The sequence below is a fragment of the Electrophorus electricus genome, chromosome 1 (assembly GCF_041902795.1).
Source record: "Electrophorus electricus isolate QZ-2024a chromosome 1, ASM4190279v1, whole genome shotgun sequence".
NCBI classification, from domain to species: Eukaryota; Metazoa; Chordata; class Actinopteri; order Gymnotiformes; family Gymnotidae; genus Electrophorus; species Electrophorus electricus.
Genome location: NC_137497.1, coordinates 29452017 through 29594304, shown reverse-complemented (window position 1 = coordinate 29594304; position 142288 = coordinate 29452017). Strand labels below are relative to the sequence as shown.

The 142288-nt window shown below is 39.9% G+C and overlaps 10 protein-coding genes and 1 long non-coding RNA gene across 19 annotated transcripts; 8 read left to right on the top strand and 3 right to left on the bottom strand.

Moving 5' to 3' along the window:
- Positions 1–5301: 5301 nt before the first annotated feature.
- LOC118241452 (choline transporter-like protein 4) lies at positions 5302–17869 on the top strand. The gene is made up of 22 exons (XM_081722304.1): positions 5302–5311; positions 6355–6403; positions 6646–6719; positions 6837–6915; positions 7409–7508; positions 7807–7938; positions 8157–8217; positions 8409–8520; positions 8614–8697; positions 9520–9632; positions 9892–10014; positions 10177–10276; positions 10577–10669; positions 10873–10975; positions 11254–11513; positions 11669–11763; positions 11850–11953; positions 12221–12294; positions 12553–12623; positions 12739–12833; positions 17336–17420; positions 17710–17869. Exons 1-22 carry the CDS (start codon positions 5302–5304, stop codon positions 17793–17795), a joined length of 2103 nt encoding a protein of 700 aa, XP_081578430.1. The 3' UTR covers positions 17796–17869.
- Positions 17870–27059: 9190 nt separating this feature from the next.
- LOC118241480 (choline transporter-like protein 4) lies at positions 27060–34511 on the top strand. Its single transcript, XM_081722297.1, has 23 exons — positions 27060–27084; positions 27468–27516; positions 27759–27832; positions 27950–28028; positions 28522–28621; positions 28920–29008; positions 29129–29180; positions 29270–29330; positions 29522–29633; positions 29727–29810; positions 30510–30622; positions 30882–31004; positions 31167–31266; positions 31569–31661; positions 31865–31967; positions 32246–32505; positions 32661–32755; positions 32842–32945; positions 33213–33286; positions 33545–33615; positions 33731–33825; positions 34058–34142; positions 34426–34511. Exons 1-23 carry the CDS (start codon positions 27060–27062, stop codon positions 34509–34511), a joined length of 2127 nt encoding a protein of 708 aa, XP_081578423.1.
- A 6781-nt stretch (positions 34512–41292) lies between these two features.
- On the top strand, positions 41293–52827 carry LOC145659497 (choline transporter-like protein 4). Its single transcript, XM_081722287.1, has 15 exons — positions 41293–41326; positions 46170–46239; positions 47114–47226; positions 47486–47608; positions 47771–47870; positions 48173–48265; positions 48469–48571; positions 48850–49109; positions 49265–49359; positions 49446–49549; positions 49817–49890; positions 50149–50219; positions 50335–50429; positions 50662–50746; positions 52811–52827. The coding sequence occupies exons 1-15, from the start codon at positions 41293–41295 to the stop codon at positions 52825–52827; spliced, it is 1437 nt and encodes a 478-aa protein (XP_081578413.1).
- fzd6 (frizzled class receptor 6) lies at positions 51482–64664 on the bottom strand. 3 transcript variants are annotated; one of them, XM_081714296.1, is made up of 8 exons: positions 64316–64664; positions 63168–63567; positions 60645–60841; positions 59202–60213; positions 58181–58329; positions 57171–57581; positions 55099–55143; positions 51482–54164 (listed from the first exon to the last, which is right to left on the bottom strand). In XM_081714296.1, the coding sequence occupies exons 2-8, from the start codon at positions 63351–63353 to the stop codon at positions 54017–54019; spliced, it is 2148 nt and encodes a 715-aa protein (XP_081570422.1). In that variant the 5' UTR covers positions 63354–63567; positions 64316–64664; the 3' UTR covers positions 51482–54016. The 3 variants fall into 3 exon arrangements, with proteins under 3 accessions (XP_081570422.1, XP_081570437.1, XP_026863750.2); XM_081714311.1 differs by lacking the exon at positions 64316–64664 and adding an exon at positions 62016–62049 and having other exon boundaries at positions 63168–63307; XM_027007949.3 differs by lacking the exon at positions 55099–55143 and having other exon boundaries at positions 64316–64659.
- A 1643-nt stretch (positions 64665–66307) lies between these two features.
- Positions 66308–76926, top strand: LOC113576054 (lysosomal-associated transmembrane protein 4B). Its single transcript, XM_027007950.3, has 7 exons — positions 66308–66532; positions 69694–69805; positions 71777–71850; positions 72019–72141; positions 73167–73265; positions 73687–73785; positions 75802–76926. Exons 1-7 carry the CDS (start codon positions 66440–66442, stop codon positions 75874–75876), a joined length of 675 nt encoding a protein of 224 aa, XP_026863751.1. The 5' UTR covers positions 66308–66439; the 3' UTR covers positions 75877–76926.
- Positions 76927–77279: 353 nt separating this feature from the next.
- Positions 77280–90902, top strand: LOC113576034 (uncharacterized). 3 transcript variants are annotated; one of them, XR_014123796.1, is made up of 13 exons: positions 77280–77580; positions 77886–78025; positions 78637–78795; positions 78943–79515; positions 79851–79973; positions 80625–80747; positions 80925–81047; positions 82589–82711; positions 83410–83532; positions 85115–85237; positions 85740–86029; positions 88783–88941; positions 89746–89825. XR_014123796.1 is itself a non-coding variant. In XM_081714279.1 (13 exons), exons 3-13 carry the CDS (start codon positions 78672–78674, stop codon positions 90560–90562), a joined length of 1737 nt encoding a protein of 578 aa, XP_081570405.1. In that variant the 5' UTR covers positions 77280–77580; positions 77886–78025; positions 78637–78671; the 3' UTR covers positions 90563–90902. The 3 variants fall into 3 exon arrangements, 1 of the variants encoding a protein (XP_081570405.1); XM_081714279.1 differs by lacking the exon at positions 85740–86029 and adding an exon at positions 90510–90902 and having other exon boundaries at positions 89743–89832; XR_014123795.1 differs by having other exon boundaries at positions 77336–77580; positions 85637–86029.
- On the bottom strand, positions 90675–92253 carry LOC113576035 (uncharacterized). Its single transcript, XR_003410460.3, has 3 exons — positions 91937–92253; positions 91767–91824; positions 90675–91324 (listed from the first exon to the last, which is right to left on the bottom strand). It is a non-coding gene; the product is annotated as an uncharacterized LOC113576035 (long non-coding RNA).
- A 2096-nt stretch (positions 92254–94349) lies between these two features.
- LOC113576063 (uncharacterized) lies at positions 94350–108123 on the top strand. Of its 3 annotated transcripts, XM_081714264.1 has the most exons (5): positions 94370–94471; positions 102687–102743; positions 103186–104004; positions 107620–107703; positions 107986–108123. In XM_081714264.1, exons 1-5 carry the CDS (start codon positions 94393–94395, stop codon positions 108000–108002), a joined length of 1056 nt encoding a protein of 351 aa, XP_081570390.1. In that variant the 5' UTR covers positions 94370–94392; the 3' UTR covers positions 108003–108123. The 3 variants fall into 3 exon arrangements, with proteins under 3 accessions (XP_026863769.3, XP_081570399.1, XP_081570390.1); XM_027007968.3 differs by lacking the exon at positions 102687–102743 and having other exon boundaries at positions 94350–94471; XM_081714273.1 differs by lacking the exon at positions 107620–107703 and having other exon boundaries at positions 94368–94471.
- Positions 108124–112031: 3908 nt separating this feature from the next.
- Positions 112032–122403, top strand: pop1 (POP1 homolog, ribonuclease P/MRP subunit). Its single transcript, XM_027007922.3, has 16 exons — positions 112032–112154; positions 112395–112500; positions 112615–112746; positions 112880–113055; positions 113395–113655; positions 113816–113903; positions 114041–114219; positions 114920–115188; positions 115300–115393; positions 115627–115735; positions 115919–116038; positions 116574–116695; positions 117928–118116; positions 118929–119083; positions 119547–119750; positions 120422–122403. The coding sequence occupies exons 2-16, from the start codon at positions 112395–112397 to the stop codon at positions 121215–121217; spliced, it is 3000 nt and encodes a 999-aa protein (XP_026863723.3). The 5' UTR covers positions 112032–112154; the 3' UTR covers positions 121218–122403.
- Positions 122404–124982: 2579 nt separating this feature from the next.
- Positions 124983–134220, bottom strand: nipal2 (NIPA like domain containing 2). 3 transcript variants are annotated; one of them, XM_081714242.1, is made up of 13 exons: positions 134117–134179; positions 133364–133535; positions 133139–133234; positions 130235–130303; positions 129968–130136; positions 129651–129710; positions 129358–129479; positions 128779–128875; positions 128533–128671; positions 128314–128402; positions 125842–125905; positions 125606–125700; positions 124983–125524 (listed from the first exon to the last, which is right to left on the bottom strand). In XM_081714242.1, the coding sequence occupies exons 3-13, from the start codon at positions 133142–133144 to the stop codon at positions 125421–125423; spliced, it is 1014 nt and encodes a 337-aa protein (XP_081570368.1). In that variant the 5' UTR covers positions 133145–133234; positions 133364–133535; positions 134117–134179; the 3' UTR covers positions 124983–125420. The 3 variants fall into 3 exon arrangements, with proteins under 3 accessions (XP_081570368.1, XP_026863771.1, XP_026863772.1); XM_027007970.3 differs by lacking the exon at positions 133364–133535 and having other exon boundaries at positions 134117–134220; XM_027007971.3 differs by lacking the exon at positions 133364–133535 and having other exon boundaries at positions 134079–134138.
- Positions 134221–137880: 3660 nt separating this feature from the next.
- kcns2 (potassium voltage-gated channel modifier subfamily S member 2) lies at positions 137881–141920 on the top strand. Its single transcript, XM_027007928.3, has 2 exons — positions 137881–138237; positions 138559–141920. Exon 2 carries the CDS (start codon positions 138598–138600, stop codon positions 140029–140031), a length of 1434 nt encoding a protein of 477 aa, XP_026863729.1. The 5' UTR covers positions 137881–138237; positions 138559–138597; the 3' UTR covers positions 140032–141920.
- Positions 141921–142288: the final 368 nt, after the last annotated feature.

Genomic DNA, 142288 nt, shown 5'->3' with positions numbered 1-142288 from the left:
GCTCAAGTTTAGCACGCTGTCCTTGACCATGTCCCTCTGTCCACAGGGTGGTGGTGTTGGACTGTGTTACAGACACACTGCTGTTTTCCGGCAAGGTGCTGGTGGTCGGATTAGTGGGTGAGAAATACAGTGTGAAGTCATGTGTATGTTACCCATACTACACTTCATCACATTTAAAAGGTACAACACACTTTAAAAGGTAACTCTGGGGGTTTTCTACATTCCCTGTAAGGTCTGCTGGCTTTCTTCTTCTTCTCTGGGAGAATCAGGCTGTCAGATGACAATTTCCAGATTCAGCTGCTGCATTACTACTGGTTGCCCGTTATCGTATGTATTGCCTCCACTGTCGGATAACCTCAGAACAAACTCAAGTGCTGACACTTGCTTCTGTGTGAGATCAAAACATCAGCATATTCAGTACACTGTATAAATGGGTTTAATGACAGCAACTGTAAAGTCACTTTATAAATAACCAGGATTTACACATTTATTCTGTAGAGCAGTGCCTGTTATAGTACTGACGGCCCAGCGTATATATCTACTACTGCTGTTTTTTTAGACGGTGATGGCAGGAGCTTACTTGATCGCTCAGGGCTTCTTCAGTGTGTACAGCATGTGTGTGGACACCCTTTTTCTCTGCTTCTGTAAGCCACACACACACTCACACACACACACACACACACACACACACACACACACACACACATACACTCATTCCACCAGTTCATGACACTGGGCACACAGTTGAAAGGTTGCATGGTCCAGTCCCTTTACTTCAGAGAGAGTAGAATTTTAAAAAACAATATTAGCTCACATTTCAGTCTTAAGCTACTATATTTTCCAATCAACAGGACTATATTGTTTTCACTTCCACTGTAATGTTTTTGTCTCCTCTAGTGGAGGATCTGGAGCGTAATGAGGGCACCATGCTGAGACCATACTACATGTCCGGGTCTCTGTGGCGAATCCTCAATAAGTCCTAAAGAGCCTTAAAAAAAAGACAGCTTTCGACCACATCCTTTTCCATACTTTTCATAAATAAACCAAACAAGCATTTATGTTAGTCTTTTTTTGTTTGTTGCTGTAAAACTGCTCAGCATTCTGATCACTACTGTAATGTTCAGAAGACAGCTGACGGGACCTCTATCAGGACTGATTTGGTTTTGACCAAACAGCAGACACACACTGGATGTTCTGGCAAACACTGAGTAGGAGTAAGCTTGTGCCTAAATTTGGGGTATATGAGAAGTTTTAGTTCTTTGCTAACTCCTGATTATGCATAAAAGATCACATTCCATGGTATGCTACGATATTATTTTTTTATTTCTGAGTATAATAGAGAGTATACAAACTAGTAAGAATGACTGAGCTAAATGCAAATGTTCTTACTTTATTAACTGAATACTATTTTATATATGAAATATGTGAACGTTTACAACATATAGAATACATTTATGATGTGATACAACAGTTGATAAAAAAACAATAAGAATATAAAATCCCAGAAATCTGTTTTCCTTTCTTTTTTCACACGTATGAAGTCATAAGCTCATCCACATGGCCCGTTATGACCAATACATGCACCATTCTGAACAGGCTTAGAGTAATTTTGATTTTCACACAATGCAATTTTTACAGAAGACAATGCCTTGAAAAAATGTCCAGTTCAAATGGTTTATACAGACTGGTCTCAGCACTAAAAATGTACAGTACATCATTCATTACTTTCACTTTAAACCAATATATTTCATTTCTGGTTGGATTTTCTCTCATAAGGATTAATACCAATCAATTAAGACAGGTTTTCAATTAAAGACAAAGGTATAGTTGCCAGTAATAACTGGAACTTTAGAAGGGATCTAGGTCATTTGTATCAGTGTAAAATATTTAACACAAAGATTTAGGACAGCTGGTGGTGTGCATCTATTTGTTAACATATACACTAGTACATCCACTAAAGCCTACCATAATGATATCAACACCAAATGCAACAGAGCCATTTTGTTTCCAATGCTGAAAATGTTAAATGAGAGTAAAACCAACAGAAAAATAGTTTTTGGCCTAGGCCAAACAAACGAGACATTACAATGGCCAGCCCACCTTTAAAAGATTCATAGTAGAAATGTAAATATATGTTTAATTTATTAATGTAACATAAAACAGCAATGAGAAAAATGCAAAAATACTATGGTGAAGGACATTGTGACAAAACACCTTGTGAATGCTAATATTACAATCCTGTTTGGACAAGTTTGATCCTCAGTCTCTACCAGTGGTTAATTGTATCTTCTTATAAAAAAAAAGGAACCTTGTGGTCTGTAATGGATAGTCATTATATATATAAAACAATTACAATGCTGCAAAAAAAAAAAAAGAAATTGTCAGCAATATCAATGGCTATTTTATATGACAATAAGGTAGAAACTGAATTATAAGAACAAAGCCATATATTCATCTGTTTTGAAAGAATTAAAAATAGTTAATATCACTGTGGCTAGTTATACTGTGCACTAAGATATAGTTAGCTTCAGCTTGTGAATTGTATTTATAACTTGGATATGGATGTGAACTTTAATTTCCAGCATGTAACACAATTTTAAAATTTTACCCAGCATAAAGGTGTTTCCCCACTGATCAGTTCACCTAAAATGAACAGAATCCAAAATAGAGAGCCACGTTTAAGAACCTTGATGTAAATTTCAGATGTAAACAAGGAGTAGCACTAAATAACAAGAGCCGCTTGGTTGTTCCCTTGAACCACTGAAACTGAATTGGGGAATGCTAGGGCTCTGTTCCAGTGTGAAGACCTTTCCAGTGATACTTCATCAATATTTACAAGAAAAAATGTGCTAAAATGTGCTACCTAACCAACTATTGTGCTTTTCTAGATTCTCAATTTACTATCTGGATCACACCAAACCTCATTTCAACATCTCTTCACCAGACTTACACACAGAGGTATTCTGCAGAGGTCAGTGAAAGGAACTGGGTTTTGGATTTCTCTGGCCATAACTGACACCAAAACAAAATTAAATACTGATTATGGACAACATACATAAAATGCCACAGTACACAGTATGATTTTGGTCCCACAGTAACTGCCTTTGGTCACTGTTGTTCAAAATATCATTGAAAATCAAAGGAGTGTATATCTGGCAACACTGTAAAGCATTTAGTGTTGAATTTGCTGTGTCCAAATGTTAGTTTGGCTACAAGGGACTTCACATGAGATTCAATTAAGCAAACAGTATACAAGATTTCTGGTCCTAATACATACTGACAGTATGTGACAGCAGGTAAGAGGCACATTTTGGCACTTCAGATTTGGCATTCTAATTTTTTTGCTTGTCCACTGGATTTTTAGATAATGAATATGTCAGGCACTTGTTGGGTCTGGACAATACTGAGCATTTGTCTTTTATATTTGATGTTTTTAATGAAGAGTGGTTCAAGTGATTTGGCTAAATATTTGCGGTCATCCCAGATGGAAGCAAACGGGACGGGTACGAAAGTGGCACTGTGTAAGCGTGTGCTGTTCACACATTGGACTTGGAACTGTCCTTGGATTGGCTGTGCTCTGCAGCCACCTCTGGAAGTGTGGGGGCGGAGCTTAGGACGGGGCTCCGGAAGGAAAAATGTTGGACAGGCAGCTGCACCTCTTCTAGCAAGTCATTGGGCTTCATCCTGTACAGGCAGCACAAAGACTGTCAATGAGACACTGACTACTACTTACTGCTGATGGTTGAAAAAGTCGATGGCATACTTCTACCAGGGTAAAGTTACCATAGGTGAGATCTTAAAGCATGTCACAATAATAAGAATGTCTCCTTTGTTGTCATAGGTTTAAAGGCCAAGCACCACCTAATAGACCTCCCTAAAGAGTTCACATTATCTTAGATACTACAAAAAATGCACATGTAAATTAAAACTAAAATAACATGTTCACTGAAGTAAATTGAAGGAAAAACCCAAAAAATGTCGCTCTGGAAATTCCAGAAAGTTGACGAGTGATGTCACTGGTTGTCATCAGACAGTGTGCTAACAGATATGAAGCTGCAATATGCACATTACCAGTAACCAGTGTAACTGGAACCAAGAAACTGGTATATGCTGTTGCAGTAGTCATGCTTGAGACAGTGGACAAGATAGAGAAAACAGTAGTGGTGATAGAAACATCTAAAGGAAGCAATATGAGAAATTGCAAAAATACCAGGGACTGAAAGAAGAGAGAATGTGGAGGGTTAGCATCAAGGTTGTCCCAGTGGTGATAGGGGAACCTGGGGCAGTGACTCCTAAGCTCGAGGAGTAGCTTCAACAGATCTCAAGAATGACATTGTCAATCTCAGTCCACAAGAGTGCAATCCTGGGAGCAGCAAAGCTAAAACTTCCAGACCTCTGGTAGAAGGCCCGATTGGCGAGCATGAAAGGGCCACAGATGTGAGACAGATACACACATGCATACACACAAACACACACTCTCTCTTTGTCTTTCTCTACAAATATACTAGAGCTGAGGAAGTAAAATTTGTGTAGTGCATGTGCCTTATCTTCAGTCAAAGGCTAAAATAACCTCTCATCTGTTGGAATGAAAGAAGAAATTTAAGTTAATTTCAGAAAGCATTACGTTCTTTGTTGTCATGCTTAAAAACAAACCTTTGACAACAATTATATATATATATATATATATATATATATATATATATATATATATATATATATATATATATATATATAATTTATTTATTTATATATATATATATATATATATATATATATATATATATATATATATGTGTGTGTGTGTGTGTGTGTGTGTGTGTGTGTGTGTGTGCGTGTGTGTGATTTGTTTTCCCACTGTACTTTACTGTATTATTTTTACTGTGCTAAGTGTATCAGAAATCAATTTCATTAATTTTTCACAGAAGCAGTATATATAGTAGCTATCTTAATCCACTGTTGTTTCGTTAGCAACATTGTAAAATCATATAAATTTAGCCATCGATATCTTTTATTTTTGTATTCTTCTTCATCAAAGGAATCAAACCCTCAGGCTCTAAAGCTCCGTTACCTTCGCCGCTATTTTCCAAAACTGCTGCAACTTCAGCAGCTGTAAACTTGTTTTACAACATTTTTGGAAATGTATCCGACGTGAAGGGAACGCCGTAATGATTTCATGATTGTTTATTGTTTAGTTTCACACAGATTGACACACAAATTCATCAATAACACACGTAGAAATGGATCAGCTCTGAGTGACAGACGAACAGACGAATCACACGGCGATCGTCCTGTGATTCGACGATGAATGACGGTAAAATGTACTAAAAGTGTTACTCGATTGGGGGCGGGAGAGTCTTCTTTTAAGCGCAGACTGACTGCAGACTTTTATTTATCTCAAATAAACAATCAATCAGGGTCCATGTCCTTCCTGATAAAAATTGGAGTTGGGAGCATTCATTTATTCTGGCATACATTACAGACTTTAAAGTTTTTTTCAGAATTGTCAAAAAATTATTTGTCAGTCGCATAGACGTAGTTTTGGGAGGGGACGGGGTGCGTGTCATTTAGCCTCAGGTTATATCTTGGTGACAAGCCTAAGGTTACATTATTATGTAAAGATTATTTTATTATTTGTTTAGCTTTTTTTAGTACGTTAAAAGCACAGTAACCTTGGACAGTTTAAGCGTATAGGCCTAAATATCCGACGCATGACATAGCAAGCAGAGTGTGAGCATCGCACAGCATGGAAGGCAGGTGCTCGCGACCAAGATGCCTTTGTTGATGAGCTGAGAATGAGAACGTGCTGTGACTTCACACGTCACAATGTGTCCATAACCTGGAATGTGTGCGTCATAAGAACAGAGTATCATATGTAAGAATATTTTTTACTGTAACATTACACATTGCGGACTCTGTGTGATCGAAAGTGCAAGGAGGAAGAGTACGATGGTCAGGAAACCGCATTATAATGGTGAGGTGTTTTTTTTTTGTTTGTTTGTTTGTTTTTTCAGATATATCCATCCATATGCCAAAGATTTTATGAGAAACCCATACGCCATATGCAATGGTTAACAAATAAACATTGTACAAAACTATCATGTACATTTCATGTTAAAATTATAATAGCTCTTACATACTTGCTAGGTCTATTTCATATTAAAAACATTCATGTAGTGTACGATCTGTAACTATGTATCAGATCAAAAGCATATGTGTACAGAAGGTGTCATAAAAATATGTAACTGTATATAAAATGTGTTAGACAAAATATAGAGTACCAGTCAAAAGTTCAGACACACCTGACTGAATGTATGTTTTTCATAGGTTTAAACTCATTATATTCTATGTTCTCAGGGGAACCTTTCCCATATGAGCCTTTTTTCAGGGGACCAGTTAGCAAGAGGTGAGTCCTTAAATCTCTCAATGTTCCTCCCATTTACTCCTTCATATCAGTTGACTTTAGTAAACTATTTAAAGCACACACATCATGGATCACAGAATGTCTGTTATTAGCTCTATACAAGAAATATATGAAGGCCATAGATCTACTAAAACTTATTTGAAAGTCATTTGACTTAGCTAAATAACTTTATTACATAATTGAAATGATACAAGTGTGTAGCAATACTTCTTGTTTTTCTTCAGGAGTTGTACAGACATTATCTGCTGTATGGCTTTTGTGGCTGCCATTGTCAGCTATATGCTTATTGGCATCCTGGGTAAGAAACATTTCCAACTACACTTTCATGGAAAAATGATTATTCTGGGCTTATAAGAAAGGTCTTTTACACATGTATGGCTTGTGAGATATCCTTCTAACAGAGGTTGTAACACAGCTTTGTTGTATGGAGACCCTCGTCATGTCCTGTTGCCCCGGAATTCCACTGGGATGTTCTGTGGATCTGGAGTCAATTTGTAAGTCCCTCACATACTGGATTAGTATTTATGTCTTCACAGGAATACCAAAACAGCACACTCAGTATGTAAGGAACACTGTCAATATTCTCTCAAATGAGTAGAACTAGCATTACAGTGGAGCTGTGCAGGTTCAAATCATGTGGATACATTAAAGAGCAACAGTGCAAGATGGGTTAGATTTTAGGTTAAATATTTTCATGATTGGCAATTCACAGCAACAAGTGGACCCAATCAAATCACACATGTTTAATGATTGCCTCTAAAACAAAGGGTCCAAACTCAGGTCTAGGAGTGTCACAACACTACGGAGTTTATTGTTTACCCCAATCAAACTCACCCTAGAAGAAAGAACATTTAGGGGAGTAATGGTGTGACTACACCACTGAAGCCTGATACACATGCTCAAAAAACTGAATAAAAATTGTTTCTTTAATTGGCTAATATTCATGTGTCAAGCTGCATTTGTTTCCAGCATCCTCTTGTGTTTCAGTGACAAACCAAATGTCCTCTACTTTGACGTTCTGAAGTGTGCCAGAGCAACCACAGAAATGGATGCCACTCTAGAGGGTCTCCAGTGTCCAACCACTCAAGTGAGATTTCCACAAAGATTTCCTGTTGAAATTGTACAGAGGCTGAACACGTTTGAATGTAGCCTATTAGAAATCTGCACATGAGACTCATTTATTACAAAACAGTTTATTATGTAGTATGTGAATGCAAGTTTGTAAGTCTGGGGGCTTGGGTATCTTTTTGTTGCTTGGCTTAGGAGCCTTTTTCTGTATCATGCAATGAACAATGAAGTGTAGATATAAATATGAAAAGCAACACTGTGTTTAGCTGCTCAAATAAGATCTCCTTCACTCTGTGTGTTTGTGCATTGGCTTGCAGGTCTGTGTTAAAAAATGCCCTTCGGAGTTCTGGAAGTTGCCCCCAGAGGCGTATGCCCCAGATGCCCTACCTAAAGACTTCTTTCAGCAGCAGTATTGTGATCCTAGACTTGACCTTGCCCAAACCACAATGGTAAAACCTCACACTGCAAATGAGCAATGTAACCAACTTTATCGCTGGCAAATAAATCCTCACCACCCCCTTGACAGAACAGAATCTGTCATATCAGAAGTCTTTGCAATATGCAACCCTTTGTTCCAAGTAGATGGAATTAATTCATTGGTTAAGCCAATCACACATACATAGGATTCAGTATGTTAATGAGATTTTCACATGCATTTCTACTACAGAGTGTTCAAGACATCCTCAATCAAGAGCTTTGTCCGTATTTCTACACCCCAAGTAAACCAGGTACAGACAGCAGGATTACCTTTACAACTACCTGTCTATTTGTCCATCCTGTTTTGTAACAGTTTGACTATGCTATGCACTAAAACATAACCAAACCACCAGGACTGTGCATTTACCGCCATCATAAGTCAGTAGGTTTCATTTTTAAAGTCATATTATTTTTCTGTTTCTCTGTGTCTCTCTCCCCTCAGCACTAGGGAAATGCCTGCCTAGCTTTGAACTACAGGACGTTCCTCCAGACTTCTCTCTCCCTGGATTCGCTTCCGTAGATGAAACAGTCAAGCACATAAAGAGTGCTATGGAGTAATCCTTCACACACACTCACACACACATATGCATGGATGGTTGGTGTTGATCTATAAGCTGCTTTTGCTGACCAGTATTTTTTGCTTGCAGCTCTCTTGTTTCAGGATTCAACTTTAAGTCAGTGGGGTTACGGATTTTTGAGGATTTTGCTACATCATGGTATTGGATATTAATGTAAGTTAGTTTTATACAAGATTGTATTACACCCAGACATTGTATAGTGTGTGTGTGTGTGTGTGTGTCTCTGTGTGTGTGTGTGTGTGTGTGTGTGTGTGTGTGTGTGTGTGTGTGTGTGTGTGTATATATATATATATACAGAAAGATTTCAGTTGATTTTCCTTCATCAATCTGCATAGAATACAATACTATATGCAATACAATACTACATATAATACTGGCCAGCGAGATCTAGGGAGACTGTTTGTGGTTTCAAACTTCTTCTATTGGAGAATGATGGAAGCTACTGTGATCTTGGGCAGTTTCCAAGCTGCAGAATATTTCTTGTAACCTTCCCCTGATCTGTGTCTTGACACAATTCTTGACACAATTCTCTGAACTTCATGACTTGGCTTTCACTCAGACACTATGAACTGTGAGTCCATAAACAGACAGATTTCTGCCTTCCCTGATTATGTTCAGTCAATTCAGTGAAGCACAGGTGAACCCTAATGAAGTTTAAAAAAAATTACAGGGACCATTGATAGAAGTAGGATTCAACAGAGCTCAATAAAAAGTGTCTTAACAACAGACCTCAATATGTATGTTAATGCAGTATTTCAGACTTTTATTTTAAATAAATGTACAAAACATTATAAAAACCAATGTTTGTTTTCTTGTTGAGGAGTATTTTATCTAGATTGATGAGGAAAAATAGTTAAATCAATTTTAAGATGAGTAATACACAACAAATTTGAAACTTTCTGTATGCATTTTAAGTAAATATTTTTCTCTCTCTCTCTCTCTCTCTCTCTCTCTCTCTCTCTCTCTCTCTCTCAGAGGTCTGGTGGTTGCTATGGTTGTTAGCCTCATGTTCCTCCTGCTTATGAGATATCTGATGTTCGTGCTACTGTTGGCTCTCATCGTGGGAGTGCTCGTAGCTGCAGCGTATGGTAAGCCTGTACAATACATGTTTTAACATACCTGCCATTAGCGACCAGCTCACTGGGTAATAATTAAGCCCTTCATGAATGGTCTCCTGCTGCACTGAAACAAGGAAAATACCAAATTACTGTGGATGGTTCTATGACTGGCACTGATTTGCTGCCCTATAGTGTATGAACTCTGCATGGGACCCTTAATTTTAAAGACAAATTGCAGGGGGTTAGATTAGTGAATGAGGATGTAAGCTGTCTACTCTGTCTTTCTCAGGTATCTACTACTGTTACCGGGAATATAACCACTACAGACACTCCAAACTCACCCTCGGTGACATTACTTATAATTCAGAATTCTCTGTCTACCTTCAAGTGAAAGAGACGTGGCTGTTCTTCTGTAAGGGCTATCAGATTTTCTCACAAGACATGTATTGACAGTATATAAAGTAGAAACAAACATGTTGTAAAGAAAGGAATTTTTCTAAGAATGGATGCATGGCTTTGGTTTATACTGTTGCTGTATGTGAATGATTTTTGTGTGTTTGTGTTTATGTGGCAGTGGTGAGCCTGTGTCTTTTGGAATTCGTAATTTTACTCTTCCTGACACATCGGGGGAGGAGAATATCTGTTGCATTGGCACTGATCAAAGAGTCCAACAGGTAGAGCTTTTTAGGCCTTCAGACACATAGGCGGTAGTAAATATATCCATTGCCAGCATTTCTTTAAACAAATGTCAGCCATCTGCTATGTCCTTCTTGTTTTTGTTGTTGTTGCTGTTGTTTATAAACAGAAAATCACCTTGGATACAAGAAACCCATTAACATTTTTCTTTAAATCAGTGCACTCGGCATTCCTACATTATTACTCATATAAAGCCACTTCGCGGGGGCAGCCTGTATAAAGGCTCTCTTGTGCTCTTAAGGCTACATGAGGCCTTTTGTGCTCTGTGCTGTGTGTAGGGCGGTGAGTTGTGTGACGACCACACTGGCTTACCCCTTGGTGACGTTCCTGCTGGTGGTGATAAGCATGGCCTACTGGGGAATCACTAGCCTGTATCCTCTGCCACTTCCTCTTCTCACCTACCTTCACTTCCTGCTAACAAAGCAAGGCAGTAACTGTATATCTGTCCTCGCCACTGAATTAGTGCTGTAGCTTGGATTGTATTGGTAGTTTGTTGTTGAAAATGTGCTTGTGTCAGTATTTTGTGTGTAGAGTGTGTGTGTTAGGCTGTGTCCTTGACCATTACTGCCCTCAGGTATTTGGCCACATCAGGTGCTCCTGTATACCATGTCGCTGCTCTCAACTCCTCCATAGCCAACTGTAGTTCTATCACAGGCTCAGAGATTTGCATTCCCAAGGTCAGTCGCCTACATACACCCACACACTATAAACCCAAACTGTAATATTGTTCCCTTTCAAATATATAGTATAACATTCACATTTTGCTATTTGCAGCTTCATACAGACATAATATGGTGAATGTATATGATATTCATATGATATTCATACTTCACAATGACTTATTTTAGATGCATTCAGATTACTGACATGTTCCAATAGCCTGGTAATGATTCATTTCACATCTCTTTCCTTTTATTTATACTGTTGTTGTTGTCTTCTTCTTGTTTCTTTTCAGGAATTCAGTGCTTCTCTCCATCCTGATTGTCCATCTGTGCGCTGTGTGTTTTTTAAATACGATGACACGGACTTGTTCTCAAGGATCGCACCCTACCTGCAGATCTATAATTTGCTGGCTTTCCTCTGGTGCGTGAACTTCATCATCGCCCTGGGCCAGTGTACACTAGCCGGTACCTTCGCATCCTTCTACTGGGCCTTCAGTAAACCAGCAGACATTCCCCCGTACCCTCTCTTACAAGCCTTCATCCGGACACTAGGGTACATAGCACTCGTGTTTCATCCCTGCTCCGCTCCGATTGCTTTGATATCAGCCACACCCGAAAGTACATTCCCTTGGTTTGGTGACTACTAACCTAGTACAGAGTCCTAACTGCTCCCCACCTCTAAAGTCTACTAAACTGCTTTTTTTCAAGGTGTCATGTCGGCTCTTTAGCATTGGGTGCTGTCATCCTTACCATATTCCAGGTCCCTCGGATGTTACTGGAATATCTTGACCATAGGTTCAGAGGTAACAATATATATAAAACCTTCATGACCTTAGTCCTGCTTTCTCCTGTCTGTAACTGTAATGTGACACAATTGTCTACTCCACAGACTGCCGGAATTTCTGTTGTCAGTTTGTGATGATGTCCCTCAAATGCTGCTTTTGGTTCCTGGATAAATTCCTCAAGTTCTTCCACAGAAACACCTATATCATGGTGTGTCTCATATCCAGCTGCACACAAAAAAATGATCGATGCTGAAATAACTGTTTTTATGTGTCTTCAGTGATCGGTTGTCTAGCGTTAGTATGAGTATTAGATAAAAACTAAATGAAAAACTGTATGGTGTATATTAGTATGATATGGTTTTTTTTTCACTTTGTGGTAATAGCATCAAAGTATGTAATTGTGTCCATATGACTAGTGAAATTTACGGAGTGTACAATCTGACTCAACATGCTGTTTGTGGTTGATAATATACAGATTGCTATACATGGAAACAATTTCCATGTGTCTGGCAAGAATGCTTATATGCTCTTGAGGAGAAATATTAACCGGTAAGTCCTCAGACAGAGGAGATGTTTCGTACATATTATTGAACGTATGGGGTTGTGTGTGAATGTGAATGATTTAATGTTGCTGTTGTGGAACAAATTACTTCCATTTCCTTGTTTTGAAGGCAAAAATATTAACTGGAGGAATTTATCAGTACATACTCATGTGAAAATAATTTGTATACATATTTTTAATATGAGTACCAATTGTTCTAGCTCAAGTTTAACACGCTGTCCTTGACCATGTCCCTCTGTCCACAGGGTGGTGGTGTTGGACTGTGTTACAGACACACTGCTGTTTTCCGGCAAGGTGCTGGTGGTCGGATTAGTGGGTGAGAAATACAGTGTGAAGTCATGTGTATGTTACCCATACTACACTTCATCACATTTAAAAGGTACAACACACTTTAAAAGGTAACTCTGGGGGTTTTCTACATTCCCTGTAAGGTCTGCTGGCTTTCTTCTTCTTCTCTGGGAGAATCAGGCTGCCAGATGACAATTTCCAGATTCAGCTGCTGCATTACTACTGGTTGCCCGTTATCGTATGTATTGCCTCCACTGTCGGATAACCTCAGAACAAACTCAAGTGCTGACACTTGCTTCTGTGTGAGATCAAAACATCAGCATATTCAGTACACTGTATAAATGGGTTTAATGACAGCAACTGTAAAGTCACTTTATAAATAACCAGGATTTACACATTTATTCTGTAGAGCAGTGCCTGTTATAGTACTGACGGCCCAACGTGTATATCTACTACTGCTGTTTTTTTAGACGGTGATGGCAGGAGCTTACTTGATCGCTCAGGGCTTCTTCAGTGTGTACAGCATGTGTGTGGACACCCTTGTTCTCTGCTTCTGTAAGCCACACACACACTCACACACACACACACACACACACACACACACACACACACACACACACACACACACACATACACTCATTCCACCAGTTCATGACACTGGGCACACAGTTGAAAGCTTGCATGGTCCAGTCCCTTTACTTCAGAGAGAGTAGAATTTTAAAAAACATTATTAGCTCACATTTCAGTCTTAAGCTACTATATATTCCAATCAACAGGACTACATTGTTTTCACTTCCACTGTAATGTTTTTGTCTCCTCTAGTGGAGGATCTGGAGCGTAATGAGGGCACCATGCTGAGACCATACTACATGTCCGGGTCTCTGTGGCGAATCCTCAATAAGTCCTAAAGAGCCTTAAAAAAAAGACAGCTTTCGACCACATCCTTTTCCATACTTTTCATAAATAAACCAAACAAGCATTTATGTTAGTCTTTTTTTGTTTGTTGCTGTAAAACTGCTCAGCATTCTGATCGCTACTGTAATGTTCAGAAGACAGCTGACGGGGCCTCTATCAGGACTGATTTGGTTTTGACCAAACAGCAGACACACACTGGATGTTCTGGCAAACACTGAGTAGGAGGACGCTTGTGCCTAAATTTGGGGTATATGAGAAGTTTTAGTTCTTTGCCAACTCCTGATTATGCATAAAAGATCACATTCCATGGTATGCTACGATATTATTTTTTTATTTCAGAGTATAATAGAGAGTATACAAACTAGTAAGAATGACTGAGCTAAATGCAAATGTTCTTACTTTATTAACTGAATACTATTTTATATATGAAATATGTGAACGTTTACAACATATAGAATACATTTATGATGTGATACAACAGTTCATAAAAAAACAATAAGAATATAAAATCCCAGAAATCTGTTTTCCTTTCTTTTTTCACACGTATGAAGTCATAAGCTTATCCACATGGCCCGTTATGACCAATACATGCACTATTCTGAACAGGCTTAGAGTAATTTTGATTTTCACACAATGCAATTTTTACAGAAGACAATGCCTTGAAAAAATGTCCAGTTCAAATGGTTTATACAGACTGGTTCTCAGCACTAAAAATGTACAGTACATCATTCATTACTTTCACTTTAAACCAATATATTTCATTTCTGGTTGGATTTTCTCTCATAAGGATTAATACCAATTAATTAAGACAGGTTTTCAATTAAAGACAAAGGTATAGTTGCCAGTAATAACTGGAACTTTAGAAGGGATCTAGCTCATTTGTATCACTGTAAAATATTTAACACAGATTTAGGACAGCTGGTGGTGTGCATCTATTTGTTAACATTTACACTAGTACATCCACTAAAGCCTACCATAATGATATCAACACCAAATGCAACAAAGTAATTTTGTTTCCAATGCTGAAAATGTTAAATGAGAGTGAAACCAACAGAAAAATAGTTTTTGGCCTAGGCCAAACAAACGAGACATTACAATGGCCAGCCCACCTTTAAAAGATTCATAGTAGAAATGTAAATATATGTTTAATTTATTAATGTAACATAAAACAGCAATGAGAAAAATGCAAAAATACTATGGTGAAGGACATTGTGACAAAACACCTTGTGAATGCTAATATTACAATCCTGTTTGGACAAGTTTGATCCTCAGTCTCTACCAGTGGTTAATTGTATCTTCTTATTCAAAAAAAAAGGAACCTTGTGGTCTGTAATTGATAGTCATTATATATAAAAAACAATTACAATGCTGCAAAAAAAAAACAAATTGTCAGCAATATCAATGGTTATTTTAAATGACAATAAGGTAGAAACTGAATTATAAGAACAAAGCCATATATTCATCTGTTTTGAAAGAATTAAAATAGTTAATATCACTGTGGCTAGTTATACTGTGCACTAAGATATAGTTAGCTTCAGCTTGTGAATTGTATTTATAACTTGTATATGGATGTGAACTTTAATTTCCAGCATGTAACACAATTTTAAAATTTTACTCAGCATAAAGGTGTTTCCCTTCTGATCAGTTCACCTAAAATGAACAGAATCCAAAATAGAGAGCCACGTTTAAGAACCTTGATGTAAATTTCAGATGTAAACAAGGTGTAGCACTAAATAACAAGAGCCGCTTGGTTGTTCCCTTGAACCACTGAAACTGAATTGGGGAATGCTAGGGCTCTGTTCCAGTGTGAAGACCTTTCCAGTGATACTTCATCAATATTTACAAAAAAAAATGTGCTAAAATGTGCTACCTAACCAACTATTGTGCTTTTCTAGATTCTCCATTTACTATCTGGATCACACCACACCTCATTTCAACATCTCTTCACCAGACTTACACACAGAGGTATTCTGCAGAGGTCAGTGAAAGGAACTGGGTTTTGGATTTCTCTGGCCATAACTGACACCAAAACAAAATTAAATACTGATTATGGACAACATACATAAAATGCCACAGTACACAGTATGATTTTGGTCCCACAGTAACTGCCTTTGGTCACTGTTGTTCAAAATATCATTGAAAATCAAAGCAGTGTATATCTGGTAACACTGTAAAGCATTTGAGTAGGACTTTGTGTAGACAGCTTCGAAATCTTGAGATGTACTTCCGACGTAGTTGCTCTCTACATTATTTTTGTTTCTTTCACTGAAACATGTCTTTAACTGAAACGTCAAAAAAAATAATAATAATAATGAAAAAAACTAAACGTATGAAAGAATCAGGTCAGTTAGTGTTGAATTTGCTGTGTCCAAATGTTAGTTTGGCTACAAGGGACTGCACATGAGATTCAATTAGATGATACCACACACTTCAGGATATAGAAATTACTATATTTTGTAATATATTAATTATATTTCCTGATATTTTCCCAAATTAATCATTGTCATTTCTCTGTGTAACATGTCAAAGGCCTGCGCAGACTTTCCATTACATGTTTGAAGCTAAAACATTTTTAAATTACTTAACTACCATACCAATAAGTTACTTGGCATGCTCAGATAAGAATAGCATGTGCTCAGTTACCAAGCATCTTAAGCAAACAGTATACAAGATTTCTGGTGCTAATACATACTGACAGTATGTGACAGCAGGTAAGAGGCACATTTTGGCACTTCAGATTTGGCATTCTAATTTTTTTGCTTGTCCACTGGATTTTTAGATAATGAATATGTCAGGCACTTGTTGGGTCTGGACAGAACTGAGCATTTTTCTTTTATATTTGATGTTTTTCATGAAGAGTGGTTCAAGTGATTTGACATAATGCTAATTCAAGATATCTCTAAATACAGTTTGAGTAGACATAATGCTAATTCAAGACATCTCTAATTACAGTTTGAGTAGACATAATGCTAATTCAAGATATTGTTAATTACAGTTTGAGTAGACGTAATGCTAATTCAAGACATCTCTAATTAGTTTGAGTAGACATAATGCTAATTCAAGACATCTCTAATTATATTTTGACTAGTTATATTTTGACAATTATATTTTGATTTAAAAAATATTAAGTGGAGGAATTTAATAGTACATACTTATGTGAAAATAATTTGTATACATATTTTTTAATATGAGTGCCAAGAAAGGGCTACTTTGATCAGTCATTTTTATGTGTTTCATTGTTCTAGCTCAAGTTTAGCACGCTGTCTTTGACCATGCCCCTCTGTCCACAGGGTGGTGGTGTTGGAATGTGTTACAGACACACTGCTGTTTTTCAGCATGGTGCTGGTGGTCGGATTAGTGGGTGAGAAATACAGTGTGAAGTCATGTGTATGTTACCCATACTACACTTCATCACATTTAAAAGGTACAACACACTTTGAAAGGTAACTCTGGGGGTTTTCTACATTCCCTGTAAGGTCTGCTGGCTTTCTTCTTCTTCTCTGGGAGAATCAGGCTGCCAGATGACAATTTCCAGATTCAGCTGCTGCATTACTACTGGTTGCCCGTTATCGTATGTATTGCCTCCACTGTCGGATAACCTCAGAACAAACTCAAGTGCTGACACTTGCTTCTGTGTGAGATCAAAACATCAGCATATTCAGTACACTGTATAAATGGTTCTTTCTTTAGATATCAAAGGATTTAATGACAGCAATTGTAAAGTCACTTTGTAAATAACCAGGATTTACACATTTATTCTGTAGAGCAGTGCCTGTTATAGTACTGACGGCCCAACGTGTATATCTACTACTGCTGTTTTTTTAGACGGTTATGGCGGGAGCTTACTTGATCGCTCAGGGCTTCTTCAGTGTGTACAGCATGTGTGTGGACAGCCTTTTTCTCTGCTTCTGTAAGCTACACACACACACACACACACACACACACACACACACACACACACACACACATACACAAACACACACACACACACACACACAAACACACACACACTCATTCCACCAGTTCATGACACTGGGCACACACAGTTGAAAGCTTGCATGGTCCAGTCCCTTTACTGCAGAGAGAGTAGAATTAAAAAAAACATTATTAGCTCACACTTCAGTCTTAAGCTACTATATATTCCAATCAACAGGACTACATTGTTTTCACTTCCTCTGTAATGTTTTTGTCTCCTCTAGTGGAGGATCTGGAGCGTAATGAGGGCACCATGCTGAGACCATACTACATGTCCGGGTCTCTGTGGCGAATCCTCAATAAGTCCTAAAGAGCCTTAAAAAAAGACAGCTTTCGACCACATCCTTTTCCACACTTTTCATAAATAAACCAAACAAGCATTTATGTTAGTCTTTTTTTGTTTGTTACTGTAAAACTGCTCAGCATTCTGATCGCTACTGTAATGTTCAGAAGACAGCTGACGGGGCCTCTTTCAGGACTGATTTGGTTTTGACCAAACAGCAGACACACACTGGATGTTCTGGCAAACATTGAGTAGGAGTAAGCTTGTGCCTAAATGTGGGGTATATGAGAAGTTTTAGTTCTTTGCCAACTCCTGATTATGCATAAAAGATCACATTCCATGGTATGCTATGATATTATTTTTTTTATTTCTGAGTATAATAGAGAGTATACGAACTAATAAGAATGACTGAGCTAAATGCAAATGTTCTTACTTTATTAACTGAATACTATTTTATATATGAAATATGTGAACGTTTACAACATATAGAATACATTTATGATGTGATACAACAGTTGATAAAAAAACAATAAGAATATAAAATCCCAGAAATCTATTTTCCATTCTTTTTTCACACGTATGAAGGCATAAACTTATCCACATGGCCCGTTATGACCAGTACATGCACTATTCTGAAAAGGCTTAGAGTAATTTTGATTTTCACACAATGCAATTTTTATAGAAGACAATGCCTTGAAAAAATGTCCAGTTCAAATGATTTATACAGACTGGTTCTCAGCACTAAAAATGTACAGTACATCATTCATTACTTTCACTTTAAACCAATATATTTCATTTCTGGTTGGATTTTCTCTCATAAGGATTAATACCAATCAATTAAGACAGGTTTTCAATTAAAGACAAAGGTATAGTTGCCAGTAATAACTGGAACTTTAGAAGGGATCTAGCTCATTTGTATCAGTGTAAAATATTTAACACAAATATTTAGGACAGCTGGTGGTGTGCATCTATTTGTTAACATATACACTAGTACATCCACTAAAGCCTACCATAATGATATCAACACCAAATGCAACAGAGCCATTTTGTTTCCAATGCTGAAAATGTTAAATGAGAGTAAAACCAACAGAAAAATAGTTTTTGGCCTAGGCCAAACAAACGAGACATTACAATGGCCAGCCCCCCTTTAAAAGATTCATAGTAGAAATGTAAATATATGTTTAATTTATTAATGTAACATAAAACAGCAATGAGAAAAATGCAAAAATACTATGGTGAAGGACATTGTGACAAAACACCTTGTGAATGCTAATATTACAATCCTGTTTGGACAAGTTTGATCCTCAGTCTCTACCAGTGGTTAATTGTATCTTCTTATAAAAAAAAAAGGAACCTTGTGGTCTGTAATGGATAGTCATTATATATATAAAGCAATTACAATGCTGCAAAAAAAAAAAAAGAAATTGTCAGCAATATCAATGGCTATTTTATATGACAATAAGGTAGAAACTGAATTATAAGAACAAAGCCATATATTCATCTGTTTTGAAAGAATTAAAAATAGTTAATATCACTGTGGCTAGTTATACTGTGCACTAAGATATAGTTAGCTTCAGCTTGTGAATTGTATTTCTAACTTGGATATGGATGTGAACTTTAATTTCCAGTATGTAACACAATTTTAAAATTTTACCCAGCATAAAGGTGTTTCCCCACTGATCAGTTCACTTAAAATGAACAGAATCCAAAATAGAGAGCCACATTTAAGAACCTTGATGTAAATTTCAGATGTAAACAAGGAGTAGCACTAAATAACAAGAGCCGCTTGGTTGTTCCCTTGAACCACTGAAACTGAATTGGGGAATGCTAGGGCTCTGTTCCAGTGTGAAGACCTTTCCAGTGATACTTCATCAATATTTACAAGAAAAAATGTGCTAAAATGTGCTACCTAACCAACTATTGTGCTTTTCTAGATTCTCCATTTACTATCTGGATCACACCAAACCTCATTTCAACATCTCTTCACCAGACTTACACACAGAGGTATTCTGCAGAGGTCAGTGAAAGGAACTGGGTTTTGGATTTCTCTGGCCATAACTGACACCAAAACAAAATTAAATACTGATTATGGACAACATACATAAAATGCAACAGTACACAGTATGATTTTGGTCCCACAGTAACTGCCTTTGGTCACTGTTGTTCAAAATATCATTGAAAATCAAAGCAGTGTATATTTGGCAACACTGTAAAGCATTTGAGTAGGACTTTGTGTAGACAGCTTCGAAATCTTGAGATGTACTTCCGACGTAGTTGCTCTCTACATTATTTTTTTTTCTTTCACTGAAACATGTCTTTAACTGAAACGTCAAAAAAAAATAATAATAATAAAAAAAACTAAACGTATGAAAGAATCAGGGCAGTTAGTGTTGAATTTGCTGTGTCCAAATGTTAGTTTGGCTACAAGGGACTTCACATGAGATTCAATTAGATGATACCACACACTTCAGGATATAGAAATTACTATATTTTGTAATATATTAATTATATTTCCTGATATTTTCCCAAATTAATCATTGTCATTTCTCTGTCTAACATGTCAAAGGGCTGCGCAGACTTTCCATTACATGTTTGAAGCTAAAACATTTTTAAATTACTTAACTACCACACCAATAAGTTACTTGGCATGCTCAGATAAGAATAGCATGTGCTCAGTTACCAAGCATCTTAAGCAAACAGTATACAAGATTTCTGGTGCTAATACATACTGACAGTATGTGACAGCAGGTAAGAGGCACATTTTGGCACTTCAGATTTGGCATTCTAATTTTTTTGCTTGTCCACTGGATTTTTAGATAATGAATATGTCAGGCACTTGTTGGGTCTGGACAGAACTGAGCATTTTTCTTTTATATTTGATGTTTTTCATGAAGAGTGGTTCAAGTGATTTGACATAATACTAATTCAAGATATCTCTAAATAAAGTTTGAGTAGACATAATGCTAATTCAAGACATCTCTAATTACAGTTTGAGTAGACATAATGCTAATTCAAGATATTGTTAATTACAGTTTGAGTTGACATAATGCTAATTCAAGACATCTCTAATTACAGTTTGAGTAGACATAATGCTAATTCAAGACATCTCTAATTATATTTTGACTAGTTATATTTTGACTAATTATATTTTGATATAAAAAATATTAAATGGAGGAATTTAATAGTACATACTTATGTGAAAATAATTTATATACATATTTTTAATATGAGTGCCAAGAAAGGGCTACTTTGATCAGTCATTTTTATGTGTTTCATTGTTCTAGCTCAAGTTTAGCACGCTGTCTTTAACCATGTCCCTCTGTCCACAGGGTGGTGGTGTTGGAATGTGTTACAGACACACTGCTGTTTTTCAGCATGGTGCTGGTGGTCGGATTAGTGGGTGAGAAATACAGTGTGAAGTCATGTGTATGTTACCCATACTACACTTCATCACATTTAAAAGGTACAACACACTTTGAAAGGTAACTCTGGGGGTTTTCTACATTCCCTGTAAGGTCTGCTGGCTTTCTTCTTCTCTGGGAGAATCAGGCTGCCAGATGACAATTTCCAGATTCAGCTGCTGCATTACTACTGGTTGCCCGTTATCGTATGTATTGCCTCCACTGTCGGATAACCTCAGAACAAACTCAAGTGCTGACACTTGCTTCTGTGTGAGATCAAAACATCAGCATATTCAGTACACTGTATAAATGGGTTTAATGACAGCAACTGTAAAGTCACTTTGTAAATAACCAGGATTTACACATTTATTCTGTAGAGCAGTGCCTGTTATAGTACTGACGGCCCAGCGTGTATATCTACTACTGCTGTTTTTTAGACGGTGATGGCGGGAGCTTACTTGATCGCTCAGGGCTTCTTCAGTGTGTACAGCATGTGTGTGGACACCCTTTTTCTCTGCTTCTGTAAGCCACACACACACTCACACACACACACACACAGACACACACACACACACACACACACACACACACACATACACTCATTCCACCAGTTCATGACACTGGGCACACAGTTGAAAGCTTGCATGGTCCAGTCCCTTTACTTCAGAGAGAGTAGAATTTTAAAAAACAATATTAGCTCACATTTCAGTCTTAAGCTACTATATTTTCCAATCAACAGGACTATATTGTTTTCACTTCCACTGTAATGTTTTTGTCTCCTCTAGTGGAGGATCTGGAGCGTAATGAGGGCACCATGCTGAGACCATACTACATGTCCGGGTCTCTGTGGCGAATCCTCAATAAGTCCTAAAGAGCCTTAAAAAAAAGACAGCTTTCGACCACATCCTTTTCCATACTTTTCATGAATAAACCAAACAAGCATTTATGTTAGTCTTTTTTTGTTTGTTGCTGTAAAACTGCTCAGCATTCTGATCGCTACTGTAATGTTCAGAAGACAGCTGACGGGGCCTCTATCAGGACTGATTTGGTTTTGACCAAACAGCAGACACACACTGGATGTTCTGGCAAACACTGAGTAGGAGTACGCTTGTGCCTAAATTTGGGGTATATGAGAAGTTTTAGTTCTTTGCTAACTCCTGATTATGCATAAAAGATCACATTCCATGGTATGCTACGATATTATTTTTTTATTTCTGAGTATAATAGAGAGTATACAAACTAGTAAGAATGACTGAGCTAAATGCAAATGTTCTTACTTTATTAACTGAATACTATTTTATATATGAAATATGTGAACGTTTACAACATATAGAATACATTTATGATGTGATACAACAGTTCATAAAAAAACAATAAGAATATAAAATCCCAGAAATCTATTTTCCTTTCTTTTTTCACACGTATGAAGTCATAAGCTCATCCACATGGCCCGTTATGACCAATACATGCACCATTCTGAACAGGCTTAGAGTAATTTTGATTTTCACATAATGCAATTTTTACAGAAGACAATGCCTTGAAAAAATATCCAGTTCAAATGGTTTATACAGACTGGTTCTCAGCACTAAAAATGTACAGTACATCATTCATTACTTTCACTTTAAACCAATATATTTCATTTCTGGTTGGATTTTCTCTCATAAGGATTAATACCAATCAATTAAGACAGGTTTGCAATTAAAGACAAAGGTATAGTTGCCAGTAATAACTGGAACTCTAGAAGGGATCTAGGTCATTTGTATCACTGTAAAATATTTAACACAAAGATTTAGGACAGCTGGTGGTGTGCATCTAATTGTTAACATATACACTAGTACATCCACTGAAGCCTACCATAATGATATCAACACCAAATGCAACAAAGTCATTTTGTTTCCAATGCTGAAAATGTTAAATGAGAGTAAAACCAACACAAAAATAGTTTTTGGCCTAGGCCAAACAAACGAGACATTACAATGGCCAGCCCACCTTTAAAAGATTCACAGTAGAAATGTAAATATATGTATAATTTATTAATGTAACATAAAACAGCAATAAGAAAAATGCAAAAATACTATGGTGAAGGACATTGTGACAAAACCCCATGTGAATGCTTATATTACAATCCTGTTTGGACAAGTTTGATCCTCAGTCTCTACCAGTCGTTAATTGTATCTTCTTACAAAAAAAAGGAACCTTATGGTCTGTAATGGATAGTCATTATATATATAAAACAATTACAATGCTGCAAAAAAAACAAATTGTCAGCAATATCAATGGCTAATTTAAATGACAATAAGGTAGAAACTGAATTATAAGAACAAAGCCATATATTCATCTGTTTTGAAAGAATTCAAATAGTTAATATCACTGTGGCTAGTTGTACTGTGCACTAAGATATAGCTGGCTTCAGCTTGTGAATTGTATTTACAACTTGGATATGGATGTGAACTTTAATTTCCAGCATGTAACACAATTTTAAAATTTTACCCAGCATAAAGGTGTTTCCCTTCTGATCAGTTCACCTAAAATGAACAGAATCCAAAATAGAGAGCCACGTTTAAGAACCTTGATGTAAATTTCAGATGTAAACAAGGTGTAGCACTAAATAACAAGAGCCGCTTGGTTGTTCCCTTGAACCACTGAAACTGAATTGGGGAATGCTAGGGCTCTGTTCCAGTTCGAAGACCTTTCCAGTGATACTTCATCAATATTTACAAGAAAAAATGTGCTAAAATGTGCTACCTAACCAACTATTGTGCTTTTCTAGATTCTCCATTTACTATCTGTATCACACCACACCTCATTTCAACATCTCTTCACCAGACTTACACACAGAGGTATTCTGCAGAGGTCAGTGAAAGGAACTGGGTTTTGGATTTCTCTGGCCATAACTGACACCAAAACAAAATTAAATACAGATTATGGACAACATACATAAAATGCCACAGTACACAGTATGATTTTGGTCCCACAGTAACTGCCTTTGGTCACTGATGTTCAAAATATCAGTGAAAATCAAAGCAGTGTATATTTGGCAACACTGTAAAGCATTTGAGTAGGACTTTGTGTAGACATCTTCGAATTCTTGAGATGTAGTTCCAACGTAGTTGCTTTCTACATTATTTTTTTTTCTTTCAATGAAACATGTCTTTAACTGAAACATGTCAAAAAAATAATAATAATAATTAAAAAATCTAAACGTATAAAAGAATCAGGGCAGTTAGTGTTGAATTTGCTGTGTCCAAATGTTAGTTTGGCTACAAGGGACTTCACATGAGATTCAATTAAGCAAACAGTATACAAGATTTCTGGTCCTAATACATACTGACAGTATGTGACAGCAGGTAAGAGGCACATTTTGGCACTTCAGATTTGGCATTCTAATTTTTTTGCTTGTCCACTGGATTTTTAGATAATGAATATGTCAGGCACTTGTTGGGTCTGGACAGTACTGAGCATTTGTCTTTTATATTTGATGTTTTTAATGAAGAGTGGTTCAAGTGATTTGGCTAAATATTTGCGGTCATCCCAGATGGAAGCAAACGGGACGGGTACGAAAGTGGCACTGTGTAAGCGTGTGCTGTTCACACATTGGACTTGGAACTGTCCTTGGATTGGCTGTGCTCTGCAGCCACCTCTGGAAGTGTGGGGGCGGAGCTTAGGACGGGGCTCCGGAAGGAAAAATGTTGGACAGGCAGCTGCACCTCTTCTAGCAAGTCATTGGGCTTCATCCTGTACAGGCAGCACAAAGACTGTCAATGAGACACTGACTACGACTTACTGCTGATGGCTGAAAAAGTCGATAGAATACTTCTACCAGGGTAAAGTTACCATAGGCGAGATCTTAAAGCATGTCACAAAAATAAGAATGTCTCCTTTGTTGTCATAGGTTTAAAGGCCAAGCACCACCTAATAGACCTCCCTAAAGAGTTCACATTATCTTAGATACTACAATAAATGCACATGTAAATTAAAACTAAAATAACATGTTCACTGAAGTAAATTGAAGGAAAAACCCCAAAAATGTCGCTCTGGAAATTCCAGAAAGTTGACGAGTGATGTCACTGGTTGTCATCAGACAGTGTGCTAACAGATATGAAGCTGCAATATGCACATTACCAGTAACCAGTGTAACTGGAACCAAGAAACTGGTATATGCTGTTGCAGTAGTCATGCTTGAGACAGTGGACAAGATAGAGAAAACAGTAGTGGTGATAGAAACATCTAAAGGAAGCAATATGAGAAATTGCAAAAATACCAGGGACTGAAAGAAGAGAGAATGTGGAGGGTTAGCATCAAGGTTGTCCCAGTGGTGATAGGGGAACCTGGGGCAGTGACTCCTAAGCTCGAGGAGTAGCTTCAACAGATCTCAAGAATGACATTGTCAATCTCAGTCCACAAGAGTGCAAACCTGGGAGCAGCAAAGCTAAAACTTCCAGACCTCTGGTAGAAGGCCCGATTGCCGAGCATGAAAGGGCCACAGATGTGAGACAGATACACACATGCATACACACAAACACACACTCTCTCTTTGTCTTTCTCTACAAATATACTAGAGCTGAGGAAGTAAAATTTGTGTAGTGCATGTGCCTTATCTTCAGTCAAAGGCTAAAATAACCTCTCATCTGTTGGAATGAAAGAAGAAATTTAAGTTAATTTCAGAAAGCATTACTTTCTTTGTTGTCATGCTTAAAAACAAACCTTTGACAATAATTATATATATATATATGTGTGTGTGTGTGTGTGTGTGTGTGTGTGTGTGTGTGTGTGTGTGTGTGTGTGTGTGATTTGTTTTCCCACTGTACTTTACTGTATTATTTTTACTGTGCTAAGTGTATCAGAAATCAATTTCATTAATTTTTCACAGAAGCAGTATATATAGTAGCTATCTTAATCCACTGTTGTTTCGTTAGCAACATTGTAAAATCATATAAATTTAGCCATCGATATCTTTTATTTTTGTATTCTTCTTCATCAAAGGAATCAAACCCTCAGGCTCTAAAGCTCCGTTACCTTCGCCGCTATTTTCCAAAACTGCTGCAACTTCAGCAGCTGTAAACTTGTTTTACAACATTTTTGGAAATGTATCCGACGTGAAGGGAACGCCGTAATGATTTCATGATTGTTTATTGTTTAGTTTCACACAGATTGACACACAAATTCATCAATAACACACGTAGAAATGGATCAGCTCTGAGTGACAGACGAACAGACGAATCACACGGCGATCGTCCTGTGATTCGACGATGAATGACGGTAAAATGTACTAAAAGTGTTACTCGATTGGGGGCGGGAGAGTCTTCTTTTAAGCGCAGACTGACTGCAGACTTTTATTTATCTCAAATAAACAATCAATCAGGGTCCATGTCCTTCCTGATAAAAATTGGAGTTGGGAGCATTCATTTATTCTGGCATACATTACAGACTTTAAAGTTTTTTTTCAGAATTGTCAAAAAATTATTTGTCAGCCGCATAGACGTAGTTTTGGGAGGGGACGGGGGACGTGTCATTTAGCCTCAGGTTATATCTTGGTGACAAGCCTAAGGTTACATTATTATGTAAAGATGATTTTATTATTTGTTTAGCTTTTTTTAGTACGTTAAAAGCACAGTAACCTTGGACAGTTTAAGCGTATAGGCCTAAATATCCGACGCATGACATAGCAAGCAGAGTGTGAGCATCGCACAGCATGGAAGGCAGGTGCTCGCGACCAAGATGCCTTTGTTGATGAGCTGAGAATGAGAACGTGCTGTGACACGTCACAATGTGTCCATAACCTGGAATGTGTGCGTCATAAGAACAGAGTATCATATGTAAGAATATTTTTTACTGTAACATTACACATTGAGGACTCTGTGTGATCGAAAGTGCAAGGAGGAAGAGTACGATGGTCAGGAAACCGGATTATAATGGTGAGGTGTTTTTTTTTTGTTTGTTTGTTTGTTTTTTCAGATATATCCATCCATATGCCAAAGATTTTATGAGAATCCCATACGCCATATGCAATGGTTAACAAAAAAACATTGTACAAAACTATCATGTACATTTCATGTTAAAATTATAATAGCTCTTACATACTTGCTAGGTCTACTTCATATTAAAAACATTCATGTAGTGTACGATCTGTAACTATGTATCAGATCAAAAGCATATGTGTACAGAAGGTGTCATAAAAATATGTAACTGTATATAAAATGTGTTAGACAAAATATAGAGTACCAGTCAAAAGTTCAGACACACCTGACTGAATGTATGTTTTTCATAGGTTTAAACTCATTATATTCTATGTTCTCAGGGGAACCTTTCCCATATGAGCCTTTTTTCAGGGGACCAGTTAGCAAGAGGTGAGTCCTTAAATCTCTCAATGTTCCTCCCATTTACTCCTTCATATCAGTTGACTTTAGTAAACTATTTAAAGCACACAGATCATGGATCACAGAATGTCTGTTATTAGCTCTATACAAGAAATATATGAAGGCCATAGATCTACTAAGACTTATTTGAAACTCATTTGACTTAGCTAAATAACTTTATTACATAATTGAAATGATACAAGTGTGTAGCAATACTTCTTGTTTTTCTTCAGGAGTTGTACAGACATTATCTGCTGTATGACTTTTGTGGCTGCCATTGTCAGCTATATGCTTATTGGCATCCTGGGTAAGAAACATTTCCAACTACACTTTCATGGAAAAATGATTATTCTGGGCTTATAAGAAAGGTCTTTTACACATGTATGGCTTGTGAGATATCCTTCTAACAGAGGTTGTAACACAGCTTTGTTGTATGGAGACCCTCGTCATGTCCTGTTGCCCCGGAATTCCACTGGGATGTTCTGTGGATCTGGAGTCAATTTGTAAGTCCCTCACATACTGGATTAGTATTTATGTCTTCACAGGAATACCAAAACAGCACACTCAGTATGTAAGGAACACTGTCAATATTCTCTCAAATGAGTAGAACTAGCATTACAGTGGAGCTGTGCAGGTTCAAATCATGTGGATACATTAAAGAGCAACAGTGCAAGATGGGTTAGATTTTAGGTTAAATATTTTCATGATTGGCAATTCACAGCAACAAGTGGACCCAATCAAATCACACATGTTTAATGATTGCCTCTAAAACAAAGGGTCCAAACTCAGGTCTAGGAGTGTCACAACACTACGGAGTTTATTGTTTACCCCAATCAAACTCACCCTAGAAGAAAGAACACTTAGGGGAGTAATGGTGTGACTACACCACTGAAGCCTGATGCACATCCTCAAAAAACTGAATAAAAATAGTTTCTTTAATTGGCTAATATTCATGTGTCAAGCTGCATTTGTTTCCAGCATCCTCTTGTGTTTCAGTGACAAACCAAATGTCCTCTACTTTGACGTTCTGAAGTGTGCCAGAGCAACCACAGAAATGGATGCCACTCTAGAGGGTCTCCAGTGTCCAACCACTCAAGTGAGATTTCCACAAAGATTTCCTGTTGAAATTGTACAGAGGCTGAACACGTTTGAATGTAGCCTATTAGAAATCTGCACATGAGACTCATTTATTACAAAACAGTTTATTATGTAGTATGTGAATGCAAGTTTGTAAGTCTGGGGGCTTGGGTATCTTTTTGTTGCTTGGTTTAGGAGCCTTTTGCTGTATCATGCAATGAACAATGAAGTGTAGATATAAATATGAAAAGCAACACTGTGTTTAGCTGCTCAAATAAGATCTCCTTCACTCTGTGTGTTTGTGCATTGGCTTGCAGGTCTGTGTTAAAAAATGCCCTTCGGAGTTCTGGAAGTTGCCCCCAGAGGCGTATGCCCCAGATGCCCTACCTAAAGACTTCTTTCAGCAGCAGTATTGTGATCCTAGACTTGACCTTGCCCAAACCACATTGGTAAAACCTCACACTGCAAATGAGCAATGTAACCAACTTTATCGCTGGCAAATAAATCCTCACCACCCTCTTGACAGAACAGAATCTGTCATATCAGAAGTCTTTGCAATATGCAACCCTTTGTTCCAAGTAGATGGAATTAATTCATTGGTTAAGCCAATCACACATACATAGGATTCAGTATGTTAATGAGATTTTCACATGCATTTCTACTACAGAGTGTTCAAGACATCCTCAATCAAGAGCTTTGTCCGTATTTCTACACCCCAAGTAAACCAGGTACAGACAGCAGGATTACCTTTACAACTACCTGTCTATTTGTCCATCCTGTTTTGTAACAGTTTGACTATGCTATGCACTAAAACATAACCAAACCACCAGGACTGTGCATTTACCGCCATCATAAGTCAGTAGGTTTCATTTTTACAGTCATATTATTTTTCTGTTTCTCTGTGTCTCTCTCCCCTCAGCACTAGGGAAATGCCTGCCTAGCTTTGAACTACAGGACATTCCTCCAGACTTCTCTCTCCCTGGATTCGCTTCCGTAGATGAAACAGTCAAGCACATAAAGAGTGCTATGGAGTAATCCTTCACACACACTCACACACACATATGCATGGATGGTTGGTGTTGATCTATAAGCTGCTTTTGCTGACCAGTATTTTTTGCTTGCAGCTCTCTTGTTTCAGGATTCAACTTTAAGTCAGTGGGGTTACGGATTTTTGAGGATTTTGCTACATCATGGTATTGGATATTAATGTAAGTTAGTTTTATACAAGATTGTATTACACCCAGACATTGTATAGTGTGTGTGTGTGTGTGTGTGTCTGTGTGTGTGTGTGTGTGTGTGTGTGTGTGTGTGTGTGTGTGTGTGTGTGTGTGTGTGTGTGTATATATATATATATATATATACAGAAAGATTTCAGTTGATTTTCCTTCATCAATCTGCATAGAATACAATACTATATGCAATACAATACTACATATAATACTGGCCAGCGAGATCTAGGGAGACTGTTTGTGGTTTCAAACTTCACTCAGACACTATGAACTGTGAGTCCATAAACAGACAGATTTCTGCCTTCCCTGATTATGTTCAGTCAATTCAGTGAAGCACAGGTGAACCCTAATGAAGTTAAAAAAAAAATTACAGGGACCATTGATAGAAGTAGGATTCAACAGAGCTCAATAAAAACTGTCTTAACAACAGACCTCAATATGTATGTTAATGCAGTATTTCAGACTTTTATTTTAAATAAATGTACAAAACATTATAAAAACCAATGTTTGTTTTCTTGTTGAGGAGTATTTTATCTAGATTGATGAGGAAAAATAGTTAAATCAATTTTAAGATGAGTAATACACAACAAATTTGAAACTTTCTGTATGCATTTTAAGTAAATATTTTTCTCTCTCTCTCTCTCTCTCTCTCTCTCTCTCTCTCTCTCTCTCTCTCAGAGGTCTGGTGGTTGCTATGGTTGTTAGCCTCATGTTCCTCCTGCTTATGAGATATCTGATGTTCGTGCTACTGTTGGCTCTCATCGTGGGAGTGCTCGTAGCTGCAGCGTATGGTAAGCCTGTACAATACATGTTTTAACATACCTGCCATTAGCGACCAGCTCACTGGGTAATAATTAAGCCCTTCATGAATGGTCTCCTGCTGCACTGAAACAAGGAAAATACCAAATTACTGTGGATGGTTCTATGACTGGCACTGATTTGCTGCCCTATAGTGTATGAACTCTGCATGGGACCCTTAATTTTAAAGACAAATTGCAGGGGGTTAGATTAGTGAATGAGGATGTAAGCTGTCTACTCTGTCTTTCTCAGGTATCTACTACTGTTACCGGGAATATAACCACTACAGACACTCCAAACTCACCCTCGGTGACATTACTTATAATTCAGAATTCTCTGTCTACCTTCAAGTGAAAGAGACGTGGCTGTTCTTCTGTAAGGGCTATCAGATTTTCTCACAAGACATGTATTGACAGTATATAAAGTAGAAACAAACATGTTGTAAAGAAAGGAATTTTTCTAAGAATGGACGCATGGCTTTGGTTTATACTGTTGCTGTATGTGAATGATTTTTGTGTGTTTGTGTTTATGTGGCAGTGGTGAGCCTGTGTCTTTTGGAATTCGTAATTTTACTCTTCCTGACACATCGGGGGAGGAGAATATCTGTTGCATTGGCACTGATCAAAGAGTCCAACAGGTAGAGCTTTTTAGGCCTTCAGACACATAGGCGGTAGTAAATATATCCATTGCCAGCATTTCTTTAAACAAATGTCAGCCATCTGCTATGTCCTTCTTGTTTTTGTTGTTGTTGCTGTTGTTTATAAACAGAAAATCACCTTGGATACAAGAAACCCATTAACATTTTTCTTCAAATCAGTGCAGTCTCGGCATTCCTACATTATTACTCATATAAAGCCACTTCGCGGGGGCAGCCTGTATAAAGGCTCTCTTGTGCTCTTAAGGCTACATGAGGCCTTTTGTGCTCTGTGCTGTGTGTAGGGCGGTGAGTTGTGTGACGACCACACTGGCTTACCCCTTGGTGACGTTCCTGCTGGTGGTGATAAGCATGGCCTACTGGGGAATCACTAGCCTGTATCCTCTGCCACTTCCTCTTCTCAACTACCTTCACTTCCTGCTAACAAAGCAAGGCAGTAACTGTATATCTGTCCTCGCCACTGAATTAGTGCTGTAGCTTGGATTGTATTGGTAGTTTGTTGTTGAAAATGTGCTTGTGTCAGTATTTTGTGTGTAGAGTGTGTGTGTTAGGCTGTGTCCTTGACCATTACTGCCCTCAGGTATTTGGCCACTTCAGGTGCTCCTGTATACCATGTCGCTGCTCTCAACTCCTCCATAGCCAACTGTAGTTCTATCACAGGCTCAGAGATTTGCATTCCCAAGGTCAGTCGCCTACACACACCCACACACGATATATCCAAGCTGTAATATTGTTCCCTTTCAAATATATAGTATAACATTCACATATCGCTATTTGCAGCTTCATACAGACATAATATGGTGAATGTATATGATATTCATATGATATTCATACTTCACAATGACTTATTTTAGACGCATTCAGATTACTGACATGTTCCAATAGCCTGGTAATGATTCATTTCACATCTCTTTCCTTTTATTTATACTGTTGTTGTTGTCTTCTTCTTGTTTCTTTTCAGGAATTCAGTGCTTCTCTCCATCCTGATTGTCCATCTGTGCGCTGTGTGTTTTTTAAATACGATGACACGGACTTGTTCTCAAGGATCGCACCCTACCTGCAGATCTATAATTTGCTGGCTTTCCTCTGGTGCGTGAACTTCATCATCGCCCTGGGCCAGTGTACACTAGCCGGTACCTTCGCATCCTTCTACTGGGCCTTCAGTAAACCAGCAGACATTCCCCCGTACCCTCTCTTACAAGCCTTCATCCGGACACTAGGGTACATAGCACTCGTGTTTCATCCCTGCTCCGCTCCGATTGCTTTGATATCAGCCACACCCGAAAGTACATTCCCTTGGTTTGGTGACTACTAACCTAGTACAGAGTCCTAACTGCTCCCCACCTCTAAAGTCTACTAAACTGCTTTTTTTCAAGGTGTCATGTCGGCTCTTTAGCATTGGGTGCTGTCATCCTTACCATATTCCAGGTCCCTCGGATGTTACTGGAATATCTTGACCATAGGTTCAGAGGTAACAATATATATAAAACCTTCATGACCTTAGTCCTGCTTTCTCCTGTCTGTAACTGTAATGTGACACAATTGTCTACTCCACAGACTGCCGGAATTTCTGTTGTCAGTTTGTGATGATGTCCCTCAAATGCTGCTTTTGGTTCCTGGATAAATTCCTCAAGTTCTTCCACAGAAACACCTATATCATGGTGTGTCTCATATCCAGCTGCACACAAAAAAATGATCGATGCTGAAATAACTGTTTTTATGTGTCTTCAGTGATCGGTTGTCTAGCGTTAGTATGAGTATTAGATAAAAACTAAATGAAAAACTGTATGGTGTATATTAGTATGATATGGGTTTTTTTTCACTTTGTGGTAATAGCATCAAAGTATGTAATTGTGTCCATATGACTAGTGAAATTTACTGAGTGTACAATCTGACTCAACATGCTGTTTGTGGTTGATAATATACAGATTGCTATACATGGAAACAATTTCCATGTGTCTGGCAAGAATGCTTATATGCTCTTGAGGAGAAATATTAACCGGTAAGTCCTCAGACAGAGGAGATGTTTCGTACATATAATTGAACGTATGGGGTTGTGTGTGAATATGAATGATTTAATGTTGCTGTTGTGGAACAAATTACTTCCATTTCCTTGTTTTGAAGGCAAAAATATTAAATGGAGGAATTTATCAGTACAAACTCATGTGAAAATAATTTGTATACATATTTTTAATATGAGTACCAATTGTTCTAGCTCAAGTTTAGCACGCTGTCCTTGACCATGTCCCTCTGTCCACAGGGTGGTGGTGTTGGACTGTGTTACAGACACACTGCTGTTTTCCGGCAAGGTGCTGGTGGTCGGATTAGTGGGTGAGAAATACAGTGTGAAGTCATGTGTATGTTACCCATACTACACTTCATCACATTTAAAAGGTACAACACATTTTAAAAGGTAACTCTGGGGGTTTTCTACATTCCCTGTAAGGTCTGCTGGCTTTCTTCTTCTTCTCTGGGAGAATCAGGCTGCCAGATGACAATTTCCAGATTCAGCTGCTGCATTACTACTGGTTGCCCGTTATCGTATGTATTGCCTCCACTGTCGGATAACCTCAGAACAAACTCAAGTGCTGACACTTGCTTCTGTGTGAGATCAAAACATCAGCATATTCAGTACACTGTATAAATGGGTTTAATGACAGCAACTGTAAAGTCACTTTATAAATAACCAGGATTTACACATTTATTCTGTAGAGCAGTGCCTGTTATAGTACTGACGGCCCAGCGTATATATCTACTACTGCTGTTTTTTTAGACGGTGATGGCAGGAGCTTACTTGATCGCTCAGGGCTTCTTCAGTGTGTACAGCATGTGTGTGGACACCCTTTTTCTCTGCTTCTGTAAGCCACACACACACTCACACACACACACACACACACACACACACACACACACACACACACACACACACACACACACACACACACACACATACACTCATTCCACCAGTTCATGACACTGGGCACACAGTTGAAAGCTTGCATGGTCCAGTCCCTTTACTTCAGAGAGAGTAGAATTATAAAAAACATTATTAGCTCACATTTCAGTCTTAAGCTACTATATATTCCAATCAACAGGACTACATTGTTTTCACTTCCACTGTAATGTTTTTGTCTCCTCTAGTGGAGGATCTGGAGCGTAATGAGGGCACCATGCTGAGACCATACTACATGTCCGGGTCTCTGTGGCGAATCCTCAATAAGTCCTAAAGAGCCTTAAAAAAAAGACAGCTTTCGACCACATCCTTTTCCATACTTTTTATAAATAAACCAAACAAGCATTTATGTTAGTCTTTTTTTGTTTGTTGCTGTAAAACTGCTCAGCATTCTGATCGCTACTGTAATGTTCAGAAGACAGCTGACGGGGCCTCTATCAGGACTGATTTGGTTTTGACCAAACAGCAGACACACACTGGATGTTCTGGTAAACACTGAGTAGGAGTACGCTTGTGCCTAAATGTGGGGTTTATGAGAAGTTTTAGTTCTTTGCCAACTCCTGATTATGCATAAAAGATCACATTCCATGGTATGCTACGATATTATTTTTTTATTTCTGAGTATAATAGAGAGTATACAAACTAGTAGGAATGACTGAGCTAAATGCAAATTTTCTTACTTTATTAACTGAATACTATTTTATATATGAAATATGTGAACGTTTACAACATATAGAATACATTTATGATGTGATACAACAGTTGATAAAAAAACAATAAGAATATAAAATCCCAGAAATCTATTTTCCTTTCTTTTTTCACACGTATGAAGTCATAAGCTCATCCACATGGCCCGTTATGACCAATACATGCACTATTCTGAACAGGCTTAGAGTAATTTTGATTTTCACACAATGCAATTTTTACAGAAGACAATGCCTTGAAAAAATGTCCAGTTCAAATGATTTATACAGACTGGTTCTCAGCACTAAAAATGTACAGTACATCATTCATTACTTTCACTTTAAACCAATATATTTCATTTCTGGTTGGATTTTCTCTCATAAGGATTAATACCAATCAATTAAGACAGGTTTTCAATTAAAGACAAAGGTATAGTTGCCAGTAATAACTGGAACTTTAGAAGGGATCTAGGTCATTTGTATCACTGTAAAATATTTAACACAAAGATTTAGGACAGCTGGTGGTGTGTATCTAATTGTTAACATATACACTAGTACATCCACTAAAGCCTACCATAATAATATCAACACCAAATGCAACAAAGTCATTTTGTTTCCAATGCTGAAAATGGTAAATGAGAGTAAAACCAACAGAAAAATAGTTTTTGGCCTAGGCCAAACAAACGAGACATTACAATGGGCATGCCCCCCTTTAAAAGATTCACAGTAGAAATGTAAATATATGTATAATTTATTAATGTAACATAAAACAGCAATAAGAAAAATGCAAAAATACTATGGTGAAGGACATTGTGACAAAACCCCATGTGAATGCTTATATTACAATCCTGTTTGGACAAGTTTGATCCTCAGTCTCTACCAGTGGTTAATTGTATCTTCTTACAAAAAAAAGGAACCTTAAGGTCTGTAATGGATAGTCATTATATATATAAAACAATTACAATGCTGCAAAAAAAACAAATTGTCAGCAATATCAATGGCTAATTTAAATGACAATAAGGTAGAAACTGAATTATAAGAAGAAAGCCATATATTCATCTGTTTTGAAAGAATTCAAATATTTAATATCACTGTGGCTAGTTGTACTGTGCACTAAGATATAGTTAGCTTCAGCTTGTGAATTGTATTTACAACTTGGATATGGCTGTGAACTTTAATTTCCAGCATGTAACACAATTTTAAAATTTTACCCAGCATAAAGGTGTTTCCCTTCTGATCAGTTCACCTAAAATGAACAGAATCCAAATGTGCTAAAATGTGCTACCTAACCAACTATTGTGCTTTTCTAGATTCTCCATTTACTATCTGGATCACACCACACCTCATTTCAACATCTCTTCACCAGACTTACACACAGAGGTATTCTGCAGATGTCAGTGAAAGGAACTGGGTTTTGGATTTCTCTGGCCATAACTGACACCAAAACAAAATTAAATACTGATTATGGACAACATACATAAAATGACACAGTACAAAGTCTGATTTTGGTCCCACAGTAAATGTCATTGGTCACTGATGTTCAAAATATCAGTGAAAATCAAAGCAGTGTATATTTGGCAACACTGTAAAGCATTTGAGTAGGACTTTGTGTAGACAGCTTCGAATTATTGAGATGTAGTTCTGACGTAGTTGCTCTCTACATTATTTTTTTTTCTTTCACTGAAACATGTCTTTAACTGAAACATGTAAAAAAAAAATAATAATAAAAAAACTAAAAGTATTGAAGAATCAGGGCACTTAGTGTTGAATTTGCTGTGTCCAAATATGTTAGTTTGGCTACAAGGGACTTCACATTAGATTCAATTAGATGATACCACACACTTCAGGATATAGAAATTATTATATTTTGTAATATATTAATTATATTTCCTGATATTTTCCCAAATTAATCATTGTCATTTCTCTGTGTAACATGTCAAAGGCCTGCGCAGACTTTCCATTACATGTTTGAAGCTAAAACATTTTTAAATTACTTAACTACCACACCAATAAGTTACTTGGCATGTGCAGAAGAGAATAGCATGTCCTCAGTTACCAAGCATCTTAAGCAAACAGTATACAAGATTTCTGGTGCTATTACATACTGACAGTATGTGACAGCAGGTAAGAGGCACATTTTGGCACTTCAGATTTGGCATTTTAATTTTTTTGCTTGTCCACTGGATTTTTAAGTAATGAATATGTGAGGCACTTGTTGGGTCTGGACAGAACTGAGCATTTTTCTTTTATATTTGATGTTTTTCATGAAGAGTGGTTCAAGTGATTTGACATAATGCTAATTCAAGATATCTCTAAATACAGTTTGAGTAGACATAATGCTAATTCCAGATATGGCTAAATACAGTTTGAGTAGACACAATGCTAATTCAGTACATCTCTAATTACAGTTTGAGTAGACATAATGCTAATTCAAGACATCTGTAATTATATTTTGACTAGTTATATTTTGACTAATTATATTTTGATTTAAAAAATATTAAATGGAGGAATTTAATATTACATACTTATGTGAAAATAATTTGTATACATATTTTTAATATGAGTGCCAAGAAAGGGCTACTTTGATCAGTCATTTTTATGTGTTTCATTGTTCTAGCTCAAGTTTAGCACGCTGTCCTTGACCATGTCCCTCTGTCCACAGGGTGGTGGTGTTGGACTGTGTTACAGACACACTGCTGTTTTCCGGCAAGGTGCTGGTGGTCGGATTAGTGGGTGAGAAATACAGTGTGAAGTCATGTGTATGTTACCCATACTACACTTCATCACATTTAAAAGGTACAACACACTTTAAAAGGTAACTCTGGGGGTTTTCTACATTCCCTGTAAGGTCTGCTGGCTTTCTTCTTCTTCTCTGGGAGAATCAGGCTGTCAGATGACAATTTCCAGATTCAGCTGCTGCATTACTACTGGTTGCCCGTTATCGTATGTATTGCCTCCACTGTCGGATAACCTCAGAACAAACTCAAGTGCTGACACTTGCTTCTGTGTGAGATCAAAACATCAGCATATTCAGTACACTGTATAAATGGGTTTAATGACAGCAACTGTAAAGTCACTTTATAAATAACCAGGATTTACACATTTATTCTGTAGAGCAGTGCCTGTTATAGTACTGACGGCCCAGCGTATATATCTACTACTGCTGTTTTTTTAGACGGTGATGGCAGGAGCTTACTTGATCGCTCAGGGCTTCTTCAGTGTGTACAGCATGTGTGTGGACACCCTTTTTCTCTGCTTCTGTAAGCCACACACACACTCACACACACACACACACACACACACACACACACACACACACACACATACACTCATTCCACCAGTTCATGACACTGGGCACACAGTTGAAAGGTTGCATGGTCCAGTCCCTTTACTTCAGAGAGAGTAGAATTTTAAAAAACAATATTAGCTCACATTTCAGTCTTAAGCTACTATATTTTCCAATCAACAGGACTATATTGTTTTCACTTCCACTGTAATGTTTTTGTCTCCTCTAGTGGAGGATCTGGAGCGTAATGAGGGCACCATGCTGAGACCATACTACATGTCCGGGTCTCTGTGGCGAATCCTCAATAAGTCCTAAAGAGCCTTAAAAAAAAGACAGCTTTCGACCACATCCTTTTCCATACTTTTCATAAATAAACCAAACAAGCATTTATGTTAGTCTTTTTTTGTTTGTTGCTGTAAAACTGCTCAGCATTCTGATCACTACTGTAATGTTCAGAAGACAGCTGACGGGACCTCTATCAGGACTGATTTGGTTTTGACCAAACAGCAGACACACACTGGATGTTCTGGCAAACACTGAGTAGGAGTAAGCTTGTGCCTAAATTTGGGGTATATGAGAAGTTTTAGTTCTTTGCTAACTCCTGATTATGCATAAAAGATCACATTCCATGGTATGCTACGATATTATTTTTTTATTTCTGAGTATAATAGAGAGTATACAAACTAGTAAGAATGACTGAGCTAAATGCAAATGTTCTTAGTTTATTAACTGAATACTATTTTATATATGAAATATGTGAACGTTTACAACATATAGAATACATTTATGATGTGATACAACAGTTGATAAAAAAACAATAAGAATATAAAATCCCAGAAATCTGTTTTCCTTTCTTTTTTCACACGTATGAAGTCATAAGCTCATCCACATGGCCCGTTATGATCAATACATGCACCATTCTGAACAGGCTTAGAGTAATTTTGATTTTCACACAATGCAATTTTTACAGAAGACAATGCCTTGAAAAAATGTCCAGTTCAAATGGTTTATACAGACTGGTCTCAGCACTAAAAATGTACAGTACATCATTCATTACTTTCACTTTAAACCAATATATTTCATTTCTGGTTGGATTTTCTCTCATAAGGATTAATACCAATCAATTAAGACAGGTTTTCAATTAAAGACAAAGGTATAGTTGCCAGTAATAACTGGAACTTTAGAAGGGATCTAGGTCATTTGTATCAGTGTAAAATATTTAACACAAATATTTAGGACAGCTGGTGGTGTGCATCTATTTGTTAACATATACACTAGTACATCTACTAAAGCCTACCATAATGATATCAACACCAAATGCAACAGAGCCATTTTGTTTCCAATGCTGAAAATGTTAAATGAGAGTAAAACCAACAGAAAAATAGTTTTTGGCCTAGGCCAAACAAACGAGACATTACAATAGCCAGCCCACCTTTAAAAGATTCATAGTAGAAATGTAAATATATGTTTAATTTATTAATGTAACATAAAACAGCAATGAGAAAAATGCAAAAATACTATGGTGAAGGACATTGTGACAAAACACCTTGTGAATGCTAATATTACAATCCTGTTTGGACAAGTTTGATCCTCAGTCTCTACCAGTGGTTAATTGTATCTTCTTATAAAAAAAAAGGAACCTTGTGGTCTGTAATGGATAGTCATTATATATATAAAACAATTACAATGCTGCAAAAAAAAAAAAAGAAATTGTCAGCAATATCAATGGCTATTTTATATGACAATAAGGTAGAAACTGAATTATAAGAACAAAGCCATATATTCATCTGTTTTGAAAGAATTAAAAATAGTTAATATCACTGTGGCTAGTTATACTGTGCACTAAGATATAGTTAGCTTCAGCTTGTGAATTGTATTTATAACTTGGATATGGATGTGAACTTTAATTTCCAGCATGTAACACAATTTTAAAATTTTACCCAGCATAAAGGTGTTTCCCCACTGATCAGTTCACCTAAAATGAACAGAATCCAAAATAGAGAGCCACGTTTAAGAACCTTGATGTAAATTTCAGATGTAAACAAGGAGTAGCACTAAATAACAAGAGCCGCTTGGTTGTTCCCTTGAACCACTGAAACTGAATTGGGGAATGCTAGGGCTCTGTTCCAGTGTGAAGACCTTTCCAGTGATACTTCATCAATATTTACAAGAAAAAATGTGCTAAAATGTGCTACCTAACCAACTATTGTGCTTTTCTAGATTCTCAATTTACTATCTGGATCACACCAAACCTCATTTCAACATCTCTTCACCAGACTTACACACAGAGGTATTCTGCAGAGGTCAGTGAAAGGAACTGGGTTTTGGATTTCTCTGGCCATAACTGACACCAAAACAAAATTAAATACTGATTATGGACAACATACATAAAATGCCACAGTACACAGTATGATTTTGGTCCCACAGTAACTGCCTTTGGTCACTGTTGTTCAAAATATCATTGAAAATCAAAGGAGTGTATATCTGGCAACACTGTAAAGCATTTAGTGTTGAATTTGCTGTGTCCAAATGTTAGTTTGGCTACAAGGGACTTCACATGAGATTCAATTAAGCAAACAGTATACAAGATTTCTGGTCCTAATACATACTGACAGTATGTGACAGCAGGTAAGAGGCACATTTTGGCACTTCAGATTTGGCATTCTAATTTTTTTGCTTGTCCACTGGATTTTTAGATAATGAATATGTCAGGCACTTGTTGGGTCTGGACAATACTGAGCATTTGTCTTTTATATTTGATGTTTTTAATGAAGAGTGGTTCAAGTGATTTGGCTAAATATTTGCGGTCATCCCAGATGGAAGCAAACGGGACGGGTACGAAAGTGGCACTGTGTAAGCGTGTGCTGTTCACACATTGGACTTGGAACTGTCCTTGGATTGGCTGTGCTCTGCAGCCACCTCTGGAAGTGTGGGGGCGGAGCTTAGGACGGGGCTCCGGAAGGAAAAATGTTGGACAGGCAGCTGCACCTCTTCTAGCAAGTCATTGGGCTTCATCCTGTACAGGCAGCACAAAGACTGTCAATGAGACACTGACTACTACTTACTGCTGATGGTTGAAAAAGTCGATGGCATACTTCTACCAGGGTAAAGTTACCATAGGTGAGATCTTAAAGCATGTCACAATAATAAGAATGTCTCCTTTGTTGTCATAGGTTTAAAGGCCAAGCACCACCTAATAGACCTCCCTAAAGAGTTCACATTATCTTAGATACTACAAAAAATGCACATGTAAATTAAAACTAAAATAACATGTTCACTGAAGTAAATTGAAGGAAAAACCCAAAAAATGTCGCTCTGGAAATTCCAGAAAGTTGACGAGTGATGTCACTGGTTGTCATCAGACAGTGTGCTAACAGATATGAAGCTGCAATATGCACATTACCAGTAACCAGTGTAACTGGAACCAAGAAACTGGTATATGCTGTTGCAGTAGTCATGCTTGAGACAGTGGACAAGATAGAGAAAACAGTAGTGGTGATAGAAACATCTAAAGGAAGCAATATGAGAAATTGCAAAAATACCAGGGACTGAAAGAAGAGAGAATGTGGAGGGTTAGCATCAAGGTTGTCCCAGTGGTGATAGGGGAACCTGGGGCAGTGACTCCTAAGCTCGAGGAGTAGCTTCAACAGATCTCAAGAATGACATTGTCAATCTCAGTCCACAAGAGTGCAATCCTGGGAGCAGCAAAGCTAAAACTTCCAGACCTCTGGTAGAAGGCCCGATTGGCGAGCATGAAAGGGCCACAGATGTGAGACAGATACACACATGCATACACACAAACACACACTCTCTCTTTGTCTTTCTCTACAAATATACTAGAGCTGAGGAAGTAAAATTTGTGTAGTGCATGTGCCTTATCTTCAGTCAAAGGCTAAAATAACCTCTCATCTGTTGGAATGAAAGAAGAAATTTAAGTTAATTTCAGAAAGCATTACGTTCTTTGTTGTCATGCTTAAAAACAAACCTTTGACAATAATTATATATATATATATATATATATATATATATATATATATATATATATATATATATATATATATATAATTTATTTATTTATATATATATATATATATATATATATATATATATATATATATATATATATGTGTGTGTGTGTGTGTGTGTGTGTGTGTGTGTGTGTGTGTGCGTGTGTGTGATTTGTTTTCCCACTGTACTTTACTGTATTATTTTTACTGTGCTAAGTGTATCAGAAATCAATTTCATTAATTTTTCACAGAAGCAGTATATATAGTAGCTATCTTAATCCACTGTTGTTTCGTTAGCAACATTGTAAAATCATATAAATTTAGCCATCGATATCTTTTATTTTTGTATTCTTCTTCATCAAAGGAATCAAACCCTCAGGCTCTAAAGCTCCGTTACCTTCGCCGCTATTTTCCAAAACTGCTGCAACTTCAGCAGCTGTAAACTTGTTTTACAACATTTTTGGAAATGTATCCGACGTGAAGGGAACGCCGTAATGATTTCATGATTGTTTATTGTTTAGTTTCACACAGATTGACACACAAATTCATCAATAACACACGTAGAAATGGATCAGCTCTGAGTGACAGACGAACAGACGAATCACACGGCGATCGTCCTGTGATTCGACGATGAATGACGGTAAAATGTACTAAAAGTGTTACTCGATTGGGGGCGGGAGAGTCTTCTTTTAAGCGCAGACTGACTGCAGACTTTTATTTATCTCAAATAAACAATCAATCAGGGTCCATGTCCTTCCTGATAAAAATTGGAGTTGGGAGCATTCATTTATTCTGGCATACATTACAGACTTTAAAGTTTTTTTCAGAATTGTCAAAAAATTATTTGTCAGTCGCATAGACGTAGTTTTGGGAGGGGACGGGGTGCGTGTCATTTAGCCTCAGGTTATATCTTGGTGACAAGCCTAAGGTTACATTATTATGTAAAGATTATTTTATTATTTGTTTAGCTTTTTTTAGTACGTTAAAAGCACAGTAACCTTGGACAGTTTAAGCGTATAGGCCTAAATATCCGACGCATGACATAGCAAGCAGAGTGTGAGCATCGCACAGCATGGAAGGCAGGTGCTCGCGACCAAGATGCCTTTGTTGATGAGCTGAGAATGAGAACGTGCTGTGACTTCACACGTCACAATGTGTCCATAACCTGGAATGTGTGCGTCATAAGAACAGAGTATCATATGTAAGAATATTTTTTACTGTAACATTACACATTGCGGACTCTGTGTGATCGAAAGTGCAAGGAGGAAGAGTACGATGGTCAGGAAACCGCATTATAATGGTGAGGTGTTTTTTTTTTGTTTGTTTGTTTGTTTTTTCAGATATATCCATCCATATGCCAAAGATTTTATGAGAAACCCATACGCCATATGCAATGGTTAACAAATAAACATTGTACAAAACTATCATGTACATTTCATGTTAAAATTATAATAGCTCTTACATACTTGCTAGGTCTATTTCATATTAAAAACATTCATGTAGTGTACGATCTGTAACTATGTATCAGATCAAAAGCATATGTGTACAGAAGGTGTCATAAAAATATGTAACTGTATATAAAATGTGTTAGACAAAATATAGAGTACCAGTCAAAAGTTCAGACACACCTGACTGAATGTATGTTTTTCATAGGTTTAAACTCATTATATTCTATGTTCTCAGGGGAACCTTTCCCATATGAGCCTTTTTTCAGGGGACCAGTTAGCAAGAGGTGAGTCCTTAAATCTCTCAATGTTCCTCCCATTTACTCCTTCATATCAGTTGACTTTAGTAAACTATTTAAAGCACACACATCATGGATCACAGAATGTCTGTTATTAGCTCTATACAAGAAATATATGAAGGCCATAGATCTACTAAAACTTATTTGAAAGTCATTTGACTTAGCTAAATAACTTTATTACATAATTGAAATGATACAAGTGTGTAGCAATACTTCTTGTTTTTCTTCAGGAGTTGTACAGACATTATCTGCTGTATGGCTTTTGTGGCTGCCATTGTCAGCTATATGCTTATTGGCATCCTGGGTAAGAAACATTTCCAACTACACTTTCATGGAAAAATGATTATTCTGGGCTTATAAGAAAGGTCTTTTACACATGTATGGCTTGTGAGATATCCTTCTAACAGAGGTTGTAACACAGCTTTGTTGTATGGAGACCCTCGTCATGTCCTGTTGCCCCGGAATTCCACTGGGATGTTCTGTGGATCTGGAGTCAATTTGTAAGTCCCTCACATACTGGATTAGTATTTATGTCTTCACAGGAATACCAAAACAGCACACTCAGTATGTAAGGAACACTGTCAATATTCTCTCAAATGAGTAGAACTAGCATTACAGTGGAGCTGTGCAGGTTCAAATCATGTGGATACATTAAAGAGCAACAGTGCAAGATGGGTTAGATTTTAGGTTAAATATTTTCATGATTGGCAATTCACAGCAACAAGTGGACCCAATCAAATCACACATGTTTAATGATTGCCTCTAAAACAAAGGGTCCAAACTCAGGTCTAGGAGTGTCACAACACTACGGAGTTTATTGTTTACCCCAATCAAACTCACCCTAGAAGAAAGAACATTTAGGGGAGTAATGGTGTGACTACACCACTGAAGCCTGATACACATGCTCAAAAAACTGAATAAAAATTGTTTCTTTAATTGGCTAATATTCATGTGTCAAGCTGCATTTGTTTCCAGCATCCTCTTGTGTTTCAGTGACAAACCAAATGTCCTCTACTTTGACGTTCTGAAGTGTGCCAGAGCAACCACAGAAATGGATGCCACTCTAGAGGGTCTCCAGTGTCCAACCACTCAAGTGAGATTTCCACAAAGATTTCCTGTTGAAATTGTACAGAGGCTGAACACGTTTGAATGTAGCCTATTAGAAATCTGCACATGAGACTCATTTATTACAAAACAGTTTATTATGTAGTATGTGAATGCAAGTTTGTAAGTCTGGGGGCTTGGGTATCTTTTTGTTGCTTGGCTTAGGAGCCTTTTTCTGTATCATGCAATGAACAATGAAGTGTAGATATAAATATGAAAAGCAACACTGTGTTTAGCTGCTCAAATAAGATCTCCTTCACTCTGTGTGTTTGTGCATTGGCTTGCAGGTCTGTGTTAAAAAATGCCCTTCGGAGTTCTGGAAGTTGCCCCCAGAGGCGTATGCCCCAGATGCCCTACCTAAAGACTTCTTTCAGCAGCAGTATTGTGATCCTAGACTTGACCTTGCCCAAACCACAATGGTAAAACCTCACACTGCAAATGAGCAATGTAACCAACTTTATCGCTGGCAAATAAATCCTCACCACCCCCTTGACAGAACAGAATCTGTCATATCAGAAGTCTTTGCAATATGCAACCCTTTGTTCCAAGTAGATGGAATTAATTCATTGGTTAAGCCAATCACACATACATAGGATTCAGTATGTTAATGAGATTTTCACATGCATTTCTACTACAGAGTGTTCAAGACATCCTCAATCAAGAGCTTTGTCCGTATTTCTACACCCCAAGTAAACCAGGTACAGACAGCAGGATTACCTTTACAACTACCTGTCTATTTGTCCATCCTGTTTTGTAACAGTTTGACTATGCTATGCACTAAAACATAACCAAACCACCAGGACTGTGCATTTACCGCCATCATAAGTCAGTAGGTTTCATTTTTAAAGTCATATTATTTTTCTGTTTCTCTGTGTCTCTCTCCCCTCAGCACTAGGGAAATGCCTGCCTAGCTTTGAACTACAGGACGTTCCTCCAGACTTCTCTCTCCCTGGATTCGCTTCCGTAGATGAAACAGTCAAGCACATAAAGAGTGCTATGGAGTAATCCTTCACACACACTCACACACACATATGCATGGATGGTTGGTGTTGATCTATAAGCTGCTTTTGCTGACCAGTATTTTTTGCTTGCAGCTCTCTTGTTTCAGGATTCAACTTTAAGTCAGTGGGGTTACGGATTTTTGAGGATTTTGCTACATCATGGTATTGGATATTAATGTAAGTTAGTTTTATACAAGATTGTATTACACCCAGACATTGTATAGTGTGTGTGTGTGTGTGTGTGTGTCTCTGTGTGTGTGTGTGTGTGTGTGTGTGTGTGTGTGTGTGTGTGTGTGTGTGTGTGTGTGTGTCTCTGTGTGTGTGTGTGTGTGTGTGTGTGTGTGTGTGTGTGTGTGTGTGTGTGTGTATATATATATATATATACAGAAAGATTTCAGTTGATTTTCCTTCATCAATCTGCATAGAATACAATACTATATGCAATACAATACTACATATAATACTGGCCAGCGAGATCTAGGGAGACTGTTTGTGGTTTCAAACTTCTTCTATTGGAGAATGATGGAAGCTACTGTGATCTTGGGCAGTTTCCAAGCTGCAGAATATTTCTTGTAACCTTCCCCTGATCTGTGTCTTGACACAATTCTTGACACAATTCTCTGAACTTCATGACTTGGCTTTCACTCAGACACTATGAACTGTGAGTCCATAAACAGACAGATTTCTGCCTTCCCTGATTATGTTCAGTCAATTCAGTGAAGCACAGGTGAACCCTAATGAAGTTTAAAAAAAATTACAGGGACCATTGATAGAAGTAGGATTCAACAGAGCTCAATAAAAAGTGTCTTAACAACAGACCTCAATATGTATGTTAATGCAGTATTTCAGACTTTTATTTTAAATAAATGTACAAAACATTATAAAAACCAATGTTTGTTTTCTTGTTGAGGAGTATTTTATCTAGATTGATGAGGAAAAATAGTTAAATCAATTTTAAGATGAGTAATACACAACAAATTTGAAACTTTCTGTATGCATTTTAAGTAAATATTTCTCTCTCTCTCTCTCTCTCTCTCTCTCTCTCTCTCAGAGGTCTGGTGGTTGCTATGGTTGTTAGCCTCATGTTCCTCCTGCTTATGAGATATCTGATGTTCGTGCTACTGTTGGCTCTCATCGTGGGAGTGCTCGTAGCTGCAGCGTATGGTAAGCCTGTACAATACATGTTTTAACATACCTGCCATTAGCGACCAGCTCACTGGGTAATAATTAAGCCCTTCATGAATGGTCTCCTGCTGCACTGAAACAAGGAAAATACCAAATTACTGTGGATGGTTCTATGACTGGCACTGATTTGCTGCCCTATAGTGTATGAACTCTGCATGGGACCCTTAATTTTAAAGACAAATTGCAGGGGGTTAGATTAGTGAATGAGGATGTAAGCTGTCTACTCTGTCTTTCTCAGGTATCTACTACTGTTACCGGGAATATAACCACTACAGACACTCCAAACTCACCCTCGGTGACATTACTTATAATTCAGAATTCTCTGTCTACCTTCAAGTGAAAGAGACGTGGCTGTTCTTCTGTAAGGGCTATCAGATTTTCTCACAAGACATGTATTGACAGTATATAAAGTAGAAACAAACATGTTGTAAAGAAAGGAATTTTTCTAAGAATGGACGCATGGCTTTGGTTTATACTGTTGCTGTATGTGAATGATTTTTGTGTGTTTGTGTTTATGTGGCAGTGGTGAGCCTGTGTCTTTTGGAATTCGTAATTTTACTCTTCCTGACACATCGGGGGAGGAGAATATCTGTTGCATTGGCACTGATCAAAGAGTCCAACAGGTAGAGCTTTTTAGGCCTTCAGACACATAGGCGGTAGTAAATATATCCATTGCCAGCATTTCTTTAAACAAATGTCAGCCATCTGCTATGTCCTTCTTGTTTTTGTTGTTGTTGCTGTTGTTTATAAACAGAAAATCACCTTGGATACAAGAAACCCATTAACATTTTTCTTCAAATCAGTGCAGTCTCGGCATTCCTACATTATTACTCATATAAAGCCACTTCGCGGGGGCAGCCTGTATAAAGGCTCTCTTGTGCTCTTAAGGCTACATGAGGCCTTTTGTGCTCTGTGCTGTGTGTAGGGCGGTGAGTTGTGTGACGACCACACTGGCTTACCCCTTGGTGACGTTCCTGCTGGTGGTGATAAGCATGGCCTACTGGGGAATCACTAGCCTGTATCCTCTGCCACTTCCTCTTCTCACCTACCTTCACTTCCTGCTAACAAAGCAAGGCAGTAACTGTATATCTGTCCTCGCCACTGAATTAGTGCTGTAGCTTGGATTGTATTGGTAGTTTGTTGTTGAAAATGTGCTTGTGTCAGTATTTTGTGTGTAGAGTGTGTGTGTTAGGCTGTGTCCTTGACCATTACTGCCCTCAGGTATTTGGCCACATCAGGTGCTCCTGTATACCATGTCGCTGCTCTCAACTCCTCCATAGCCAACTGTAGTTCTATGACAGGCTCAGAGATTTGCATTCCCAAGGTCAGTCGCCTACACACACCCACACACTATAAACCCAAACTGTAATATTGTTCCCTTTCAAATATATAGTATAACATTCACATTTTGCTATTTGCAGCTTCATACAGACATAATATGGTGAATGTATATGATATTCATATGATATTCATACTTCACAATGACTTATTTTAGATGCATTCAGATTACTGACATGTTCCAATAGCCTGGTAATGATTCATTTCACATCTCTTTCCTTTTATTTATACTGTTGTTGTTGTCTTCTTCTTGTTTCTTTTCAGGAATTCAGTGCTTCTCTCCATCCTGATTGTCCATCTGTGCGCTGTGTGTTTTTTAAATACGATGACACGGACTTGTTCTCAAGGATCGCACCCTACCTGCAGATCTATAATTTGCTGGCTTTCCTCTGGTGCGTGAACTTCATCATCGCCCTGGGCCAGTGTACACTAGCCGGTACCTTCGCATCCTTCTACTGGGCCTTCAGTAAACCAGCAGACATTCCCCCGTACCCTCTCTTACAAGCCTTCATCCGGACACTAGGGTACATAGCACTCGTGTTTCATCCCTGCTCCGCTCCGATTGCTTTGATATCAGCCACACCCGAAAGTACATTCCCTTGGTTTGGTGACTACTAACCTAGTACAGAGTCCTAACTGCTCCCCACCTCTAAAGTCTACTAAACTGCTTTTTTTCAAGGTGTCATGTCGGCTCTTTAGCATTGGGTGCTGTCATCCTTACCATATTCCAGGTCCCTCGGATGTTACTGGAATATCTTGACCATAGGTTCAGAGGTAACAATATATATAAAACCTTCATGACCTTAGTCCTGCTTTCTCCTGTCTGTAACTGTAATGTGACACAATTGTCTACTCCACAGACTGCCGGAATTTCTGTTGTCAGTTTGTGATGATGTCCCTCAAATGCTGCTTTTGGTTCCTGGATAAATTCCTCAAGTTCTTCCACAGAAACACCTATATCATGGTGTGTCTCATATCCAGCTGCACACAAAAAAATGATCGATGCTGAAATAACTGTTTTTATGTGTCTTCAGTGATCGGTTGTCTAGCGTTAGTATGAGTATTAGATAAAAACTAAATGAAAAACTGTATGGTGTATATTAGTATGATATGGTTTTTTTTTCACTTTGTGGTAATAGCATCAAAGTATGTAATTGTGTCCATATGACTAGTGAAATTTACTGAGTGTACAATCTGACTCAACATGCTGTTTGTGGTTGATAATATACAGATTGCTATACATGGAAACAATTTCCATGTGTCTGGCAAGAATGCTTATATGCTCTTGAGGAGAAATATTAACCGGTAAGTCCTCAGACAGAGGAGATGTTTCGTACATATTATTGAACGTATGGGGTTGTGTGTGAATGTGAATGATTTAATGTTGCTGTTGTGGAACAAATTACTTCCATTTCCTTGTTTTGAAGGCAAAAATATTAACTGGAGGAATTTATCAGTACATACTCATGTGAAAATAATTTGTATACATATTTTTAATATGAGTACCAATTGTTCTAGCTCAAGTTTAGCACGATGTCCTTGACCATGTCCCTCTGTCCACAGGGTGGTGGTGTTGGACTGTGTTACAGACACACTGCTGTTTTCCGGCAAGGTGCTGGTGGTCGGATTAGTGGGTGAGAAATACAGTGTGAAGTCATGTGTATGTTACCCATACTACACTTCATCACATTTAAAAGGTACAACACACTTTAAAAGGTAACTCTGGGGGTTTTCTACATTCCCTGTAAGGTCTGCTGGCTTTCTTCTTCTTCTCTGGGAGAATCAGGCTGCCAGATGACAATTTCCAGATTCAGCTGCTGCATTACTACTGGTTGCCCGTTATCGTATGTATTGCCTCCACTGTCGGATAACCTCAGAACAAACTCAAGTGCTGACACTTGCTTCTGTGTGAGATCAAAACATCAGCATATTCAGTACACTGTATAAATGGGTTTAATGACAGCAACTGTAAAGTCACTTTATAAATAACCAGGATTTACACATTTATTCTGTAGAGCAGTGCCTGTTATAGTACTGACGGCCCAGCGTATATATCTACTACTGCTGTTTTTTTAGACGGTGATGGCAGGAGCTTACTTGATCGCTCAGGGCTTCTTCAGTGTGTACAGCATGTGTGTGGACACCCTTTTTCTCTGCTTCTGTAAGCCACACACACACTCACACACACACACACACACACACACACACACACACACACACACACACACACATACACTCATTCCACCAGTTCATGACACTGGGCACACAGTTGAAAGCTTGCATGGTCCAGTCCCTTTACTTCAGAGAGAGTAGAATTATAAAAAACATTATTAGCTCACATTTCAGTCTTAAGCTACTATATATTCCAATCAACAGGACTACATTGTTTTCACTTCCACTGTAATGTTTTTGTCTCCTCTAGTGGAGGATCTGGAGCGTAATGAGGGCACCATGCTGAGACCATACTACATGTCCGGGTCTCTGTGGCGAATCCTCAATAAGTCCTAAAGAGCCTTAAAAAAGACAGCTTTCGACCACATCCTTTTCCAAACTTTTCATAAATAAACCAAACAAGCATTTATGTTAGTATTTTTTTCTTTGTTACAGTAAAACTGCTCAGCATTCTGATCGCTGCTATAATGTTCAGAAGACAGCTGACGGGGCCTCTTTCAGGACTGATTTGGTTTTGACCAAACAGCAGACACACACTGGATGTTCTGGCAAACACTGAGTAGGAGTAAGCTTGTGCCTAAATGTGGGGTATATGAGAAGTTTTAGTTCTTTGCTAACTCCTGATTATGCATAAAAGATCACATTCCATGGTATGCTACGATATTATTTTTTTATTTCTGAGTATAATAGAGAGTATACAAACTAGTAAGAATGACTGAGCTAATTGCAAATTTTCTTACTTTATTAACTGAATACTATTTTATATATGAAATATGTGAACGTTTACAACATATAGAATACATTTATGATGTGATACAACAGTTGATAAAAAAACAATAAGAATATAAAATCCCAGAAATCTATTTTCCTTTCTTTTTTCACACGTATGAAGTCATAAGCTCATCCACATGGCCCGTTATGACCAATACATGCACCATTCTGAACAGGCTTAGAGTAATTTTGATTTTCACACAATGCAATTTTTACAGAAGACAATGCCTTGAAAAAATGTCCAGTTCAAATGGTTTATACAGACTGGTTCTCAGCACTAAAAATGTACAGTACATCATTCATTACTTTCACTTTAAACCAATATATTTCATTTCTGGTTGGATTTTCTCTCATAAGGATTAATACCAATCAATTAAGACAGGTTTTCAATTAAAGACAAAGGTATAGTTGCCAGTAATAACTGGAACTTTAGAAGGGATCTAGCTCATTTGTATCACTGTAAAATATTTAACACAGATTTAGGACAGCTGGTGGTGTGCATCTAATTGTTAACATATACACTAGTACATCCACTAAAGCCTACCATAATGATATCAACACCAAATGCAACAAAGTAATTTTGTTTCCAATGCTGAAAATGTTAAATGAGAGTGAAACCAACAGAAAAATAGTTTTTGGCCTAGGCCAAACAAACGAGACATTACAATGGGCATGCCCCCCTTTAAAAGATTCACAGTAGTAATGTAAATATATGTATAATTTATTAATGTAACATAAAACAGCAATGAGAAAAATGCAAAAATACTATGGTGAAGGACATTGTGACAAAACACCTTGTGAATGACTATATTACAATCCTGTTTGGACAAGTTTGATCCTCAGTCTCTACCAGTGGTTAATTGTATCTTCTTATTAAAAAAAAGGAACCTTGTGGTCTGTAATGGATGGTCATTATATATATATAAAACAATTACAATGCTGCAAAAAAACAAACAAATTGACAGCAATATCAATGGCTATTTTATATGACAATAAGGTAGAAACTGAATTATAAGAACAAAGCCATATATTCATCTGTTTTGAAAGAATTAAAATAGTTAATATCACTGTGGCTAGTTATACTGTGCACTAAGATATAGTTATCTTCAGCTTGTGAATTGTATTTACAACTTGGATATGGATGTGAACTTTAATTTCCAGCATGTAACACAATTTTAAAATTTTACCCAGCATAAAAGTGTTTCCCCACTGATCAGTTCACCTAAAATGAACAGAATCCAAAATAGAGAGCCACATTTAAGAACCTTGATGTAAATTTCAGATGTAAACAAGGTGTAGCACTAAATAACAAGAGCCGCTTGGTTGTTCCCTTGAACCACTGAAACTGAATTGGGGAATGCTAGGGCTCTGTTCCAGTGTGAAGACCTTTCCAGTGATACTTCATCAATATTTACAAGAAAAAATGTGCTAAAATGTGCTACCTAACCAACTATTGTGCTTTTCTAGATTCTCCATTTACTATCTGGATCACACCACACCTCATTTCAACATCTCTTCACCAGACGTACACACAGAGGTATTATGCAGAGGTCAGTGAAAGGAACTGGGTTTTGGATTTCTCTGGCCATAACTGACACCAAAACAAAATTAAATACAGATTATGGACAACATACATAAAATGCCACAGTACACAGTATGATTTTGGTCCCACAGTAACTGCCATTGGTCACTGATGTTCAAAATATCAGTGAAAATCAAAGCAGTGTATATTTGGCAACACTGTAAAGCATTTGAGTAGGACTTTGTGTAGAGTTGCTCTCTACATTATTTTTTTTCTTTCAATGAAACATGTCTAACTGAAACATGTAAAAAAAAAAATAATAATAATAAAAAAATCTAAACGTATGAAAGAATCAGGGCAGTTAGTGTTGAATTTGCTGTGTCCAAATATGTTAGTTTGGCTACAAGGGACTTCACATGAGGTTCAATTAGATGATACCACACACTTCAGGATATAGAAATTACTATATTTTGTAATATATTAATTATATTTCCTGATATTTTCCCAAATTAATCATTGTCATTTCTCTGTGTAACATGTCAAAGGCCTGCGCAGATTTCCATTACATGTTTGAAGCTAAAACATTTTTAAATTACTTAACTACCACACCAATAAGTTACTTGGCATGCTCAGAAGAGAATAGCATGTGCTCAGTTACCAAGCATCTTAAGCAAACAGTATACAAGATTTCTGGTGCTAATACATACTGACAGTATGTGACAGCAGGTAAGAGGCACATTTTGGCACTTCAGATTTGGCATTCTAATTTTTTTGCTTGTCCACTGGATTTTTAGATAATGAATATGTCAGGCACTTGTTGGGTCTGGACAGTACTGAGCATTTGTCTTTTATATTTGATGTTTTTAATGAAGAGTGGTTCAAGTGATTTGGCTAAATATTTGCAGTCATCCCAGACGGAAGCAAACGGGACAGGTACGAAAGTGGCACTGTGTAAGCGTGTGCTGTTCACACATTGGACTTGGAACTGTCCTTGGATTGGCTGTGCTCTGCAGCCACCTCTGGAAGTGTGGGAGCGGAGCTTAGGACGGGGCTCCGGAAGGAAGAATGTTGGACAGGCAGCTGCACCTCTTCTAGCAAGTCACTGGGCTTCACCCTGTACAGGCAGCACAAAGACTGTCAATGAGACACTGGCTACGACTTACTGCTGATGTCTGAAAAAGTCGATGGCAGACTTCTACCAGGGTAAAGTTACCATAGGCGAGATCTTAAAGCATGTCACAATAATAAGAATGTCTCCTTTGTTGTCATAGGTTTAAAGGCCAAGCACCACCTAATAGACCTCCCTGAAGAGTTCACATTATCTTAGCTACTGCAAAAACAGTATATCTGAATTAAAATGAAATTCAAGTAAATTTATGTCATATGTGAATTAAAACAGCGAAGTCAAGTAAATTGGCGGAAACACCCGATGACGTTCCGTAAATTCCAGAAAGTTTCCAAGTGATGTAACTGGTTGACAACAGCGAACAATGTCATGATCAAATACCATTATAACTGACTTAGACTGTGAATTTTCCAGTGCTGATCCTTCAAATCCTGAAGATATTTTTAAATTTGATGAAGATTTGCAGTGACAATGGGGGTGACTGTATCAGAACAGTGAAATTCAACCATTAAGACTTGAGCCAGAAATAGAAGAAGCTGCACCAGAGAGCAACAGACAACCTGACCCATTAGTCAGAATTGGGAATTCCTACTAGTAAAAGCCTTTTATATTAGCCATTATACTGAAAACAGATCCTAAAAGTAAAATGTATTACTACAAGGAATCTTGTCTATTAAAATGATTTATAGCAGGGGTGTTTGATTAGCTGGTTAGCTAGCTATTTCTCATTTTACTAGCTTGTCATGTGTCTAAGTGGCATTAATTAGTTAACGCTAGCAGTGCTCCCATTGGCTAATATCCAATGTCTTAGCTAAGCTAGCTAATGCATTTGCTTTAGTGGTCTAATATGTGTTTTTGGTAGGTTAATCATATGTCTCTAGGTTATATATGTCAAGCATTAAAATGTATGCATTATAATTACCTTCTCTTCTGTGTGGCTGACTTCTGCGTATTTCTAGTGCTAAATCTGTACATTAAAAAACCTGAAATAAGTTAACCACTCAAGTTTTTGGAAAGATGCTGGAACATTATGAGAAATGTAGCTAGTTCGCTAAATAATGAACATTAGAAACCTTTTTATGACAGTAGCTTTTAATGACAGTAGCTAAGGCTAGCTAGCTAATTGCAAATATTCAGTTATCGTTATTGTTGTAAAACCAATCTATGTTAAATTCACATTCACAAGATAATCTATAAATCTCCATAATACAACTATGTGGAGTACTTTTAGCCTATTATGGTTTCAGCCACAAAGCTTAGCAAGTCGGTCAGTTTTTGCACTACAGATAACGGAGTAAGCGTCCGGCCCTTTCCAATGTGCCCTTTTAAAGCTGAATTTTGTCAATTTTGGGGATACAACACACCTTTTTATCATTTTGTATCATTTACTGCATCAACTTCTTATGATAAGCGGTTTTAACAGTTACTTATCTGAACAGATTTGCATTAAAAATATCTGTGATTAATTTACAACTAGACATACTGCTAATTCAAGATATCTCTAAATACAGTTTGAGTTGACATAATGCTAATTCAAGATATCGCTAATTACTTTGAGTAGACATAATGCTAATTCAAGATATTGTTATTTACAGTTTGAGTAGACATAATGCTAATTCAAGATATTGTTAATTACAGTTTGAGGAGACATAATGCTAATTCAAGATATCGCTAATTAGTTTGAGTAGACATAATGCTAATTCAAGATATCTAAATACAGTTTGAGTAGACATAATGCTAATTCAAGATATCTCTAAATACAGTTTGAGTAGACATAATGCTAATTCAAGATATTGTTAATTACAGTTTGAGGAGACATAATGCTAATTCAAGATATCGCTAAATACAGTTTGAGTAGACATAATGCTAATTTAAGATATCGCTAAATACAGTTTGAGTAGACATAATGCTAATTCAAGATATTGCTAATTAGTTTGAGTAGACATAATGCTAATTCAAGACATCTCTAATTACAGTTTGAGTAGACATAATGCTAATTCAAGATATTGTTAATTACAGTTTGAGGAGACATAATGCTAATTCAAGATATCGCTAAATACAGTTTGAGTAGACATAATGCTAATTCAAGATATCGCTAAATACAGTTTGAGTAGACATAATGCTAATTCAAGACATCTCTTATTACAGTTTGAGTAGACATAATGCTAATTCAAGATATCGCTAATTAGTTTGAGTAGACATAATGCTAATTCAAGACATCTCTAATTACAGTTTGAGTAGACATAATGCTAATTCAAGACATCACTAATTAGTTTGAGTAGACATAATGCTAATTCAAGATATTGTTAATTACAGTTTGAGGAGACATAATGCTAATTCAAGATATCGCTAATTACAGTTCGAGTCGACATAATGCTAATTCAAGACATCTCTAATTACAGTTTTACTAGAATGAATGATGTCACATTTGCCGTTGATTTGTACAGGAGATTCAAAATATCTGAAATTCATTATTCATATATGCAATATAAATTTAAGATAGCCAAAATGATATTACCACTAATTGTAAAGCAAATCATAGGTATGTCCACTTTGTTTCTGACTAGTTATAAATCTAATTCAAGATTCAAAAAATGTCTTCATGAATTAAGATATCTTAAATTGTATTAGGGAGAGTCAAACAAAACCCATTATATGTTAAAACCGCTTTCCATACTAGAGTTGTTGTTCACCATCTACATCACACGGTTGACATTTATGATAGATTCCAAAGACAGCGGGTGAGGCAAAACAACAATTTTTAAGCTGTATTCCAATTTTTAAACCCAATTTTTAAAAAAGAAAATTAAAAATTTGAACGATGGATAAAAAACCATCGATAGTCACAATTTAGAAACTCAAATTTTCCTGTTTTTATGTTTCTGACACTCATATTAGCTGATTAAAAGGGATTTGACCTGAGATTTTTAAACTGGGCTGCACATATAAACCTGCAGTGTAACACTGAGTGTTTTAGCCAGCAGTTGAGCTTACCTGCCCTCAGGGACTCTGCGGAGGCTCTCTGTTCTGCTGCTCACTCTGCTGGAGCTGCCAGCCTTGCTGCGTCTCTCTGCCTGCAGTGCTGCGCTCCTTTCCCTGCTTCCCCGGCTAGATGCCCTCCCTGAGCCATTGCCTTGATCTGTCTGCTCCCGTGCGGATGCCTCGGATGAACCCCGCAGCTCTGGCTCCGTGCTGTGGGTGGTTGCGTGGTGGTTGCCCGTGCCGATGAGGATGGGGGAGGTAATGGCTGATGGAGCGCCGGTGTTGGTGCCCATAGACTTGGAGATGACTTTGAGCTTGTGCGAGCCGGGCTTGTGGTGCTTCTTCTTGTGCTGCACATGGCTGTTGTGCTTTAGGAAGAACTCGCAGGACTCCTGCAGGACACGTCGACTCTCGCTGATAGGACTGAGAGTGGGAGAGAGAGCATTCTCATTGTGTAATTGTAGTGCTTTAGTGCTTTTCAGTGGACTTAAATCATTAGCTGGTATATGAACAGATGTCACAAAGACCAACATAAAAACATTCATATCTAGTGTATTTCTATCTGCTATTTAGTTCTGGTTTGGTTAATGCCAAAATCTCAGATTTAAGGTAACAGAACAGCTGGGCAGTCACTCCCGTTTACAGAGAGAAGAGCAGATTAATCTAATGTCTGGACTAAAATCTGACCGGGTGAATAATGTTCAAGTTTAAAAGTTGTAATATATTACCAAGGGCACCTGAGTTAGAAGGGCATGAAAACAGCCCTGGAACACTGAGAAGCAATGTAGAAGATCTCTTCAATGCTTACTCCTGCAGATATGCCTCTCTGCCTTTACCTTACAACCAGTTGTAATGACATTGTTGCCAATCAGTTGAATTCATAGGTTATTGATTAGATAAACTTGGACAGAGTTTAGATTCAGAGCTCAGGGCACAGGACTTAGGGCATTAGAGATTTCAGATCAGATGGTGATTCTTCATAGAACTTTACAGTCTTCAACCACTATGTTTAACAGGCTCACTCTTTCTTGCGTGTCCTGTTGAAGAAGTAGGCCCACTCTGAGCAGGTTTTCTTGCTGCTGACCCAGAAAACAGCCGAGATGCCCACTACCAGCGTCATCAGGTATTTAACCAGGAACAGAGACAGGTCTGGCCGAGCAGCAACCGTTCTCTGGAACCCCAACAACCAAAACAACAATCAAGTCAAATTGTATTCAAGAAGAAGACACGGGGTTTCTTATTAATGTACTGAACTGTGTTGTAACTGTGTTAGTAGTGCCAGTTTCATGTTACTGGGAATTCTGCACCAGCACATCACTAAGAGTGATGCGTTTGCATGTACGTAAAGAGTTTTCTATGTCTCTATATACATACGCACTCATACACACACACATACACACACACTGTGTGTGTTGACTGTAAAGCATCCTTGAACATTACAATATTTTGTTGTTGTTTATCTAGTTTCCTCTCTACACTTGTAAAATTCAGTGTGACACAATAACTGATGTATATATATATCATGTATATCATGTGCATCAAGTTAAGTGTGCTCACACCTGTGTTATGACATTAATGTCACCTTAACTAGTGGCAAAAAACACAGCGACAAATAATAAAAACAAACAAGTAAACAAACCATTCTAGCAGGCCAAAATGGCTCATAGACAACAGCACTGTATTTGCATCTAAACTTATTCCAGTGCAATTGCTGGTTTACACGGACTGCTTATGCCCATTTTATTTTCAATATTTTGGAGTACTGACCCTGAATCTGACACTGTTTGAGGTTACATGTGTGCATTATTTATTTATGACAAATGCAGATCTAATTTTTCCATTGTTCATCTCAAAGTGTTCAAGGTTGGATGCATTTCACTGTCACTGGTGTGTTGGTGTACCCCCCCCTAGAGTGTTTGGAGCCCACCAATAGGACATACAGGAGCACCTCAAAACCACTGCTGCTTGGATTTACAGAGGAAAGCGTTTGTGTTTGGCTCATAGGGAAATATGACAGTGAACAGGGGTGAGGCCGGCTCTTACTCTGTAGGAGCAGGGGATGCTGTACTGCTGACAGTGCTCGTTGACCCAGGTGTTCTCCCAGGTGCTGCGCTGTGCTTGCTCATACAGGTAGCAGGCCAGCAGCGTGAGCAGGGGCAGCAGGTAGAGGCCGCTGAACATGCCGATGCGGATCATGAACTTCTTCAGCTTCTCCTGGTTGCGCTCGTCGTGCTGGATCACCTGCCGCACGTGGTTCAGTGAGACGATGCCGGCCAGCAGGAGTGAGAGGCCAGCCAGCACTCCCAGGGCCTGCGGGGCCAGCACGAACCAACGGAGGGCAGCCAGATCGTACAGGCCCACGAAGCACACGCCGCTGATGCTGTCACCCTCCACCTTGTTGAGGGCCAGCAGCATGACGGTGAGGCTCCCCGGGAGGCCCCAGGCTGCCGCGTGGAACCACACCGCTTTCTTCTCGATGGCCTCGCAGCTCCATTTGGGCCCCGCAGCCAGGAACCAAGTGATGGTGAGGATGACCCACCACACCATGCCAGCGGTAGAGAAGAAGTAGAGCATCATGAAGAGCAGAGTGCAGCCTTTGCTCTGGCTGCCCTGCACCACAGTTGCAACGGCACCTGGCTGGGTGGGCTTGCTGCACGCCGCCTCGTTGCCCAGCAGGAAGCCAACAAAGTAGATGAGGGACACAATGCTGTAGCAGACGGCATAGAAGATGATGGGCCGCTCCGGGTAGCGGAAGCGCTTGACGTCGATGAGGAAAGTGAGGAAGGTGAAGAGCGTGGCACACAGGCAGACGGCAGAAGAGATGCCAATGAAGGTCTTGGCAAACTCAATTTCTTGCAATTTGAAGTACATATTGTCGCACGGGGGCGCACAATCCTGGGCACCCAGGAAGGAGGAGCCCTGACCAGGGCGGGTCTTCAGCTGCAGGGGACACCAGAAGCCCAGATCCCTGCTAGCTGATGGGGAAGCTTTAGGTGTGGTCATGTCCTTTACAGGTGGGCCAGGAGATCCATTTACAGAGTCACAGGGCTCCAACCTATTACAATAAGAAGAAAAACTAAACCAAATAGATTGGGTAAGCTAAACTTGAGTATTTCATGGCTGAAAAGAAAAACCAGACTAATAAAATTTGGAAGTACATCTTTCACACTACTAAGCAAAACTCTATAAATAGGCACCCATAAAGGAAAACTCATCTTTTTTAATACCCAGTTAGAAAGAGACCATAATGATACTGCTCAGTCATTAAGACACCGAATTATACTCAACGAACACCCTTCTTTACCAAGAATTCATAAACTGTTGTTATGACATGTTAATAACTTTCTATATATACTTGGTTATGCACTAGGTGGCCTTATGTAACCTCAGAGTATTCAGAGACTCAGTGAAAAGAGTGCTGGTCTACAGGAAGAAGTTGGCTCCGCTGACCAGCACATGCGTGCGCACATCCGTGTGGCTGATCACCTGTGACACTGGAGCTCTGGTGGCCAGCTGATGTCAAAGGTGCGCATGTCGCTGTCACAGTCTGCGAGGATGCGCTCACACTGCCCCCTGCAGGGCCGGAGCACATGTGTCTGCTCGGTGCACTGTGGGACAAAGGCCTGGCACAGGAATAGGTACACATCTGGAGAACAGCGCAAGGTAGCCAGTGGCATGAATTGCTGCAAAACAAAAGAGGTTACACTTCAGATCTGGCACCATGGAAACAGGGTAAGAGCTGAGCCTCAGGCATCACACATGAGCTTTTAAAGCACACAAGCAAGAAAAGCTGAAAAAAACAAAACAAAAAAAAAAAACACCCAAGTTACCACATCTGCCCCTTAAAAAGAGACAAAAAGAAAATCTCGTCTGCTTTCAAAGGCGGACACAGACTGCATTGTCAAGAGCCGCGGCTTGGAACTGCAATCTTTCATGATTTAATTTCTCTTTAAATGCTCCAGGGAAAATCAGAACATGATTTATTCACAGCTCCTGTTTAACTAACTGCCTAAAGACTTTTAGAATCTCTATGACGAACACTTCGTTCTATCATACGACTATATAATAAAAACTACAAACTATATTTCCTGCCTCAGCTATGTTTTTGTCTTCCTGGTAACTTTGCTGTATTTCAGTTATTAATGCTGATGAACATGCTGTCATAACTGTAGCATGAAAGCGAAAACAAATGTGTTGTTGGCCTTTTAGCAGGAGCCTTTGCTCCTATGTACCTGCAAGACGAACATTTAAAAGTGACAAAATCAACTGCTGTGCCCAAATTTGTGTGGTGTATTGACACAGAATGTCCCAGTCTCCTGAGACCCTGACTGAACTGATATTTGTGAACTGGGTCTCAAGTCGGTAGGTGAGTGTGAGCTAGATTGTGGCACTTTAATGCATGTCATTGTTATCAGTTATAGTGCAGGAACTGCATGTTAATAGACTATTTACCAGGGGTTTCACTGAGAGGAGCATACTTTGATCAGGAAAGGGGTGGAGTTAACTTCCTGTTCTTTAATCATGCTATTAAAAGTAACCCTGAAGAGCAGTGTTAGTCACAGCAGGACGCTGCACTCTTTCCTCGGTCAATAAACTTAATCTTGCCCAGTCCGAACCCCGCATCTCAGCGGATATTCACACCCAGGCAAAGTAAGCAAATCATCCAAAAAAAGCTGAAAATGTTTTGTACCAGAAAAAAATGCAAGCCCATTATATACTTGTACCCACACCCTTGCAAACAAATGATCCAAAATGCTGAAATATCCTAAATCTGTTCCAGAAAATAAATGCCAGCCTCATTATATAGCAGTGTATTCATGTGTCTGCTGTTCTATCTTTTTCTGCTGTGACACGTACCTTTGCTGTTGCCACGCCGACGCTGACACCCCCCCTACACACACACACACACACACACACACACACACACACACACACACACACACACACACACACATACACACACACATACACACACACATACACACACACATACACACACACACACAGCTGGTCTGCATGTTTTTTTCTCTCCCTTTTTCCTTCCTTCCTCTGCTGTGGTGAGTTTTAAATCAAAGGCCTGAACACTAAAGTGACGAGTGCCATTCCCCAGTGACCAGAACTGCTTTGGCTCCCATTATTCGATACAGTAACAAAAGGAGTCAGCTGATCTTTCAGCACTCCCTGCTCACAAAGCCTGTGTGAAACTCAATCTGTCAGACATGGTCGAGAAAGTTCCTCTGCTGGGCAGAAACACTACACCTCTCTACAGAAGAGACTACAGAGAATACTCAGTACTGCATAGTTTATCTACACCTCTCTACAGAAGAGACTACAGAGAATACTCAGTACTGCATAGTTTATCTACACCTCTCTACAGAAGAGACTACAGAGAATACTCAGTACTGCATAGTTTATCTACACCTCTCTACAGAAGAGACTACAGAGAATACTCAGTACTGCATAGTTTATCTACACCTCTCTACAGAAGAGACTACAGAGAATACTCAGTACTGCATAGTTTATCTACACCTCTCTACAGAAGAGACTACAGAGAATACTCAGTACTGCATAGTTTATCTACACCTCTCTACAGAAGAGACTACAGAGAATACTCAGTACTGCATAGTTTATCTACACCTCTCTACAGAAAAGACTACAAAGAATACTCAGTACTGCATTTTATCTAAAGTTTCAATGAATTCTTCAAGTATGCAGTGCATGTTCACAACATAATCCACTCACACAAAGCTGTGCAAACAACTCTCATAGGCTGCTTTTTTTTTTTACATTATTTTTACATCATATTTGCATTACATAAATGGGTCTAAATAAGTCTAGTAAAGCAAAGCATGATTTTTAAGTTGCAATTTTAGAGTGAAGGCAAGTGCATTGGTGAAGGTGTCATAATTTTGGAATCATTACCAGTTTCATTGACAGTCTCACCTTTTCATTTTATCATTAAAATATCAATCAGAACTGTTGAAACGGCCCCACTGACGCCATACGTACCTGCATCTTATTGGCAGCGATGTCCTGGTCGTAGTGCTCAAGCATGTTTGGGAAGAACGTCATGTTGTAGGGCATGCCCTGGCACCACTGAACACGCACTGGCTCACAGGTGAAAAGGCTGTGAGCCAAGCACAAGTCAGCCAGCCCCATATACACCCCTAACCTCAGCCATACACGGTGTAGCATGGTGCTAGCTACTCCACCGCAGTCTGTTAACAGGAAAGCATCCGAGGGGAGGATGTTGCTTGGGGTTTGGATAATATGGCAGGTTCTATTCCTCCGGACACCACGATGTCATGGGCCAGGATCATGTCCGTGGACAAAAGCAGCCAGTCGGCATAGGGATCACACTTCTGATTGTTGCAACTGGTCACAGCGTAGTCTGAAACGTGGATCTAACCTGTCACACAAATTGTATTCTTTTTTTTTCTTTTTTTTTAAAGACAGTATAGTTGTAATATAGGTCTACTTTCATGGATATACCGCGCTTGAAATAATGTTCGACGACGATAAAACAGCTCGGCTTCAAGTGTTAGACAAATGTGTATCCTTTGTGTTTGGCCGACTGGGATAACGCAGATGCTTCAGATTACTTGCTTGGCGAGTTTTTCTCTCTTTGAAAACTTTCAATTGAGCGCAGTTTGATCAATAATTTCTGCAGCTAGACTGTTCTACGTAAAGTTGCAAATATTAAATAATTTAATAAAGACTTATATTCCCCCCAGGGTGTGACAGTTCTATCATATTTTATTATATAGCTTAGCAAAGGACTTGCTCGTACACACATGCTGTAGTGAACAGTTGGAATGTCGGGCAGTTTGATTTCAGTTCATGCCTTGACGTTGGCTGTCTGAAAGCCAGACACATATATAACTTTTTAACACGAGTTAGACACGAAAAATAGGGAGGAACACATCAATCCAAGTTAACTAGTTAACAGGTTAACTAACTGCATATTGGTTAAGAATTTTTCATTTTCTAATAGTCACGTTTGATTCCAGTTAGCGAAAAACGTTTTCTTTGTCCCGCACGGCAACTTTGAAGTTTTAAAGGTTTTTAAAAAGGCATATTTATGGACGAAAGTATTCTTAAATTAACCGTAGTAAAACTAGTTTTCAGGTCAGTCGTAAGAAACACGTCTTACCTACCTACACAGCTTGCAAATGTAGATTGGTGTCGATATTCCTTCGTTATCTGTTCATTTTGTATCGTTCTGTACGCTACTGTATCATACTTGAGTAAATTCCTCTGTACTGTGCATTCTTTAGTTTAAAAATAATCTTCTTCAAAGACCCGTAGCACTGCTAGGGCCTTGCCAAAAGTCGGTTCGTACGAGTCTGTAGTTACGGGCTTCCTGAGGAAAATCAAGGGGTGCGTTCGAGTTACGTAAATTTTGTCCAGATTTTATGATCTACATATCATACACAGCAAGGATATCGAGACAGTAATGATTCGAAGATCAGCGAAGCTACGCAGATTTGCGTAAATAACACAGGATGTCAACTGGAACATGCGCAGAAAGTGCACGTTAACAAAGCGAACGTCAGGTAACGATCAACCAAGCAACATCGTAGCCTGTATTTTAGTAGTCCAAACACTACAAAGTTGTTCCAGGTTCTGTTAACACTGCGATAATATGTAGCCATGTCAAGTTCTAAAATATCTAATACGAGAGAAAAATACAGAATACAACAGCGTAAAAAAATTCTAACAGAAGACTGGATGTTTTTAAAAATGGCCCCTAGAGGGTAGAGTAGGTTACAGCAATAGTTTGGGATAATGAAATTTGAAATAAGCCTAAGTAATAGCAGATAATTATAGTTATCCTGTATGCCATGCTTATAGCTTTTTTGTTTAACAACGGTAATGTGCAGTCTGCATATTTCAGTTCGTAGGCTACAAAAAAAGCTGGATTCCGTACTATTGCCATTGAAATGTTATAAAAGGCCATTGCAAGTAGGCTAAGGGAATATTAATTTACTGATAGCAAATACGGCGTTTAAGTAGGGCTTTATATTATTGCAATATTTGCAAGCACATAACGAACTTTTAGGCTACAAAACTAAATAATCTACATTTAAATGAACATCATATTGCAGTCGCGCTTCTCCAGAGTGACACGTAGAAAGTACTTCGTAGTCTATGCAAAACATATCTTCGTGTTAGCATTAGTGTCAAGAATACTATTAGTCTTTAGCCCTGGCTAAAGTGATAAAGAATACAATAAATATTTTGGTTGATTTTTTTCATCCTTGTAAGGTCTAGGATGGTTCTCATTCTTGTAATGTATAGTTTGCTTACATTTGTGAGATGACTAGCAACACGTTAGAGTTTACGTTTCGACGCACCTCATGAAGCCATATCTGAACATACATTAAAGCTGAATAAGTTAAAAGTGTCTAAGGAATAGACATTAAAGCTACCAGGCCTAGGTGCTGTAATATGGCCTTGGTCTAATTTTAAAAACACTACCCACAGCGTGGATCGGAAACAATGTTTATGAGAAAAGTGATGGTTAAGAAGATGTTAGTTAACAATGGTGGTTTTCCTCAAGCACTCCAGAAGAGCGGGAGGGGTGTGCAATGGAAGATAAGAAGATAAGAGAGAGCACCACAGTTGGAAGATGGCACATTTCCAGGAGATAAGAATAAGGATAAAAGAAGACCCCAGACTTAAGTTTTTCGTTGTTCTCCAGGCGACTCCTTTGTTGTATAAATCGTAGGTGTCGATAAAGATCATCTACTAATTTTTATCTACGACACTGGACGCTGACTCTCTCTGCCTGCTGAGTGTTCTGAGTTTTTGCACGACAGGTTTATTAATGTACCTTGAAGTACTAAGAGACTCAGTGAAGACGTGAGTCTTCATTCTTCATTTGAAGATAGCCAGTGTCTCAGCTCAGTCCACCACCTGGGACAGTCGCGATGCATGTCTTCAAAAATGCTCGCAATTTGATGTATATATTTAAATGAGGTTACAGCTTAAATATGGTAGTATTTTAGTCTTCGATATCCTCGAAGCGAATGACATTTTTAGCGACTGAAGCGGCATTCTCGAATCAGCGCGTTACATCAATGACTCCGCCGATCCTGGTGGAATCCCATGTTGGTCACGTGGGACGTATGTCACCCTGTATTACCCACTGTCATTCGCAGTAATATCCTATCTTCAGAGGACCTTTCCTTCAGCATATAAACCTTGAAAGACTATTCTTTTACTCGCAGGCAGTTTTTCTTCGTCTCGAATAAAGGTGTATGTGAAAAGACTGAAAGATGATTTTTCCGTGGGAACGACTCCACTCGACTCGCTGTTGTCTCTGCTGTCATGTTCGAACCGGGACCATCATACTCGGAATCTGGTACATGGTAAGAGTTCTGCTCAGATACAACCAGATGGTCACCGTTTTTTTAAGTCTGTGCCAGGTTTGATGCATTTTAAGGATAACAGGACTAAGTACACTATGAACATAAAAATGTCATAAAATAGCTTAGAAGCCGAAATGTTTTACAGCCATGATTATGCATTTCAGGACAAAAAAAAAAAGTGTCCGAATTTTTAAGTCACATAATGGGATATCGCTTCAGATCCATCCAGAGCATAAGAATGAAAGAACAACCGACCACACGAAAAAAATGATATAGCTTATTTATGTTGTTTGTAGACAGTCACGACCTCTGCTTGGTTTCGCGTTATATTTTACGTTATTAATAATAACAGCGCAATACATTTATGGCTCCCGATTCCCAAATGCTAAATGTTATGTTATTTCTGACTTCGAATTAAAAGAGTTATTGACTGTCACACTAATACAGGTCCGTCATAAGCGCCCCACTTTACTTGTATAAATTAATGTTTTTTGCTGTTGTTGTTTAGTCACAACAGACTATGAGAAGAGCAGCGAGAACATAACACTACTCCTTTCATCCATTATTCACTGGCTTCCCTCAGTCTGTTTGCCTGATTCTCTGTGTAACAGGATCTGGCTGATTCTGTCTTGATTAGTCCAGTATTTTCCATTACATTCATTGTAACTCCTGCCAGATCATAATTTTACTTCATAAAGAGGAGTCTCTACAAACCCACTGTTTTCAAACATCACAATGGCATGAACTAGGGGTTATTTTGAGAACAGTTGATCTTATGTCGTTTTAACTTTCTGTCATAAATTATAGTTAATACCCATAGCCTGCAACAGTGATTTAGACTTTAATTAAATCTTAAAAGGTTTACATAAACAAAATTCTGATTGCCCTTGGTGTTTGACTGATATTCTTTACTCTATTGGTTGCTATATTACTAATGCATAATGCGTATTTCTTATATAGCTCCTGAAGTGTACAGACACTGTAACGTCCGTAGTCTCCACTAGTTCAGACATCAAGAGTTCCAATTACGTCTAAATCTGGTACAATTTCCCTGTCAAGTAAAGTGAAGAGACTTGAGTGGTTGAAGAAGGGAGAAGATTCCACCTTCCCACATCTCCGAATTTATTTGGATATGCTGGAGAAGGAAAATTTATTTTTGAAACACATTTCCTTTTCTCAGATTTCAACTCTGGTTTTGCTGAGGCAATAGGAAATGTAGTAGCCCATATAGTTATAGGCATTATATAGGCATGGAGACACAGGCTATTAGATCTACTGCTGAGAGCATCAGGATGTCCAGACTGTTCTGCCAGCTCCTGCGGCTTTAAAGATTAGTGACTTCTTTTAAAAGACTATCTCTATTAGTGTCACTCTGCTGAAGTCTCTTAAATAGGATAAGTGTGTGTGTGTGTGTGTGTGTGTGTGTGTGTGTGTGCTTGTGTAGATGAATCATGGCACACTACTCAAGGTGTTTCAGGTATTGGCGTGTGTACATCTGAGTTAGAACAGCTAGCTCATAGCCTGTTGATGGCTTCCACCAGGTTTCCATCAGGTAGAGTGTTGTGACTGTAAAGAAATGCACCTTAGCCCCTGATAATGAAGCTATTCTGTTCCTCCTGCTGGGACAACTTTGTCACTGCAGATAGCAATGCCAGCAGGAATGCTAGAGTAAATATAGATTATCTAAAATATTCCTCATAGTATCACAATATTGGAAGCATAAAAAAGAGAATAAAATATAATAGCAGGAATGTGCTTGAGTACTAAACTTTAAAATGTGTCCGCAGAATACTACTAATATTTTGGATTTATGTAGCACCTTTCACAAAACCCAATGAACTTTATATTGAACACGTTTGTCTATGAGTAGCCAGTGTAACCATTGAAGAATAGGAGTGATGTGCTCAGATTTCTTAGTGGGGACCAGAACTCTGTCTGTTGCATCTTGTACGCACTGAAGGAGGTGAAGAGATTTGAAGGGTAAATCATAAGAGAGTGAATTACAGTAATCTAATCAATAGGTAATGAATGCATGAAATAGTCTCAAAATCTTTAAGAGACAACATCTGGCGAAGGCAGACAATATTGCAATTTAATCTGTGGTTCAAAAGACAAACCAGGGGCAAAAAGGACATCGAGTTTACATGCCATGGAGGAGGGACTAACAGGAGTGTCACTGACAATCAGTGTAGGGTTGGAGAATGAGGAAATGATGGATTTGACACCTATAATCAAAAATTCAGTCTTACAGGTATTTAACTGTAGAAAGTTCATATGTAGCCAGGAATTAAGATCCCTGATACAAGAGGTCAGTGTGACATGTGGCAATTCCTCTGAAGGTTTAATGTTCATGTAAATTTGAGTGTCTTCAGCATAACAGTGAAATTTAAGGTTGTGACGACAGGTGATGTCACCAAGGGGCAGAAAGAAAGTTCGTATGTAGGCAAGAATTAAGATCCCTGACACAAGAAGTCAGTGTGACGTGGCATTTCCTCTGAAGGTTTAATGTTCACGTAAATTTGAGTGTCATCAGTATAACAGTGAAATTTAAGGTTGTGATGTCGGATGATGTCACCAAGGGGTAGAATATAGAGGATATAACGAAGGGGGCCAAGAACAGATCCTTGGGGAACACCATGATTAACAGGAGAATACCCTGATTAACAGGAAAAATGTCAGATTTATTCCTCTCTATACAGACAAATTGACATCTATCAGTAAGATATGATTTGAACCAGGAAAGATATTTGAAATTAAAAAATGAAATTAAAATATTATGATTAACTATGTCAAAGGCTGCAGTGAGGTCAAACAGTAGCAGAATAACAGCAGAACCAGAGTCAGAGTACAGAATAAGATCGTTAAGAGTATAGAGAAGAGCCATTTCAGCACAAGGGTAAGGTTGGAAACTCGATTGAACAGTCTCAAATAAGATTATAGAAATTTAGAAAATCGAGCAGCTGGGAGGTTCTAGTAAGTAGGACTCAACTGCTTAATTTAGGTATTTACAGTGTCAGCAGTTTATAAAGTGTTGGGACTGTGCTGTATATATTCACATCATTACATTGTCTGTACAGAGTATGTGTGTTTTTGACTAGGCTGTGCAATGCATTTGTCTGTATGACAGTATTGATGAAATGTCCTGTTATTTGTGTCTGTAGCTCATCAACTCTGTGGTCCTCCTCATCCTCCTCACTGCACTAAGTGACCCAAACCAGTATCACCTGACCAGCGCTGAGCTGGCCAATGATCTTGATGTCATGGACGATGCCAGTAAGACAATCTCATCAAAGCACAACTTCTAAACCATTCTCTGACCCGTTTGTGATGAATAAACAAGGCTCTTTTGAGGAAATAATGTGTTGGTGCCTGCCTACATTATTGCAACAATACCTGACTAATTGTAAATGATAGGCAGTCATAGAAAAACCTTTGGTGCCAATGAACTTGAACGTGGTAATCCTCGGTGGACAAGGTGCTTGAAGTGGGAGTGTTATAATTAAGTGCTTGTGTTACTGTGTGGGTCATATTGGGACAGATTGCAGAAGTTATATAAGCCTCATTGTGAATACAATTCAGCTCACTCAGCCCCCCTCGTTAATCTTAGTGTAAGTTAACTCAGTCTCAGAGTGCTGGATTTGGGATGAAACCCTCCGTGCATTGCGAGGAGTTTCCTCGTCTTGATGTCAGTGGCTTCTCTCGCCTCCTTAGGCCAGTTTATTATGCCAGCAGGGTATCTGATGACTAGCAGGGCACAGGAGTTGATAGCTTGGATCTTGTTTCTCCCATTCAGCTGACTGCGCAGGACTTGCCTCACTCTTTGTTGGTATTTGGCTGTAGCTGCTTTCCATGTGGCTCCTTCATGATTCCCATTTGCCTGTGGGATTCCAAGGTACTTTTAGCTGCCCTCAAGATCTGTTATATTACCTTCTGGAAGTGTGATCCCCTCTCTCTAGCCACCTTCCCTCTCCTTGTAACCATATTAGCACACTTATCCAATCGGAATGACATTCAGATGTCGTTACTGTATATTCTGGTGTGTTGAATTAGTGAGTTGATGGCACTTCTGGCATACAGCGTGATGTCATATATGTACAGGAGGTGGCTGATAGTTGCTCCATTACGTAGCTGGTATTCGTAGCCAATCTTGGTGATGATCTCACTGAGGGGGTTCAGGCCTATACAGAACAGCAGCGGGGACAGGGCATTTCCTTGTGTAACCATGATCTGTTAGGAGGCGGACATATACGCTGAGCAGAGCGTGATTTATTAGGGGAAAATCCATAATCAGAGTCATAGAACGGTCCAGGGTCAGTGAGCCAATATGGAGAGTCCAGGAATACACAGTAAACAAGAGACAAATAAGCACACAATAACAGAAGTGGTAAAAGCCTACAATAAGGAACACAACAGAAAACAAAATTACAGGCAACGTGAAAACACAGAGGCTAGATCGAACAGCTATGCAGAGCCAACACAAACAAGGCATGGGTTAACAATGACCGGCAAACAAACAGGGAATAAGACGAGGTTTAATTACATGTACTAATAAGAATTAACAAGACACAGGTTCTACAAATGATGGGTAGATAATGAAACACAGAAGTAAAACAGACATGAGACAGGGAAACCATGGAGATAGGACGCTATGGAGGATGAATCATGACACCTTGTTAAATCTTGCACTTAATGGTGACTCATGCTATTGACTTGAAGTTGGTCTATAGGGTCTAGAGCCTACCAAGTTATAAACTAAGTGAGGTACTAAGTGAGGCTTAGTTTATGGTTCTTAAACATATAAGACCTTATACAGGGCTTGTATGTTTAAGACCTGTTGTTCCACTTATGTGACATGAATCTGACACATAAACGAGGCTCCTTTTCCCAAAATCATCATAGTTTTAAGATCATCTTAAATAAGAGAGAGATTTCTTTCAGCCCCCAATGTTTTAGGGTTACAGCAACAGGGACTCTACTGAGTCTGATAGAAATCTTACATTCATGAACATTAGATGGTGCTGTTTGAGCTTAAAGAAAAAAAACTAATCTTAAAAAAATGTTCATTTTTAAAAAATAACATCAGTATGTTAAACAATAGCCTCAGTCTGCACAAATCAAGGACAGCAACAGCATTTTGTAAATATATGTAAAAATAACACTTGAATGAATGGGTACCACAAAAAAATGACTGTTTCTGAAAATCTAAATCGCTAATGTTAAAGGTAATTTTTCTTTTCTGTCTAGATATGTGCATTGCTTCTGCAATCTCTTTAGTCATGATAGTGATATGTGGCATGGCAACGTATGGAGCTTACAAGGTGAGGTTCACTACAGTTTTTCACAGGGAAATAAATTAAAATATAACATATAACAACATCAAAGTTTACCATGTGTAGCTAGTAGACATACTGTTGTGAAACTCTCCATATTAGAGTAGCTCATTATAAATTGTGTTTCTAATGTTCATGATATCTCTCCTTATTCAGCTACGTGCTACTTGGATCATTCCATTCTTTTCCTACCAAGTCTTTGATTTTGCTCTGAATTCCCTGGTGGCGGTGAGCATCGTGGTCTATCCCAACACCATCCAAGACTATCTGCAGCAGCTGGTGAGTGACAGGAGAATGGGAGAGGAAATTACCCCTACAGTTACTGTCAAATCAACACAACCATAAAGGATGGTCTACTGTACATATGTCACTAATCCTAATCCTAAATTTGGCCAACCAGGTTAAGCCACCATAGTTGGAAATGCCTGATTGACCTTAATGGGTATATCCAAAGAGTAAATGCATAAATGAACATTCCTTTTTTTCTTTTGGTGTAATTACATATGATTTAAAATGTATGAAAACATAAATACATAAACACAAATACACTCATGCAAGAATGCATACACACACACACACACACACACATACATAGATGTAGAGATTGTAGTTAAGTACACAATGATGTTTTGGACAGAGATCCTCCATTTGCTGTGCAAGCAAAGTGCTGCTGAATTAGTAGTAGGAGGAGCCAGTTTATATATGAAGAAGTATATGTTTAAACTACAACATTCATTGCATGCAGTTCTGTAGTTTTGAGAGTGTGGATCAGTTTTTTTCTTAGACTTTCCAAAAATGTATTGCTGCCATATCAACAACTGGCTGCAAACAGATATGTCATTGATGCAATGTCCATTAGTATTAAAATGCCTTGCCAAAAAACGATCAGCAAGCTTGGTTTCGCCAATGTAAAGTTGATCTCTTCCAAGTAATACAGTATATGGTATAATACAGTAAAACTGAAATAATGGATGAGGATTTGCTCTGTGTGTGTGTGTGTGTGTGTGTGTGTGTGTGTGTGTGTGTGTATATATATATATATGAGAGAGAGAGAGAGAGAGAGAGAGAGGACAAGGATGTAGTAAAGAAACAGCATGTTCCAGATAAAAGTCCTTCTTCATCAGTTGTACAAGCCAAACACAAATTCATATTAATTTAATTAATTTAGTGTTCATATCCACATCAGGAAGTGAATCTTATTATACCACAGCATAATATTGTTCGTCATTGTTTGTATGTGTAGTGCATTTTTGTTTAACACAGTTTGTTGGGATAAGTAATTAATGCATCCCCATCTGTCACAGCCTGGAAACTTCCCCTATAGAGAAGAGGTCATGTCCATGAACAATGAGTGTCTGGTCCTTATCGTCCTCCTCTTCATCACCTGCATCTTAGCTTTTAAGGTAACCAGTACAAACATTAGCTATTAACTATCTAGTCTTAGTTCATAACAGGTGTAGTTTTAAGACTTCTGGGAGTTTGTGTCTGTAGTAATTGGTTATGTTCCATTATGGATCTCTATTGACTCTGTTGGATCTCTATATGACATCCTTTTAAGTCATTGACAGAGTGCCACAGCGGTAGATTGTCACAGGTTCAGGATAAAATAAAATAAAAAACAGGAAAGAAGCAAAATGTAAAAAACAAATCTCATTTTTTAGAATGAAAAACATAACCTCAGTGTTGACTCCCTATTAACCATACAGATTCTGCTTTTATTGTATTATTATTTACTGTGGATGGGAATAACTACTATCACTAAATACTATGATGGTAGTTTCCTTCCTTGCTCAGTTATAATGTTGCTATATTATGTTTGTCCAGGCATATCTCACGCTGTGTGTTTGGAGCTGCTACAGGTATGTAAGCAGCAGAAGAGTTGCAGAGGTGCTTGTGTATGTCACCAACCCAAATGACACCACAGTGAGTTTGCCGCCTTCAATGGTCTCCGGCTGTGTCCTATGCCACATTTCGTTTGCAACGTTTTATGGTAGTTTTATGTGCCTTTTTATAATGTAAAACCAAAAACATATTCCCATACTGAATTCCACATTCCCAAGTATTCAGATTTGTTCTCTGTGCCTTCATCTTTTCCCAGCTATGATAATAAATTATGTGAATAAAGACTTACCTGGTTTTATGGAACTCAAAGTCCTGCCATCATTAGTGCCCTTCCCACCTAGCATAGTCCTTATATTTCTATACATGTCCACTCTTTTCCCCATCCTTTGTTTTCATCAGATCCCACCCTTTGCCTGCTAGGAGTAAGCTGTTTTACTCCAGCCTGGTCCATGCCATGCTTTATTCAACCACAGCCAGCTTGCCACTGTTGGGCTCCTGAGCAAGGCCCTTAACCCTCAATTGCTCAAGTTGTGTTCAGTCAGAATTGTAAATCGCTTTGGATAAAAGCGTCAGCTAAATGCCATAAATGTAAATGTAAGTGCCAAATTGCGTACAATTTACAAAGTCATACTCTCTGTAATATAGCAGCAAAGGCTTTGCTGCTATAATCACTTCCTTTCCCGTTTCAATGGAATGGAGGTTCCCAGCTTCGATTCTGTTTTTACCATTGGCAGATATGGTAAAGCAATCTCTGAAGCAAATGTTAAGCCTAATAGTGTGTAATATGGGTGAAAAAAAAGCTCACACAGCAGGTTATTCTCTCACAAGGAAGAAAGAAGATCAGCGCAAGAGTTCTGAATTTTTTTTTTACCAGCTAGCTCTCCCTATCAGCTTTTATACTCCAGGTTTCAATATTTATTTTGGGCATTTGGATAATGTTTTTTACCCATACTTATTAAAGAACATAGTGTGCACTGTTTGTTGTAGAGGTTCCATGTTCCTGTGTAAAGAAGAAGGAAACAGGAAACAGGAAAGTAGAGGTATAAGAAGAAAGATGTGGAGTGGAGAAAACCCCAGTGTTATAAAAGATATGAAATGAAAACAATAAATAAAAACCATTTTGTAAATTTAATAATCAACTAAAATGGACAAAAGTTCAATTAGATTCAAACAGGGCAAGACAGGAGAGGGGTCTGTGCTCCACGTGAGGAGGCGCTCACATCTGGCCCGCTGTACCACTAAACTCTTTCAGCGGGCGGGAGGAAGCAGGAAGTGGGCCGAGGCTATTGTGCACCCCTGCTAAAGCCATCAATGATCAAAGTTTCCAGGAGAGCTGGCTAGGACCATCGCTCCCTGTCCTGGCACTTCCATTAGGCCTGCAGCCTCTGGGCTCTCGCTCGTGTTTGTTATTGGTGGTGGTGTTGTGTGGTGGGTGAAATACTGCAGTAATGTGGCTCTGTTATGGACATCATCTACGGCAGAAAGCACAGCGGCAGTGCTTTCCATCAGCAGCTGATGTCAGTGTTACAGATGTAGAGAGAATTATATGCGGCCAGGACCCCGTGCTTTTGGAGTCATTTATACCACCGTGGATCTGGAGAAATGAGAAATATAGATATTGGGAAGCAGTGAGCAGTGCTTTATACACTATGCTATATGGTTTGGTTAAAATAAAAGACTCAGATCAGACTGATCTTAGAGCAGTGGTGCAGCATGCACCTACAGGACTTTTACAACCTCTCCCCAGACCTCATTTGTCTTCTAATTGTGGAGTGGAATCCTCGGCTGAGTTGATACTGTATTGGAAACTTCATTGGAGAGCCTGCAACCAGATACCACTGGTATCCACTACATGCAAGCCAGACTACTCCCACTACATAACGCTGATGATTAATCTTGAGTAAGGAAATGTACAGAAACATACTAGTCACTGGGAACAATGTTGTATACGGTGCCTCTTCATGCTGTTTTATGACACATTACAATACATTGCTCAAGGAGCTGGTTGATTTTTGATGTATTGTTTACTTGTTAATTAAATAGCTAAGTGTGTTATTTTTGCTCTGAATGTTTTTATACTTTTTTTTCTGTCGACAGGTCCTGCTGCCTCCATATGATGACGCAATTGCAATCCCTGTCAAGAAAACTCCACCTCCATTCATGCTGTCTTGAGTTAACTGCCTCTTATCTCTTAAAAGAACTGGCAATGATGGTGTGGCTTCATGTACCGCCCACCCCTACCCACCACCCCTTTTTCCTGAATCTAAAGAGTTCTGAATCTCTTTAGTCAGATAGTGAAAGTACACTTAACACTTAACATTTATTCTGATTGAGGAGAGAATATGGTAAATATAATATGCTCCCCGCCCCCAAAGTATTATTTTATCTAAATTTGCATGTACACGGTCTTATATATTGTAGAAATCAGAAAGGGAGAGTTATGGGGACCATAGCGGAGAAATTATAAACTGAGAAGAAACAAGACTAACCAAAGAAAGGAAAGCTAACAGTATACGGTAAATAAAACTAATAGTAACCGAGAAGGTATAAAACCAAGCCTATTCTAATGTATAAATCCACAAGAAATGACAATACCACTGCTAATGCTAATAACAAAAGAACAAGGGCGGGGCGGGGCAGCACCATGGCTGACCGTGTAGCGACAAGACTCCGCTCGTAGACTCTGTAAGAGTTGAGCTTTGATACCAGTCCTGTAACGATAAAGGGGAGCAAGCCACATGTGTTAATATTCAGGACAGAGGGAGCAGTGGATGTTCGCTGCGTGGCATTTACTCATAAATAACATTTGACATCAGTGACACATGAGGTCATATAATGACAATAACACAGATAGATACACAGGCTATATCAAACTAAACGGTTTTGTGCTTGTAATTAAACTGTACGCGTCTGCTGACAGCCCTCAACCCAACCGAATATATTGTTCTGTCATACAGCAGTGGAACTGCACATGGTTATTAACATTTTACTATTCAGTGTGCAGGCTGTTTAATTTTATTTCTATGGATGTCTCACTTCTCACTGCACTTACGAATGGACGTTTGTCTAGCGACAAGTAATTAACCCAAATGTTTTGTAGTGGACCGACGGAAATATTAAAATATTGAAGCATCATTCCGTGCTTATATATATTAAAGTGAACAGCGTGTACATTTAAGTGTGTTGCTAAATCTGTGAAATAAAATGTATGAATCTCATTTAGCTTAAGTCTCTTCTTGCTGAAATGTTTACATTCAATTTTGATGGGTCATACACTAGATTTATCAGTTATAAGTTTTTTTTTTGTTATTGCTAATTCTAATCTATTTCGTATATTTTTTTTTTTTTTTTTTTTGAATAACTTCCAGTGTTAGCTAGATGTTTGGCCGGCTATATACGGTAGCCGTAGCTAAACCCGATATCCCCAAAACAAAAGCCCACTGCTCCTAAAATACACACTGGAGTTATTAGTATTTTCCAGTCTGCTCAGTTTAATAGATAACGCATAAATCGTTTCGAAGTAGTAGCTAGCTAACCTACTTAGGCCTACTTCTTCAGGATAAAATTAACCATCTTACAGTCCGTCTTACAGTCTTTCGGGGCTCTAAGATCTCTCCATCTTTCAAAAGCATCGCCAGTATTTACTCGTGTTTTCCTACGTCTCTGATTATACAGCTTTTTAGAAAAATCTAACATTAACTCTGTTGATACAGTTCTCTTGCTTGCTTGCATGGTTGCAGCACACTGAATGCTGGCCAATTTGTTTCGTATCTGGCAATTTGTTTCGTATCTGGCAACCTGGGTGTCGAAACAGTACTGGGAAATGGGCAGTGGATGGAATCACAGACCAGTAGACTTGCAATATATATTGAAAAGGTGAACATACTGGCTGTAGCACAATTGTCGTAGAACAATGTATCATTTTATGATTTAGTACAGTAAATATATTGCATATTGTTCCTTGAAATTCATTTTTATAAGACCTCATTCTATAACTTGGGTACTGGCGGTCGATTACTACCTCATTGCTTTAAAATTGATCTCATAAGAGATGTTTATAACTGGTCAGGGGCGTTGTTCATTAAATTAGCAGCGTGCAATTCTGTCTATGGAAGTGAACGCTTTTCAAGTTATTTTAATAAATGTAACACAAATACTAAATTGCCCTTTACAATCCTTAGAAGCAAAAGTGACTGGTCGTGTGGGTGGAAGGAGAAACGGGCTGCGCAGAACATATGAATGCGTTCGTGTCATATTGTGTGAAGTTCTGGACGGTCAGCTTTACAAGCAGCTAAAAGACGTGGATTATCTTTAAATCCAGGTACGCGTCATTTTTCTGTACGTCATACCGATTAGCCCGATTCTTTCAGTCGATGCATGCCAACACCTGTCCTTCCACATGTTTATGAAAATCTCTGAATTGTCCTTCTATCATGAGAATACATGACCTTCTGCACAGACTGCTTAACGACACAGATCAGTAATAACGCGTATTTTATAGTGTTTACACTGTCAGATTGAGGTTAACCAACCAATATGGAATGCCCTTCCCGTTAAGGTTCACCCACTGACAATTAAGAAGTAACTTCTAAAAGTCCTGTAAAAGTTTTAGAGCAACTTAAAACAATGAGTTTGCCAAGTTCATGAAATTCACAGCAATTCATTTATGTTTAGAAAGTCCACGAGGTGAGATAATGGCTTTCTCATGTCATCTGTAATATATTACATTAGCCAGATAAAATACTCCTGTGCTTGATACAGTGTGTCTTCTTATTTCTTATTTCCTGCTACAAGCCTGGGTTCCAGCACAGGTCATTACTCTAGCCAAGGATTCTGTAAAAATGTGTGTGCATACATATGTGAGAGACAGAACGTAAGAGGCACAGTCAAAACACAGTGAACTGCATTCTCTGTTGACTTTTTTTCCTTCAGCTGTGTCTAACTGCCCATTTCACTGCACAACCAGAATGAGGACTGTTCTGCTCTCTCTTGTTTTCCTGCTGTGCGGCTGTGTACATTCTGCTGAGAACAAGCAACACATACATTTGTCTGGGAGACACACACGCACTTCAGTCAAGCCCCAACAGCCAGGTATCCCCTACATGCACATACACAGAAGAACCAGCTGCCCACTACAGACCCACACACTGTAGCCCGCATTGACTATGCCTTCCTATAGGAATTCCTCAGCAAGCGCTGTGTGGTGCCTTATTCAGCGCCATGGTTGTTCTTTTCCAGGCAGCCCCTGTAAGGGGAAGGCACTGGATTTCATCTTTGTGATTGACAGTTCCCGCAGTGTCCGGCCCCATGACTATGAGAAGGTGAAGCTCTTCATCAGGGACATGGTACAGTTCCTGGACGTAGGGGAGAACCGGACACGCGTGGGTCTGCTGCAGTATGGTAGCCTGGTGCAGAACGAGTTCTTCCTGAACGCATTTTACAGTAAGGAGGCTGTGCAGGAGGCGGTTGGCCAGATGGAGCACCTGGCGTCGGGCACCATGACGGGTCTGGCCCTACAGTTCCTCCGTGAGGAGGCTTTCTCAGCGGCTCACGGAGCGCGCTCAGTGGAGCTGGGGGTGCCACGTGTGGCCATGGTGGTGACGGATGGCCGGCCACAGGACAGCGTGGAGGAGGAGGCGGAGCTCACGCGGCAGGCCGGGATCGAGGTGTTCGCCGTGGGAGTGGGCCGAGTTTTCATGGCAACCCTGAGAGCTATTGGGAGTGAACCGCATTCTGAGCACGTGTTCCTTGTGGCTAATTTCAGTCAGATTGACACGCTTATCGCTCTGTTTAACTCCACACTGTGTACAGGTCAGTTAGATTACAGGGGTATTGAACTGGTTTTGCAACCACCATAAAATCATCCTTGTTCCCCAACCAAAGTATATAGCACCACTCTTATGTAGATTTCATCTTATTGAAGATACTTTCAAAATAATACCATGGTCCACTATGTCTGTATTTGCAATTTGTTTTGTATTTTATGTTATTTAATTATTTTTATATTTAAAAAAAAAATTACATTGGCGCTTTGGATTACAATGCAAACAGTAAAAACAAAGACAAAGAAAAAGGAGATAATTCTCCACCTATAATTAACATAACTTTCATATGATGTCACTTGGTTTTTGGATGCATGTGTATAGATGTTGACCAGTGTTTGGTGGTGGATCATCAGTGTGAGCATGTGTGTGTAAGCACTCGTGTGTCATATGCCTGCCACTGCCCTAGTGGTTTTATCTTGCAGCCTGATGGGAAGTCCTGCCGTGGTGAGTCGACTCCTCTCAGCCCCTTTAGTCCACACACACACACACACACACACACACAGACAGACGGATGACTCATCCCTTGTTTAATTCTCTCACTTTAACGTCTCTCAGGCAGCAGTGTCATGTGATCTCATTTCCAGCCATACATGTGAGATCTCTGCTCTCAGCTTCTAGAAACAGAGGCACACACACGCAAATGTTGGAACATTTGAATAACTTTCTGACCCCATTTTTGAATTTCTCCCAGATGCATGCACTTTTAAATATATGTTGCTATATTTTTGAAGCAAAAGCAGCATATGTTTATCATGAGGTGTGATGTAAATCTCAGAGCTGAGCGAGGGTGCACTCTTACAGGCAGCTGTGTCTTATCACTTAGGCCACCATACACTATCACCAACCTACATGCACTCTCCCATCATGCATGCTCACGAACCCATCTGCACCTTTACAACCAATTTTACGGCCCATCATGCACTGCCGTGATCCGGCGTGCTCTCTTGCTCTCTCATTGGCCAATTTTTTGTAGTACCCTTGCTGTGCATTAGCACTCTTATGCAGCATCATAAATAAAGACAGATCAACATTTGCATGGACTGTGTAGAACAAGAGCGTCAACATGTGAACATGTAATTCTGGATCCGTTTGCAGCTGAAGACCCATGCGCCCTGATGGATCACAACTGCCATCACAACTGTCTTAATGTGGGAGAGTCGTATGAATGTCGATGCAGACCAGGCTTTGAGCTAGAGGAGGATGGAAAGACCTGTCACAGTGCCCACCACTCTCTCTCTCTGTCTCTCTCTCTCTCTCTCTCTCTCTCTCATTCTCTTTCTCTTGTCTATTATCTCACTCTCCTTGACAGAATCACCAAGAAGATACATTAATGTCACAGTTGATTCTTTTGGCAATGTCTGTGACTGTGCGTGTGTTTTTGTGCTATGCTGTTAGAGATCGATTTTTGTGATCTGGGGGATCATGGCTGTGAACATGACTGTGTGAGCACCCCAGATTCTTACATGTGCAGATGCAAGGAAGGATTCATACTCCGCACAGATGCCAAGAGCTGCAGCAGTGAGTGTAATCTATTTCTGCAAATAATAATAGCTAATGCTACACACACACACACACACACACACAACAGTAGTAGTTGATAGAAACTACTGCATACACCTCTGTGCACTCATGCTTTGTAATATCTGTAGTCTCTTACTACAGATTCTGATATTGTTCCTGAACAAGAAGCAAACCAAATATAGCCCTTGTTCTTCACAATTTAGCAGGCAAGCAGATTTAGATGCCAAAATGTGCAAAATAAATATAAAATAATGAGCATACCGCTTTCATTTTCTACTTTTTGAAGCAAAAGAAAAAGAAACAATTTAATTGAAGAATGATTAATAAAACTGAATGTCTTGAAGTCTATAGGCTATTTCACTGCTGATGGTTGTGCATGTTTTATTATATGTATTTACATATGTACATATCTGCAAATGTTATGTGCTTCCCAAGAAAATTATGTTCAAAGATATTTATCAGGGCAGTAAAAAGGTCTGTAAATTCTTCCACACTTCTTTGAATTTGGCTGCTTTTTGTTCTCTTCCTGGGCCAAGTGATCCCACACAAGTGATCCCACACAGCTCTACCTTACACACAGCTCTCGTGTTTCAATATGTCTGAAGTCATCATCATGCTGAAATATCTGGGTACCATCCCAGTAGATATCAAGCAATTTCACAAGGTTTTTATTTTTCCTATTCCCAGGACTGCACTCTTCTGGACTGAAACTGATGTCATTATTGCTGTCTGTTGGAGCCACTGCACCAGTAGAGAGATCATAGACTGAAGTGCCCCTATCACCACTGGCACAAACTTGGTCTTAGCCTTCCACATTCTCTCTATTTCCTCTTTCAATTCCTGGTATTTCTTCAACTTGTCATCTAAAGGAAGGAATATGTCTCCATGATTTGGGATTGCCACTTCTATTACAACTACTGTTTTCTGCATCTAAACTATGATCATAATATCTGGTTAATTGACCATTATGTGCTTATGTCTCCAGATCTGAAGGTCCTTCAGGATCTTAGCCTTGTTGTTTGCCACCACTTTTTGTGGTTCCTCCCATTTGAACTTGGGGGTGTCCAGTTCGTAAGACTTGCATATGTTCCTGTATAGGATCTCTATGAGTTGGTTGTGTCTCTCAGTGTGTACTTTCCCTACCACCATCTTGCATCTTGCTACTATTGCTGGATTGTTTCAGAGGCTCCTTTGCTGAAATCTGCATCTTGGCTCTTGTCTGGAGTGGTGTGATGCTCACGTGCTTCAATAGACCGAGTGGTTTGTGCTTGTTCTTGTGCTGCCATGATTAGTGCCATTCTGCCTTTTTCAGCCATTGGTAAGATTGGCTTTTTTGAAACACCGCTGCTATTTTTTGGTGGTATGTTACATGGAGAGGCTTATCCTGTCACAGTACCTACTATTTTATATGATGCCTGCTTATTTTCCTATGTGTTTTATTACATGCATATATGCTAAGCCTCACTGTAAACAACCATCAGCCAAACACCTTTTTTTTTTCTTTGTTTGTCCTCTGATAATACCTCTGTGCTCTACAGAGATGGACTTCTGTGCAGTAAGAGACCATGGTTGTGAACACAAGTGTGTGAACACTGAAGACTCGTTCGTGTGTCGCTGCAGAAGAGGCTTCACCTTGAGACCAGATGGTAAAACATGCAAGAGTGAGTCACACGAAATGACCAGTCACCTATAATAGTAATTTTTCCAAGGCGTTTAACGTTGTTGTGTAACGAGGACGGCACAGAAGACGCAGGAGGCGAGCTTTCGGGAAAGTAGCTTTTATTGTCCATGACAATAAGAAGAGCAAAAAAAGGAAAAGAAAATACACAAAGAAGTCAGCGTTTCCGTAGTGCTCGGTAATCGCGCTGAAGTCTGATAATGCGCAGCACTGACTTCAGGTACCTGTGGGCTTAAATAAAGGGGAAGATAAGGAACAGGTGTGTTCGGTTAGTAATCGGGTGATTGTGAGCGGAGCAGGTGTGTAGTGCAGTCCTGAGCAGGAGTGGGCGTGTCCCTCCTGCTGGACGACTGGCCTACCGTGACATGTTGTGAATTTAACTGCAGTTTGATGTGATGTGGACTATCTGACAAAATAATATACTCAAAATCTTTTAATCTCCTTATGCTTCTCATTATTTTTTTATTTGGTCTATATATCACCTGAAATATATAGCAGCATTTCAGTAGCATGCTTTTTCTTAAACTACTGCAAGTGTAACATTGTGAGATGTTACACAAACAATTTAAAATAATCTAAAATGTACTAGTAACATGACACTGGCATTAAGAGATGTGAGAAATAAGAACATATATAAAAGCATAATGAGAACGCTGGATAATGAGTAATATCTTTGGGTAGGAGTGGATCTCTGCGCAGTGGGAGACCATGGCTGTGAACACGAGTGTGTGAACACTGAAGACTCGTTCATGTGTCGCTGTAGAAGAGGCTTCACCTTGAAGCCAGATGGTAAAACTTGTCAGAGTGAGTCACACAAAATGACTTAAGTCAATCTATTGTTTGTGCTTTGGACCTCAATGAGTATTTCTAGCAGCGCAACCACTTGGTAGCAAATTACAGCCAAAGCAGAAGAAAGTACCGAAACATTTAATTTTACAGATATAACCTGAAGCTCTGCATCTCTCCCAACTGCTAACCAGAGCCATGCAGCAGTGTTCTTTACAGCAGCTCAGTCCCTTTACCGAAGGCTATTTCTTGCGACACCAAAGGCTTTTTGTCTGTCCCTCTCTCTCTCCCCCTCACACTCCCCCTATTCACTCTGTATTATGCGCTAAAAGACATTAAAAATTCTAGAAATGTTGCAGGCTAAAAATTACCTTGTAGGTGTATCCTCTATATGTAGACATAGTCTCATCAAAGCCCAAGCTCTCAACATAAATGCAAAGTCATCGAAGCAGTTTGCTCTGCTCATTTCAGAGCGCTTAAAAGCTCACTGGTTGAACACTCTGGTGTTTTCTAAACCTCTTTTAGGCAGATGTTGTATGACACTGATGCATTCTGAACCTCCTTAAGCCCAGATGTTGTGTGATGAGTTTGCTTATGTTTGATGCAGATTTGTAATGGGCTGTGATATCATTGCTACTTCAGTGGTTATTTATCTCTGATCAGAGAGGGAGATGCTTGCATCTGTTTATGAGTTAAGAATGATAAGTACAGCCACACCTTTATTTCCTATTTATTATAGTTTTTTGTACAGTGCAGTCTATAGCTATTTGGAGAGTGCTGCAGTTACTGTTGTTTTAAATTTGTTGTTTTAACTGTTGTTTTGTACTCCAACACAAATGAATTGCAATTGAAATGAAAAAATGACTGAAGTTCAAGTCTAGTATGTCAACTAATTCAAGGGTAATTACATCTACCTTGGGAGAGTCACATATGAATTACAGCATTATTCATACACAATCTCTCCATTACATACAACTAGGTCTGTGTTACATCAGTTTTCATTTCTTGTTTGTCTTGTTGGATTTTTGCCTTTTTTAAAAAGGATATACACAAGCACGCTCATAGGGCTTCAGGTTGTGTAACTGACAGCAAACCCATTTCACTTTTTGGCTTTGATAATAAAAAAAGCATTGTGCTTTGTTCTTACAGGCTGCATTATATATAGTATATATGTTTTATAATTTACAGCTACAGCATTTAGCAGACACTTTTATCCAAACTGACTTACAATTGTAACTGAGTACAACTTGAACAATTGAGGGTTAAGGGCCTTGCTCAGGGGCCCAAGAGTGACAACTTGGCAGTGGTGGTGCTTGGACTGGCAGCCTTGAACAAGCTACCTCTGCCTCAGGCAGTCTGTCACCCATTGGCCTTTAGATCACTGTTGAGAGATTCAGTCAGTATTTCTGTCAGTCAGTAAGAAGCGTGTATATATGTGTTAGTTATTTACTGTAGCTCCATATGGTTTCTTTATCTGTGCTTATTTAAGCCATATCTGAAACATCAAGTAAGTAGGTGTGTGTGTGTGTGTGTGTGTGTGTGTGTGTGTGTGTGTGTGTGTGTGTGTGTGTGTGTGTAAATCTTTCATCCATAATTTCAGGTATGGATATATGCCAGACCGTAGATCATGGCTGTGATCATCAGTGTATCAGTGAGCCTGGCTCATATGTGTGTGTGTGTGTCGATGGCTACACTCTCGCAGACGATGGCAAGACCTGCAAAAGTAAAATGCATTGTCTCCAGTTTCTCACATCTTGCACTGTTCCCAGAGGCATATACTATGCATGAGCTGGTAGAAAGCTTCCCTTCAGCGTTTATATCTCCCTGGTGCACTGGATCGAAAGTGTACAAGTTAATGCAGTCATTTTAATTAAATAACTAATTTAGATTTACATACAGAGACTAGTGCTTGTCACTAAGTAGTTTTTCAATGAGTTATTCACTTCCGTCAAGCATGTTAAAGTCTAATTTATTTTGTTGTAGTAAAGAGTACTGAAAGAACATAGTATGGCACTGTAAATTTTTACTTCATTTGAACTGATCACTGATAAGCCTGAAATTTAACTGCATCCTGAAATTAACTGAGCCTTGATTCATTTCGCACTCTTCTCTGCTTTGTCAGAGCCTAACTGTGTAGGCGGGGCTATGGATCTAATGTTTGTGATTGATGGCTCCAGAAGCGTGGGTGTGGATAACTTTGAGTTGGTGAAGCAGTTTGTGATCAGCCTGGTAGGGGCAATCCCAAGGAGTACGTGAGCTGGGCTCCTGCAGTTCTCCACTACCATGCAAAGTGAGTTCACCCTGGGCCAGCACAGCAGTCTGAAGGAGGTGCAGAGGGCTATAGCAGCCACCCGCTACATGGGGCGAGGCTCCAGGACTGGTTCCGCCCTGCAGCACCTGGTCCAGCACAGCTTCCACCAGAGCCGGATAGGGGTCTCCCGCACTGCAGTGTTCCTCACAGATGGACGCTCACAGGATGATGTTTCTAAATGGGCCTCCCTGGCCAAATCAACTGGTACTCCTTATTACATTTATTAATGTTTCCTTTCTAGTGTAGTCAGTATTCAGGTGTATAATCTACTAGTAATTCAGGTCAATGTCAAAGTTAATTTTATTGTCAGAGTATACTGAACATAGCTGAATGAAATTGCATTCCTCCATGCCCTGATGAGCATCTGCATAACATGGAATTTAGACACATTGTGACACAGTAACACAGCATAGGTATACACATAAACAGTATACACAACTTTTTTTAAGTATAAACAAATTAAAAGTAGATTTCAGGAAATATTCAAATTGTACATGTGTATATATACATGCACACTGTTATACATAACAGTTTGTGGGGGTTTGATTTGTGGGAGGTATTGCGTAGAGAATAACAGTGGGAACTGTTGAGTGACATACTTATATGTGTGACAGAGTTCAATATCTCTACTGGGCAGAGATACGACTGTTCAGTGAGTTTGACAGTTGAATTGGTGGACTGGTATACTTGTGTTCAGGGAGAGTTGAGTATCCTGATGGCTTGTGGGATGAAGCACTTGCTGAGTCTTGTCGTCCTACACCTCACACTGCGGTAGCGTTTGCTGGAAGGTAGCAGGCTAAGCAGACTATGAGCAGGATGTGTTGTGTCTCTGATTATTTTTGCGGCTCTGCAGTGTTGTCTGTACAGTGAGTGGGGGGGGGGGAGTAATGGTTTTCTTTGCTGTCCTCATTTTTATTTAGAGAGATTTTTAATCAGCAACGCTGCAGCTGCCATGCCAGACAGGAATGCTTCTGGTCAGTATTCTCTCTATCACACCTCTGTAAAATATTTTTAGGATTGCAGGAGGTAGGTTGGCTCTTCTCATCCTCTGCAGGAAGTGGAGGCACTGCTGTGTTTTTGGAGTGGAGATGGCATGAGTGTTCCAGAGCAGATCATCCGTGATATGTGCTCCGGGAACTCGGTGCTGCTCGCCTGCTGCACTGGGTTGCCTTGTATTGTGAGTGGAATGTGTTTCTTCCTGAAGTCAACTAGGATTTCTTTTGTTGACATTCAGCAACATGTTGTCATGCTTGGCACCATGTCATGAGTTGGTTCACCACTGTTGTGTTGTCACCATATTTTATGCGGTTCGTGTTGGACTTTGCTTCACAGTCATCAGAGTGCACAGTAAGAGGCTTGAGACACAGCCCTGTCCTTGTGTTGATGGGCCTTGATGTGTTTGTTCTGACTTGTACAGACTGTTCTTGTGAGGAAGTTCAATGTCCTGTTACAAACTGAAGTTTTGATGCCTAGTGAGTTGTTTCTTCACTCGGTGCTGAGGCATGACTGTATTAAAGATAGAACTGTCTATAAAATGTCTGTAAAAAGCAACCATACATAACTGTCTTTGTTTTCTAGGTGAGCCAGGCTCATCTGTGGAGCGGTTTGGTTGGCATGTGTATTGGAGCTTGTCAGGTGTTGCAGGAAGTTTGGATGTTATGTGGTCTTTTACCACCCTTTCAAAACACTTCATCAAGATAGGGGGTAGTGCTATAGGGCGATAGTTGTTGAGTGATGTTGCTGGCAATTTCTTCTGCAAAGGTGTGATTGTGGTGGTCTTAAGCACTTTGGAACTATGGCTTGTCGCAGAGAGGTGTTTTATATATCTCTGAGAACTTCTGGCAGTTGATCCACACATTCCCTGAGTGCTTGCCCTGATATGTTGCATGGACTTGTTGCTCTCTGTGGGTTGACTCTTGAAGGGTCTTCTAGACATCATCCGGATCACTGGTGTAGTGACTTGCCTTCGGGGTTATAGGGAGTTCTTGCTGCTTTGGTGACATTCTTCTTAAATCTAATGAAGTATGAATTGAGTTTGTTGAGAAATTCAATGCTGTCGTCACATCGTGATGTGTGGGGTTTGTAGTCCGTAATGGCCTGAATTCCTTTCCATAAGCATTTGGTTCTGTTTTCTGTCCGTATGCTCATTTAGCTGCTCTCACACTACGATTCAGGCTCGCTACCGCAGACCAGTCTTTGTCTCTTGACTTGAAAGCATCATTCCATGCTTTCATCTTCAAATGGACCTCCCTAGTTAGCCAGCATTTTTGGTTTGCGCACGTGATGATGTTCTTTATGATGGTCACATCATCTACATACTTTGATATGAATCCTGTAACAGTCTCCACATATTCCTCTGTGTAGATCGGACACGGCTGCCTCCTTGAAAATATTCCCAGTCTGTACATCTGAAGAGTGCTGACTCTTTTAGAGTTCTGACGCCGCTCCATCTGGCCAGGACCTTATCTGCTTTACTGTGGGCTTGCTCCTAGTAAACAGTGGCCTGTATGCTAGGGTCAACAAGCTGGAGAGATGGTCCGAATCTCCGAAGGTTGCATTGGGGAACTGTTTCATATGCCTGCTTGATGTCTGTGTAGACCTGCAGACCAGGTTTGCATTTTGTATCGTGCTGACGGATTGGTAGAGTGTAGACAAGGCATCCACTTTGTTGGCATCTTGTGAATTGTCTTGGCTGGTAGAATGCTTAACATAGTACTGTAAGGAGCTCTATGTTTTCCGAGCTTGAGACAGTCTCATATAGTGCACTGCACCTGTCTGATAGCCCATATGCAGGGACCTAGTGTAGTGCCACAGTGTAGCTAAGGCTAGTATGTTAATATTCCTAACGGAAAATCTCACATTCAACTTGGTATGCCAAAAAGTGGTCTGTATAGCACACACTGAATATCCAAGTTATTGCATGAGCTTTCACTTACAGTCACTCTGCCTGTCTCTAGGCATACGTATCTATGCTGTAGGTGTGGCGAAGGCATTGGAAGAGGAGCTCAGAATAATGGCCTCACCGCCAGAGGAAAAGCACCTGTACTATGCACAGGACTTCCAACACATGGAGCAGATTGCTGAGAAACTGAAGAGCCAGTTTGAGTCATGCGAAGGTACAAGAGCAGCCTGTGCCCTGCTACACCTGGACTCCCGGAGCCAGAAACCATCAGCTCACTGGGTGAAAGTGGGGTAGAGTTCAGGTGTAAAAAAACTGAATGAGCTGAACGCTGTCTGTGTTGTTTCTATTGGTGCTGCCTTGAACAACAGAGACTCTACACTACACTACACTCTTGAGACCCACTGTAGCCAGGCACTCCTTTGCCGTCTTATAGTGTGCTTCTGGACATCATATACTACTGAACTTGTGGTTCATGATGGAAGTTGTCCATTTCACCATTTAGTGCAGGTGTGTCAACCTCAGCACTTGGGGGGGGGGGGGGGTTCCTGCACACCCAACTGCTGAATTCATAGCTACTGAGATGAATAAATCAGATGATCAGAAACACTGAACTCTGCAGTGTTGTGGCCTTCCAAGATTGGACACCAAAGATCTCCTGCTTGTCCAGGAAGATGGTGGTGTTTGTGTGCTCCCTGCTGGCTCTGAGCAGAATTAATTCAGTAATAAATGACACTCATCACATTAGTCAGCAGAAATACACAAAACAGATGTCATGTTTTCTTGTTAGAGTACAGAGATGAAACTCTTGTAATCACTGCTCAAATGATTGATATATGTCTTGGTATACGAAATGCAGTCCAAACCAAAATTGAAAAGACTTCACGTGATGGCTGTTTAGACCTAAATGTCGACATGTATAAGATATGGGGAAAAGAGTGTCACTTTACATATAAATGTGTATAAAGACATTTTGCTCTTTGCTCTCTGCATTAATGTTCTTCCACTTCTCATTTAGTAGAGCCACCTGGGGACCAGTGTAGCTGTGAGATGTTGAAATCATTCCAGAGTCACACATCTGAAGCTCTGAAGAAAGTCACAGAAAAACATATCCTCAATTTCACATACACCGTGCACACACTCCGTATTTGGTATGTGGACATTCAGGCAATTTTTATTGGTTTGGCTATGTATCTCCACACTGAATTTTATTTTGAAAGAGTTTAATGTTAAGGTGCAAACTCTTGGCTATAATTTGAAGGAATTTACCTCCATATTGTACAGGTATAAATAAAACTAGCTTGCTTTCTATAGAAGCAGCATGAACTGTACTAGCCACATAAGCCAAACCGCTTGTGGGAGTAGAGGTGGAATTACAGGCCTGTCTAAAATGGCTGCTGATTCTTATTCAGTTTGCTCAATATTGATGTGAATATCTTCAAATTAAAGCTGGCAGAACATCCAGACATTAGGGGTGATGGATGGAAGTCCTGTAGGGGCACAGCATTGCAGAACTTTGTGTTTTCCCAGAATACTTGTGACTTTTTTTTGCTCTTTGCCATATTTCGCCTTGCCATATTTGAGTGGATAATTTACCATTTGTTCTGCTAGATCTGATACATCAAATAAAGCAATTTAGGGTATTGGCAATTAGTCCCATCAGACATGTTTAAGTAGGGAAAACATGAAACTGCATTGCTGTGTCCCTGAGCTAAATGTTATCGCTATAATATACATCAAAGAATTTTTTCATCTTGCTGAATATGGTTTCCTTAATCAGAACACTAGAAGCTGTGGAAAAGAGGATTGAAGTACTAGAAACCCAAAAGCGCAAGTGAAACCCAGGTTGTCCTATTTCACCTGGATACAGAATGCTGTGCAGTATTCTATCAAACCATTTTATTCAATAAAAACTAATGGAGTACTGAATTAAGCCAAGGATTGAAAAAGTAAAGTGTAAAATTCTGGATCCTTTAATACATCAATGTTTTTAATATTTTTGTTAATAAAGACACACAGTATTTAACATTCGTCAAAAGGTTACTTAAGTTTTTGAAGTGCTGATGGCAAGTCCTACATAGACAAAGATCAGAATAATACAATATCAAACTAATTTAATTTTATATTAATCATGTCTGAAATTGCAAACATTGGAACCTTAGAATATTTTTCATTATATATCAAAAGAAGGTACTACATTTCAGAAGATAAAAATGTTTTCACTAGCAACTTTGCAATGAGCACCAAATAAATCCCCAACTAAACCAAAGTAATAATTTCATGGGACCACCATATATACTAATGACAAATCATATATGTGTATTTTATAAATGTACTTTCATTGATGGAGACATTGTACAAAGCATATGGACAGATGCAATTCTCTCTTCACTGACTGCATTAAATGTACTATAGAAACCCCAAGTCAGAATCTGGTTGCTCCTTCATCCCTCAAGGCTCCCTTGCTTAGTGGCTCCATTTCTCAGGGGCTCAGAGCTGATCAGCAGTTCCCATCTGAGGGTGTGCACCACACATCTCAGTTCAGCAAGTCTGAGTGCATGCATTTCTGTCCAGTCAGTCATACTCCTACTGCCAGTCACCTGTAGGAAGAAAAATATTTAAACATTGAGGCCTCCTAAGACAGCAAAAATATACCTAAAGAGATGCGGTGCTGTAAGTGCCAGACAGAGCACTAGTAGAGTGAGCACAATGTAATTCTGGTCAGACAAGCTAAGCGCCAAGATAGTGCAGAGCCTCCCAATTCCGACAGTTACTTAATCTTACTGTCTGTGCCAAAATCAGGCCGGAACTAGGGGATCCTACGAATTAGGAGTCTTAATATAGCTAGCAGTGCAGGCAGAGCGAAGAGGAGGCGCGTTGGCCTGATCTCGTGTCTCTTGCTAGCATATTACTCTGGCGAATGTCCAGCCCTGCTCAGACCACACACTGGTCCAACAGGTGAGAAAGATTCGCCCTGGAAAAGGCCTGATATAAGGAACCGCCATGCTAGATACAGTATGAGAGTAAATGCATCACACTTACAATGATCTATGATAGCAGGAGTACACACACTGTACACGTCTAATGCCTCAGCCAGCACCTGAAAAACATACAATCTTACATTAAAACGAGTAAAGTGTCCTGCCTGTAAAGTTCACAGTAAGTTACCGTCTCTCGCATGCCCTACAAGTCAGCCGTGAACCCGCGGGTACCTGAACAGAGCAGCTGGCATGGATCAGCTTGGTCTTGCGTCGGCCTGCATCACAGCATGTTAGCCATTTCCCGTTTTCGTTTTTATGGACTCCATATAGGTTTTTGCATAACACAGCATAGTCGCACTGTAAATTCGTCGATACTCAGACTTAAAAAATAAATAAATAAATATAAGTACAGACGGCAAGTATCGAAGTACGGCGAAAGATACTCAATTATATCGAAGCTGTTAGATAACGTGTAAGTTAGCGCTGCCAACTACCAGAGACATAAGTCTCTACTAGTCCACGTGGTATGCGTAGACAGGAAGAAGGTGTCCCGAGAGCAGGCGGATCACACACACGCAACTTCCTATGTGAGTTCTGTCGGGATGGCGGTAAGTGTAAGCAAGTGTAGAACGTTTCTTCCCCTAAACGAACAAATCTGAAACTGACATTTAACTATAGATATCTACTGATATAATTATGGATTTATATCTAGTTCTGAATCAACAGAGCCCATTCAAATGTTGAGAGAGACACCACAGCTCAGTCCCACTTTAAAAGTGATGTGTTAAAAGCAGGAAAGATGAGCAAGCATAAGGATCTCAGCCACTTTGACAAGAACCAAGTTGTGATGGCTAGATGACTGGGTCAGGGCGTCTGCAAAATGGCAAGTAGGTCTTGTAGTGTGTTCCCAGTATGCAGTGGACAGTATCTACCAGAAGTGGTCCAAGGAAGATCAAATGGTGAACCGGCGACATGGTTACAGGCACCCTAAGGCTTACTGATGCTCATGGAGGCCACACCTCCCAACTTACAGGACCTGCTACTAATGTCTGGATGCCAAATACCACAGGATGTCTTCAGAGGTCATGTGGAGCCTCACATGGTCAGATCTGTTGTGGCAGCACAAGGGGAACCTACTAATATTAGGCAGGTGGTGATATTGTTACGGCTGATCGGTGTATAGCATATGGGGAGACTTCATCAGGGTGAGTCAGGGTGAATTTAGGCAATGCTGTTTTGGTAACTACTGTAATTATACTCCCTATTTTATCTCTAGTGCACAATGTCTGATTAAAACTAAATTATTTCATGTGACCCATGGTTGTTTGGGCTGTACCATAGAAATCATATAGCTTTCGATTTAACAGAGGGAATAGCAATGCTATTCTGAGACCTGCCAGTTTTTTACTCCTTGGTATATCAGGTCTGAATTAACTTATGCTATTGTGAATGTATACTGAATAATATAAGGCACATAAAGAGGTATTTCACAATGTTTATCTCTCTTACTTTTACCATAATCCCCATGTCACCCTGCAGAATGTATTTTGCCTAGAAGTTGACTAGCCTGGACATAAGCTGATTTTTCAAAAAATGCGCATGAAAGAAATGAAAAACTGAACTAAAAAAATAAAGGTTATGGATCTACTCCTGATAGAGTGGAAAACATATTTGTCAGATGTTGCTATTCATAATTGTAATAACTTGTTGGTATAAATAGATAATGAAAACAATATTTCACTTATAACTGCATTTTGTTTATCCAGCAAACTATATGTGCAAAACCTATGAACTCTGAATCCATAGTCAAACAATGTTCTTACCAAATCTCTATTGCTGTTCCCTCTTGATTTTTATGTATTCTTCACAGCCTCAACCTTGTTCTGCCAGTCATTGTGTGATATTTAGAACCTTTTTCCATGTATCAGTTATTTTTGTAAGTGTACTGACCAAGTTCATTTTTCATCTAAACATATCTCTGAATCTGAACCTTCCTCCACATCATCAGTTTCTCCTACCATTCCAGTTTTTTTTTTGCTCAACCGTCTCGTGGTCAGGACCCACTGGTTAGTAGCCCTGTCACTGGCTCAACAACAATCTCTGGGCCCTGGTAACTCTTCTTTTCCTCAGAAACTGAATGTAAACTGGATAGAAACTCCAGACAAATGCTGGATATCTAGAAATCCTCATTTAGATGATTTGGTATTCCATAAACACATAGACCTACTCTACACCTTTAGCCAAAAAATAAAAATGACATAAAAGACTTCACAAGCCCCATATTTACCAGACTTTCATGCTGCATTTTTTTCATATTTTATTTTAAGCAATTGGCAACTAATGTCAATCAAAGTTATCCTGTGATTTGAGTGTATGATGCACCCTGCTGTAGATGGCGACGTTGCATCTCATCGTTTATGTTTGCACATGGGCATTAATGTTATTAATAATATCAGTTCGAATGCTGAAATGAACTGTGCCATGTTTATATTCATAAGCATCTTTAAGTGTCACAGAAAAGTGCCTTAAATATATTAAGATACTATATCCTACCGCGTTTGTTGCCATAAGTTAATTAGTTCGCGTGGTAGGGATCGCGTTGTTGTTGTGTGAAAGGGGGGAGTAGGTCATGCCCAAACCCAGGCAAGATGAGATGTGTCTCAGTCTGCTCTGGCCCAAGTGGAAAGATGGGCTGTTCATCATCTACCACTCAGGCTCTCGCTCAGGAAAACAGACCTAGCGCCAAATTTGAGGAGACGGCCTATGGTAAGTTTTTAATCCTTTTAATATCCGTGCCTAGATGGTTTTACAAACCGCAAACCTGTTAGTACTTGTGGAGCTTTGAAATGTCCAGATGCAGGCTGAACTGATGTCCCAGTCATTTTCCTTTTCGATTTATGCACAAATATATAAAAAAGTAAAATGCCCTGAAGAACATTATACACGTGTAAGTTAAATACATTACATTTTAAATTCCAGCTTTATCTTATCTGATTAAACCTCAACTTTATGTAATATGATTAAAACATGGGAAGATTTAAAAGTAGAGAAAGTAATTACAGATGGTCTAACTACGTGTTTGCTCTTGTTTCGTTTTTACCAGTTTCTTTAAGGTCATGAGTGTAACATAAACAGTGCTTCCGGAACGCGAGATGATGTGTTTAAAATGCTAAACAGGACATTCCCATGTTGGCTTTAGTTTTTCATGTCTGCCAGTAAGGAGATGCTTATCTGATTTTTTTTTCCATTAACGTGTTTTAAGATGACTAAAATGATTTTTTTTTTTTTTTTTTTTTTTTTTTTGTCAGAGCTGTGCAATGCTAACAAAACAGCATTCTGATTATTTTTGCTAACGCTGCATATTGTATAGTTTTGTCTAACGTTAAAAACGTATTGCTAACTTCAAAATAATACAAGCATGTTAAATGGTCATGTTGATGTACTGTTCCATTCAAACCTAATCAACTTTATTTGTTTGGTTGTTTTTTTGGGAATTTCTAGTATGAATATGCTTAATTGAAAGGTTTATTTAAGTAGTATAGATTTTGCACATTTAAACATTCTAAATAAATGCTCAGTAAACCTGCTTCTCCCTGCTTGCTGTGTCAGTGTAGTGGTATGTGTAGAATTAGATTTGAGTACAGGGACCACCTCAGGGAGGGTTCAGAGTCTGGTAGTTTTCTCTGTCTATGCAATACAGCACAGAGCCATTTGTACACGTATGCAGTATCCATGCTCACAGAGCAAAACAGTCAATGCAGATATAATACACACATTTGTCATCTTTTACCTTGTAATTTCAGTGTGAGGTAAATCATGCACTGTTCTGTTTAATGTGACAGCCAAATTAAAGGCACAAATATGGGCACATTTATTTCAACTTTTAAAATAAAAACTTGTGAAAATATTATACAGATATTATACATTATGGAATGTCATTTGCTTATCCGTTTATTTAAGGTGTACTGAGTTTTAAACAAACATTTTAAATAAATCCTCAAAAAACCTGCTTCTGTCTGATCACTGAGTCAGTACAGGAGTATGTGTAGGATTAGATTCTGAGTACACGGGCCGCCTCAGGCAGGGTTTACACTGCTCTTGCCTAACCTCTCAGATATATCATCATATCAATTGCATGTCACTGAATCTATAAGCTTGGGAACAAAACTGTAAGCCTGGGGCACACCTTTAGATGCCTGGTCTATGCATACATATTCTGTCCTGACCTGCAACACCTTATTCAACTAATTATATTCCTTCCTTCTTTAAGATTGCCCAGTAAAGAAATGAATGATTTTGGGAAAAGGTACCACAGTCATTCAGGTGCGTCAGGCTCCAGTCCTGGAGGGTGGAGCTTGGTGTGTCGGTATAGGCTAAACTGCTTTAAACTTTCAGTCCTATATATGAGTTTTGTTAATATATCATTGAGTTCTACTACTTATTTGGACTTGTAAAGTGCAGGTAATTAAATAACAGCAGCCACAGCTTGGATATTCTAAAGCATGACATTATATGGACATTTCCTGTTTGAATCTTATCTTTTTTAAAAGAAAGCTACTGTACACACCTTATGTACATCTGTGGTTTATGTCCTCAGTGATCCGCATGGCATCTGTAACTTTAAAAAAAATTAGGTCTAGATTAAAAAAAAAAAACGCCTAGATTAAATGCCCAGCAAGCAGTATGGAGTTATGTATTTAGCATTAATATATACTCACTGGCCACTTTATTAGGTACACCCCTTTAACTGCTTGTTAATGCAACTGTATCAACTAATCATATGACAGCAACTCAGTGCATTTAGACATGGTTATAATAGAGCCATCCTGCCTTGTGGTGTAATGGTGTGGGGGATATTTTCATGGCTCACTTCGGGCCTTTTAATAACAGTTGAGCCATCCATTTATGACCACAGTGTACCCATCTTCTGATGGCTTCTTCCAGCAAGATAACGCACCATGTCATAAAGCTCAAATCACCTCAAACTGGTTTCTTGAACTTGTCAATGAGTTCTCAGCCTCCACAGTAACCAGATCTTTAATTCAATAGACCACCTTTGAATGTGGTGGAACAAGAGGTTTGCATTATGGATATGCATCTGACACACATCTGTTCTCTTTTGTTATCCATCCTAATGTCATTGCAGTGTGAAGTGACTCATACACTGTACTATTTAAGGTGGCAGTCAAATGAAAGGGATCACTAATACATTTATTGCATTCTTAAAATTCTGAAAATATCCTTCAAAAACGTTTTAAACATATAACACAATTATCTAATTACTTCCCTTTTTTGCCTGCTAAAGGCATTTGTCCATATATTATTCCAGTTTTATAGAGCATGGTTGGAATTTCATTCCCTAATCATCTTTACTATACATCACTACATGCTTAATCTATGATTAATATTCTTCACATGCTGTGTACTGACACTTTGTATGCGTACGATGTCAATAAGAATTCTTCTCAACTCTCCTATGCCTTACTAGGGCTGCTTATAAAAATGAATCTATGCATTCTGTGTACATTGTTGGGTTTTTGTAACAGCATTGATTATGTATTTGTTTATAAAAACAAATACATTGAATGATTTGCTGTGATTTTAGCAGTGTTCAACATTAATCTTTGCACATTAAAAGCTAGTTTTCCACAAGAAGTATTAATTCTCAGAAAATCCCTATCAAAGTCAATATTGTAATTATTGTTTGATTTACAAATGAAATCAAAATTCATTCAAATAGGACCTTATCAATGAAAATGAATTAAAATCAGACTAGCAGTCCAGTGCCAATACCCAGCCCTACAATCTCATTTGCCATTAAAAAATGAACTCATTAAAATAATTCATGGTTGGGGAAAGAAGTATCCATAGGCAGTGTTTGCAGCCAAAGTACTGAACACTGGTAATATGTTTATAAGACTTGCTGGAGGGTCTTGTGAGCAGAGGTGGGACAGCAGCCATATCACACTGTACTGGAGTTTGTTAGTGTGCTTTGAATAGTTCTGAAATTTAGTTCATCAGGATCTGAGTAGAAACATGAGCTGGTTTGGCCTCCTCGGGTAGTAAAAGATTTTCTTCTTCATGGCTGCTCAGGCCTACCACCATGGTGTCATCTATAATCATGATTTTGGAGTTGGCCATGGTAATGCCGTTCTCTGTTGACCTGTTGGTATGGTAAGCATATTGATTTGGATCCAGACTTTGGGGCAGACAGATATTTAGATGGTAGAGGCTCAGTCTCTCAACACTTTTATGATAATGGGAGTGAGAGCTACTAGAGGAAAGTCGCAGAGGGCCATAGCAACAGCATGTTTAGGCACTGGCACAACAGTAGCTGATTTAAAGGTTTGTGGGATGCATTCATACTCCTCAGGTGTAATGCATCCCACCAACACCCCACTACCTACAGCAGGAGTGAGTGACTTTCTAGCCAGAACCATTGGTGTAAATGGGATCTAAATGGTCCTAACAGATCTAAACAAGATCTAAGGTATAATCTCTTTTTGCAGGACAAGAGACAACCTGATGGAATTTGGGGTGAACACACCTCAAATTGATGCGATTCATGTGTTGCAATGAAGGATAATATCTGAACGCACTGTTCGTAGTTCTTTACTATTACTAATGCAAGGATGCAAACACTTCTGCCTTCACCTTCATGTCTCTGACAACCATCGCAATGCTCCTTCTATTGCTCAATTGTTCTATTTAAAATGTTGTCACTGAGCCAAGTTTCTGTGCTAATCATAATATTTCAATCACTTATCATGTTGTGTAATACAGTGCTGAGGATTGTTGTTTGTCAGAGACTGCCAGCACTGAACACTTATGGCTTGGCCTGCTTCTTATTTGTGCACAGCGTCTCTGGTGGTTGATAATGGAGGTCAAGTATGGTATTCAGAGTTGTCTGAATGTTTGCAGAGCAAAGATTTATGCATTGAAGAGCTTGTTGGCTATATAAAATGTACAGGGGATTATAATATGTTGGTGGAACATAATTAGTTAAAAAGATGCTAATTTGCTAAATATGAAGAGAAGATGAGCCTCAGTTTGTATATGTTCCAGTGACATGTTACATATCCAATATGTCTTGCCATGTGTCTGATTGGTGGGCTCTTTATCATCTTGAATTTACACAGAACATGGGACAGAAATCCAACTGAGTGAGGCAAAATGATTATCCACAGGTTCTTATGAAAAAAAAAGAACCTTTTCAAAACTGCATGCTATCATCACCCATGCACGTAAGACGTTGTGAACCCTCTCTTATATTATAACGTTGAACAAGGTGGAAGAGCTAATAAAGAGATCATTTCTCCATGCAAGAGACCTTGTTGCTCACATGTGTTTTAGGTTATTTTGTAGATCACACCACAACATTTCAATAGGACTGTGGTCAGGATTGGTCATTCTGAAACACAGAATTTCTGTTTGAGTCACTCTGTTGCTAATTAACTCCTTTGTTGCGGTTTGGATTATCATCCTACATGACTAAACGTCTTTTGAATTTTGGGTCAAAACAGGTTCTTGCATGAGAGAAACATAACTGTTTAAACATAATTGCCTCTTGTTTTAGACCTTCGTGTACTGTGCAGTGCCTTGTGTCATTCCTGTGCCAGTAGGCAGATGATGAATGGAGGACAGTATCTGTCTATAAGGGAGGAATTGTAACAATGTTGTGGTGCAGAGTGCCACTGTGCATCAGACAGGCCCATGAACGGTCTGGGATATTATGAGCCACCACGCTTCAGATGACAGTTGATGAGAGTAGATGGAACCTTGGGGAGAGATGAGCTATTGTCTGCTGTGGCTCTGGAGCCCCTGCCTCTGTCTGTCTGTCTGCAGACTGTTTTGATGCAAGAGTGCCGTTTTTGTCCGATGTTGATGAGTGTGCCTCGCTGAAAGCAGGAAATTTAAGGATGCTGAACTATAGAAAGAACTTTTATATCCGCACTGTATTTATTTATTTCCATGATCCCTATAAAACTCAATAAATCATGACTGATGATCATTTTTGTTTTACATTTTTTGATGGGCTTTTTTGGATTAAAACTTTTGATTTTCTTTGTATTACCTAAAGCACCCAGATTACTGCAGGTTTGTTTTTTCACAGCATACCGTGATCTTTGCACATACACTCAGAATTGATGATGAAAGTTGAACATTAAATGTATTTTTCTTTTTTCTTTTTTCCTGATTTCACCGGTATCGGCCGCATAACCCGACAGTAGCTGCAGCCTTTAGTGTCAGCCTTTGTGTGGGTGTGTGTGTGTGTGCGTGCATGTGTGTGCGCGCACGTGCACATGAGAGAGAGCTAGAGAGAGATACGTGGATGGAAAAATAACTTGGCCAGATGTGTTTACCGTCCAAAAAGAGATGTGCTCAGTTTAATGGAGGACGTTTTTATTTAGACATAATTTCTTTCCTGATAAACCATGACTCATTTTGTTGGTATGAAATGTTTCTAGTGTCTTCTAGGAAAATTTCCAGGCAATGATGTTCCTTTCTGTACCCTGGTCCAGTTGTGTGATAGACAGGATTTATGTAATTTAGAAGCAAGTTGTTAAATAGTCTTAAATAAATTATTAAATACACTCTGGCATAAGTTATTAAATATAATCTAGAATAAGGTTTTGGTGCAAAATTCAGTGAACCCTACATCATAATATGCATACACACAGTGTTCAGTTCCCAAACAGCTACGTTTGGTATTTAATTGTCCTTGAGTGGGCTTTCTGTAAATATTTTAGGAGTACTTTAATGGTCATTATCCATAACACAAGAAGATAGGCAGTTGTTAGTTTTTCAGTTTGCTAGTTAATTACTTGTTTCATTGCACAAGTCTGTGTTTTACACATTCCTTAAAAATCTGTAAGGATGAAACACCACAAGGCTTATGTTCATTGTACTGCTCATATGGGTCACGATTTAAAGGGATGAGTTAAAAGGACCATAAAAGGACAAGATGGCATCAGATCATGTACAACATAAATGAAGATAAAATACAAGTCTTATGGTAGTCTCAGCAGGCCATGACGTATTGACAGTATAAACACATTTTTAGTATTTTCAGTAGGAATCGTCCCTACATGCTATGCAGTTTTTGACATGTGGCATCTGTAAATTTTCTGAATTTGATTCATTTTTTGAGTGTTACATTAGTGTTACATTTAGTTTTACATAATACTAAGTAGAGAAGTGGTTTTACTAAGTGCTTCTTTAATATTTGTATTGATATTTAATATTTTGGGCACAAAGGCAAATATTTATGAGTGCATCATTTCAGTGGTTAATATTTAATAGACATGAGGTAAATGAGGTAAAGTGTGTCACATCATGCTTGGAATATTTTAATCATTTTAGCCATATAATTACACTATTGGATACCAATGAAGACAAATATTTATAGGTGTATAATTTCAGTGGTTAATATTTGTCAGACATGCCCTGTCCAGAGTGGTTCCCGCTTTGCACCCTGTGCTGCTGGGATAGGCATAGCTCCTGTGACCCTGAATTGGGTTAAGTGGTTTAGAAGATGAATAAATGAATAAATGAATGAATGAATGAATATTTGTCACCAATGAGATAAATGGATGTTTGTCTGATCATACTGTAAGTTTTGAATGGTCCTAGAGACTGTAATGAAGCGAATACGTATATATTCTGCTGTATGCTCTTGTGGCTGTGGTTCAATGTTCACAGACGTTCACAGCTGATCAGCAGTCAGTGGAATGGCCACTGTGGAAGGTCAAGAGCCTTGATTAATGAAACTGACTTTACAGTTGCTTTTTACTTTCCAGCTTTCAATACTGGTCTGTAATGGTAGTTATTCATTGTAAATTTGGAGCTCTTGAAGTCTATTTGCTAAACAGCGTGTTTTATAGCTGTTTGGGAACAAAGGTTGAAAGTTCTGTGCCACAGGTCTCCGTTTGTGTACTGAGCAATGTTCAGGCTCCTGTAGGAATTGAACTGTAGTTATTACATTTATTTTCCTTTCCTTAACAAACTCACTGTTGCTATACAGTATTTCCAGAATGTTTCTAGAACAATCTTTGAAACCGCTATAATAAAATGTATAAATGTCAGTTTAGGCGTATATCAACAGTACTTTACAAAAAACAATCCACTCCTCTTGAGCAAACTGGCAATGCTCTTCAACTTTCCAGTAACAGAACATTTCTAGGTGCATTCAATGGAACTATCCATTCACTTGTAAATGTAGCGCCTCACTATGGTTACTGGTCTCCAGGACCCTTGCAAGCATGATGAGAGAAACTTTACCTCATTTACCTCATTTCTGTCAAATATTAACCACAGAAATGACGCACCCATAAATATTTGCCTTTATTTGTATCCAACAGTGTTTGTCCATATGATTAATGGCTTACTTATTCCCATTGCTAGTGTCACATTTTTTTGTGTTGCTACATTGTAAAAGGCGAAGATGCAGATTTGCTAGAAGGGTGTCATTCTGCATGTTATATGTTCATACAGAGAAGCTGGCTACAAGTTATCCAGTTTATCATGACATGCAAATTACCTGTAGTGCATGTTGAAAAGTTTTTGGTAAACTGCGTCTTTGGTAAACTGGTTTAGGATGATTCATAATGACGAGGACAGAGATGATAAGATGCAAACCAAAAAAGATTTTTGTATGGACAAGGTCTGTTGTGTCATTCTGAATATTTCTGTAAATATTACCAGTAGCTATAACAAGTCTTCACACCCCCTGTAAAAATGCCAGACTTGAAATAAATCATTTCAGAATTTTTCCATCTTTAATAGGGGAGAAATTTTTTCACTTGCTTTTGCCAGACCTGAATGTAGATTTTTTTTGCAAAATGTAACTGGGCTTGGATGTTTTCCTTTGTAAGAAAAGGCTTCCAGCTTGCCACCCTACCCCACAGCCCAGACATATGAAGAATTTAGTTCCCCCTAAATTCCTGCAGCTTCTGTAATGTTGCTGGATGTCTCTTGGCAGCCTCCCGGACCAGTCGTCTTCTTATGTCTTCGGTTTTGGAGATGCATCCAGTTTTTGGTAAAGTAACTGTTGTTACATATTTTATCCACTGAGGACTGTCTTCACCCCGTTCCATGTTTTCCATGGTATTTTTATTTTACCCCTCTAAATGATTTCAATTTGTTTTTCAATTGAATTATACATATTATAGGTCACATTAAAGATGGAAATAAACCTGAAATTATTTATCTTGGTCAGATTTTTTTACATCACAAAAACCTTTTAACAGGAGTTTTGTATCCACTGTATCTATATAATCTGTCTCTTTGTGCTGAAAATACCTTTCATTTTTTAATGCTTAATTTAACTTTTTTTTTTTTTTATTACTACCTACAGTTGCATATGTGGCCCTTGTTTCTTTTAATCCTTTAATCTTAAATTTTGTTAATTTCTAGATAGAGAAATATTAATTTTGTTTTTAATTGTACCTTCTCCCTTTTGTGCTTTGGTGTGATTTCAGTCGCGAGTAATGGCAGTGTGGCGGCGTATGCCGAGACAATAGCGGACCAGATGCAGCTGCCAGTGCAAAGTGCCCTGCCTGAGGGGCTGGGCCCCAGGCCAGGGGACAGCCAGGCTCCTGTTGCCCGCAAGGCTCTGCGTAACGTAGGACTGGAGAGAGAGCAGGCAGCCGATGGGTCTGAGCCTACTGTGGGGAGCGACCTGATCCAAACAGCCGAAGTTGCAGTGAATATAGCCCCAGAGATGCCAGCAGACACCGCTGAGTCTCTGACCCCTCAAGAAGACAGCATCTTTGTAGAAGGAGTAACAGCAAAGGAAGCCTTTGGGGCTAGTCCTGCTGTGAAAGAGGTGGATCCTTCAGAGGCTGCACCTCCTGCCAACGTCTCAGGACTTTCAAAGTGTGTTGCCGCATTTCCTGTTCCTGCAGCAACTTCAGGTCCTGAGGAGGAGCTGGTGGGGTGTGGAACCCTGGCGGACGCGGCTGCGATGGAAGCAGCGTTTGAAGAGGCCTCATTGTCTCTGGAGTTAACTCCAGCTGTGGAACCTGCGACCACTGCAGGATTGGCCCCAACGCCAGAGCCCACTCCTGCTCCAACTCTGAGAGACACTTCTGCTGCAGCACTGGTTCCAGCTTCTAAACCTTCCCTAGTTCCAGAATCCTCTCCAGCTATGGAACCTTCACCAGCTCCAGAGCCTGTTCAGATGGAAGCAGCAGCAGCCGCAGTTGCAGCAAGAGCAGTGCTGCAGGCTATGCAGGAACACGCTTCACTTGCAGGGACAAGCATGGATGCAGACACTCAGGCTCTCGAGGCCCCTGGAGGTACAAATGAAATGTTTGAATATCTTGATTAAATTCTAAGTAGACATATCTTATTTAAACCACTGCATATTTCTGATATAGTAATAAGCTTCATCTCCTTTGCTTGGAGTGAAGCTGGTAGTTATATGAATATATTCACAGTAGAGATGCTGCTCTGAGGCTTAATTAAACCAGTTCAGTCCTACTACTTCAATCCTAATCTAACATATTAACCTCATTTGTTTATACCTACCATAATTAGATATAGCAATTTTGTTACATTTTAAAAAAAAAAACTAAGATCTCCTGAAGCAGGGTGGAGCACTGTCAAAGAACAAGGCCTGTTAAGGGCATTTCAGGGTGTAATTTTATATATATACAGCGCCGGAAAAAAATAAGAGACCACTACAAAATTATCAGTTTCTCTAGTTTTACAATTGATGGGTATGTGTTTGACCAGGCTGAGCAGTTTTGTTTTATTTTATAAACTACTGGCAACATTTCTTCTAAATTCCAGATAAAAAATATTGTATTTTAGAGCATGTTTTTTTCTGAAAATGACTAATGGTCAAAATAACAAAACAGTTACAGAAATTTCAGACCACAAATAATGCAAAGAAAACAAGTGCATATTCATTTATAAACAACACAGTACTAATATTTCAGCTTATGATGAGTAGAAATCAGGGTTATTCCACCAAATATTGATTTCTTGAATCACAGCTTTCATGCATCTTGGCATGCTTTCCACCAGTCTTTCACATTATTTTTGGGTAACTTTACGCCACTCCTGGAACAGAAATTCCAGGCGCTGGGCTTTGTTTGATGGCTTGTGACCATCCATCTTCCTTTTGATCACATTACAGATGTTTTCAATGGGGTTCAGGTCTGGAGATTGGGCTGGCCATGATAGGGTCTTGATCTGGTGGTCCCTCATCCACACTTTGATTGACCTGGGTGTGTGACATGGAGCATTGTCCTGTTGAAAAAACCAATCATCAGAGTTGGGGAACATTGTCAGAGCAGAAGGAAGCAAGTTTTCTTCCAGCAGTTTTGTAAGTGGCTTGATTCATGTGTCCTTCGCAAAGACAAATCTACCCGATTCTAGCCTTGATGAAACACCCCCAGATCATCACTGATCCTGCATCAAATTTCACAGTGGGTGCCAGACACTCTGGCTTGTAGGCCTCTCCAGGTCTCTGTCTAACCATTACACGACCAGGTGTTGGACGAAGCTGAAAATTGCAATCATCAGAGATGACGACCTTACTCCAGTCCTCTAGGTCCAATCCTTGTGGTCTTTTGCAAACTTCAGTCTGGCTCTTCTCATTGATGAAGGGCTTTTTTCTAGCTTTGCACTTCATCCCTGCCTCTAAAAGCCTGTTTTGAACTGTCCTCGCTGTGCAATTCACCCCAGCTGCTATTCTTTTTGTAGTTCACTTGACGTCATCTTACGGTTGTTAAGTGACATTCAAATGAGGTGGCAATCATCACGGTCGGTAGAGAGTCGTTTTCAACCTCTGCCAGTCTGTAACTGTTGTTCTCCCATGTGTTTGCTGCTTGACCTTGTTCTTATGAACTGCAGTTTTTGAAATTTCCGAGATGGAAGCAACCTGACGCTCACTGTATCCCTCTGCCAGTAAAGCTACAATTTAACCCTTCTTTTCCTCATCAAGAACCTTTTCAACTCTCTTGGCATGGTCTGTGGCTGTATTTTGACTACATTTACGTTTAGGGTAGTCCTAGCACTGCTTTTCCCATCTAGCTGGTTCTATAACAAGAGAATAGTGATGGCAGCAGCAGTGGTTTTTATACTGTTGCTCGTTAGAACAGGATTTTGTTAAGGTGATCACCTATTCAACACCTCATTAAATAGAATGAGTTGTGTCTGTGAAGGAATTCAGCAAACACTTGAATGGAATGGCTTCTGTACATGTGGAAATGCTGATTTTAAAAAAATTGGAGTGGTCTCTTATTTTTAAATTCACAGGAAAAAATTGGTTCATTTCATGGCCTAGTTTTTCAAAAATGACAGTTACTGCTCCTTTTTGATACACGTGGCTCTCTCATGCATCATACCTAGAACATTAGATTAGCATGATGCCTCAAACAATCTCCAAAACATGTCAAGTACAATCAAATATATTATATAGTGCTTTGTACAACAGTTGTCACACAGCAGCTTTACAAATGTCAGAGCCCAAACCCCCCAGTGAGCAAGCCAAGGGTAACGGTGGCAAGGAAAATCTCCCTGGAGCTTGAAGAAGAAACCTTCAGAGATGCCAAGAGTCAAAGGGTGGTCCCTTCCTCCACTGACCAACAATGGACACTACAATAGTAACAATATAAACAATAAGAAGCAGAATAAGTAGTGAAAGAGAGAAAAATAATATTAATAAAGAAAAAAGCAATCAATTTCTGTTCTAGGTTCCTAGAAGTCCTAGTCTGGTCCTGATGGTGGAAAATTAGTTGGCTGGGGTGGAGGTGTGGTGGGCTACAGCAGGGGGCATCGGGGGTGGTGGGAGGAGCCATGGCAGCTAAGACGGGTAGAGGCTCAGTAACATCATGACATCAGGGGTAGGTGTACCTCGGAAAAATGAGAGAATAGGTTATTAGGCATGTCCAGGTATGAGGGTGTGTAAATTAGGGAACTATAATGTGCAAAGATGGACTCTGGCAGATCTAGCCATGGCAGCACAGCTAAAAGGAAAGAGCCAGAAGGAAACACAGGCATGAGGGCATCCTGGAACATCAGCACAATTCCGCTCTCATTCAAAGAACTTGACTGACAAAAGAGAGGTGATCATAACATCCCACTTGACCATAACTCTCAATGCCCATGGACCCTCAGATCTACACCTTTATTTAATATGGGAAATCCATTAATAGAATGCCTGGCTGTACAGGTTTTCAGCCTAGCCTTAAATATTGAGACTGTGCCTGAGTCTCGGACATTTACAGGCAGGTTATTCTATGGTGTGGGAGCTTTATAAGAAAAGGCTCTGCCCTCAGTGATAGACTTTCTTAGGTTCAATTACTTCAGTGAGGATTCACTTAAGAAAGTGTTAACAGTGCTGTTTGTAATTCCATCAAAAGATTTTTGGAAAAGGTTTTTAAGGTTTGTTTTTTAAAATGAAATCCACATCACGAATTAAAAAAAGATTCAAAGGAGAGCAGTTCAAAGATGCACATTAGCTATATCACTACTTGTAGGTGTGATGTGAGGAGGCTAAGCAGGATGCGGGGACAAGTCATAGGATACCGAACTATACGTTTATTTACGAAAATAATGAATGCAGCACTCAGGCGCACACAAAGTCAAACACCGACAACATTCACGTTTAAACAAGAGACATATACACGCACAATAACAATACACAACAAGGAGCAGATGCGAAACACAAAGAGGGCGTGGCCATACAGATGAACACACACACACACGGGGAGACGTCTGGGAGGAGGGGCCGTACCGTGACAGTAAGAAACACCCTGTGCAATAATGAAATTGTACAAGTATAAAATAAAACAAATATAAGTGGAGCATATACATTTATTCATGCTTAAGCATATAATGTCAAGATTGTTAAGGGCCTCCCATGCCATGGAACTAGGAGAAGCATATGTGTGTGTGTCTAGGTGGTGTGTTGGAGGGTACAAACTTGCAGACTGAGATTAAAAGGAACAAAATTGAGGTGGCTGTATCTGCAGCTGAGATGGCTGGTAAATATGCAAAACACATTAATATTTTACAGTGCACCTCTCATGCTTATGAACATCTTATAGTTATTAACATTAATACATCACAGCACACCACTCATTACCCCTTATGGCTATTAATGTTTTGTACTCTTTAACTTCTCATTTTATTGTCACCTTATTTCAAGTTTCCACTAAATCATTGTACTAATGAGTGTTGAAAGAGTTCTGATACTTGTATGCACTCTCTCTCTCTCTCTCTCTCTCTCTTTCTCTCTCTCTTTCTCTCTCATGTATGTGTTTTAGCTGCCACTGAGGAGTGAAGCAGCATGCACGTTTGGCACTGCTAGGCAGGAAACACCAGCAGAATGGAATATTCCACAGGACCAAAGACAGAAGACAACATGAATCGCACACACACACACACACACACACACACACACACACACACACACACACACACACACACACACACACACACACACACACACACATATATATATATATAAAATATGCATTTTTATTAGCACTAATGAACACTCTGAACTTTAGTGGGGAGATGATTTGTTTAGTGAAATGATTTGTTAGAGGTATGGGCTAATTGGTTTAGTCTGAAGAGGGATGGAATCCTATAGAATCCTGTACACAAATACGCATTTCCTTTTAGTATTAGTGTTATTTTTGTATGGCTGCAGCCCCTGCAGACTGAGACAGAAAGCAGTTGTCCAGGCCAGTGGCTCAGTAGAGTAAGCAGTTAGCATAACTCTGGGCCAGGTTATGGAAGACCCTCTTTACAGTGGCACATCCTCCCATCTCAGTCTCAAAAGAATGACTGTGAATTGTTCTATTCAGACTTTTTCGATTTATTGACTCCTTTATTGCCACATGACATGCCATTGCTAAGTTTATCCAGTGTGTCAAGATGTAACTTTGTTGTGGCACAGTACACATAAACATACAATATTTTATATATATATATATACAATAAAGTGTACCAGAGTTTATATGTGAAAATAATGGATGGTCATATGGCATTTTCTTTTGTGGATTTAGAAGAACTTATTGCAAAAGGGAAAAGGCTGTTCTTAAACTGGGTTGTCTTAATATGTCTGTTTTGATATGAGCAGATGTGACATTTAACAACATGTGACATAATGGCTTGCTCTGAGGGACAAGATGTCAGAAACACTGATAATTCTAAAATAATGAATGGCAACAGGGAAATGTATGGAACAGAGTAGTATAATGTCGGTATGAGGACTGATGTTTTATTCCTTCCCTCTCTTCTAAAAACTAACACTAAAAACAAGATTTGCCTTGTTTATTTATATGCTTCTTAAGTTCTAATTTTGTCAATATGACTTTTAAGGCCTGTGAGGGCAAAGTCCAGTCCGTCTGGACGATCCAATTCATCAGATCATCTGGGAGGAAGTGTGGCCATCAGTCAACACCTGCTGTGGTTTTTTTGGTAGCGTGTATTGTGTGCTAATACGTTGTTTGTCTCTCCGCTGGCTCTGTGAAACTGCTGGACTAGCTTCACTAAAGTGGACTAGCTTAATGTGGCCTATAAACTCATCGGTTCAGCATTTTCTATGAAAATGTAAAGTGCTTTACTGATACTGTTCTATTCTGCTGTGGAGCTGAATGTCAGACTGTCTTCTCCTGTTTGATTAACATTGACAGCTATTAGGGGAAATGCCTTGTAGTGAATTTTTAAACTGTGTAGCATGGCTTTTGTATTTTTCGTTTTGTAGTGTACAGAACAAATAAAGTCACTGTTACTATACATTTATGCTTTGTCTTGTATCTGCTTTATGTTTACATAACTTCGTGGTTAAGGATATAGAGACATAATTAAACATTAGCGAGAGTTGTTGGATAGGGGATCAACGGGGTCCATTAATGAGAGGTTTTGCTCAGCTGGTTGACACAGAAAAAACAAGAGAGCAAGTGGACTACAGCTTATGTGCATACACTCACCCAAGCTAAAACCATATGGCATATAAAGCATACCTCTGTGCTCTGCATTCTCACACACAAATGCACACACTGTCAGCAAACTGCTCGTTACAGCTTCAAGAGAGAAGGGAAAGTACAGCTCAGCAAACCAGTGTGTGACACCTCTACCCCCACTGTGACTTACAGCCTAACACAGCCTCTGTCATTTCAATGAAAGTTACATTTTACATAGCGCGAATTCCTAAGTGAACCCACTGGCTAACATAATTTTGTTAGTTTCTCCCTGCTACACACAACTTGTGTCCTGGGTTTGTATTAACAAATATATTAAGTCATTCCCACATTGTTCATGCTCTGTGTTGTGGATTGACAGAAAACTAAGGTGACGCCAAAGTGCTCATGGTATGTTCCCCCTGCTGGGATTCCTGTAAACCAGCTCAAACAAGTTTCGCTTGCTCAGTAAAGCCCTCTACAGCCAAATGAAGTGGAAAGAGTGATAGAGCTCTTTTATTACTGCTGTACACAGAGTAGGGCAAATCTATGCATTATTGTTGTACATACAGTATAGGCTGCACGTACGTAGTGTCTACATGTGTGCAGTGTAGTATGTGTCTAGTGATTTCTTTTATGATAAACTTTATTGGCCTAAGGGAATTTGACTCTCAAATCAAAAGCTCAATAATCTCCAGAGCAATATAATGTTCACTAAAATGTAAATGGAAATATTTATATAGCAGGTACATTTGGTTGAATTTTCTATTCCTAGAATGTTAAACAATTAAGTGCTTTTAGGCATGAAGGATGTGACTGCGTCTTGGCTCCTGTCTGAGGCAGAGGTAAGGGAATGCACTCTGAAGAGTAGGTAGATGTAGCCATTGGAACTTCTGTTCCCATGACCAGTGATGTGGCACCTCATTAAACAAGTCACTGAATCCAGTGATTTTACCACCAAGCCTTTTTGGTTTTCTCATTAAAAAAAGTACAAAACTTTAAATTAGCAAGATGAAACAAACTGAAAGTGTTCCCCTGTGCTTTACATGACATGGAAAAGGTCATTTGGACTATTGCAGTTCTCTTTATTTAGGCCTTTACTGGTCTTCATTATCTTGACTGTGGATGGTTCAAAATGCAGAAGCAAGTATGTACTAACATGTGAGCACATTCCTCCTGTCCTAGCTTCTCATCATTGGCTTCTTACTCATTAAAGAATTCAATTTAAGACTTTACAGATCCATTTTAAGGCTCTTAATGGTCAGGCTCCATCCTACTTCACAGACTTTATTCAACTAAAAGGTAGTGGAACCTTTGCAGTTGCTGCTCCACGACTGTGGAACCAGCTACTGTTAGATGTTAGATGTTCTTACTCCATCTCTGCATTTAAGTCTATACACTTCTCTGGCCTTTCTGGCCCACTAAGCATTCATGTCTAGAAATCTTTGCTTTTTTTTAGTTATTTATTGTTTTAGTTATGTATTGTTGGTCTGGTTTTCTTGCGGTTTTATCCTTTGTGCAGCACTTTGATCAGCAAATTTTGATTGATTGATTGATTGATACTTTCTTTAGTACATTAGGCTCCTGGCTCTAAATGTGAATGTAAAAGTGTGGTGCTTTTAAAATTAATATATTAAAATTTTATTTGATTTTTTTAAACTTCGTTTTACTTCTTTATAGTCATTTAACTGTACTTTTTGATTTCTCATATTGTATTGCATATCACTGTATTTGATTGATTTTCATTGTATTTTACTAACCTTTTCTTTCTGCCTCACTACTGTTATTTGTTGTATTTTAACTGTGAACCACCTGGAGATGATGCTGACTTGAAAGTGTGCTATACAAATCAAATTCATTAATATTACTCTAATTAAAACTACATATGGGAATGCGATTTCATTCAGTCCATGCTCTAAAACGTCTTACGGAGTAGTTTTATTGACCAAGGCTTGTTTGAATCTTCTGGCCAGCATGAATGACAATAATTACAATTTTTAATTATAAGATTACAGTGGCAGAATTTAATTACTCAATAGTTCTTTACATACAAGACGATAGGTCTGTTCTATCTCCAGCGCCACATCATTTCGGCCCACTAAAACATTTCAAAGCGCGTTTTAATTAAATGGCATTTTACTGACATCTCCTGGCTGAACACATGTCGTAGCGTGACTTTCATTAAATGAGCAGTCTGAAAAGAAATCCGAATAAATCCTGATAGAAATAGACTAAAGTAGGAGACTAAAAGCCTAAATAGATTATCATAGATGACCCGTGAGTATTGACGTGGTCAAAAACGAACTAGGAGTAACTTTATTCTTCTCAGGCGCCTGAGCCACAGTCACGGTACTACATTACCCATAAATACAGAGAACCAGGAAGTGCTAGTACACGTGTTTGGGCATCGGGACGAAGGGGAAGTAGATGGAGAGCTAGTTAGTTATGTTGAATTTCAGTCCAAATCAAATAAGTTCGACCGCTAGCTAGTTAGTATTGCTTCTGTGATTAAACCCGCCGTCAAAGTAAGTATTGCACAAGTTCATTAGAGTTAAATGAGATTTGTAAGAAATAAGGGCATTAATAAATTAGAATTTGAATGTTTCGTTGTTCTTTGCGTGTCGCATATGACCACGCGGTTTGTGTGTCTAGCTAGTCAGCTGTCATCTATAGCTGTAATAGACGATGAACAACGGTACATGTGAATTTCAGCGACATTTTGTCTAGAAACCATGACTGTACGTGTTTCTGTTGTGTGTGTGTAGATGTCGGGGGCCAAAGACAGAATGCGCCACAAGAAAATGAGAAATCAGCCAAGTAACGTGACGTATTCCTCTTCAACAGACTGGCGAAACGGCGGAGCAGCAGGAGGTTGGCAGAAAATAACGCTCTTTCAGTGAACCGTGTGTGTATAAACAGGCTGTTCGCAGAAGCCTCTGTCTTTGCTCGTCCGATATGATGTGCTCCAGCAGATTTCATGCGCAGGTCGCAGTCACGACGCTCCGCAGCACGTCAGAGGCCCACCACAGTACGGCAGACCCCAGCAGTCCGGCGGCTGGGTGAGAGGACGTCAGGATGGAGTTCCTCCTGACCAGGCATTGCCCAAGTATATCACTGGTGAGGATCTGTTAGGCATGTGTGTGACGTAGGGGGGGGAATGATGGGTCTCCATGACGATCTTCAGTTTTACATTTCCTGATTTTGCATAAAACCAACAGCTCTCTCCCCACTTATCCTTCTCTGCTTTTAGCGTCCCTCTTCGCCAGAGCCCGCGCTGCAGAGGTCAGTGCCATGATGAGGGCCGTTTCCAAGACGACGGCGAGCTGCCATGCGTTTGGCGCTCTCCCGAAGCACATGCGGCGGCGCGCCATGAGTCACAACACCAAGAGGCTTCCCTGTCGCCTGAGAGAGGCAGCGCGCAGAGCGGTACGTTCCCCTCCGCACCCGGAGATTCCCCCAGTCCTCGCGTTCTGCTGTTGGTAGCGAGCTTTGGATTGTTCGGAAAAAGAAGTGGCGGGCCTGGTGAGCCGGTGTGAACAGGGGACAGTGTAGTTTATAGGTGAGGCAGAGTAGTCTGAGGTGTGTGTGTGTGTGTGTGTGTGTGTGTGTGTGTGTGTGTGTGTGTGTGTGTGTGTGTGTGTGTGTGTGTGAGAGAGGGAGATGGTCTGGTTGGTGCCTTGGCTTGAAGGCAGGTTGTAGTAGCCTGTGTGTGTGAGAGGAGGAGGCTGCGTGGTAGTGGCTGATGTGGCGTTCTGCATTGCCCAGCTGGAGAAGAGTCAGAAGGCAGGGCAGAAGGAGAAGAGAGAGCAGTCGAAGACCAAAAGTCGCCGTGCCCGCCGTCGCCATGGCAACTTGCTGCTGGAGTTTAACCGGCGGCAGAGGAAGAACAAGTGGCTGGAGACGCACATCTGGCACGCGAAGCGTTTCCACATGCTGAAGACGTGGGGCTACTGCCTCGGAGACAGACCCACGTACAAGTGCTACAGAGCCAGCTACAGAGCCATGAGCTCAGGCTGCCTGATGCAGGTGTGTGTGTGTGTGTGTGTGTACGTGTGCGTGCACTAGAGAATGGCCTCTGGCTGCTTCAGGACTGGATCCTTGAACCTGTCTTCTGAGCTACTCCATCTCCAGTTGTTGTTTGTTTTTGGTTTTTTTTCCCTTTTCTCCTTGCTGTTCCTCATGTCAGGATTTGTCGTACCACTGCTGCGTGGAGCTCCGGGGGCCAGAGGAAGAGCTCCTGCGCGCCCTCTCCAGGCTGACCAGCAAAGACGTCGGTGTGTAGAAACTACTGTTCGTTTGCGATACATCTACGCACGTTTTGTTTTTGGCAAAATAAAACATTAAAAACAGTTTACTAATGTAGGGAGTTTGACGGTTCTGGCAGTTGAAGGTTGTGTGCGCGTGCGTGCAGGCCCAACTTTTGCAGGAGCGCTGCATGTCTCTGGGCAGAAAGAGGGCCATGTGATGCTGTACAGGCCTGATCGGTATCCTCGCCACCCCCTGGGTCCTGCTCACTTCCTCTGGAGACCCTGTAGTGCACCGTCCTCTCACAGACAGCTGTGGGTCTGGGTACATCCCACTTTAAAGCAGGTGTGTTCCCTTGCCCTCAAACACTTGAACATGTACCCTACTCTCAGATGAGCCCCACTTTAAAAGAGCATTTTATACTATCCTTCGGAGACCCCGTAGTTCACCTGCGGCCAGTCAAATGAAGAGATGAGTGGCATTTATTTTTTTGATCTGTGAAGTGGGTGTTTGGGTGTGGGTGTGTGTGTGGGTGTGTGTGTGTGTGGGTGTGGGTGTGTGTGGGTGTGTGTGGGTGTGTGGGTGTGTGGGTGTGTGGGTGTGTGTGGGTGTGTGTGGGTGTGTGGGTGTGTGGGTGTGTGTGTGTGTGTGTGTGTGGGTGTGTGTGTGTGGGTGTGTGTGTGTGGGTGTGTGTGTGTGGGTGTGTGTGTGTGGGTGTGTGTGTGTGGGTGTGTGTGTGTGGGTGTGTGTGTGTGGGTGTGGGTGTGGGTGGGTGTGGGGGTGTGTGGGTGTGGGTGTGGGGGTGTGTGGGTGTGGGTGTGGGGGTGTGTGGGTGTGGGTGTGGGGGTGTGTGGGTGTGGGTGTGGGGGTGTGTGGGTGTGGGTGTGTGTGTGGGTGTGGGTGGGTGTGGGTGGGTGTGTGGGTGTGTGTGTGTGTGTGTGGGTGTGTGTGTGTGTGGGTGTGTGTGTGTGGGTGTGTGTGTGTGGGTGTGTGTGGGTGTGGGTGTGGGTGTGTGTGGGTGTGGGTGTGGGTGTGGGTGTGTCAGGACCTTCTGTCAGAGCTGCAGGCAGTGTGCGAGTGCTTTGTGGCAGTGGCTCCAGCTGTAGACACGGTCCCCTTAGAGCCACAGACAGAAGCGGAACCCAGTAGTCACACTTCTCTGGCTGCCTCTGAGCCACGGCGCCCTGGCGGGAAGAGAAAGAGGGAAGGTGATGGAAACGATGGTCGTCCTGCCAAAAAAGTCCTGGGGGATGGCACTCGATCTCCTTTAACTCCTGTTAGCTGGGCGTCCTCCAAGACTGAGATTGTGATCAGGTGAGCAGCTTTAAGATTTGATGCCTTTAGAAAAAGTTCAAGCTGATGTTCCTCGGTGTCCGTTCAGGGAACAAATGGTTAATGTCCTTCCTTCCTGGCCTGCGTTTACAGCGATCTCACCATGGAAATAGTACGCTACCGTCTGATTGGTCCGCTCTCCCATTCCGTGCTGACTGAGACACTTCTGCCAGCCACTGGCGTTGAGGTTAGACTAGCGTCAGCACTGTTAATGTTGCAGAGCTGACACTAGCAACATTCACATTGCTGCTCCTGCTGGTGTCATTATATGGAAGTGATGCTAGTGCTGTTCCAATGCTACTGAGATGACGCTAGCGTTGTAATGTTCCTGAAGTCGTCTGTCATCATGAAGCGTTTGTGCTGTTAAAGAACCAAACGCTATGCCTAACATGTTTTTGATTTATTTTTTTGAAACCTTAGGTTGATGATAAAATGGCTACTTCCCCTTTCTGGTGGCCAGAGGTGTGTAAGAATGAGGAGCACATGACTTTACATCAGAGACAAGCAGACATCTTCCATCTACTGAGAGGTACATGGCTCTTAATTCTGTCAACACCTTCCGTGACACACCTGTAGCTCCAGACCCTCGGCAGGTGAGCTTTGAGGTAGTCTGTTTGTGTCAGGAGAAGGCAACACACGGCCATGTCGGAGTTCAGCAGAAAATGGACACAACAGCACTACATGCTTTTCGTGTGTGTGCGTGCATACGCAGGCGTGTACTCCACGTCTGAGCTCCCAGCAGGGTGTGTGTTGGGGCTGACTGTTGACGACCCCAGACTGACGCTGCCTAAGAAACGGGGGAAGGTCACACCTGATCTCCAAGGGGACCAAGGTGAGCACACTCACTCGCGGGCAAATGTGCACGCTACCCTGACTTTGGAGAATCTAAGCACTGTCTGATTGAAGGACACTGCTTTTCTTATTGGGATGTGAATCGGAGCAACACGCATTTCTCAGTCGCTGTTGTTCGAACGATGGGTTTTGGCTGGAGCTACAGGCTGCAGAACCGGTAGCTCCACCCGTGTAATACAGAGAAGCTTCAGGCTCTGAGCTGTGTGGGGAGCACGTGGTGTGTCTGGCCCTGAGCTCCTGGGGAGCCTCTGCTCATCCGTGCAGATGAACCAGGTTCGAATCCTGGCAGGGCCCATATCTCCCACCCTTCCTCGCATGCTGAGCACATCCATCGCCTTCCCACAAGCGCCTCACTCACCTCCGTCAGCTTCATTTCTGCACCGATGGAATGGACGGAGATGACAGGAATGACCATGCCAGGTCAGATGACAGGAGATGACAGGAATACTGTCTGGTCGTGTGTGTGTTTGTGTGTTTGCGCATGTGTGCACGCATATGCATGTGCGTATTTGTAGGTATTGATGAGGAGCGTATGAGACATTTGACCATGAGAGGAATTCCTGCTTTCTGTGCTCAAAGTGCTCTGTGGGATCAGTCTGTCCGAGAAAATGTGACGCACAACAAGATCTCTGAGCAGGTAATATATATACACACACACACACACACACCTGATCATTTTTTTCATATGTGACACAGCAAAAAGCACCTCTGATGTTTTCAGTTCCCGTTTGGATCACTTTCATACTGGTACTGAAATCCGATACGTGAACAGCCAGGTCGGAATTCATGCTCTTATGCCGGTCCAGCTCGACATTCGCAATCAGTTAACATTGACGAGAAGGAAAGATGAAAGACAGCAGTGAGGGAGGGTTTTTTGGGGTGGTTGTTTTTGTGCAAACATTTACATTTATGGCATTTAGCAGATGCTCGTATTTGGAGCAACTTTTGTGCTTTAGATGTCAAGCGAAATCAAAGTGCATTTCTTGTAAGCGCTCGATGTTCCGAGCCCCTGCATCTTGGCCTTTTTTTTTTTTTTTTCTTCCCTCCTCGCTCTCGTGATTTGTTTCTGAATTTGCAGCCGGCCTCTGCTGCAAATTAGCGTGAGTGTTAACTTTAGGCTAGCAGCTGGTACTGTTGACTCCATTTTGATTGTTGACCTCTGGGAGGGCGAGCCACGTGAAGTATTGGTCTTTTGAGCATGCGGGTCAGTTTAGGAGCCTGATCAGACCGATATCAGATATAGGTCACGGTAAAAAGATATTGTGAACAGCATAATTTGAAAAGTCAGATTTGGTCAGATAATTGGATTTGGACCCTTTGCTGGGTGAACACCAAAATTTCAGAGTACATCCTGTTTTACTGGCTGTGGGTTCTGACAGATGGCTCTGAGGCTTTGACTGTCCGTTCCGAAGCAACAACAGCAACTGTCGCACTGATGTTGACTTGCTTTGCTAATTAGTTATAGCCTAGAAAATGTATTAAAAAATGAGACCTTGACTCTTGTTGGGCCACACTAATAATACTCCAAGCCATCTGATTTGAATCAAGTTTCCCATCATCTACTGCGACAAGTCTTTGGTCTGCCATTGAAGCCCAAATGTGTCTGTCTGGTCCAGATGGGGGGGAAAAAAAAACCCCAGCTATTTGGTTGACCAGTCAAACTTTTTAAGCTAATTGCATTTATTTGATGGAGTCCACTGAAAAAGGCAGGCATCTGGGGTGCGAAAGCCCCCCCAAAAAGAATAAGCAAGAATCAAAACCAATAAAACCGGAGCACCTCTGTCTGGGGGGGGGGGAGTACAGAGTATGAATTGTGCCTTAACATTACCTGAATCAAAGGGCGTGTGTGTGTGGGTGTGGGTGTGTCAGGACCTGAACAGAATGAAGAGGGAGTTGCTGGTTCCAGGATCCAGGCTGCCGACCTCTCCGCAGGGCCGAGTACCCGTTCTGCTCGTTCACCAGGCGGGCAGGCAGCAGGGGGAAGACCAGCCTGGCTGGGGCTCTGGCTGGGATGTGCTGCTGCCCAAGGCCTGGGGCATGGCCTTCTGGGTACCTCTGGTAGGGACTGTCTTCCTTCTCGGCTCGCTAAGACTGGGCTTGGTGGCGTCACCTTGCAGCGTGAGATGATGATGATGATGATAACTGGATTTGTAATTGTAGCTGTATCTGGGCCTTGTAGGCATTTGTGTGGAGCTGCAGAGACAACACATGTTAAATGGTGTTTTGTGGCGGTGATTATGACGCAAATAAGTGAGTTTGCGCGTAATGCCTTTAACGGCGTAGTCCCCATGGTAGTGTTTGGCCCCATGTCAGCGTTTTTTGTATTTTTGATGTGGTTTTGATTTGTGCTGATGGTAATTAATATTGTAGAAGAATTCACCACAAAGAGAAAACTAACATTAGGTATGAAAAAAGGTATGGGATATGACACACATTTATTGTTCATTCTGCTCATCCATTGTAGTGGAAAAGATAGAAGCTCTTTTTGAGGGATATTTATAATAAACCTTCCCATGCTGGGTCCAGAAAGAGTTCACCAACCAGCAGGGGGTCTCTAAGTACTAGTCATAAAGGCTACAGGAATGTGGTCCAGGGATATGCAGGGTGACGGTTAATTGCATGATCTTCATAAATATCGTCTAAATAAATATTTTCAAAATGGCCTTTATTTTTTGCACTTCAAAAATTAAAGGGGGTGAACAGGCTTTGAGTCCTGCCCTGCTCGGTGTGTTTGTCATTACTAAAGACAATGCCTTTACAATGCACCACATGTCATGGCCTCTCACCAGTCAGTGTTTATATGTTTATTATAGGATACTGGTGCCAGACTTGGTTTGTGAAGATTAATGATTGGTCTCTGTGTCTGTCAGGTGTATCGTGGCGTGCGTACTGGGGGACTACAGATGAGTCTGAAACACTCTCAGTTTAAAGGCATGCCTTACTTCCCCCACGATTACCCAGACTGCCCTGCAGGTGCCCGCTTCCAGGAACAGCAGGAGGCTGAGCTGCTGGAGAAGTTTAAGAGGTTCAGAGAAGCTTCCTGCTTATACTGCTGTGTGATGGTCTGCCATGTTTTTAGTTAGCTTTGATGGACCCTGCCAGAGTCTTGGATTTGTTACACTAAGATTAGTTTTAATTGTATGTAAATATAAATCCTTCACATGTCCTTGGGCATCTCCAGTTGTAAATATTCCATCCCTGTCCTGAGTGTTATGAATTCAAATGCTGCGTTCATATAGTGTTATGTATGCAGCATTTGAACGGCGTGTTTATTCACTGACTTCCCCACAAAATTCGCTTATATCTTGCTGTAATTCTAAGCATGGAAGGTTTTATCTACGACCCAAAGTCCAGTTTTCTGAGGATGTTTTTACTGTTACTCATAGCATACCATTATTGCAGGCTTGATGCTCGTGTCTGGCGTATCATTAGCGTGGTGCTGTTCCCGCTGGTTGATGCTGCCGCCGTTTCTCTGTGTTCGTGTGCAGGCGTCCGCCCTCCAAACGCACAAACTACATCAAACACGGCAGCCTGGCTCCTTTCCGGTGCCCATGGCAACAGCTGGCAGAGGAATGGGAAGAGATAGTGAAGCAAGATCGAGAAATCGTAGACTCACAGCCAATTAAAATGGAGGGAGTGACCTCACTGTCTGGAGTCAGCACACGCCTGACATCTGCCTTTACTGTGCTCAGGTACCACAGCTCTTGTGTGTTCATGCTGTGTTGGTGATGCATTTAGGATAAGGTCTGGCAGATAAGACTTCTCATATCAATACCAAATACCAATCATATCAATTTGAAGAGCTAAAAAAAATTTTTTAACTGATAATAGCAATGTATTTTTATATGATCACAAATTGAAGAGACTGCAGTCAGTTGAGTTAAAAAACTTCTGACTATCTGATGATATTGGCATGTCAAAATATTGAAATACATTGTAGCAGGCCACTTGCAAAAAAATATTTAGTTAACCTTATGTGGATACTCAGGTAAAACAGCTGTTGCGTTGTTGAGTGCTGAATTCAAGAAATGATTTGCACCAGATAGTATGTTGAATGTGATTTTCTGGCATAATATTTAGAGATATTATCTATTCTCCTCGGCAAGATTTTAACCGATGCTGATAAATCCATGGAAATTCACTACTTTTATGAGAACAGAGATGGAAAAACTTATTTTCGTGTCGCACAGCATATAATGTATTATAATGTGCAATATTGACTTTCACCCATGTGTTAGGCGTTAGGCGTATCTCAGCTTGGCTCAGTGTGTGGTACTCCAGTTGATATTTTGTCCCTGTTTGTATAGCCTTAAGAAGACCCTGAGACCTTAAAGCTAAAGAGCGGCGTGCGTGTTCTTTGCAGGAGCCGTAAGGTACTGAGGCAGCTCTCGGTCTGGTGTCGTCCATCTTCCGCACGTGCTCGGAAATTGCAGCTTGGTCGCCCCGCCCCCTCTCTGAGCCCCGAGGTTGCCATGGCACTGCAGATGGAATGGGGGTGGCACCTGGTGTGGGTGCGGCTGTGCGTGCTGGGTAAAGGGCGTCCCGCGATGCATGCCATGCTGTGTGTCCCTACCGCTGAAGACCTGCGGAGTCTCCGGGCAGACCCCCAGTGCAGTGGCCCTCAGGAGCCCCGACACAGAGACCACCTCCAGCACCTGTTGAAGAGGAGCAAGAGACACAAAGCCACAGCGAAATGCCCGGCCTCTGTAGCCCCTAAAAAGGAAGAAAGCCCTGCCCCCGGTAACGACCAGGCAGCTGGCCTTGCCCCTGAAGGAGAACAGCTGTCTAGCCCCGCCTCTCTACTCAAAGATCACCACCCTCATTCCATCACTCTTGTCAGCAAAGATCCTGATCCCGCCCCCACTGTTGAGCCCAGTTCTGTGATTGGCTGCGGTGACTCAGCTGTGGGACTGGTACGGGGGTTGTGGCCAGACCCGCTGCCCAGTGTATCGTCTCACTGTTCACGGGTCACCCTGGGCTGGGTTACGCAGGGCGATTTCTCCTTAGCGACAGGTGCTGGAGAAGCACTGGGCTTCGTGAGCCTGGCAGGGCTCCTGAACACGCTCCTCAGCCAGCCGGCAGATCAGCGTGGCACTGTGCTCCTGCGAAACCCCTCATCCTTGCAGTACCGCTACGCTCGGCTCCGTGTGGAGGCTTGAAGCACTGTAGGTTCACTGCATACACTGCACCTGCACCGCAGTACAACTGTACACACTGCACCCGCACTTCAGCACTGCACAGAAACGTCACTGAGTGAATTCCTGCATGTAAGCCCTATTTTATTCTCAAGGGCAGACCCGTATTACTGCAGTACTGTACAGCACTGCAGAGCTATACCAACACCTACGCATCTATACCCATGCAGACAATATAATCAAAGCCCATTCTAAAACATGCTGCATTAAGGCTGAAATCTGTTCTACAGTAATGCTATAAGCAATTAACTGCAGCTAGGCTTAAACGTTGCTTGGATGGCACTGGACATTTTCACATTAAGGACTAAAATCTATAGCACTGCTAGAAAAATATCACAAAAAAAAGCCTGTAGAGAGTTAAACATGCATACTTCAGAGAATAGTAACCCAGTGAGATGGCTAAGTATGATGTATGGTTTCTTCAGCAGAGGGGTTTGTGTTCCTTTTGGCAATATAGTTGTCAGTGGCTTATGAGGATAAATGACCGTCGATTGGTTACTATATAATTTGGCTTCAGACTTTTAAGTAGCTCTGTGCTGCTGAATACATTTCCGTTCTATAGAAAGACTCTTTCTGTTGTACTTTAAACTTTTTTTAAGTTTGTTTTTTTGGTTATTGAAAAGTTGAATGCTAATATTGGCAATATCAGTAAAGGAATTTGACAAATTGCAAAATATCTACTTGTGCTGTTTTTGCAATTCTCCCCTTTTTTGGCCTGGGGTGGGGTTGAGTGTTTTTGCAAGATTCACACACTCCTCATATTGTTCTGTTGGCTCATGTGTAAAAACTGAGGGAAAGGCCTTTGAACGGGTTGCTCCATAAAGTGGTGTGTTTGTCATAAAGTAAGCACAATGATGCCAGGATAATTTTACTTTTTGTCGACAAATGAACTCTGTGTCCTTGCTATGTTCCTGCCCTGATCATGGAACAGACCTCTAATGAAGTTTCATGAATAAGTGTAAAAACAAAAGGTTACAGCTAAGCGACCAAGGCGTCTCGTTTCATTTAAATTATTTTTTCTTAGTTATTTTTATAGGAAAGAAGCTAATTTAAACTTTTTTAAGGTTCACATATAGGCTATGGAAAATTGACTCTTATTGGTTTTGACAATGACGTTAACATTGCAAGTAAAAAAAAAAAAAAAAAAAAACGTCCAACAAAAACATTCAAAAGAAACCACAGCTATGACCTTTTAAGGCAGTCTGCAATTCAGCCCAAAATAACCAACAATTTTGTGAAGCACTGAACTGTCGGTTTGAGGTTGTGGTATATTCCGCAATAAAAATTAAGTTACACATTCTGAGGTCTGACATTTTGAGTTCCGGCAAATTGGTGTTTCCACAGTACCCTTCAATTGACCATTTTTCCATGTTTTTAAAAACCAAGTCAGCGTATAATATAATGTCAGTATAATGTATCATCTGTGTAGTATTATCGCTGAAATTCCATAAACGTTTCAAGCGATCGTTCAAGTTACTGTGCACGGAAGGAGAAGGGAGGGTGCTGCATTCTCAGTATCTCCCGTGGAAGGAGCCATTTCTCTGCTCATGACGAGCAGGGAAGCAGTAATGCAGGTTCCGAACACTGAACTCCGACAGAGAAGAAGAGGCTAGTGAACCGGCCCAGAGAAGGACTCTCTCTCAAAGGGAAGCGTTCTCCGCAGAGCACCTTAAACACTGTGTGGGGTCGCAATGCATCACCCAAATGTTCCATAGAGAGGAGGTTATGCATGCATCCTCGAGGGAAGGCCCATTGCCCGTGTACTGGTTCTGGGCCTGCTTACAGTACAAAGTACATTTGAACTGTTTGGTCTTTGTGTTGGTATCTATTGGACTGAACTAACGCTGCCGTATTCATCCACCCACCCCATCTACTCCAGTGGAAGAGCTGCAGAAATGGCTCACCCAAACTTGGCCCACTGGAGAAGCTGACACCTATACTGAACTGGCTATGTAGACTATATATAATGTAATAAAGCACAGACTTGTTATAAGATGGGTTTCCTTAGGAGGATGGGTTCCCTGTTGAGTTTTGGTCCTTTCTTCTTTAAGAAAAGGTTTCTTCTTTAATTCTGCCGAGAGAGGTTGTTTTTTCTTGCCACTGTCAGCACTGGCTTGCTCGTTTGGGATCTGGAGCCAAACATGTATAAAGCTGCATTGTGACCACGTGTGTTGTAAAAAAGCAAGTAATTGACTAAAATTGACTTGACCTGACTGATTTCAGACACTGTTTTACTTTTAAACCTTGGCCAAAATATAAGTAGTAAAACATCTTAAACCCTGAACCTGAACCCTAATGTTCTGTCCTGACAGGCTAATTCCTCGCCATCTAACTAGTGTGCCTGCACTGTCCTGACAGGCTAATTCCTCGCCATCTAACTAGTGTGCCTGCACTGTCCTGACAGGCTGATGAGCCAAAGCTCATGCCCAGGCATGAGGTCCTGCTGCAAGAACATGAGCCTGGCCTCCTTAGTTGTAAACAGTATTGAACTGGATGGTTTCTGGATACCTTCGCTTGGATGGTCAAACACCAGGGGATTCTGGGAAACTGTGATCTACTGGTATGTGCAGTAAGGTTTGGAGCACATCTGACTATATGACTGTTTGTTTCCAAAACAACCTGAGGACCTAGGATCAGGTTATCCAGGGAGGAGAGGAAATTATTAATAAGATGTATGCAGTAGACCATATTTATCCAGCATTGTCAGAGGGATTGTGAGATGTTGGGCATGTATGCCCACCAAAAGCTAATTCTAAAAAAAGATTGATACAGCAAAGAAACCTGTAAGCCCTGAGGGTTTTGGCATAGTGATTCTTTTTTTTTATTATTGCACAAAAGGTTTCACAAACAACATCCCCAAAAGTAATATTTTATTCATGAACTGGTTAAGTTTTGAACTGAACTAAAACACTTAAATATAAACATAGAGAAAATATATGACAGCACACGTCATCTACTTCACATGCCCTAATTAAGAAGAGATTACCATCCTAGTAAAAAAGGACCAGTGAAAACATGCACACAAATGCAAACAAACCATTTGCTATTGTATAATGAATACTCATTTAAAACATAAAACGCTGAAGGGCAGTCAATAAAAAAGGGCATATACAGACATAATCCAATCTTTCAATCAGTGTCTAATTTGAAAACCCTAGTTCACTAAACAAAGACTCCCAGAGAAGGAAATGAAAGCATGATCTTGCTCTGTGCTCTTAACCTAATGTCATCGGTTTAACAACAGATCTTCAGCAACAAAATGGAACCCACAGACAGAAACACTCAGTCCCACATATCCTCAAGCTTTGATGTCCTCAAGATGCGTGTCCCCTTAAGATTTTCTTAAAATATTAGAAAGACTCGATTTAGGCTATTTTGCTTGCTCTGCTCTTTGCAATCTCTTCAAGACTCAACTGTTGAAGCTCTTGGACATGATACGTATTTTAAGAGTATGTAATCCCCTGTGCGTGCTGATCTTACAGCTGTGTGTTGTTTTTACAGTCTACAGGTCCTGTTCATAGATCTGTTACAGGAAGGGAGCATCTTCACTGCTCCATAGCACTTGTGCAGATAGGTGAATCAGGACTGCAGGACTGACTACAGAGTGTGACGTTTAGGTTTGTAAACTGAGTTTCACATAAAAACAGTGCAACTTTGTCACAGTTGTAGACAATGGTAATTTACCATGCACAGTTGAGACATTTTAGCAGAAAGCAGACAAGAACATCGTTACAGCACCAGTAGTTTATTACATCTAAGAATAAAATTAACAAAAATGTAAAAATTACACATTTTCTAAAAACAATTAGAGGACAGTTAGCTATTAAAAATTAGATTATTCTGAATGAAAGTGCTAACTTCTGTTTAAGGCTCGATGTCCTGGGAACACTACATCAGCTCGTATCTAACCAGGGCTCATAGAGACCAGAGTAATAGAGCTGAATCTGTTGCTCCTTTTGATCTGAATAAATGTGATCATTATGAGCCAATGATCAGCACTTCTCCGAGAAGCTTAATACAGGAACCTAAAGTCCACATTTAGTACTCAGTCAGTTACCATAGCACGTTTCTCTTGTCTTGCACACATATACACATCTCCTTGCAATGTGTTTGTTGCTCTAGCCTCTGACCACATTGCAGTTCTCTGTTCCTCCACAAGGTGGCGAGCTAAGAGTCATCTTGGACTCCACTGTTGCACACAAATTTGGAGGCCAGAGTTCCATATTTACTGTCCTTCGTCTCTGGCTGCACCTTATCAGTGCTGGTCTTACCTGTAAAACACAAGACACATATACAGCATACAATTCATATAACAGCTCTACTGCTGAGAAATGAGATTTTTTATAACACACCTGGAATTTGGCCCATAGAGATGAAGACTCTGTCCATTTTGATTTTGGGTCTACTTCTAGCAATCAAAAACACTCCAGTAAATGCTAACAAGCACCTGAAAAAAAAAGAATACCATTACAATTGATAAAAAGCAATATTCTCCATATTCCGTACACAAGATAAGCATATTAACACCTCACCCCCATTGGAGTGAGTAGAGTGAGATAAGGCTAATCATATTTAATGCACCACTTACCCAAGTACGAACATGATAATGTATATAATTGATAGACCATAAAACTCCTCATAGAATAAAATCCCTGGAAATAAACAAACGTATTTCAGTTATAAATCACAATTTGAAACAACTACACCTAACTGCAGTACAACACTATCAACTTTATCTGAACAGAATTTATAAGGGATAACTTAGAGATTTATTTTTCATAAATTAAAGATAATATTTATTTACTTCTTTTACATGTTCTTCTAGTTTTCCCAGTTAAGAACAATTGCACAACACCAGAATAGAGACCCATAAGGTGAAGGCCCACAAGACAAAGACCCACATCCCCTTTCTGTATACCCAGATTAGATCACTGCATTTTTTCTGACACAAAACACTGCAGAGTGCCTCTTGCCCTCTGAGAGCTCACAGACTCAGACATACTGCTTATACCACACAACCTCACTCACCATATGAGTCTTGTTAAATAAAAGACCCCCCATTAGTGTGCATACCACACACTAATACTATTAGGTACACGTACTGATCTAAATGAAATGTGTTTGGCAGATTAGTACCCAAAATATTCACATGCTACTTATACTAACAGCAACTGATGAAGCGTTGCAAATGTCAGCATCATTACAAGCTTTGACTTTTGACATGGGTTTTAAACCTAAATTCCTTACACCTAATTTTCTATCTTATTTACAAATATAGATAAGTTAGCTAAATTTAGAGGCCATCAGCTATCTGGCTAGCTAATTAACTTGCTTACAATGGCCAAACACAGAGCTAGGTGGCTACCGTGGCTAGATAAATCAAATTAACATGCAATTCAAACAGCTTTCATACTAAAGTTGCAATATTTATTATTTCAATTACGTAAGAAATCTAAGTTGTTCAGATTTAAACATCTGTTCGACTGCCGCCATCGCTTCTACGCTAGCGTGAGTAACTCCTCACTTTCTGTTTTGCACTGCATTATGGAAAAATAGTGCCTATCCAACCCATACTCAGAAAGTTTCTAAGTATGCTTTGTGGATTTTTGTGACTACTGAACTTTCACATTTCTATCTATGCTAGTTACTACATACTCAAAAACTAGTTAATATTAGTAATTAGTACGCAACTGGGACACACCCTTAATCAGTTGACTATACACAAACACATAATATGCCTGGACACCTGAAGCACACCTTCGGGAGTGAAAACATTTACTGTGAAAGACTGTGGAAAAGCAGGTCTTTCACTAACTCACTCACTTAAGATGAGATAAGATTTTAAATCAAGATGAATGTGATTTTGGTAGATACGCTGGAAACGTTATTCTGGACAATAGTGCAACATATACCATATGTTTTCAAGTTGAAGTGGGCTAAGTGTAATGATAAAATTACAAATCATTTATTTACTTTAAGAAATCAAACTATTCAGAACACCACCATTGGGAATGATAGGCTTTTATAAAGTATTCAAAGAGCAGACAAACAATATGTGTTTAATAAATAAAAATAGAAAGAGGGATTGATGAGTCATAAATAATTGGATTTTGGTGCAAATGTGACATTATGCAATTCTGGCTGTGTGTGTGTGTGTGTGTGTGTGTGTGTGTGTGCGTGCGTGTGTGCGTGTGTGCGCGCGTGTGTGTGCGTGTGTGTGCGCACACACAGAAAGCAGTGCCTCTCTGTGGTCCAGTTAATGACTCACCACACTTGTAATATAAGCAAAATTCCAAGTTTGCAATCTAATAAGCATTGCAGTGCTTTTTAAGCATGTGCTTTCACAGGTCCATTCTCTATTCTGTTTCTAAGAAAGATTATTATAACATAACATGCATATACATGGATAATGATCTTTGCATTCGTTGACTGATCTCACACTGCTAACAGTGTTGGTTCATAATGGAGTGCCACATTAAGAAGTGGAGATTCATGGTGGTCTGTCATCTCAGAAACCTCCTTTATCATTGGATATGATGCTGTATTCTCATTGGCTCAAGGTTAAAATTTCAATACAGCCTCAGATAAAACATCACAAAAGAAACTGCTACATTCATGAACACATTACATGCAGTACAATACCTGCTATTGCAGTGCTTAGCTGCATGAACCAATCTCAGGACTCACATACATCAGTCCCTTGGTGATAAAGCAGAACTCAATGGCAGTGGTTGCATCACATCTATTTAAGCATGTTGCATCACTCTATAACACATGTCCCTGTGATGGTAATTGGCTCATTGAGACAGACCTGCATGTCACCTTATGTGGTTAAGCCAATCAGCATCAGTGATCAGATGCTGCACATTTCAGAGCAGGGAGGCAGGATGAGAGACAAGCTTAAATCACCAGTCTTGGACCAGATGCTGTATTCTCAGCAGCACAAGATTAAAGTTCTGTTCTGTACAGCCTTAGGTAAAACATTACAAAAGAAGTTCTGCTTTAGTTCCTCCACCGCACACACACACACACACACACACACACACACACAGTACAATACCTGCTACTACTGCACTGGCTGTGAAGAACACATAATTGATTGGCACAATCTCTGTGGCATCAAACATCTTCATGGCCTCATTAAGAAATCTGCAGAAAAAGAAAGTGAGAGATAAAATCTTAAGTGAATTCATGAAACAACACAGTTGCAATAATTTTTGACTTCAAATTATTAGGAATATAATTTGAGCCTTTCATTTAAAAAACCTTGGAGTCTCACTTAATCTGGAAGGCACAGGAGGCTACCATGACGATGAACATGATATAGAAGACAGGGTAGGTGAGCTGCAGGTGGCTCCCACGTACTGTCTCCGTGAGCATCCCAGACACGGCTTTCACTGAGATCACTGTCACAGAGGCTGCAGTGCACACACACACACGCGCGCACACATCACGGCTGCATCTGAGCCACTGATGGATCATGGCAATTTAAATGCAGCAGATGGTGGTGTGTCTGTACTCTTACCCAGCAAAGCCACCAGGAGCATCACAATGACAATGTGTTTCACATTCCTGCACTTATAGAGGTAGAGCAGGAGGCAAAACAAAACAACCTCAACAAACTACAGGGAAGAGACAGAGAGGGATATTTAAATAGAATAACTAGAGCGCTGACAAATGAATATGCCGTGCACAGCTGTGCTGTGTACAGTTTTTTAAAAAGATCTTCAGCAGGTGGTGCTCTTGCAGTGACCTTTTAGTTGGAACAAAAGCGAGAGGGGGTAAGTTTTACAGAAGATTTGTTTTCTTGAATTCCCCTGTAGTATCACAAAACACATACACGCATTCTTATGCTTATTCTTACACTTAAATGTAAGTGATAACTGCTTACAGCTTTTTAATGCAGAAGGGTTTTAAAAACATTTTTACAGTCCGGTCGGTTCCCTTTTAACTTTGGAGTGTGTATGTATTCATAAAATTTGGAACTTTTCCACATTTGAACATTTTTTTTAAACAATATTCCCAAGTCTCTGAAATGAAGACCAGAAATAGCGCTCTTAGTGAAATGTGTGTTGGGGCAACGTGATTGGCTGGAAAGACGTACAAAATAGATGAGGAACTGCCAGCTAATAAGACAGCGCTCCACCATGTTGGCCGTCACGTGGGGGGCAGAGTGTGGGGCAAAGGTCACCAGCAAGTACGTGCCCGTGAGAGCAAGCGCGCCCCCTGTGGGAAGGGCAGAGAGACCTCAGAGCATGACCCATGACTACCGTGAGTGTCCTGAAGCCCTACGATTAAATCACAGTCATTTAAACTTGCTAACATATAAAACCCTCTCTTCACTCACGTTTTAATAATAAATATGAAACATGGTGACAGAAAGCCTGTAAAACTCACCCAAAACATCAGATGCTCGTAATGTCTCTTTAAGAAAGACCACAGAGATGATAGCACTGGCTGAACATGGGGAAGAGAGACATGTAAGAACATGCATAAGAGCAAGAGAACATCTTGTTCTTTTAATATTCGAAAAATTCAACCCTACACGAGATATCCCTGACATCTCATTTGATTTCAGCTGTACACAGTGAGAATCACTAACACCATTTCAATAAATGGTCCAGCATTTTCCATCATATCGAGAGTTCCCAGTATCATTTCAATAATCTATCCGGCACTGTCCAGCATATTAAGTTGGTTGCGGAGGAGCTTACCAATGACAGACACGCAACCAAGTGGAGCGATGAGGGAGGCTGGAGCGAATCCATACGCTGCAAAATTTCCCATCTCCCCAAGCCCCATGAGCAGAATCCCACACCACCACAGACGGCTGGTGTAGTACGGTCTGGTGCCCCGCTGGGACTGACGTATGTGGGTGTACTTCTGTATAGAGAGCAATGCTTAGCAGCTAGTAGCTAGTGACTAGCTTACAGTAGCTTATCCAGACAGATTCATGTTGTTGAATCTAAAATCACACCAACCTGGATGTTCAGTGAGATACTGATGAGGAAGTTGCCACATATTGCAATGATGATCCCCAGGATATATATCTGAAAAGACATACACACACCCAATGTAAACATCAGGAATATTAACTCACCATCAACACAGTTCCATGCCAGCTTTGAGTATGGATCATTTGCTGGAGGAACTAATTGTTGCTAGCATTGCTTGCTTGAGACTGAGTGACCAGGTCTTGCGAATGTGATTTAAAAAGTGATATTTTTGGTGACATTTTATCAACATGCCTATGGAGCATGAAATTTGCACGAGTAAGAATGGGCTAAACTCAATCATGTTCACATGTAAACAACTTGCACAAAATGCAGCAGCCAGGGTCCTTACAAGTCCTGTTGCTTCAGCTCTGCACTGGCTCTCAGTGAAATTTCAAATCGACTTGAAAATAGCCCTATGGGTTTTTAAAGTTCTAAGTGATCTGGCCCCACAGTATCTGAGTGAACCTGTTAAATGGTATAAGCCACCATACTGACTGCAGTGTCAAAATGCAGGGTTTCAATTAGTTCTAGAATTAGTAAGATTGCACCAGAAGACCCTTCTTGGTAAAGCCCTACAGTTAATGAACAGCCTTCCAGCTTTAATTTAGGACTCAGGCACACTCTTAATTTTTAACTCTAGTCTAAAGTCTTACTTATTCCCTTAAGCTTTTGGTTAGCTTCCTGTATGTAATGCTGCAGGGCCCTGAATTGCAGAGTTTTCTGGTAATCTGAGGTGTTGACACAGTTATCCGGCCACTCTGGCCTGATTTCTAGTAATTTTGCTACAGGGCCGCATGCTGCTCACTGGCATACATCTACTGTTTATTAACATTTCATCTGTTGTTGATCTTTACACATCTAAGTACATATTTCTGTTTATTTGCATGTTATTATTACTATTATTATTATTATTATTATTATTATTATTATTATTAGTCACATTTATATAGCGCCTTTCTCAAAGTCAAGTACCGATGTTACTGTGGAAAACATTGCACAACACTGGACTACACCAGGAAATGTTTAAGAGTGGACAGCAGTTGGAGCAGTGTTGCCATATATTTATTCACTCATCAGATCTACTCCAACAGTGGCAAATACATCTCACCCACCCTGGGCTCACTGGAAAAGCTACCTATACTGAACTAGCTTCATTGCCTATATGTGATGTATTAAAGCGTAGTCTGGTCAAAAGCTGGGCTGCCCACGAAGGATAGGCTCCCTCTTGAGTTTTGGTCCTCCCAAGTTTTCTTCCTTAATCCACCCAGGGAGTTCCTTCTTGCCACTGTTGACATTGGTTTGCCCAAAAGCAGCTGGACCTAAACGTGTAAAGTTGCTTTGTGACATGTTGTTGTAACATGTTGTAACACATGTAAAAAGCACGATATAAATAAATTTGACTTTGACTCACACATACGGATGAGTGGGCAATTATTTCACTGATTGTCAGCAGGAAACCAAACAAAAATCACTCTTGAAACATAAACATTAACACATCGACACCGAATACTGACATTGCTTGGCCTAGATACAAATTTGTGTGAAAGTATTTTAGAAATATAAATAGCTTGAATCATTTGAGTAACTCAAATGTTTTGATAGATGCACAGACACACATACCACCATCACCTGGTGGGATTAGTGCCCATCTTGCACATTTCACTTCATAGCAGTGAGTGCCAGCAGTAAACACTGCCTGCCAGCCAGATCCTCACGCATAACATAAACATAAAAATGATCATGGAGATTGCTACTCAAACATTAACATCTATTGCCAACACTTGATCCTCAGGCCAAACATACTTAGTGGCCAATAAGCATCAACACTGCTACCCATTCAGCCTTACTGGGTGGCATTGAGGTTACTGCAACTCCCCATACATGCCAACAGCCTTGCTGAATTGTGCACGAAAACACAACCACTTCTGACACAAATGTTGGCATGAATCAGGGCAAACAACCAGGGTACATCTGAGAGTGTGTGTTTTGGGTGTGGTGTGTGTGTACAATGTATGTGTATGCACACAACCAGACCTCTGACCTGGTTTGTCACTAGAGCCCGAGGCTTTTGCTTGCATTCAAGACTCCATACGGACTGTGTGTGCATGCATGCCTGCGTGTGCGTGTGTGTGTGTGTGTGTGTGTGTGTGTGTGTTTACAAACACATGAGTGTTTACTATGCTACACCATGATCTGTGCAGGGTGAGCCTTCCTGCAGCAGTAAGTCAAGATGTGGGGAGTGCCCTATCCACCAGAGCAAACAGCAGCACTTTGCTCAAACGGCGACGTTTTAATCTTCTGTCTGCAGTTCGCAAATATGACTTAGCTAAGATGGTTTACGTGGCAGCTGTGGTAAAGTGGAGTTTGGGTTTAGTACCTTAAAAATGAACAATACTGGGAAGTCAGAGCTAATTGAAATAATGGCGCAGGCACTGGGCTAGCTGCCTTTCCTTTATCTGACCCTACAAGATATTTCACTATTTCATCACCACTGAGCCACACATTAGAATAACATCTTACCTATTCTGGGTTAAACACTAGTTTGAGCCTGACTCCTGTTAAAGCCTAGTGCAACACATCAAGTCCTTCACTTGTGCCAGATTTAAAAACTTGAGTCTTAGCTATAATTCATTAAAATCTTTGGTTTTGGCTAGAATGAGCATCTGTAGTTTGATCTTTGGCTAGGTTTACAGGCTACAGTTTGAGACAAAGTTTCAGATATAACATTGTCTTTATCACAGTTTAGAGGCTATGGTCTTGGTGAAATTATCCTTTTGGCGGAATTAGGACCTCTAATTAAACTTTTGCTGGTGGCTGGTGTTTGAGAGGTAGTTTGTGTGGTAGTTTGTATGGTAGTTTGAGTGGTAGTTGGAGCTATGACTCATGTACCTCCATGATGGATCTTCAAGTGTAGCTCCCACGAGGCATCAGGGGAGAATGACGCTCTCACACTGCTGTACACACTCCCTCACACAGTGAACTTTCCTAAATGAAAGTAACAATAAACATACATTTTAGAAATTCACAGCAAAGCAATTGTGATGGCTTTCTCAAGCCTTTTCAGTGTGTTGGCAGTTAGCGCCGCAAGCTAACATAGGATTCTATTGTTAGTACATTCCTCCTGGTGATCCGATCACACGTGACGTGCAGTTGGGTCATTAGCAACGTGAAATCAGCTCATTCATCTTTCTTTCTTGCTCTTTCCACTTCTCTCAGGCTCTCTGTCTCAGTCTTTCTGTAGCTTTGACAAAAACTGCTCAGTCACTCCTCAAAATTCTGCTTGCTGCTGTGTGTGAACACAAGCAAGAAGAAAATTAAACATTTGCTCACATTTCGAGCATGAGACCAGTGACAGTCATTTTCCACAGAACTAAAGATAGTCACATTGTGTTCATAACTCAGTTTGCTAAACAATATTTACTCTGTTGACAGAGATTACATACCAAATAATCTTGATTCATTAATTTATTTACTATTGAAGTGTATTACCATTATACAATACCATGTGCATTTTAGCGGTATCAAAGACCACTAAATTCTAATATAGATGTTAAAGACTTTAATATATAAAGTGTTAAAGAGGAAACTCTTAATATCTGAAAGTTCTGGTTAATGTAACATTACCAGGAATATTATTGCAATACTGTTAAACTACATGCACGTTTTAAGCAAAGCACACAATACAGCAACCATCAAGCAAGAAGCGCTTAAGCCAGCCGGCCCGTCACTCTTTGCAAACAATCAGCAGACCATAAAAAGGCCAAAGTTAGATCTCCATCTTAACCCCAAGCCCAGAGTTATTGTTAATGTAATAAAATAAAAGGACTACCTATAAACAAAGCATTTTCTATGCGCCTGAATACATACAGTGCTGCTGGTGAGAAGGAGCCAGAGGTCTTGGACAGATTGAGAGTGTGTGTATGCACAGGCTGACTCTTTGTGCAGGACGGGACAATAGTGTTCTGTGAGGCGGACGGACTCCGAGCAAGGGAATGGGGAGGAGGAGGAGGAGGCCTGAGAGTGGTCCACCAGGACTAAACCCAGCAGGACTGAACCCAGTCGGACTGAACCCAGCAGCTACTAGGACACTGGAGCTATTCTCTCAGGGCCTGCTTCCCTGCCTCCAACAGCACCACTAACATACTGACAATGTGCACAGTAAGCGAGCGTGCGTGCGTGCGCGCGCGTGTGTGTGTGTGTGTGTGTGTGTGTGTGTGTGTGTGTGTGTGTGTGTGTGTGAAATTATAATGTGAAACCACACTGAAATACAGTGAGGCTCTTTGCATCACAGTGTGATGTCATCTACATTTAACAGTACTCAAGAAATGCCAAACACCCACAAGAAGAGAGAAAATATGCTTTGGGAAATATTTATTTGTATTTATTCAAAAAAATATTTAAGAAATAAATCATAGTTACTTAGGTAATAGCTTAAGCAAAGCTACCAACCAACTGTGCTTTGTAAACACCAAACTCTTGTGGTACCTGCAGGAGATCACTTTTCCACTGGTTCTAAAACGATCTATCAAACGATTTCTACTTAGATCTAAATGATTTTCACAAGACCTTCTCTAGTAACCAAGAACAGGAACGTCTACATCATAGTTTCAGTACAATATGGGAATTGGTATGACGTAAGTCATGAAAGTGCAAAGTCAGACTGAGGATGCACATCCAAACTCCCACAACCCTATGAATGTTTTAATGGTCATTCATAAAGACTTTATGATGATGATGATGATAACACGAATGTGATTAGGTAGAAGGAAGTTTATTGCCTGGCCGTAACTATGCATTTTTATTTCACTAGTCTTATATTTGAAAATTACATTGACTGGGCAGCCCAACGCACTAAAGCAGGACAATTATCATTCTTTTGCCTTTTCCTAAGTATCTTAAATTTATATGGGTTGACATCACCAAGTTCGGCACATGGATTTTGTATGTATTAATGCCTATCAGCTTCCTCCTATAGCTGCAGTAGACTAAGAGAAAGGATTTCCTTAAAAAATGACATAATGACATTTTATTATATTACATTAAATTACATAATATAGTAACAAATTTACATTTTGACACTTATTACATTATATTACATTTTTATGGAACTGGTCATATAACTGGTCATTTGAACTCACATGTATTTCCTGCTATTGGCCATAGATGAAGAGTCAGACGATGGCCAACACAACAGATGATGGACTACAGCCATCTGTACACAAAAAAACATGGAGCCACCCCCACTCATAACAAAGGCTCTTTAATACTTGGATGAGATTTATTGTCAATATGTCACAAGGCAGATTTTAGCAAAAAAAGAAAAAAAAAAAAGAAAGAAAGCGTGAAAGAAATAAAAACTAAGAAAACCGTCAGCCACAACGAAGGTAGTAGTGACGAGTTCTGCTCTAGAGTTTTCTAGAATAAAGATACATAATGTTGTCGCTGAAGATGCTCAAACAGAAAGATATGATTTTATTCCCAATAAAATAGCTTACCTCCAAACTTAGTCATAATTTCAATGTAGTTTCATCTATTCCATTGAAAGTCGATAGTATAAATCTGTATGAGAAACCTAAAAACCAATCGGCATAAATCGTTATACCTTCATCTTCGAGCAAAGCGTAGCAAATTGTTATTAAAGCCTTCTCCCAAATCATACCTACAGGTAAAGGTGAACGCCCTCTATCAATGTTCTGGGCCAACTACTTTCAGGAGAACATCCAGGAGTAGGAGTTTCCTCGGAAAATTATGATACATAGCAGGATTACGAGTTACTGCTTCGAAACACTGGACACCTTTACTACATAAAAGCACTTAACGGCAATACTTTTCAGGCCTAAATAAAACTCAGCGAACGAGGGCAGTTCAAGTGGTCGCAGCCAGGGATGTTCCATTTTATGGTGAGATGTTTCGATAAAAACGAGTGGCATTCAAGAACGGCTTGGATTTGCCTTTTAAGGTTAGCTGGCTTTAGAAGCATATCTCCAAACAAGGTTCACTGTAAACTCAGCAGCCAAACTGTACAGCTGTATCGTGTAGGTGAAATATAGCCGACAGTTTCCACACATTATTCTAGCGATGCTGCCCACGATCTTGCTTTTTAAAAAAGACCTGTTCGTGTATTTCCTAACGTAGTCTTCTGAAACATTTGGCATTTGGCTACAGTTACAGCATAGCGTGCGGTCTATGTCGAGTGCCACCTTGTGGCCAATCTGCAGAAGTAAATATTGACCGTCGTGTTTAGTTTGTCAAGTTTTCTGTGTGTATGCCCCCATAGAATCAACATCGAACGAACAAACGCGATTTATTATTAGATGTTGCCGCTTTGCTATCTGTTAATTGGGGACCGTTGCAGTTGGTGTGAGTCAAATGTGGTTAGTGAACAAAACAAGCACCTCCTGAATTGAAAACTGCATTTCTCTGCTTACTCCATGGTCAGGAAACGACTGAGTGGGTGAGTGAGTAGGTGGAATGGCGTGATCAGAAAGTGTGTGTGTGTGTGGGGGGGGGGGGGGGGTGCGAGAATGCATTTACTCTTAACAGATTGGAAGGACGAGTTAGATTTGTGTCACGATTATTATAATTATAGTGTTTGATAGCGTTAAACTTAAAGCATCGTTGCACATTTGTGGAGACATTGTCATTGTAAGGTATAACTTTCCTTGTACGTAAATTCATGAGTTGCTCGAAGTGGAATCTTGGGCGTCAGGGTCACTACTGGAGTACAAGGAGAGGTAGAAGGTTAAAAAAGCCAAAGCTTTAACTGGCGTATTTATTAGGTTACACTGTTCAGCGAAAGTGTCGCACACTGGAATCTATAAGTGAATGGAGCCATTTACGCCGCAGGAAAACGTGGGATTCACCATTGTAGTAACCACCAGAGAGAGAGAGAGAGAGAGAGAGAGAGAGAGAGAGAGAGAGAGAGAGAGAGAGAGAGAGAGAGAGAGAGAGAGAGAGAGAGAGAGAGAGAGAGAGAGAGAGAGAGAGAGAGATCCATTTTATAAAATCAAAACCTGACTGCAAAAATAATCTTTATTGTGCTTTATGTAGTTTTCCATAATGATATTTTTAATGCTCCACCTATGTGTTGATAGCGCAGCTGATAACTATAAAAGGGTTGATACAAGAGTCGTATAGTGAAGACCCGTATAGTGACGTCCTGTCATTACAAGGGAAACATAGCAGTTGAAAAAAAACAAAAAACATCGAAGTCTGAAATAGGACTACTATTGCGAATACTCGCATTGTTTGTTACCAGTTATAGGATAAGGGTGGGTGGAAGCCCCTGAGCGACGGCTCTTATATACGGATGGGGTGTGAAAGGTGAAACTTGCACAGGAAAGCACTTAATAAACCAACTGTGACTTGAATGTTTTTGCAAAATAACAAATATCCTTCCTACATGAAGCATGATGCGCTTTTTTTTTCTAACAAACATTACGACCATGGGCTATAAACTACGGCTATGTTGATCTATGAACTGCTCTGTATTTCAGTTTCTTTCTGCAAGCTGTAGACGTAAATAAGAGGACACATCAGTTGTTCTTTTCCCTTCTGATGCTGTTGTCGCCCCTGCCGAAGCACCAGACACTGGCATGTCCGTCCCCTGCAGCCGTTTTCGTGAGTGAGCTCGCAGCGCTGTCCATCTCCAAAGCCACCGACAAAAAAATAAATAAATACATTTTTGCGTAGTAGTACGTGTTGCTGCACAGCAACAGCGCGCCTGCAGAATCTGGGGGATCCTCTCTCAGAGACGAAGAACTGAAAAATCGTTTGTCAGAGAAACCTTTCATCGAACGATCGAGACCGTGCTATGGGAAGGGGGAGCTCTCAGGACTCAAACGATGCCTGAAAGGCGCAGAAGCGCTTGCGCGGCGTGAGTGAAGATTGTGGGAGACGCTCGGTACACCCCTGGGCTCAACTCAGCCGAGTCGGTTCATGGAACCACCGTGCTAATTTCCACCGTCGAACCACGGCTGTATTATACAGTGAGTGTAAACTCGGTCATTCAAACACATGGAAGAATGTCGTATCGTAAGATTGGACGGCATACTTAAATATAGGCTATTCTTGTATTTGCGTCGGTACCTTACTGTGTAATCGAACAGTCACATTTGCAAAGAAACAGCTGAAATGTTTAGATTGTTGATGAGTGTCACAACTTTGCGATAGGGAGAGCGGAGTTCACTTCTTACAATGAGAATAGCGCTTAGTTGTTTTTCCTTAATTTGTCAGTGTACACTGTACACGATTTGGGAAAAGGATTGTCCAACAAACGCGTCCTTGAATTCTCTTCTTTTCCTCTTAAGATCTGCAAGCAGTCGCACTCACTCAAGGAGCCTCAAGACATGACTGGACAGAGTCTGGATGGTTTAAATGGAGATAATCCCGAAAATAGCGCTATACGCATTAATGTCGGAGGTTTCAAGAGGCGACTTTTCTCTAACACACTGTCTCGCTTTCCTGAGACGCGACTTGCACGTTTGCTGCGATGTCAGTCAAAAGAATCCATCCTCGAGCTGTGCGACGATTACGATGACGCCGAAAAAGAGTTCTACTTTGACCGGAATCCCGCGCTTTTTCCTTACGTTTTGAATTTCTATAACACCGGCCGCCTGCATGTTATGGGAGAACTTTGCATTTTCTCATTCAGCCAGGAAATCGAATACTGGGGCATCAATGAGTTTTTTATCGACTCTTGTTGCAGCAGTACTTATCACTGCAGGAAAATGGAGCCGGTCCGAGAGGAATGGGAAGACAAGAGCGATGAGGGAAGCACAACTTCTTCCTTTGATGAGATCTTGGAATTCTACAGCGATGCTGCCAAATTTGACAAGCAGCCACTGGGGAGTATGAGGAGGAAGATCTGGCTAATGTTGGATAACCCTGGCTACTCCATACCCAGCCGCATCATCAGTGTGTTCTCTATCGTGGTGGTGCTGGTCTCCATAGCCACTATGTGCATGAACAGCATGAGCGAGTTTGCTCTGCTGGACGGCGAGGGCCAGCCTCAGGAGGACCCCCGTTTTGAGATTGTGGAGCATTTCGGAATAGGCTGGTTCACTTTTGAGCTGGTTGCCAGGTTTGTGGTGGCGCCAGACCTCCTGCACTTCTTTGAGCACCCGCTGAACGTGATCGACTTGGTGTCCATTCTGCCCTTCTACCTCACGCTCCTGATCGACCTGGTGGCCGAAAGCAGCCCAGCGCTGGCCAACCTGGGCCGCGTGGCGCAGGTGCTCCGCCTTATGCGGATCTTCCGCATCCTGAAGCTGGCACGCCACTCCACCGGCCTGCGATCGCTGGGCGCTACGCTGAAGAACAGCTACAAGGAGGTGGGTCTTCTGCTGCTATACCTGGCTGTGGGGGTGTCCTTCTTTTCTGTGATGGCCTACACCATCGAAAAGGAGGACAATGATGGGCTGACCACCATCCCAGCCTGCTGGTGGTGGGCCACAGTCAGCATGACCACGGTGGGCTACGGAGACGTGGTTCCCGGGACAATCGCAGGGAAGCTCACTGCCTCTGCCTGCATCCTGGCAGGGATCTTGGTGGTGGTGCTACCCATCACACTCATTTTCAACAAGTTCTCTTTGTTCTACAAACGGCAAAAGCAGCTGGAGATCGCCATGAGGAGCTGTGACTTTGACGAGGGCATTAAAGAAGTACCCTCGGTGAACCTTAGGAACTATTATGCTCACAAAGTGAAGTCTCTCATGGCCAGTCTGTCCAACATGAGTCGCAGTTCCCCCAGTGAGCACAGCCTGAATGAATCGCTGCAGTAGCTCAATGGCCTGACAGCCATCGCCTCTGTATTGAATATCAATTTAAGTACAGAGCATCCTGGTTTGCCAAATATGTCTGTTGTTCCAGCAAAACAGACTCATCTGATATTTTCTGGATTTGCTGAGCGCAGTTTTGTTGCCATGTGTGTCCGTAACCATGACAGAGATAGATAGCTATTTGCTGTCCATGGTCCTGAAACATGATTGGTACCGCACATACTATACAGCAGAACTGAATTCTGTCCTTACACTGATTATACTCACAGTTTGTAACACAGACCGATCTTCACAATCTCCATAGCTTTAATGAAACATAATGTTTACGACAATGGGTTCAGTACCCACTTAGTCAGTGGAATACTGACATAGTCCCATTCCATCTCAGTGGTTTACCTATCAGTTATGAAATTCAAAATCTCATGTTATTCTTCTCTCTATTAGAAGTCTGTACTTGAAAGGCTTTTAGAGCAGGGTTTATTCAGTAATGTCATTAATACTCTTTTAAATATATACTTAAGAATTTACGTATGTTGTTCTTTGTATGCAGGAACATAATTCTCCTGCTGGTGGTGTCTTACAACTTCAGTGTTTAGATGTTGTACAATGGAAGTATAGTTGTTAAATTACATGTAGTTCCTAAATCAAGTAAAGGGATGATAACATTTTAGAAATAATTTGTCTTGAATCTGACCAATTCCCGCAATTATCCAAAGGAGACAGCACAAGGGGGCGACCCGGTATCCACTGTCTGATCCACAGCTACACTCTGAGGGCTTAGGAGCGCAACAGAGCAGGCTTTATCATGGGCACAGTGGGAGAAGTTCTTACTGAAAACTATTACTCAGTGTTAACTAGAGATAATGTTACTTCTATCAGCTTGGTGGTGGGTTGTAATAACCAACATACCTGTGGTTAATGGTAATTTAATGGTAATATGGCAATATGAACACAGAAGTGTGTTGGTTTGATTAAATTAAAAAGATGCCTCCAAAGCAGTATTTATGATTATGATAGCACCATTTATGCATCTCATTTCCTGCTGAAGTTGTCACTCACCAAATATACAGAACAATTCAGCAAAATTAAAAAAAACTGTAATAGACCCAGCCAAAATAATATATATTTCCAGAGGAAGTCTAACAATGCTTGATGCACACAAACCTAAATATGATCGATGTAGATCTCTTTCTAAATATTTCCAAGAAAACTGAAAAACGAAATGATTTATGACCGGGTATCATACTGTCAATCGACTGGGTACCATATTTGTATTTGCAAGTGTGCTTTGCATGCTTTAAAATGCACGCTGAAACTGAAAGACATTAAGCCTTACTCTCAGCCATAACTAATAGGCCTAAGAGGTTGATCTCCATACATACTCAACATACTGAGCATCCTTCAGTTATTAAACTGGCTCTGTTTAGTTCAAATATAATTTTACTTATTGATTTTCCAGTGATATTGGAGTGTAATTAGGTATTATTAAGGTATTAGGTTATGTATTACATGTAATGTTGTAACCTTTGCATTGTGGTTGTAACTATTCTGATTGAATTAAGAGTCACTTGGGGCAAAACCAGAGTATACTTGAATGCTAATGTGTTTGTGTGTTGACTCTTCAGCGAAGACCTAACTGTTGTTTGAATCTGCATAAGAAAGAAAAGTGATCAGGGTTTGTTGAATGGCACGTAAACAAGTTCTTGAGGCCACAGTTGGTCAACTTCCTCTGTACATGCATTGTACATTGTACATCAATACAGGGAAGTCATCCTTGAGTGTTCCAGTATCTGTGGGATCAGTTACATCCTGATGTCACTAGTAAGCTCATAGTAACAAAAGAACTCTGAGATCTATGCATGACTGGATTGCAGGACTCCCCCCCCCCCCCCCCCCCCTCAAAATGAAGTTTAAAGCATGAACTAACAAAACAACTTTGTGGTCTCCAAGTAACAGTGATTTTCTAATGGTCATAATTTGTATTGCATTGATTTAGTGTAGTGTTAAAATATAAGCACAATTCAATTAAAATAAGCTCTGATACATCTTTCATGATTTGACATTCTTCAGTTAAGCCAATTCTATTCTGCTCTGCTATTCTGGTTAATTGTGCATGAGCTTGGGTATAAAATAAATAAATAAATAAAAATATAAATAAAATATGTCAACCCTCAGTTTTATGATAAGCTTGATAAGCTTACTTTGTATATGTAGCAAAGTAGATCAGAGTATTTAAGTCAGGCACTGAACTGACTTTGCA

Bases quoted from the DNA above. Each gene is read 5' to 3' on its own strand.
- pop1 (XM_027007922.3), top strand. From the start codon at position 112,395: ATGTCGGGGGCCAAAGACAGAATGCGCCACAAGAAAATGAGAAATCAG. The intron at 114,220-114,919 runs GTGTGTTCCCTT...TGGGTGTGTCAG, and splicing joins TACATCCCACTTTAAAGCAG to GACCTTCTGTCAGAGCTGCA. The intron at 115,189-115,299 runs GTGAGCAGCTTT...CTGCGTTTACAG, and splicing joins AAGACTGAGATTGTGATCAG to CGATCTCACCATGGAAATAG.
- LOC118241452 (XM_081722304.1), top strand. The intron at 8,521-8,613 runs GTAATCCTTCAC...TTTTGCTTGCAG, and splicing joins CACATAAAGAGTGCTATGGA to CTCTCTTGTTTCAGGATTCA. The intron at 8,698-9,519 runs GTAAGTTAGTTT...TCTCTCTCTCAG, and splicing joins TCATGGTATTGGATATTAAT to AGGTCTGGTGGTTGCTATGG.
- fzd6 (XM_081714296.1), bottom strand. From the start codon at position 63,353: ATGCTACACCGTGTATGGCTGAGGTTAGGGGTGTATATGGGGCTGGCT. The intron at 60,842-63,167 runs GTACGTATGGCG...TTTGTTTTGCAG, and splicing joins TCGCTGCCAATAAGATGCAG to CAATTCATGCCACTGGCTAC. The intron at 54,165-55,098 runs GTAATTATAATG...CTGCCTGTACAG, and splicing joins TCAGCCACACAGAAGAGAAG to GGTGAAGCCCAGTGACTTGC.
- kcns2 (XM_027007928.3), top strand. From the start codon at position 138,598: ATGACTGGACAGAGTCTGGATGGTTTAAATGGAGATAATCCCGAAAAT.
- LOC118241480 (XM_081722297.1), top strand. From the start codon at position 27,060: ATGGTCAGGAAACCGGATTATAATG. The intron at 29,331-29,521 runs GTACAGACAGCA...CTCTCCCCTCAG, and splicing joins CTACACCCCAAGTAAACCAG to CACTAGGGAAATGCCTGCCT. The intron at 33,287-33,544 runs GTAAGTCCTCAG...CTCTGTCCACAG, and splicing joins TTGAGGAGAAATATTAACCG to GGTGGTGGTGTTGGACTGTG.
- LOC113576063 (XM_081714264.1), top strand. From the start codon at position 94,393: ATGGGCTGTTCATCATCTACCACTCAGGCTCTCGCTCAGGAAAACAGA. The intron at 102,744-103,185 runs GTAAAGTAACTG...GTGTGATTTCAG, and splicing joins GGAGATGCATCCAGTTTTTG to TCGCGAGTAATGGCAGTGTG. The intron at 104,005-107,619 runs GTACAAATGAAA...GTGTGTGTCTAG, and splicing joins GGCTCTCGAGGCCCCTGGAG to GTGGTGTGTTGGAGGGTACA.
- nipal2 (XM_027007970.3), bottom strand. The intron at 129,480-129,650 runs GTGAGTTTTACA...CCCTTCCCACAG, and splicing joins ACGAGCATCTGATGTTTTGG to GGGGCGCGCTTGCTCTCACG. The intron at 128,672-128,778 runs GTAAGAGTACAG...TGTGCACTGCAG, and splicing joins GCTCCTGGTGGCTTTGCTGG to CCTCTGTGACAGTGATCTCA.
- LOC113576054 (XM_027007950.3), top strand. From the start codon at position 66,440: ATGATTTTTCCGTGGGAACGACTCCACTCGACTCGCTGTTGTCTCTGC. The intron at 66,533-69,693 runs GTAAGAGTTCTG...TTGTGTCTGTAG, and splicing joins TACTCGGAATCTGGTACATG to CTCATCAACTCTGTGGTCCT. The intron at 72,142-73,166 runs GTGAGTGACAGG...CATCTGTCACAG, and splicing joins AAGACTATCTGCAGCAGCTG to CCTGGAAACTTCCCCTATAG.
- LOC113576034 (XM_081714279.1), top strand. From the start codon at position 78,672: ATGAGGACTGTTCTGCTCTCTCTTGTTTTCCTGCTGTGCGGCTGTGTA. The intron at 80,748-80,924 runs GTGCCCACCACT...CTATGCTGTTAG, and splicing joins GGATGGAAAGACCTGTCACA to AGATCGATTTTTGTGATCTG. The intron at 83,533-85,114 runs GTGAGTCACACA...CCATAATTTCAG, and splicing joins AGATGGTAAAACTTGTCAGA to GTATGGATATATGCCAGACC.
- LOC145659497 (XM_081722287.1), top strand. From the start codon at position 41,293: ATGGCATACTTCTACCAGGGTAAAGTTACCATAG. The intron at 48,572-48,849 runs GTCAGTCGCCTA...GTTTCTTTTCAG, and splicing joins CAGAGATTTGCATTCCCAAG to GAATTCAGTGCTTCTCTCCA. The intron at 49,110-49,264 runs GTACATAGCACT...CTTTTTTTCAAG, and splicing joins GCCTTCATCCGGACACTAGG to GTGTCATGTCGGCTCTTTAG.